Source organism: Oncorhynchus mykiss, chromosome 30 (genome assembly GCF_013265735.2).
Source record: "Oncorhynchus mykiss isolate Arlee chromosome 30, USDA_OmykA_1.1, whole genome shotgun sequence".
Taxonomy (NCBI): Eukaryota; Metazoa; Chordata; class Actinopteri; order Salmoniformes; family Salmonidae; genus Oncorhynchus; species Oncorhynchus mykiss.
Window position 1 is genome coordinate 26,252,654 of NC_050570.1, and position 112,334 is coordinate 26,364,987.

General features: G+C 43.8%; 3 protein-coding genes, 1 non-coding gene and 2 pseudogenes across 8 annotated transcripts; 5 read left to right on the top strand and 1 right to left on the bottom strand.

The window, feature by feature from the left end:
• The first annotated feature begins 5,283 nt into the window (after positions 1-5,283).
• Positions 5,284-29,740, top strand: LOC110521623 (vesicle-associated membrane protein 4). 5 transcript variants are annotated; one of them, XM_021599305.2, is made up of 9 exons: positions 5,284-5,532; positions 6,845-7,087; positions 8,953-9,057; positions 9,763-9,809; positions 9,951-10,001; positions 17,263-17,363; positions 26,843-26,922; positions 27,024-27,075; positions 27,190-29,740. In XM_021599305.2, the coding sequence occupies exons 2-9, from the start codon at positions 7,001-7,003 to the stop codon at positions 27,213-27,215; spliced, it is 549 nt and encodes a 182-aa protein (XP_021454980.1). In that variant the 5' UTR covers positions 5,284-5,532; positions 6,845-7,000; the 3' UTR covers positions 27,216-29,740. The 5 variants fall into 5 exon arrangements, with proteins under 5 accessions (XP_021454980.1, XP_021454982.1, XP_021454981.1 ...); XM_021599307.2 differs by having other exon boundaries at positions 6,845-7,003; XM_021599306.2 differs by having other exon boundaries at positions 6,898-7,087.
• Positions 29,741-39,599: 9,859 nt separating this feature from the next.
• On the top strand, positions 39,600-52,067 carry LOC110521624 (myocilin). Its single transcript, XM_021599309.2, has 5 exons — positions 39,600-40,465; positions 47,216-47,281; positions 49,405-49,497; positions 50,602-50,813; positions 50,992-52,067. Exons 1-5 carry the CDS (start codon positions 39,979-39,981, stop codon positions 51,562-51,564), a joined length of 1,431 nt encoding a protein of 476 aa, XP_021454984.2. The 5' UTR covers positions 39,600-39,978; the 3' UTR covers positions 51,565-52,067.
• Positions 46,320-46,372, top strand: LOC118945901. The gene has a single exon (XR_005041056.1). It is a non-coding gene; the product is annotated as a U7 small nuclear RNA (small nuclear RNA).
• A 2,865-nt stretch (positions 52,068-54,932) lies between the features above and the next one.
• itpa (inosine triphosphatase (nucleoside triphosphate pyrophosphatase)) lies at positions 54,933-59,394 on the bottom strand. Its single transcript, NM_001160547.2, is given in 8 exon segments — positions 54,933-55,686; positions 55,893-55,969; positions 57,192-57,304; positions 57,549-57,580; positions 57,689-57,762; positions 57,873-57,937; positions 58,041-58,098; positions 59,312-59,394. Coding segments are annotated over 8 exon segments (621 nt in total). The 5' UTR covers positions 59,375-59,394; the 3' UTR covers positions 54,933-55,547.
• Positions 59,395-59,526: 132 nt separating this feature from the next.
• On the top strand, positions 59,527-62,064 carry LOC110521625 (annotated as a pseudogene).
• Positions 62,065-63,320: 1,256 nt separating this feature from the next.
• LOC110522769 lies at positions 63,321-105,838 on the top strand (annotated as a pseudogene).
• The last annotated feature ends 6,496 nt before the right edge of the window (positions 105,839-112,334 follow it).

Sequence of the window (112,334 nt, forward strand, 5' to 3'; positions counted from 1 at the left end):
ACAACACCAATGAGATATCTTGGGATAGTTACCAGTGTCTTTGATTTACCTAAGATCAATGTGGACTGTTGAGGCAGCCTTATCTCATAGTGGCAGGTAGCCTAGTGTTTAGAGTGAAAGGTTGCAAGATCAAATCCCCGAGCTGACAAGGTACAAATCTGTCATTCTGCCCCTGAACAAGGCAATTAATCCACTTTTCTCCGGTAGGCCGTTGTAAATAACAATTTGTTCTTAACCGACTTGCCTGGTTAAATAAAAAATAGCCTAGACGTAACATAGTAAATGTAAATCCGGGACACTCAAATTAGTATTTGTTACGTTTGGTATGGTTACTTAAGGCAAATACGAAAGGAGGGTGGTTGGTTGTATAACGTGAATGCCTAGCAACCCAAAGGTTGCGCGTTCGACCCTTATCATGGACAATTTTAGCTAATTAGCATGTTAGCTAACCCCTAGTCCAGTTAACATTAGCCACCTAGCCAACGTTAGCGACAACAAATTGGAAAAAGTAACGTAACACATACGTTTCGCAAATGTATAACATATTGTACGAATTGCGATTCGTAACGTCATATGAATTGTACATTTTGGTCATCCACAAATGAATGATATGTATTGTATGTTATATACAATAAATAACATGCGAAACATATACTGTGCATGAGGAGTGGATTTGGTTTTATGTACCGAATAATACGAAATGCTCTGAGACCAGGTTGGTTGGGGACTTCATCCTCTTTCTCGGGCAGAAACAACACTGCTCACATACACTTTGCATCCAGGGAGGGAGGAAAACCCAGAGGCCAGGATTTAGTAGGAATGTGGATGATCTCAACTGTTTTTCCCCATTTCAGTCCTAATATTGCCTCATGTTGAAGTGATTCTCCAACAGTCTGGACCCGCTTCATTCAGGAGTCCCTTTTACTAAAACATGAGGTTTATGAGACAATGTTGGGTTAAACCAAAGCTTTTATTCATCACAATATTTTTGAAGCTGTCAATTAAAACTATTGTACTCAAAGGGCTCTGGACATAAGTAGGGAATGGGTGTAATTTGAGAAAGCGCCATTGTAAGAGTCAGGTGTAAATTAGCAGCAGGCAGGGTGAGGTCTGGTATGTTAGGAAGCCAACCCCAGAAAGAGGGGAAGTATTCAGGAGGCTAGGACAGACTCACCTCTACACCACGTCAAACTCTCTCTGCACCCCCGGTGGCCTAACGATGAAGAGAACCCATGAAGACGGGTGGTATCGCTCTCATTCCTCTACCTCTCTCCTTACAATTAAACACAACAGCGTTCCTCATTTCCTGATTCAGTGGAAATACTTCTGTCTCCCGTCCACCCACGTGTATGTTTGGAGAGGTACCGGTAAACATGTTATTGATGATGTCTGCTTCTGAAGGCTGAGGCATGAGAAATCATGCCTCTCCTTCCTGATGAGGAACCAGCCATCAGACACACCAGTCTGGTCACTTACACATACCAGGAATGACTGACTGGAGGGACTTTCACACTGCATCCCATTCCCTGCTGTTTAACAGCTACGACAAAGATGAGTGATGATGATAACACTGTTATAACACCATGCATTGATTCAGCTGTCAGCCAACAATAATTGAGAAAATGCTCCAGTCAAGTTAGTTACACAACATCTATCCAGGTACTGCTATGTGGAGAGAGCATTCTAGGAATTGGGAGGGCAATGGCTTTCATGGAACTCTGTAAACATTATGAGCCTCAGTCCATAGAAATATTTCTGTGAGGAGGCTAGTAAAGGTAGAGAATCCTGTTAAACACAATGTAATCACTGGACTTACATTAGGCAAGCCACACAGACACATCCAGCCTATGTTAACATCTGTGTGTGTGTTTGTGCGCACGTGCATGCTTGAGTGAGTGTGTCACATCTGCCTGTCTACATAAATACCTGAAATTAAAGTAACTGTCCAGCGTTTCCAGATTTCTATGAAATATGACTTATAATTAATTACATTATGAGTGAAATGGTGTGGGCGTATCCAGTTCATTAAAAATATGAGTGCTAGTAGACCGCTGATTGGCCAGCTCATCCTCCTAAAGGAGTATGACATCATACTCTATAAGGAAATTAAGCATTTATGAACTTTTAAAAGTGAGATTTTCACTGGACAATTACTTTAAACGTTGTTTACTGTGTGTTTATCATAGACTGTAAAAAATATATACAGTACATTGTTTTGTTTGGTGTGTGTTTTGGCATAGAGTAGAATATATGACTACTTCTCCAATTGAAGAGACGATCTGTTTACAGCCATGTTGTGACTGAAAAAACACACCACCGGATAAATGAATTAACAGACATTAACCCATGATGAAAAAAGTCAAATGGAAAGTTTTATTTCCCTCAACACCTTCCATTTTACTGTTAGTGATTATCATTGACAGACTTTTTTCAGATTTAGAATGGGAATGTGTTTTGGTACATAGCAGTCTTAAGTAAGGACATAATTTCATATTGAGTATCCTACTCAGAGCCGCTAGGCTGTGAGAGGACCTGTGAGTGCTCATGCATCGGCCATAGCCTCACACACTGGGGCCATAACAGGGCTGGAGATAGGGGGGCTATCATGTTCCCATGCCAATAAATCCCCTTGAATTGATAGGGGGCTAGGGGTATAACACCACAGGGAGGGGGGCTAGGTTTATAACAGCGCTGAAGGAGAGATAGGAGGGCTAGTGATAAAGTGCGCTTCAGAGAGATATGGCTTTGACCTCTGCTGACCTCCAGGTCAGGAGGAAATGTCCCAGTTATCTTGTAAAGTGACCAGTGATTCCATGTCTATGTACAGTACATGGGGCAGCAGCCTCTAAGGTGCAGGGTTGAGTACCTGGGTGATAGATGGCTAGTGACAGTGGCTAAGTTCAGGGCAGGGTACTGGTTGGAGGCTGGCTAGTGACAGTGGCTAAGTTCAGGGCAGGGTACTGGGTGAAGGCTGGCTAGTGACAGTGGCTAAGTTCAGGGCAGGGTACTGGGTGGAGGCTGGCTAGTGACAGTGGCTAAGTTCAGGGCAGGGTACTGGGTGGAGGCTGGCTCTTGATGGCTATTTGACAGCCTGATGGCCTTGAGATAGAAGCTGTTTCTCTCTCGGTCCCAGCTTTGATGCACCTGTACTTTCCTCGCTTTCTGGATGATAGCGGGCTAAACAGGCCGTGGCTTGTCCTTGATTATCTTTTTGGCCTTCCTGTGACATTGCGTGCTGTAGGTGTCCTGGATGGCAGACAGTGTGCCCCCGGTGATGTGTTGGGCAGACCGCACCACCCTCTGGAGAGCCCTGCGGTTGCGGGCAGTGCAGTTGCCGTAACAGGCGGTGATACAGCCCAACAGGATGCTCTCAATGGAACATCTGTAAATGTTTGTGAGGGTCTTAGGGGCCAAGGTGAATTTCTTCAGCCTCCTGAGATTGAAGAGACGCTGTTGCACCTTCTTCACCACACTGTCTGCGTGGATGGACCATTTCAGATTGTCAGTGATGTGTATGTTGAGGAACTTGAAGCTTTACACCTTCTCCACTGCGGTCCCGTCTATGTGGATGAAGGTATGCTCCCTCTTCTGTCTCCTGAGTTTGACTCTGAATAGTTAAACCCTTAGCCTACAATTTCCGCACACCCGCAGAAATCGAATTAACATAATTGAAAAATCCCCATAAAATCCGCCTGTTTAGCCTCCTGAGTGGTACAGCAGTCTAAGGTACTGCATTGCAGTGCATGAGGCATCACTACAGACCCAGGTTCAATCTCAGGCTGGGTCACAGCCGGCCGTGACCGGGAGACCCATGAGGCGGCGCCCAATTGTCCGGGTTAGAGGAGGGTTTGGCCAGCCGGGATGACCTTGTCGCATCGCACTCTAGCAACTCCTTATGGCGGGATGGTTGCATGCTGACTTCGGGTTGCCAGCTGGACGGTGTTTCCGCCGACACATTGGTGCTGCTGGCTTCCGGGATAAGCAAGCAGTGTGTCAAGAAGCAGTGCGGCTCGGTAGGGTCGTGTTTCAGGGGAGGCATGGCCCTCGACCTTCGCCTCTCCCGAGTCCGTAGGGGAGTTGCAGTGATGGGGCAAGAATGTAACTACCAATGGGATATCATGAAATTGGGGAGAAAAGGGGGTAAAAGTACATCTATTTACCTATCTATATATATACACTACCGTTCAAAGGTTTGGGGTCACTTAGAAATGTCCTTATAAATAATCATATTAAATAGTTATAAATGTATCACTAGCCACTTTAAACAATGCCACTTTATATAATGTTTACATACCCTACATTACTCATCTCATATGTAAATAATGTACTCTATACCATCTACTGCATCTTGCCTGTGCCGTTTGGCCATTACTCATTCATATATTTTTATGTACATATTCTTATTCATTCCTTTACACTTGTGTGTATAAGGTAGTTGTTGTGAAATTGTTAGGTTAGATTACTTGTTAGATATAACTGCATGGTCAGAACTAGAAGCACAAGCATTTCGCTACACTCGCATTAACATCTGCTAACCATGTGTATGTGACAAATAAAATTGGATTTGATTTGATAAATACAATGTGATTCTATAAATTCATGGGCAGCCACATCTATATTGTACAAAAATAAACATTCATACTTCCATAGGTTTTCAACATTTGTACATCTCAAATTATAAACCTACAATAATCTACACCATCTCAATCTAATCTCAAAACAAGATGGCAAGTATCATCTATAGTAGATACAAGAAACAACAAAGTATATATATGGCCATATATTACTTTTACTCTTTAGGAATCTCTCACCATCTTCACCACACTCTCTACATCTTCCTCTCACCATCCAACCTCCTTCCTCCTCTCCTCATCCTCCTCTAGCATACCCATCTCCATTCCTTCATCCGCCTTGCTCCAGCTCTGGAGCCACTCTTGGGCGCGGGGTCATCTGTTGCTCTCATCAGGGCCTCTGGTGTGCCATTCTACAAATTCTCTTCATTCTTTCATTGATTATTTTCCATGTTTACAAACACCAGAACATACTATTTCAGGGCTGTTACAGTAGTGTAGTAGGTCTGGACTAGACAGATACCCTTGAAAATGCTGGTTGAACTGAAGAACTCATCTAATACATGGCATAAAAATGAAATACCAGTAGGCATGTCTGAGCCATGGTCACCCCCACAGCACTTACACCTATGAAGGTTCCCAATCATAGCCATTTCTCTCTATTTTCCTTTTCAGCATTTCAGTCTTCCACCAATTGAATTTACTTGATTGTGCCAATCTTCAGATTGACACTGCCACAAACCAGGGAGAGAGACTGGGCAGGCGCTAAGGGTCTTCTCCAGCTGATCAGAGAAAGCAGGAAGGATTGAGAGAGCATCTCTGTAGCGACCATCCTCAGCTGGAAGAAAATGCATTGATTTATTTTAGAAAGCTAAACAGAACGCTATGATCCTATATTTATAAACACAGCTTGTTTGGTCGTCTGTGTCAAGAGCGAGAGTGGATTCAACGAAAACAGCAGGTAACGTTAGCATTAGCTTGCTGGCTAGCTAACATTACAGCTGTGTGTTTTGTCTGTGGCTATGAAATGTACGTAGTGGCCAGCGGCCTGTCTGCATATTCATTTCAGCCTCAATCTAGACTATACTCAACTAAAATAATGACATTGTATTTGTTGAATTCAAATAGCTAGTCCTGATTGTGTTAGCTAGCCAATTATTAACCAACTGGCTAGCTAAACCGGCTCTGCTAGCTGACGTACATTTTCCATTCACAGAAGACAATGACTGTCTGGCTTTCTCGATATTTCAGATTTAGCTGGCTGTGTGGCGTGACTGCAAGATGATATAGCTCACTCTATTCTTGATGACGAATAGCTGAGGATAGCTACTGTAGCTAACGAACGTTAGCTGGCTATTGTTACACAATCAGTGTTGTTGATGTCAAAGGATTAATTGGTGTCAAATTATTATTGTTACTGGTTATGTCTTTAGATCAGAGGAGATGTATCTGTGTGTCAACTGGATTTTATGTAGAGTGCTAGCTAATCCATTGAATACTGTAATCATCCAATACCATGGTAAACTGCAGCTCAGCTATGCCCCGGGCAGGGCCTTGCATACCCTAATAAGTCGCTGTCATACCAGCTTTCTGGTATACAGACTGAACTAAAGCGCTTAAACGTGGAAAGTTTCCTTACAAGCCAAAATGTTGTAAGGATTTCGTCAATACAAATGTACGTGAGTTAGTTGTCCAAGGTACAGCTGATATAGGAACGTCGGCGAGGTCTTGCATATATTATTGCTAGTCTGTACCTGTTTTAACCAACTCCTGTATCATACACTAGGCTATGTGAAGTGTGAACTAAGCTCTCAGCCAAACAGAAATATCAGTTTTACTTTCTTCAGATAAACCTTTGATTATGGCTGCCTAAACTGGTTGTTTACTTTCTTACCAGAAATGAGGCTCTCTGTCATTTCATCATTCCCCTTATAGCTGATGACCTTCTGCCATTTAGATACTAGGAATAGGCTACACCTTCTCAGCTGATAACTGCTTTTTCCTCACTTGATTTTTAAATGCACAATCTGTAGTTTCACAGTCCCATGTGGCATTGGGACAAAGTCCCCTCTCCATATCTCTCTTCCCATCCATCCTTCTTTTCTTCATAGATTTTGGGATGAACAAAACTTCTTACCACAACTTGACGTTACAGATTGTGCCTTTAAAGTGCTTATTTCAAAGCTGCGTATGTACATATATGCAACTCAGCTCTGCTAGATTTGGCTTTTCTCTTCTTTCTGTGCATCTCTCTCTCTCTCTTTTCTCTGTAGTTGCGTGAGATAGAGCCCTGTCCCCTGCCACTATCTCCTTCTCTGTTTACCAGAAAGTTCCACTCCGCTCCTGGCCACGGAACGGCCCTTTTCCAACTGCACTGCCAGAAGGAGACGCTGAGAAAAGCAACAGTTTCAGAGTCTGAGCTGGATTCAATGGTACCAGAGGGACTGGAGGAACTTGGGTGGAGGGGCTGGGGCAGGAGAGAAGGGCTTGGGGTGGAAGCTGTGAAGACAGGAGAGGTGGGATGTGTTTAGACATAGTTCAATTCAACAAATCTTTGTCCCCAATTCATGTGCAGCATAAAAGTATGAAAAGGCGATGGGTTTGGAGTGGGTAAAGGAGGTATTTACTCTACCTTGCGCTGTCTCTCCTCGCCTAAATGCATTTGACTTCAGTTTCAGTGGAACAATTTGATGTTTGGTTGTACAACTCAGAGGCTACACAGGAGGCCTTTGTTCCACTGAGAAGCAGGGGTTGAGTTTTATGGACCTGGGGCTGGGTTTGATGCACACCCATGTATTCAACTGATCTGGGAACAGGAATGGTTGAGGCTAGCTGGAGGAACAGCATGTTTTCTACTCCAGGGTTCAGAGACAGGGCCTAGGGAGGAGAGCGGAGAGGAGGAACCAGGGAGGAGACGGAAGGAGGAGAGTCAGACACTCAATGAAGAGGTACAGGCAGCAGAGAACAGACACAGGAGCCCTCCCCTGAGTGAGCTTGGTTCCACAGCATAGCCAGCAAGAAGTTTTAAATCAAACCTTGCTCCCCAATAAAACTGCTCCCACGTACCATCCCTTAACAGGGAACAGGCAGGAGAGAGGAGCACCTCTGAAAAACAACTAAGGCCACTCTGCTGAAATGGAACATTTTAGTGTTTAAAAATCTGTCCAACAGCAACACCCACTCATAAGTAAGCCTAACTCTCCTACATCACATCCTGGCAAGCCTGAAATAATCCCTCTAGGCCTAGGGTTAGGGGAAATTGTTTTAAACCCGGAATGGTTCTGTTACTGAATATGCTTTTTTTAAAACTCTAAATGAGTTCTATATGTTTTGAAGATTTAGGTGAAGTGTTCTTCTCTGCTCTCACTTTACATGGTGAGGACTGCAGGCCTCACACACACAAACCCCACTCCTTTTTTGACTGCTCTGTCTGCTGTTAAACTTAAATATTTATTTGACGTAACATGACCAGTGTTTTCCAGAAACACTGTGTACAAAACATTAAGAGCAGCTGCTCTTTCCATGACAGACTGACCAGGTGAATCCAGGTGAAAGCTATAATCTTGATATTACTTGTTAAATCCACTTCAATCAGTGTCGGTGAAGGGGAGGAGACAGGTTAAAGAAGGATTTTTAAGCCTTGGGACAATTGCGATGGATTGTCTGTGAGTGCCGTTCAGAGGGTGAATGGGCAAGACAAAACACGTAAGTGCCTTTGAACTGGGTATGGTAGTAGGTGCCAGGCGCACCGGTTTGTGTCGAGAACATTCACGATCAACAGTTGTGTGTGTGTGTATAAAGTATGGTCCACCACCCAAAGGACATCCAGACAACTTGACACATCTGTGGGAAGCATTGGAGTCAACAGCATTCCTAATGTTTGGCATACTCCGTTTATAGATTTAGCAGTGGCGTAAAGACTCAGGGAACATTGAGAGGAACCAGACTCGATCATTATTCTGAACATTAGAGGTTGTGTTGGACTCAGAAGTGTGTAAAGACTCAAGCAGGCAGGCCAGCTATGCCACACTATATCTGTGATGTGATAACCATCTGGACAGTAAGCTGGTGTTGAGTGAGTGCTGTGTATGTTTGGTATTTGTCTGGCGATGTATGATGACTGTAGTAGCAGTGGTCACCTGGAGGACTCGCTAACAGTTTGCAGGCTTTTGTTTCCAGCCCAGCACACCTGATTCTACTTATTATGGTTGATTATTGGATGTGTTATTGCTGGCTGGAGCTAAAGCCTGCACCCCCCCCCCCCCCCAGTAGGACCAGGGTTGCTGCTGTACTGTAGCAGACAGTATTGTGTGTGTGTGTGTGTGTGTGTGTGTGTGTGAGAGAGGTCTCTAACGGGTGTGTTGCTCCTCCTGTCCTACAGAGGGAACCAGAGCGGGAGGAGCAGCCTGACGACGCCAATATGCCTCCCAAGTTTAAACGACACCTCAACGATGAAGAGGTCACTGGATCCATACGCAGCGAGAGGGTGAGACACTGGTGGAGGGAGTCAGGTTCAATGGTTTCTATTCTATTTACAAACACATTTGTTTCCCCAGTGCAAACTCATTTAAGCTCGGAATTAAAAACAAGGGGAGAGAGATTTTGCAAGAGGGACATTGCAGGGAGACGGCAACCCTTCTCTGAGGTTCAGAGAGGACCCATTCCTACTCTGTCTCAGCATTGTTATTGTCTTCAGCTAAGATCAAAGAGAAACAGACACACACCCCCCTCGCCATACCCTCTTCTCTGATAATAGCTCCCAGTCCTCTCCTGGCTCCCGGGACCACATCCAGGAGTGGGCAGAGCAGAGCAGTGACACGCAGTCAGATGGCGAGGGTTGAACATGGGTAGTGGAGAGGCAGAAAGGGCTTTTGAACCACTCCTCAGATAAAAAGGATTGAAGCCTTTATCATATGGATTACATTCCCCCACTTATCTGGTGATCTCTTTATATGCAGCAAGAAATATATTTATATCATTAAAGGTCCATTGCAGCTGTTTTTTTTATCTCAGTATCAAATCATTTCTGGGTAACATTTTTCAATTAAATTGATAAAAAAGAAACCAAAATGGCTTCTTAGCGAAATGCAATTTCTCAAACAAGAATTTTGCTAGGACTGTTTGGGAGTGGTCTGGGAGAGGGGCCTAATGGGAGAGATGTGTCTGACCCTTGACCTCTGCCCCCTCACAGAGGAACCTGTTGGAGGAAGACTCTGATGAAGAGGAGGACTTCTTCCTGTGAGTAATAATCCCACATACATTGTTTGTGTCTGAAATTACTACTTATTTCTGCCTATTTCTGCTTTCGAATAGAGCCCATTTTGGGCTGTAAGGCTGTGTATCTGGAGCCAACAGATTTTCTGTATGCTTGTCTTTCAGGAGGGGACCAACTGGACCCAGATTTGGAGCCGGAAATGACAAAATCAGACAGTAAGTGTGTGTGTGTGTTTGCGTGTGTTTGTGTGTGTGTGCGTGTGTATCTTTGGGGAGGGGGGCTTGAGTCGTATTAGAAATTATGAATGAAAGACGTAATTCCCCTTTTTTTTATATTGAATTTCCTGCACCATTAACAAATCTGATTGAAAAGAACTACATGTGTTTCTGTGGAACTGCTGAACACAGTTGATTTTGATGGTTCTGGATACAATACCTCCTAGTAGTACTGCCTCTTACTGGACCCTCTCTGATTCCAAGGTGGACCTTGTCTTTTGGGCAGCAGGTGGTCTAGCGGTTGGTCTAGTAGTCACCACCGATGCCCACAGCACATCGATTGCATGTCTGTTCTCCAATCACAGCCCTTCCGCTGTCATGTCTATCTCTACCTGTCTGCCTGTCTGTTTGAGCGGTAATTTCCAGACAGACAGAGGTCCCTTGGTGTATCGCAGATTATTTGATGTATCCGGTCAGGTTGGTGCCCTTGCTTGGTATAGTCAAAGACCCTTCTTCTGGAGCTCTTGGAAGACGGCTTGGCACAGAACTCGTTATGTTTCTCCATGCGGCTGCGATCAATGCACCGGCTGCAGTGCTCACACGGCTTCAGCTTGAAGTTGGTAGCACTCATTCCAAATCAACGTTTCGTCTCCACCTGAATGAAGGAATTAGCCTAATTAGTTTGTTAGTTTGGCAAATTTAAAATACATTGAGTTTTCCTTATGAATAGAACACTACACAGATTAAAATGGTCAAGGATAAAAATCACAATCAACCAAATTATTTCCATTGTGGTCCTCCTCATTATTAGATGGGCAAAGGTACGCACAGCTCAGGCAAGACTGTGCAGTGAGCACTTTCCATTTTATTAAATTGAAGGAAAAAAAATACATAATACAAATAGGCCTACTTATGATCACAACAATGAATTATATCATCAATAGACTAATTCACCTCTCTGTTTTTCTTATTCTTTTCATTCACACTCTACTTGACTTGGACCCACTCCCTGTTCACCTATCTTTGCATTTCACAGTACCAGTCAAAAGTTTGGACACATCTACTCATTGAAGAATAATAGTGAAGACATCAAAACTATCAAATAACACATGGAATCATGTATTAACCAAAAAAGTGTTAAACAAATCTAAATATATTTTAGATTCTTCAAAGTAGCCACCCTTTGCTTTGATGACAGCTTAGCACACTCTTGGCATTCTCTCAACCATTTTCATGAGGAATGCTTTTCCAACCGTCTTGAAGGAGTTTCCACATATGCTGAGCACTTGTTGGCTGTTTTTCCTCTCTGCGGTCCAACTCATCCCAAACCATCTGTTTGGTTGAGATCGGGTGATTGTAGAGGCCAAGTCATCTGATGCAGCACCATCGCTCTCCTTCTTTGTCAAATAGCCCTTACACAGCCTGGAGGTGTGTTTTTTGAGTCTTGTCCTGTTGAAAAATAAATTATAGTCCCACTAAGCACAAACCAGATGGGATGGTGTGTCGCTGCAGAATGCTGTGGTAGCCATGCTGGTTAAGTATGCCTTGAATTCTAAATAAATTCCATATGTGTTATTTCATATTTTTGATGTCTTCACTATTAGTCTACAGTACATGTAGAAAATAGTAAAAATAAAAACCCTGGAATGAGTAGGTGTGTCAACGTTTGACTGGTACTGTATACAGTGGGGCAAAAAAAGTATTTAGTCAGCCACCAATTGTGCAAGTTCTCCCACTTAAAAAGATGAGAGAGGCCTGTAATTTTCATCATAGGTACACTTCAACTATGACAGACAAAATGAGAAAAAGAAATCCAGAAAATCACATTGTAGGATTTTTAATGAATTTATTTGCTAATTATGGTGGAAAATAAACTTTTGTTGTTGACCAAATACTTATCTCAATACTTTGTTATATACCCTTTGTTGGCAATGACAGAGGTCAAACGTTTTATGTAAGTCTTCACAAGGTTTTCACACACTGTTGCTGGTATTTTGGCCCATTCCTCCATGCAGATCTCCTTTAGAGCAGTGATGTTTTGGGGCTGTTGCTGGGCAACACGAACTTTCAACTCCCTCCAAAGATTTTCTATGGGGTTGAGACTGGCTAGGCCACTCCAGGACCTTGAAATGCTTCTTACGAAGCCACTCCTTTGTTGTCCGGGCGGTGTGTTTGGGATCATTGTCATGCTGAAAGACCCAGCTGCGTTTCATCTTCAATGCCCTTGCTGACTCAAAATCTCACGATACATGGCTCCATTCATTCTTTCCTTTACACGGATCAGTCGTCTTGGTCCCTTTGCAGAAAAACAGCCCCAAAGCATGATGTTTCCACCCCCATGCTTCACAGTAGGCATGGTGTTCTTTGGATGCAACTCAGTATTCTTTGTCCTCCAAACATGACGAGTTGAGTTTTTACCAAAAAGTTATATTTTGGTGTCAGATGAAATTCTCCCAATCTTCTTCTGGATCATCCAAATGCTCTCTAGCAAACTTCAGACGGGCCTGGACATGTACTGGCTTAAGCAGGGGGACACTGCAGGATTTGAGTCCCTGGCGGCGTAGTGTGTTACTGATGGTAGGCTTAGTTACTTTGGTCCCAGCTCTCTGCAGGTCATTCACTAGGTCCCCCCGTGTGGTTCTGGGATTTTTGCTCACCGTTCTTGTGATCATTTTGACCCCACGGGGTGAGATCTTGCGTGGAGCCCCAGATCGAGGGAGATTATCAGTGGTCTTGTATGTCTTCCATTTCCTAATAATTGCTCCCACAGTTGATTTCTTCAAACCAAGCTGCTTACCTATTGCAGATTCAGTCTTCCCAGCCTGGTGCAGGTCTACAATTTTGTTTCTGGTGTCCTTTGACAACTCTTTGGTCTTCGCCATAGTGGAGTTTGGAGTGTGACTGTTTGAGGTTGTGGACAGGTGTCTTTAATACTGATAACAAGTTCAAACAGGTGCCATTAATACAGGTAACGAGTGGAGGACAGAGGAGCCTCTTAATGAAAAAGTTACAGGTCTGTGAGAGCCAGAAATCTTGCTTGTTTGAAGGTGACCAAATACGTATTTTCCACCATAATTTGCAAATAAATTTATTAAAAATCCTACAATGTGATTTTCTGGATTTTTCTCCTCCTTTTGTCTGTCATAGTTGAAGTGTACCTATGATGAAAATGACAGGCCTCTCATCTTTTTAAGTGGGAGAACTTGCACAATTGGTGGCTTACTAAATATTTTTTTCCCAACTGTATATATATATTTTTTTATCTCACATCTGCTTTGGCTTACTCTCCATGCTGCCCTCTTCTTCGTTTTTCCTCGCCTCTTTCCTCTTCCTTATCTCTTATCTCCCATATGTCAGAATCTACCTTAATTTGGCAGATCTCCTGGATGTACTTCTTCATCTTGAACTGTTTACAGCCTCAATTCTTCTTGCTAGCTTGGCACACCTGTATTTTGGGATTTTCTCCCAATCTTCTCTGTAGATTGTCAGGATGTATGAGGAGTGTCGCTGCACAGCTATTTTCAGAGCTACCCAGAGATGTTTGATCGGGTTCAAGTCTGAGCTCTGGCTGGGCAACTCAAGGACATTCAGAAACTTGTCCCGAAGCCACTCCTGTGTTTTGGCTGTGTGCTTTGGGTCGTTGTCCTGTTGGAAGGTGAACCTTTGCCCCAGTCTGAGGTCCTGAGTGCTCTGGAGCAGCTTTTCATCAAAGATCTCTCGGTACTTTGCGCCGTTCATCTTTTCCTCGATCCTGACAAGTCTCTCAGTCCCTGCCGCTGAAAAACATCCCCACAGCATGATGCTGCCACCACCATTCTTCAGCGTAGGGATGGTGCCAGGTTTCCTCCAGACATGATTCTTGGCATTCAGGCCAAAGATTTCAATCTTGTTTTCATCAGACCAGATAATCTTGTTTCTCATGGTCTGAGAGTCCTTTAGGTGCCTATTGGCAAACTCCAAGTGGGCTGTCATATGTCTTTTTACTGAGGAGTGGCTTCCGTCTGGCCATTCTACCATAAAGGCCTGATTAGTGGAGTTACAGAGATGGTTGTCCTTCTAGTAGGTTCTCCCATCTCCACAGAGGAACTCTGAAGCTCTGTCAGAGTGACCATCAGGTTCTTGGTCAGCTCCCTGACCAAGGCCCTTCTTCCCCGATTGGATGGGCGGCCAGCTCTAGGAAGAGCCTTGGTGGTTCCAAACTCCTTCCATTTATGTTGTAGAAACATCTCAAGGATGATCAATGGAAACAGGATGCACCTGAGCTCAATTTCGAGTCTGATAGCAAAGGGTCTGAATACTTATGTAAATAACATATTTCTGTTTTTTTATTTTTAATACCTGGCTAACATCCAGTGAGATTGCAGAGCGCCAAATTCAAATGCAGAAATACTCATTATAATAATTTAGAAAAGATACAACTATTTTACATAGGTTTAAAAATTAACTTCTTGTGAATCCAACCACGGTGTCAGATTTAAAAAATGCTTTATGGCGACGCATACCTTACGATTATTTGAGAACGTAGCCCAGCAGACAAATCATTACAAACAGTAACCAGCCAAGTAGAAGAGTTACACAAGTCAGAAATAGAGATGGAATTAATCACTTACCTTTGATCTTCATATGGTTGCAATCAGACATTCATTTATTCAATAAATGTTCCTTTTGTTCAATAAAGTCTCTTTATATCCAAAAACCTCAGTTTTGTTCATGTTTTCTTCAGTAATCCACAGGCTCAAACACAGTCACAACAGGCAGACAAAAAATCCAAATAGTATCCATAAAGTTTGTAGAAACATTTCAAACGATGTTAATAATCAATCCTCAGGTTGTTTTTAGCCTAAATAATCAATAATATTTAAACCTGACAATAACGTCGTCAATATAAAAGGTAAACAAGAAAGGCACTCTCGCGCGCATGAAAAAGCTCTGTGACACGGCAGGGTCCACTCATTCCGACTGCTCTTACTCCCTCATTTTTCAGAATACAAGCCTGAAACTATTTCTAAAGACTGTTTAACATCTAGTGGAAGGCATAGGAACTGAAATTTGAGTCCTAAGTCAATGGATACTGTAATGGCATTGAATAGAAAACCTAAAAAATAAAACAATCCTACTTCCTGAATGGATTTTTCTCAGGTTTTCGCCAAATCAGTTCTGTTATACTCACAGACACTATTTTAACAGTTTTGGAAACTTTGGAGTGTTTTTGGTCATTAAGACACTAACAGCTTACAGACGGTAGGCAATTAAGGTGACAGTTATGAAAACGTAGGACACTAAAGAGGCCTTTCTACTGATTCTGAAAAACACCAAAAGAAAGATGCCCAGGGTCCCTGCTCATCTGTGTGAATGTGCCTTAGGCATGCTGCAAGGAGGCATGATGACTGCAGATGTGGCCAGGGCAATAAATTGCAATGTCTGTACTGTGAGACACTTAAGACAGGGAGACAGGACGGACAGCTGATCGTCTTTGCAGTGACAGACCATGTGTAACAACACAGGATCGGTACATCCGAATATCACACCTGCGGGACAGGTACATGATGGCAACAACATCTGCTCGCGTTACACCAGGAATGCACAATCCCTCCATCAGTGCTCAGATTGTCTGCAATAGGCTGAGAGAGGCTGGACTGAGGGCTTGTAGGCCAACAATGTCGCCTATGGGCACAAACCCACCGTCGCTGGACCAGACAGGACTGGCAAAAAGTGCTCTTCGCTGACGAGTCGCGGTTTTGTCTCACCAGGGGTGATGGTCGGATTCTGGTTTATCAAATCCCACAGGCGTTACACCGAGGCCTGTACTCTGAAGCGGGGTCAATTTGGAGGTGGAGGGTCCATCATGGTCTGGGGCGGTGTGTCACAACATCATCGTACTGAGCTTGTTGTTATTGCAGGCAATCTCAACGCTGTGCATTACAGGGAAGACATCCTCCTCCCTCATGTGGTACCCTTCCTGTAGGCTCATCCTGACATGACCCTCCAGCATAACAATGCCACCTGCTCACTCTGTGTGATTTCTTGCAAGACAGGAATGTCAGTGTTCTGCCATGGCCAGCGAAGAACCCGGATCTCAATCCCATTGAGCACGTCTGGGACCTGTTGGACCGGAGGGCTAGGGCCATCCTCCCCAGAAATGTCTGGGAACTTGCAGGTGCCTTGGTGGAAGAGTGGGGAAACATCTCACAGCAAGAACTGGCAAATCTGGTGCAGTCCATGAGGAAGAGATGCACTGCCGTACTTAATGCAGCTGGTGGCCACAACAGACATTTACTTTTGACCCCCCCCTTTGTTCAGGGACACATTATTCCATTTCTGTTAGTCACATGTCTGTGGAACTTGTTCAGTTTATGTCTCAGTTGTTGAATCTTATGTTCATACAAATATTTACAGATGTTAAGTTAGCTGAAAATAAACGCAGTTGACCGTGAGACGACATAGCAAAAAAATGAGTTTATTTAAACACAGTACATTTCCTCGAGAGGAAAAGTGTTACTCTACCCAATGATATCATATAACACATTGTACATCAAATTATCTTGTGATATGGAGTGTGTGTGTGTGCGTGCGTGCTCCCCATACACCCCAGCAGAGTTCAGAAAAAGAGCCCAGCCCACAGACTGTCTTAGTATTATGTAACATAGTCTAATATGTGATGTAAGGATCATGAATAATTGTCCACCTGGTTTTTGATTTTCACTTTTTTCCAAAAGAGAGCAAAAGTTTTTATTAGAGCAGACAAGTTTTCAGAGCCACTTGGTTCCAATCGCTGGCAGAGAAGAATACGTGACTGCATACGTGACTGCAGAAGAATACTTGACTCTCTCCCCCACTCCCTTTCTCCTCCTGTCTGTGCCAGTTGTCTGTGTGAGGTTTGTGTCAGGACATGCCATGCTCAGTTGGGCCCAGGTGAGGGGTGTGGTCCAGGTGTGTGTGTGTGGGAGAAAGTCAGGTGTTGGCAGCCAGGTGAGGACGCTAGGACTACAGCCAGGTGTGATGGAGAGATTACCTGGGCAGGACACTCAGGACAAACAAAAAATCAGACTAGTCCTTGCCTGCTCTGCTGGATACCATGTATCAGTCCAGAGAATAGGGTGTGTGTGTGTGCACTAAGTTGAAATAGCTCTGTGTGTGGGCTTGTGAATGTATCAATAAGAACAGCAGTACCAGCCAAAGAACTGCCCCACCTTCAACAGAGTTCACATTCTGTTTGTGTGTTGACATTCACTTGTTTTTTTTCTTCTCTCCACTCCCTCAGAGTTCAGTCGCAGGTTGATGAGGTCATCGATGTGATGCAGGAGAACATCTCCAAGGTGATCGACAGGGGAGAGCGACTGGAGGACCTGCAGGACAAGTCAGGTGAGACTCAAGTCATTTTCAGATCTATATATTAATATCTGCAGAACTAAGCGGCCTGGTGGTTAGTGTCCGACCCTGAGATTGGAAGGTTGGGCTGTTCCTAGGACGTCATTGTAAATAAGAATTTGTTCTTAACTGACTTGCCTAGTTAAATAAAGGTTAAATAAAATAAAAAAATGGGAGTAGAAATGGGACCCAATGCATCTCTGCTTGGCATTCAGCATTAGAAGATAGATTGGTGTTAAAGCCCTGTGATAGACTTGCGTCCTGTCCTGGCGGTGTACTTGTACATCAAATATCCTCACGCTACAGAAACAGGACATAGGCTACTTACTTACTCTGACACACCGCCATCTCTAGAGACTATTATAAAAACACTCTAGACTCCTGTCTTACATAAACCGATAGGAAAGGAAATTCCTCAGTGTGCCCAGCCGGAAGTTTGTACAAGGAAGAAACCATTCCTGAAATTCCATGACCTGGAATTCTGACTGGTCCATTAGTCACCCTCTACAGGCGCTCATATCCCGCTGGGAATTCTACTCAGTCACTCTGGAATGGGAATAAGATGAGGCTAACTCTCACTCCTGACTGCTCTTCTCTGGTTATCATGGATCGGAGCCAAATGTGGCGATGGCATGCAGAACACACACCAGATGCAGGGTTTAGATGGGCAGGTGTGGCAACTATAAAGGAAGTAAATGGAGTCTAGTCTGTACTGTAGTAATAGCGATTATTATTAGAGCTGTTTTTCAGCTGGATCATTAAGGAGGCAGATCGCTAATTTCCAGGACGTTGGGAAATGCCTTCAAAACCGGCCAATAGGAGCAACAGTGAGCGCTATTAGCGTCAAGTAGGCTTGGGTTTTGTTAGTGTTAAAGACTCTGGATTAGAAGGTTGTGCGTTCGATCCCAGTGATGGACGCTAGTCTTTTTGGGGGGGGTTTAATCCTATCCCAAACCTTAATCCTTAACCTTCTAAATTTGACGTTTGGAGAACTGAGCAGGAGGAGTCAACCTGGGGTGTCAAAAATACAACAACAAAAATTGACATTTTGAGCAACTTTGAAATTTTTACGTTTGGAGGAACGGAACAATACTGAGCAGGAAAACTTCAATCTGTTTTACCTCATTTCTACCGGCATGTCACATGCAACAAGAGGAGAAAAAAAACTCTAGACCACCTCTACTCCAAACGCAGAGATGCGTACAAAGCTCTCCCTCGCCCTCCATTTGGCAAATCTGACCATAATTCTATCCTTCTGATTCCGGCGTACAAGCAAAAACTAAAGTGGTAGTGGTCAGATGACACAGATGCTAAACTACAGGATTGTTTTGCTAGCACAGACTGGAATATGTTCCGGGTTCATCCGATGGCATTGAGGAATACACCACATCATTCACCAGCTTCATCAATAAGTGCACTGATGATGCGTCCCCACAGTGACCGTGCGTACATACCCCAACCAGAAGCCATGGATTACAGGCAACAATCCACACTGATCTAAACGGTAGAGCTGACCATTTCAAGGGGCGGGACACTAACCCGGACGCTTATAAGAAATCGTGCTATGCCCTTCGACGAACCATCAAACAGGCAAAGCTTCAATACAGGACTAAGATTGAATCCTACTACACCGCTTCTGACGCTCATCGGATGTGGCAGGGCTTGCAAACTATCACGGACTACAAAGGTAAGCCCAGCCGTGAGCTGCCCAGTGACAGGAGCCTCCCAGACAATCAAAATTACTTCTATGCGCACTTCGAGGCAAGCAACATTTAAGCATACATGAGAGTACCAGTTGTTTCCGGACAACTGTGTGATCCAGCTCTCCGTAAGACCTTAACCCTTGTGTAGTCTTAGCACAAGGGGAATATACAGAATGTTAAGGGTAAAAAAATGACCCACCTTCACCAAACCCCTAAAATAAAGCTGCTTAATTGAATTTTAAACCCCAAAACTATTTTACATGAAGAAACAACCTGTCATTCATCACGAACTTTGAATATCTGGGTTTTCCCTCTTCACAATGCAGAAAGACTGCATTTAATCAGTGGACACCAATCGTTTTTATTACAACACACCTGTCATAAATATTTAATTTACTAAAGTAGAGGTTTATTGTTATTATTGCTAAAGGCACTGCATTGGTGTAAAAAAAAAATAGCAAGAGATAGCACTTGTATAGCCTAAAAGTAGCAGAAATGTGCAGAACGTGGTTTAGAATGCATTTTATTAAAAGGAAACAATAAGTCTTGTACTTTTTTGGCAACATAGTGATATATTCTTATATACTGTACAATGAGGAATTCAACTACAAAATACTAGTCTTCTCCCATTTTCTTTGAACCATTTCCCCCACCCACAACTTGTATAAACAACAACAATAAATAAGAATAAAATAAAATAATAGATACAAAACAAAAACGTGAAGAACATAAATCAATCAACTCTAATTAGCACATGTAGGACAGTATGCAAGTGTGTGTGCATGGACTTTGCAGATGTATTTCTCACATGTGCAGCACATAGTATTTGTTTACGGTCCTTCTTTGGGGGGGGGGGGTGCAGAATTGGCATCTCCTCCTCTTGCCTGCCCCAGCTGCAGCCTCAGGTGGATTAAGACAAGATTCAGCCCCTTGAACAGCTTTCACAAGCGCTGCAGAGGCTGCTTTGCTGGGGAGGCGCTTTCTTCTTCGAATGTGTGGGGTTACAAGTGCCTTTCCCAGCTGCTCTAGGAACACCCTCCTCTTGTTCTGCTTATCAGGCATCCAGGTAGGGTTGATCTTGTTCCATGTCACGAAGGCATTGTTTGAGGACACATCAATGACATTATGGAAGATGACCAGGGCCAGCGGGCTTTCATCCTCCTGCAGCTGTAAGTTCCAATCACCTTGTCCAGGTTGTCTTGTTAACCATGGTGATCTTCCTCTTCAGGAGCTGCTGGCTGAGTTCATAAGAGGTAAAGAAATTGTCACATGTGACATTGTGACCCCCCAGTCCATCTGTCACATCAAGCACAACCCGCATCCCCTGGTTCTTCTCTGGGCCTCCACTGGTCGGTTTCCCGGTGTAGACTTGCATCTTCCAAGCGTAGCTGGATTGTGCATCACAGGCCACCCATATCTTGATGCCATACTTTGCTGGCTTGCTGGGCATATACTTCTGGAAAGGACAGCGACCTTTTGACAAAAGAGATTACTATCAGTAATTAGGATCAGTGTCACAGAAAACAGTCCCATAAATCAATGATCTTACAGCAATACATAATAAAATGAACTGTGAAAATCACTTACATTACAGATATGAAAATAAAAATGTACCCCTGAATGTACCCCTGAATGGAGCCAGTTGCTCATCTACTGTTACTTCAGGCCCAGGGTTGTAGAGTTACGGCAGACGTCTCCCAGACCTCTCTTATGGCCGCCAGTTTGTCTCACACGTCTTGCAGGTCTTGACTCAAGGCTATCAAATCGTAGCATTCTTGAGAAAGTGTGACATCTGTGGCATGGAAAATCACCCTTCCCCTCTCTGCATCTGAGACTACATGTACCCTCGTCTCGGGACCTATATACACCCGCTAAGATTAGCAGTCCTATGTAGGCACGCAGGTCAATCTCATCCATCCTTTTCCAGTTGTTTCCAAATTTACGGAAACCCTCCAAATCTGTCATCTCCAGAATTATTTTTTTGATGGCTGGTTGATGAACATGTAGAATGTTGAGGCGATGTCCTGGGCATGGGCAACTGCATGTCTTGTGGGCCTTGGGGTCATCCTTATAACATGTTGTGCTGCTATCCTGGCCTGGTTGTTATATGGTGACAAGGACCATGTTATTTGCTGTTCTTTGACAAAAATGTCTCTCTTTCAGCTTGGGGGGATTTCTTCATCTGAAGACGATGCATCCCGCCTCCCGGGTGGCGCAGTGATTAAGGGCGCTGTACTGCAGCTCCAGCTGTGCCATCAGAGACTCTGGGTTCGTGCCCAGGCTCTGTCGTAACCGGCCGCGACCGGGAGGTCCATGGGGCGAGGCACAATTGGCCTAGCGTCGTCCGGGTTAGGGAGGGCTTGGTCGGTAGGGATGTCCTTGTCTCATCGCGCACCAGCGACTCCTGTGGCGGGCCGGGCGCAGTACACGCTAACCAAGGTTGCCTAGGTGCACGGTGTTTCCTCTGACACATTGGTGCGGCTGGCCTCCGGGTTGGATGCGCGCTGTGTTAAGAAGCAGTGCGGCTAGGTTGGGTTGTGTATCGGAGGACGCATGACTTTCAACCTTCGTCTCTCCCGAGCCCTTACGGGAGTTGTAGCGATGAGACAAGAAAGTAGCTACTACAACAATTGGATACCATGAAGTTGGGGAAAAAAAGGGGGAAAAAAAAAAGAGGGAAAAAAAAGATGATGCATCCTGCTCTGAGTTGTATTCTTCCCCGTCTTCTTCTTCAGATACCTCCTCCTCTTCTAAATCATTGTGCTCTTGTTCCTCCTGGACATCTGAAAAAGTCAGACCTATTGGGCACTGAAACATGCACTCATGGCTTCAGCAAAGAGAGAACTATCGTGCAGCACCTTTATAGCCTCTGACCGCATTGTCCATTAGTAAACAATGCTTTCAAGAAATGTTTATTTTGTCTGAAATGTTGTTTATTTTGTCTGTTCAATCAGTAGTACATATAATCTGTGTGTGTGTGTGTGTGTGTGTGTGTGTGTGTGTGTTTGTTTGTGTGGTTTGTTTGTTTGAATGATTTTATAACTGCCGAGTCAAAAATGACTCTTAAGACAATCTTTGTACCCTGGTGGTGAACAGCTTTCATGGATGTTTCACTTTTTCTCACGGTGGAGTCACTAGGTAAAGTCATAACATTTCAAGTTGAAAAAATATAATTTAGGAGGTTTTCCGCTGTTAACCATATCATTTTTGACCTTTTAAGACAGCACAAGGGTTAAACAGGTCACAAGGCCGCAGGGCCAGACAGATTACCAGGAAGTGTACTCAGAGCATGCGTTGACAAACTGGCAAGTGTCTTCACTGACATTTTCAACCTCTCCATCAGTCTGTAATGCCTACATGTTTCAAGCAGAGAAACTTGTGCCCAAGAATGCCAAGGTAACCTGCCTAAATGACTACCCGTAGAACTCACGTCTGTAGCCATGATGCTTTGAAAGGCTGGTCATGGCTCACATCAACACCATCATCCCAGAAACCCTATACCCACTCCATTTCAACAGATCTACCCATACCATCCCAACAGATCCACAGATGATGCAATCTCTATTGCACTCCACACTGCCCTTCCCCACCTGGACAAAAGGAACACCTATGTGAGAATGCTGTTCATTGACTACAGCTCAGCGTTCAACCCCATAGTGCCCTCAAAGCTTGTCACTAAGCTAAGGATCCTGGGACTAAACACCTCCCTCTGCAACTGGATGCTGGAATTCCTGACCCCAGGTGGTAAGGGTAGGCAACAACACATCTGCCACGCTGATCCTCAACACGGGGGCCCCTCAAGGGTGCGTGCTTTGTCCCCTCCTGTACTCCCTGTTCACCTACAACTGTGTGGCCAAGCACGACTCAAACACAATCATTAAGTTTGCCGACGGCACAACAGTGATCACTGACAACAATGAGATGGCCTATAGGGAGGAGGTCCAAGACCTAACCTGTACCCCCCGCACATTGACTCGGAACTGGTACCCCCTGTATATAGCCACATTATTGTTCATTTTTCTTACTTTAGTTTATTTACTAAATATTTTCTTAACTCTTATTTTTCTTAAAACTGCATTGTTGGTTAAGGGCTTGTAAGTAAGCTTTTCATGGTTGTATTCGGCGCATGTGACATACAATTTCATTTGATTATTATAACAGTCTTTCTACTAGATGTTGGAACATTGCTCCAGGGACTTTCTTCCATTCAGCCACGAGCATTACTGAGTTCGGGCATTAATGTTGGGTGATTAGGCTTGACTCGCAGTCGGCTTTCAAATTCATCCCAAAGGTGTTTGTTGGGGTTGAGGTCAGGGCTCTGTGCAGGCCAGTCAGGTTCATCCACACCGATCTCGAAAAAAAACATTTCTGTATGGACCTTGCTTTGTGCATGGGGGAGTTGTCATGCTGAAATAGGAAAGGGCCTTCCCCAAACTGTTGCCACCAAGTTGGAAGCACAGAATTGTCTAGAATTTCACTGTTTGCTGCATTAAGATTTCCCTTCACTTTAACTAAGGGGCCTAACCAAACCATGAAAAACAGCACCAGACCATTATTCCTCCTCCACCAAACTTTACAGTTTGCACTATTGGGGCTGGTAGGTTGCTCCTGGCATTCGTCAAACCCAGATTTGTCCGTCACATGACATCAAGTTTTTATTGTCACGTGCACAAGTACAGTGAAATGCCTTTCTTGCATTAGAGGAGAGTGGTTCGCCACGAGAACAGGAGATCTCTGCACGCTCAGCTTAGCAGCTTTCATGTCCCTGCCAACACACATAATGTCAAACAACTGTCTGACTCCAAATAGAAAGAGAGATATTAAATAAAACTTATATATAAGGACATGGAGAGGCAGAAGGAACGAGTTTGTGTTTAGGGTTTTGCTTTGGCAACATTAGGTTGCCCCTGTCATACCAAAGTTTGTTTTGAATCTGAGTGAGTGAGGTTTGAGTTTATTTGATTTATTTGTCCATTTTAAAACAATACAACCACACGTGGATACAGTACAATGCCATTAAATCTTTGAGGATGACACACAAAAGTTTAAAAACATATTTCCATTGTGGTGTTCCAGAAAATCCATGAAAACAAAATATACTGCAGATTATAAAATGAAAAAAAATCTCAAATACATCTCATCAGTAGGGAAAAATCTCAAATACATCTCATCAGTAGGGAAAAATCTCAAATACATCTCATCAGTAGGGAAAAATCTCAAATACATCTCATCAGTAGGGAAACATCTCAAATACATCTCATCAGTAGGGAAACATCTCAAATACATCTCATCAGTAGGGAAACATCTCAAATACATCTCATCAGTAGGGAAACATCTCAAATACATCTCATCAGTAGGGAAAAATCTCAAATACATCTCATCAGTAGGGAAAAATCTCAAATACATCTCATCAGTAGGGAAAAATCTCAAATACATCTCATCAGTAGGGAAAAATCTCAAATACATCTCATCAGTAGGGAAAAATCTCAAATACATCTCATCAGTAGGGAAAAATCTCAAATACATCTCATCAGTAGGGAAAAATCTCAAATACATCTCATCAGTAGGGAAAAATCCGTAAAAGGAATACAATATTTTAGCATGTAACATTCATTGAAATGAAAACAGTTCTTTAAGCCTGTGCAGTGTTAAAGCATTTAGCCCATAAACCATTTCTTAAGGTTTATCTTAATTTTTTTTAGTGTAGGGATGAATTTTTTATGGTTTGGTACACCATTCCATTCCTCAGCACCAATGTTAAGGAAATAACTTTTTCCAGCTATGCTCCTATAGCACAGCGGTCTGATATTGGCAACACTGGCTCCTGAGTTTATCTGTCATGTGTTGGTCTAGTTCACATAACAAGTATGTAACAGAGCATTTTTTTCCTTCACCACTACACTATTACACTTGACAGAGAAGTTGGAAGAGTTTCTCACTTTGTGTTTGGAACCAAACAGGATAAATTATGTCTTGCCTAAATGCAGAGTGTTTGTTTTCAGATAACCACTTACTGACTTTAGTCAGTTCGCTGCTTAAAGTCTTTTCAATGGTCTTCTTATTCTTATGTGAAACCAGGAGGGCAGAATCATGCACATACAGGAACAGAGAGCATGAACAGGCAGAATCCAGGTCTTTGATGTAGAGCAAAAAAACGAACAAAATACTCCCCTGGGGGACACCGTATTTTATCTCTTTAGCATCAGACCGTGTCCCGCCCATATCTACCCTTTGGACCCTATCTGTTAGGTATGACTTTACCCATAATAAGGAGATGGTGCAAAAACCAATTGCTTTCAGTTTGTACAACAAAATACCATGCTTCACAGTACCAAATGCTTTTTGTAGTTCAAGCATGACCATACCACAGAAGTTGCCCGTGTCACTTTATCAAGCAAGAAATTATCGTAAACAAGTGTCGGTAGAATAGGATTGTCTTCAACCGGACTGAAGGTCATTATGAAATGTCTTGGTCATCCATGTACTTTATGATCTGTTCATGGAGCGCTTTTTCTAAAACCTTTGACAACACAGTCAGGGTTGACACTGGTTGGTAGTTCCCTTGTTCAACTTCGCTTCCTTTTTTGTACAAAGGAACAACTTTTGCATGTTTCAACTTTCGTGGTACCTTTCCATGTTGAATGGAAACGTTGATGTTTTTTACGTAAGGTCTGATACGATCAGCGGCATCGCTCAGGAATCTAGCTGGGATGTTATCCAGTCCTGTGGATTTCTGTTTGTTTGTCTAGCTCTTTAAGCATCTTTGATACATCTGAAGTTGAAACCTGGGAAAATGCAAACTGTCCTTCGGAGATGCCCTTGGCTGAATAATAGATTTCAATATGATGGTTTCCAAAGTTGCCAGAGCATTCTGAGAGTTGGTCAACAAGGTTGAAATGATCAGCCACTTGTGCTCTGTCAAAGGTTACAGTAACATTGATGTTTAGTCCAATGCTGTTTGACTTTGTTTTTCACTTGTTGTCAAAATGTCTGTATACAGTTGTCGCAGTGACCTCATGAACATTCTATTGTCATCTGACATCAAACTGTGTTCCAAATAGCATCATTTCTCTATCTGATTACCAATAAAACCATCTGTTTAAAAATGCATTTAGTAAATGTCAACCTTGCGAGTCAGGCAACTGAAAGCAACTTTCTAAACAATGTTTTGGTTAGTTGCTAGCTTGTTCAAATAATGACCAGAGTATAGCTGACCACGTTTAAACCTTAGCTACTTTTTATTCATTGTTACAGGAAAATAAACCCACCACAACAACATTATTTACAAGGTAATGATGGCGAGCTTACTGAAAATAGCTTACGACTGTTAGTGTGACGATATAAAAGTAGGTCATTCTGAGAACTCCTGCACCTTCTTGTCACAGATGGATTTGGTCTTGTTGCTGTAGCAGCCCAGTAACCACGACAATGGATATTACGACAGTTGCAGAGACATTTACTTGTTTGTCTGTGCAACAAAGAAACCAACAGTCTAGACTTTCCACCGGAATATAAATTAAATGTCCTTTTTGACCAGCAACACTTGTCGCATTCTATTTGTCTACAGACAAGTCGTTAGACCAAGTATAAACCGCCGTTAAGTCATAGAAAAGGAGAATACAACACACAGACAGCTCCTATCACATGTTGTTTACACGTAACCTTCTGTGTCTCCCTGTCCCCCTCTTCCCTGTCTGTCCCCCACATCCCCTCTCTCTTCTCATCTTATCTCCCTTCATCTGTGTGTCCTGTGGTCACATGACCTTCCAGAGAGCCTATCAGACAACGCGTCAGCCTTCAGCAGCCGAGCCAAACAGCTGCACAGGAGGATGTGGTGGAGAGACATGAAGGTGAGTCAACGTGTGTGTGTGTGTGTGTGTGTGTGTGTGTGTGTGCATCAGTGTCTGTATCCTTGTATTGCTTGTGTAATGCTTGTATCTGTCTTCTTCAGATGAAGGCCATCATAGCTCTGGTGGTGGTCGTTCTGCTACTTATCATCATCAGTGAGTATCAGCCTGAACAACACGTTATTGTATTGGTCAAGAATATAACCACACGGATTCAACTCGTAGCACTAAACACACATCTTTCTCTCTCTCTCTCTCTCTCTCTCTCAGTTCCGGTGATCTTGCGGTATCGCTAGTGTTTCACCAGGATGAGGAAGAATCTCTCTCAATCCTCCTCCTCTTCCTCCCATTCTCCTGCACAAAGTCCTCCACACCAGCTAGGGGGCACCATCTGCCCATAACCACAGATCTAGGATCAGCTCACCCTCTCCCAATGCTAACCTTTACCGTTCGGATGGAAAACACAAAACTGACCTAAGATCAGTGTCTACTAGGGACCACTTCATCCTACTCTGTGAGCCAGGGCCAAGGGTGACACAGGAAGCATTAAGTTGGTGTTACGTAAGGGTTGGGTTTGCGTCCCAAATTATATCTTATTTAGGGAATAGGGTGTAATTTGAGCTGCTGCCTGTGTCTCAGACACCTAATCAAACTTAAGGAGAACTCCATTCAGTACATAATACATATCATCTAGTCATTAAGGTTAAGTTTCATATCATGTAGTCAGACTGACTGAAAGTCTCACTATCATTAGAATCAATCTGTCTGCTCCAGTCAGTCCATCAGCAGCAACCGGTTATACAGGACTTGTAGCACACCAAAATATTTGGAGATTAAGAGTGGAACCCCTACCACCTCCCATCTCACATGTTTAGAATGCTTTCAAGCCAAAACTGAAAATGAGGCAATGGCTAAATCTTAATACACTACAGTGGCCTCCTCTACTTGTCTCCTTTCCTTCTTTCCTTTTCTTCACCCAGTTTGATCTGACACTAGCGGGACTGGTTCAAGCCAGTGAGAGGAAGCCACTGTGTAGTATTGGGACAACGTGTGTCCTACTGACATGTGTTACTGCTTGGCCACTGCTGATCTCATTTCCTGTTAGTAACACTATGCTAGCTGTCTCTCTCCAGATGGTTGAATTTTACAGTTTCTGTGATATTGAGTTCTGTTGGAAGGTTAACGTGAAGCTTATGAATGTCTGCTGCTATTCCCATTACCCCTGAGGAGCTAAGGGACAGACACTGTCATTCCACTGCAAATGCTGGAGGCGTCTGGTACCACTTGTTTATTCTGTGTGCGCGTGTGTGATTTTCCTAGTCTGCCCTGTATTGAGATTGCGTGCCCTCGGTATCCAAACATGCACGGCTTGTGATGCGGGTCACCAGTACTGCCACACCACAGCAGCATAACATTTGATTAACACTTGATTTAAATCAGACATGTTCAGTCTGGTTGGCTGATTGTTCGCTCTGGTTTGCTTATTTCCTTATAAAATCATCGACTTCGGAAGGTGCTGCAGCAGCATCCCATATAAATTGAAATGAATGTGCCAGAGTTATAGAATTCCAGCCGTCTGTTCAGAAAGAAATGAAATAATTCCGAATAGTCTACTACACCAGGAGTAGGCCTATAATATAGCCACAGAGGATCAATAAATAAAACATGTAATGGCCTAGCTGTAATAACAAGGTATAGGCTACAGCCAGGAATGTGCTGCAAATCTGCCAGTAAATAGCATGCAGACAAAACAGGCCTTTCGCAATATTTAAAATACAGTCGCAGGAAAACACAGGTTGGATAGCAAATGGCTCCTGCTGAAAAGAGAAGATGAATCTGTCTGCTGTAGGATACCAAAATATTTGAGCAACTTCCAAAAAGGCGATCAAGTGACCATTGTTTACAGGTTAGAGATAGGCTTTTGGCATGAGCGCATCAGCCATTGGACTAGTGAGCTGTGCATTATTTCTCATTGGGTAAGTCAGTGAAACTGGAAAGCTTTTTTAAGACTCATTTCCTCATTGTACAATATGTGTCTCTCCACACACCTAGGCCTAGGCTATTAATGGATTCAATACGTTTTTAATGATTTCAGTGTCAAAGTAGACTGTCATTTCGATCATTTTTGCGGTACTTAAAAAGATTCTGCCAAAGTCTGCAGTCATGTAAAATGACGTAGAATTGCATGAAATGCGTTTACACAAGGCGCAATTTCTCCCGCCTTTACTGCTCTATTCCACTACGCAAATGCGATGATATGCATGCAATGCTTTATTACACTGAACAAAAATATAAATTCAACGTGCAGAAATTTAAGTTCATTGTTCACGTAAGGAAATCAGTCAATTGAAATAAATTAATTAGGCCCTAATCTATGGATTTCACATGACCGGGAATATAGATATGCATCTGTTGGTCACAGATACCTTTTTAAATGTTTGTATCCATTTTGTTTTATTCCCCCCTTTTTCTCCCCAATTGTCATGATTACAAACGTATCTCATTGCTGCAACTCCCCAAAGGGTTCGGGAGAGGCAAAGGTCGAGTCATGCATCCCCTGAAACATGACCCGCCAAACCGCGCGTCTTAACACCTGCCCGCTTAGCCCGGTAGCCAGCTGCACTAATGTGTCGGAGGAAACACCGTTCAACTGACGACCGAGTCAGCCTACAGGCGTCCGGCCCACCACAAGGAATCGCTACAGCACGACGAGCCAAGTAATGGGGCACTCTGTTCACAACGTTGACATCCACAAACCGCTCGCCCATACGACGCCATACACGCTGTTTGCCATCTGCCCGGTACAGATGAAAACTGTATTAATCTGTGAAGAGCACATTTCTCCAGCATGCCAGCGGCCATCGAAGGTGAGCATTTACCCGCTGAAGTCAGTTACGACGCTTAACTGCAGGTGAAGAAGCCGCATGTGGAGGTTCTGGGCTGGCATGGTTACATGTGGTTTGCGGTTGTGAGGCCGGTTGGACATACTACTAAATTCTCTAAAATGACTTTGGATGCTGCTTATGGTAGAGAAATGAACATTCAATTCTCTGGCAACATCTCTGCAAGCCAATTGTACTCTCTCTCTCAAAACTTGAGACTGGTATTGTGTTGTGTGACAAAACTGGCCTTTTATTGTCCCCAGCACAAGGTGTACCTGTGTAATGATCATGCTGTTTAATCAGCTTCTTGATATGCCACACCTGTCACATAGATTGATTATCTTGGCAAAGGAGAAATACTCATTAACAGGGATGTGAACACATTTGTGCACAATTTAGTAAATTAACTATTTCTTGAACTTTATTGTTGGTTAAGGGCTTGTAAGTAAGCATTTCACGGTAATACAATACCTGTTGTATTCGGCACATGTGACAAATAACATTTGATTTGAATTTGAGAGAAATAAGCTTTTTGTGCATATGGAACTTTTACACGTTACGTTTTATATTTTTATTCAGCATTAAAATATTTTTTTGCAATGCGTTCTGGTACCTCAGAGCTCCCCAGGCCACTCCCCTTTCGCGCTCACTTTTTGTTCCTGCACCTCCTGATTTACAAATTAAGCACGGAACATAGTCTGGACTCCAGCTGAACACCATATAGGCCTACTAAAAATGCTCACACAAGCCACTAGCCAGTCAGCCATGCAGTATAACACGAGTTAGAAGATTATGAATATAGGCTGTATTGTGAATTTATTATTTATTAACATTGAAGATAATTTTTGTACCGATTTGTGATTTAGCTAGCTAGCTAACTAGTATATTTACATCAATTATCAGCTGATAGCCTACCTTATTTTCCCAATTCGAGGCACTGTAACTTACATGCTTGCTTATAATTTGTGATGAGTGAGTTGTTGCAGAAATAAATAGGCCTATGCTAAAAAATTGCTACAGAGGCAGATAGTATGTTTGTTTTTTCATTTTGAGTACCTGCCCCCTGAAAGGTCTATGCAAGACCCTGGGTGTAACACTGCCTAATGTGATGACAGCAGTGTCCAGCATATCTGTATACAATAACCCCTACATCATCATTTCTTTTTTTTTAATGTAATTTATTTGAGGTGTAAATATTGATCTGTAATGATGTACTATACTCTGTCATTACAATGAAAAACTGTGAAATACTGTAATGTTAATCTGACGTAATAAAATTATTTGAAAGAGTATCTGCATTGATCTGGATTTGACTGTAAGGGACTAGTTTGGTCTTGTTGATGTGACTCGTTTTAGTGGGGATGGGGAGAGAGAAGGATGGATAAAGTGATGGGTGGATAGAGGGGGGGGGGGGGGGTGATCGTTGGGGCCTAAGAGTGGTTTGTGTGTGCCATCTTGCCCCTCTGGGCTGGCATGTCAGAGACTGTGTGTGTGTATATATATAGACGGTACGTGCCACCATATGGGTGCCTGGTTTCCCGTTCAGCGAGCCAATAAGGCCTGCTGGTATTCCTCTCACATCTCATTATCTGCCCTTTTTATTGGTGGCGTTCAAAGCCCTTTGATTTAATGGGCAGAACTAAGTCCCTGGGGTTAGAACCCAGACTGAGTTATAATACTGTCCCTGCTGCTCCTCTCATTTCACTGCTACTATTACTATTTACTACAGTACCTGGCACACACTTATAAAGGTAGAGACAATGACAGAGTGGAAAGTTGTACAGTCATTGTATAGTTCAGGGGTTTTCAAACCTTTCATGCCCAGGGACATCCGCCCAGGCATACCGGCGACCCAGGGACCCCCATATTATTTTAGCCCAAAACAAAATTCAAACACGGCTCGTCTTATCGGATGAATGGTAATGGCAAGTAGAAGTAATCAACATTTTAAAATGACTACATTTGGTAGACAGTTTCATAATTTTTTTTACATCCCCACACATTTCATTGGAAGAGGAAGTGTAAAGTCTAACAGTCTACAATGTATTAGCTGGAAATGTGAAGGTGTTGTATCTTGGCGTCATAGAGAAAATGTTGCTGCTGTTTAAGCTAATTTGCTGCAATTCTACACATTTTGCCATGGCTAATGTGGTGTTCCTCTGCTTAAACAGTGTAATAAAATCAAATGGCATGTGGCCCTGAATGAATTTTTTTTAAACATTTTTGATTCTCCCTGACTGTCTGGCTTTTATTTGATTATTAGTTCTCAAAGATGTTATTACTTAAAAAATATATCTAGTTCAATATCTTTTCTGCATGTTTTCTTTTCTCTACAAACACAATTTCAAACTAAACGCCTATCAAATATGTCTGGCTTTTGTTTCACTTTTCTAGTATACCAAATCTTAATGGATGTAAGTAGATGGTTCAGTCCTCCAGTTTGTTATTGTCAGCATTTCTATTTAAACTGTGTTTTCTTGCTAAGTCGTTGATTTTCTGTTGGGGTATTTCTAATTCTTTATGGGTTTCTTTTCCTTATGTGAAGAGTGAGCCATGATACAACCTCTCATACAGGGCATTCGGAAAGAATTCAGACCACTTGACTTTTTCCACATTTGGTTACGTTACAGCCTTATTCTAAAATGGATGAAATAAAAAATGTTCCTCAATCTACACACAATACCCCATAATAACAAAGCGAAAACAGGTTTTTATTATTAAAATAAAAAAACAGAAATAGCTTTATGTACATAAATATTCAGACCCTTTGCTATCAGTCTCGAAATTGAGCTCCGGTGCATCCTGTTTCCATTGATTATCCTTGACATGTTTCTCCAACTTGGAGTCCACCTTTGGTAAATTCAATTGATTGGACATGATTCGGAAAGGCACACACCTATCTATATTAGGTCCCACAGTTGACCGAGCATGTCAGAGCAAAAACCAAGCCATGAGGTCGAAGGAATTGTCCTTAGAGCTCCAAGACAGGATTGTGTCGAGGCACAGATCTGGGGATGGATAACAAAAAATGGCTGCAGCCTTTTATCTCAAATAAACAGCAAACTTGGTTTCAAAAAGGGTCCCCAAGGCAGCATTGAAGGTCCCCAAGAACACAGTGGCTTCCATCATTCTTAAATGGAAGAAGTTTGGAACCACCAGACTCTACCTAGAGCTGGCCACCTCGGCCAAACTGAGCAATCAGGGGAAAAAACTGAGCAATCGGGGCTAATAGTGCTGATCAATCCACAAGCTTCGTAGTAGGCATATATTCACAAGAAAATATAAAAAAACAAATCCCTCATGTTCCTCTTTACACTCCTACCCTTTCCCCTTTGATGCTGCCCGCATGAATCTGTCCTGAATTGTTGCAAAGGTGAGAGACTGACCTTATTGGTGCTTCCATAGTGACTAAAATGTAGTGGCCATTCCCTTTATAATGCAGGTTATTGGTCCGTGACAGTCTCTATCCAATACAAATACATATACAGTACCAGTCAAAAGTTTGGACTTTATTTTTACTGTTTTCTACATTGTAGAATAATAGTGAAGACATCGAAACTATGAAATAACATGTAGTAACTAAAGTGTTAAACAAATCAATCTATTTTATATTTGAGATTCTTAAAAGTAGCTACCCTTTGACTTGATGACAGCTTAGCACACTCTTGGCATTCTCTCAACTAGATTCACCTGGAATGCTTTTCCAACAGCCTTGAATGGGTTACCACATAATGTATGTGAGCACTTGTTGGCTGCTTTTCCTTCACTCTACGGTCCAACTCATCCCAAACCATCTCAATTGGGTTGAGATCGGGTGATTGTGGAGGCCAGGTTATCTGATGCATCTACATCACTCTCCTTCTTGGTCAAATAGCCCTTACACAGCCTGGAGGTGTGTTTTAAGTCACTGTCCTGTTGAAAAACAAATGATAGTCCCACTAAGTCCCAGGATTCTTAGCTTATTGATGAGCTTTGAGGGCACTATGGTGTTGAACGCTGAGCTCTAGTCAATGAATAGTATTCTCATATAGGTGTTCCTTTTGTCCAGGTGGGAAAGGGCAGTGTGGAGTGCATTAGAGATTGCATCATCTGTGGATCTGTTGGGGCGGTATGCCAATTGGAGTGGTCTAGGGTTTCTGGGATAATGGTGTTGATGTGAGCCATGATCAGCATTTCAGATTACTTCATGGCTACAGATGTGAGTACTATAGGTCAGTAGTCATTTAGGCAGATTACCTTAGTGTTCTTGGGCACAGGCACTATGGTGGTCTGCTTAAAACATGTTGGTATTACAGACTCGGACAGTTTAAAAATGTCAGTGAAGAAATTTGCCAGTTGGTCAGCGCATACTTGCAGTACACGTCCTGGTAATCTGCGGCCTTGTGAATGTTGACTTGTTTAAAGGTCTTACTCACATTGGCTGCGGAGAGCGCGATCACAAAGTCTTCTGGAACAGCTGGTGCTCCCATGCATGTTTCAGTGTTATTTGCCTCAAAGTGAGCATAGAAGTAGTTTAGCTCGTCTGGTAGGCTCGTGTCACTGGGCAGCTCTCGGCTGTTTTTCCCTTTGTAGTCTAATGTTTGCAAGCCCTGCCACATCTGATGAGCGTCAGAGCCGATGTAGTACGATTTGATCTTAGTCCTGTATTGATGCTTTGCCTGTTGGATGGTTCGTCGGAGGGCATAGCGGGATTTCTTATAAGCTTCCGGATTAGAGTCCTGCTCCTTGAAAGCGGCAGCTCTAGCCTTTAGCTCAGTGCAGACGTTTCCTGTAATCCATGGCTTCTAGTTGGGGTATGTACGTATGGTCACTGTGGGGACGACGTCATCGATGCACTTATTGATGAAGCCAAAGACTGATGTGGTGTACTCCTCATGCCATCGGAGGAATCCCGGAACATATTCCAGTCTGTGCTAGTAAAACAGTCCTGTAGCTTAGCATCTGCTTCATCTGACCACTTTTTTATTGATCTAGACCCTGGTGCTTCCTGCTTTCATTTTTGCTTGTAAGCAGGAATCAGGAGGATAGAATTATGGTCAGATTTGCCAAATGGAGGGTGAGGGAGAGCTTTGTATGCAGCTCTGTGTGTGGAGTAAAGGTGGTCCAGAGCTTTTTTCTCTCTGGTTGCACATTTAACATGCTGATTAGAAATTTGGTTAAATGGATTTAAGTTTCCCTGCACTAAAGTCCCCGGCTACTAGGAGCGCCGCCTCAGAGTGAGCGTTTTCTTGTTTGCTTATGACGGAATACAGCTCATTTAATGCGGTCTTTGTGCCAGCATCCGACTGTGATGGTATGTAAACAGCTAGGAAAAATACAGCTGAAAACTCTCTAGGTAGATAGTGTGGTCTACAGCTTATCGTGAGATACTCTACTTCAGGCGAGCAATTGCTCGAGACATCCTTAGATATTGTGCACCAGCAGTTTATTTACAAAAAAACATAGTCCGCCACCCCTTGTCTTACCAGATGTCGCTGTTCTATCCTGCCGGTACAGCGTATAACCAGCCAGCTGTATGTTGATAGTGTCATCGTTCAGTCACGACTCCATGAAGCATAAGATATTGCAGTTTTGAATGTCCCGTTGGTAGTTTAATCTTGTTCGTAGGTCATCGATTTTATTCTCCAAAGATTGAATGTTTGCTAGCAGAATGGAAGAAAGTGGGGGTTTCTTCGATCGCCTTCAAATTCTCAGAAGGCAGCCTGCCCTTTTTGATACTAGGTTTGCTGTTTATTTGAGCTACAAGGCTGCAGACATTTTTTTGTTACCCTTCCCCAGATCTGTGCCTCGACACAATCCGGTCTCGGAGCTCTAAGGACAATTCCTTCAACCTTATGGCTTGGTTTTTGCTCTGACATGCACTGTCAACTGTGGAACCTTATATCGAGAGGTGTGTGCCTTTCCAAATCATATCCAATTAATTGAATTTACCAATTTACCAAATGACTCCAATCAAGTTGTAGAAACATCTCAAGGATGATCAATGGAAACAGGATGTACTTGAGCTCAATTTTGAGTATTATAGCAAAGGGTCTGGAAACATATGTAAATTAAGGCATTTCTGTTTCTAAAAACCTGTTTTCGCTTCGTCTTTATGGAGTATTGTGTGTAGATTGCTGAGGAACATTTTTTATTTATTCCATTTTAGAATAAGGCTTTAACGTAACAAAATGTGGAAAAAGTGAAAGTGACTGAATACACTGAGTGTACAAAACAAACTAGACACTAATGTACTTGTCCTCTTGCTCAGTTGTACACCGGGGCCTCCCACTCCTTTTTCTATTCTGGTTAGAGCCAGTTTGCGCTGTTCTGTGAAGGGAGTAGTACACAGTGTTGTACGAGATCTTCAGTTGCTTGGCAATTTCTTGCATGGAATAGCCTTAATTTTTCAGAACAAGAATAGACTGCCGAATTTCAGAAAGCGTCTTTGTTTCTGGCCATTTTGAGCCTGTAATCGAACCCACAAATGCTGATGCTCCAGATTCTCAACTAGTCTAAAGAAGGCCAGTTTTCTTGCTTCTTTAATCAGCACAACAGTTTTCAGCTGTGCTAACATAATTGCAAAAGGGTTTTCTAATGATCAATTAGCCTTTTAAAATAATAAACTTGGATTAGCTAACACAACGTGCCATTGGAACACAGGAGTGATGGTTGCTCATAATGGACCTCTGTATGTCTATGTAGATATTCCATTCAAAATCAGCTGTTTCCAGCTACAATAGTCATTTACAACATTTAACTATGTCTACACTGTATTTCTGATCCATTTGATTTATTTTAATGGGCAAAAAATGTACATTTCTAAGTGACCCCAAACTTTGAAAACCTGCTGGTTATAAAGGTTACAGTTCTGTGAGACACTCGCAGGCTCTTCTTCATCCTTAATCTTCATCACTCCGGGAGAGAGAGATGTATGTGCTTTATTGGGCTACTATCACACACGCCTTGGCAGGACAGTGTGTGTTGGTCCAATTGCGGATGGGTGATGTCAGATTCCAGACATAGGAGCAGTCATACCGGTTAAGAGAGGAACATAGCGATGCATGGTAGCTGGGAGAACTCTCTGCTCTGCCAACCTCCTGTTTTTCACTACAGGACACATGAGCCCATTGAGGGACCAGGGAATCAGACACACACACTACCAGTCACAGAAGGGGTCAGACAGTTGGGGGAGGTGGATGTGGCTACCTGGAGGAAGTAGTAGAGAATAAATAAGAATCACAACAACCCAGTCTACTCTGTACTCGATATTCACCACTCATACTGTTGGCTAAAGCAGTAGCACGACGTACATATTCAGCAGGTGACAACATGGAGGAAACACCAGCCAGGATTTACAGACAAACAAAGTACCTGTTTGTGGTTTAACTACTGTACTCCCTCCATTCCTTCTCCTCTCTCCCTCATCTCTCTCCTCCCCTTATTCCCTTGCCCATTTGTAATGGGTTCTGTAAAGACGTGCCCAGGCTATTAATACTGATCCAAAATCTATGGTTTCCTTAATCAGACACATACGCCACCAATCTTCCGACCAATCAGGGGTTGTTTTACTGCCAAGTTCCTCTGTCATCCAATCAGAGGTGTTGTTGAAGCTGTGCCAGCTAACAAAAATCCTGCCGTTGGTACAGGCCAGCTCTGTTTCCAATCTCCTCGGCCCTCCATTTGTGTATTCATGCGCACCTCTGCCATTTGCACAAGTGTCCCAAAGCTGAGGGAGTGAAGATGATCGAGGGTGTAGAGGCAAATTAGACCCTCAGAAAGCCACTTCATCTGAGCTAGCCAGGCTAAGGGCTATCCCGACATACACTGCGATATGTTTGGAGTTTGCTCAATTTCTTACAAAAGAATGGAGAGGCGAGCCTAACTATATGTCACCTGCATTTGTTTATGTCTGATTTCGAGACTTGACACATGTAACAGATGAAATACCTCCCAAATGAAATGTTGTTACTGAGGTTTATGGATTGCAGAACAATAGGGGAGATTTGTTCATTTAAATTTCATGCTCGTTTCATTATTTAAAAGTGGAACATGAATTGGATCATTCAAGTCAAGAGTGTGTGCCACAGCTGATGGGTTTATTGATCCCATCGCCACTCTCTGGAAGTCACTCTTGGAGTTTCGTCATCAACTTGGAGGGCCCTCCGAGCCAGTTGGTGAGCTAGCTCAATGTTTTGACCTCCCACCCTTTGCCATTCTTAACTTCTCTCACCATTCTAACCTTTGACCTCACCTCTCCCCCACTCCCTCCCACTTCCTCTCTCCCCTTTGACTCCCTGGGCTCGGAGTGAACATGCTTCCCTTTCATCCCTCTCTGGAAATAAACAAGGGATCATAAAACTATGCAACGCGTGAGAGTTAGGAGGGAGAGAGAGTTCTGTCTGGTGGGCAGTGGCTGTGCCTGTTGAATGAATACCCCACCAATTAATTTATTTTTGTGTCAAATCGCCAATTGGCAATCCATCCCTTATGGGAAAAATGTATACATAAACAAACATTACAATAATTCACTATGGTAATTCAATTATCATTCTTCTTCCAGTGTTCTCTGCATTGCGCATCGAGTGAAAAAAAACTATGATAGTAAATAAGTTTATCCAAACAATAATTACATCCCTAGAGCAGTAAAATAATATACATAGATACATATACAGACAACAACAAAAAATAGTTGTTGTGTGAAAGACAGAGGGATTGACAGAGAGAGGGAGAGAGTATATGAGTGAGAGAGTATATGAGTGAGAGAGGGAGAGAGTATATGAGTGAGAGAGGGAGAGAGTATATGAGTGAGAGAGTATATGAGTGAGAGAGGGAGATAGTATATGAGTGAGAGAGGGAGAGAGTATATGAGTGAGAGAGGGAGAGAGTATATGAGTGAGAGAGTATATGAGGGAGAGAGGGAGAGAGTATATGAGTGAGAGAGGGAGAGAGTATATGAGTGAGAGAGGCAGAGAGTATATGAGTGAGAGAGTATATGAGTGAGAGAGGGAGAGAGTATATGAGTGAGAGAGGGAGAGAGTATATGAGTGAGAGAGGGATAAAAGCAGGTGTGGTTTTATGGCGTGTGACTCATGTTATCTTAAACTAGAGATTTAAACCCCAGTGGCTGAGTGGAAAATCAGCTGGTGAACACACACATACACTCATGCACATGCACATACATGCACACACACAATTAATCCAGCTATTGATTGACTCATACTTCCAGCCCTTCCCAATGGTGGTTGGAATCTGGACAGCATAGGTCAGGGGTCCTGTAAGCGATCAGTATTTCTCATTACGAACCAATCGTCTTCTTGCGCCATAAGGGAACACCCTGCCACCCATGGAGCTCTCCGTCTCTGGGGTGAGGTAACTCAATCCCCCAAGGCCCACCTACCCCTCGTTTCCCTGGGGAGACTCCCCTGCCAAGCCCCCCTACCCCCCTGAATCAAACACCACATATAGCTACAGATAACCTAGCCCTGTGGTTGCTGGCAGAGAGGGCTACTGGATATAGAAACATCAACAGATTTCAAAAGGATGAGGGCAAAGGAAACTGAGAGCCACCCTCTCCTTGCACATGCACACACACATACACACGCATACATGCACACATCAGCAAGCACGTGTAAACACAAATACATACAAACACTCCTAGGGCTCTGGAATGTATTTGTTGTTGAGACAATCCCAGAAAAACACACTCTCCTGCCTTTTCTTCCTCCCCCTCTTTCTCTTTCCTCTCCTCCCTCCCTGCCCCCCTCTCACCTCTCCTCACTTTCCTCTCTCTCTTTCCTCCCAGATTGTATAAATATCCCTGAGCTGTTGAGAGGGACTCAGAGACCTGAGGACCCTGACCTGTGAAACAAACAGACCAGAAGAGAGAGAGAGAGAGAGAGGCAGACAGCAAGACAACAGACAGAATAATCAGAGAATAAGAACAAGAATCAGCAGTAACACATTAGGGAAATAAAGTAAGATAAATAACAATAAGAAATAAGGAGATGGAGAACATTTGGGCCAGAACCAAGTGAAGTGATAAAGGGGCAATCACCACGACAGAGAAAGAAGAGCTGAAACACAGAGTGAAATAGGAGACACATTGATGAGACAAAGAGAGTGAGAGAGACCAGAAGAACCGTGTCTAGTCTACATCTGTGTGTAGCCCACTTGTGTGGTTGTGTTTGTATCCACCATGTGGCTGCTGCTTAATGTTTGTGTGTTCTGTCTGCTGCAATATGGTGAGGGGCAGGACCGTGCCACTCTCTGGAGAGGGAACGACCGTAGCGGGCACTGTCAGTACACCTTCACCGTGCCCAGCCCCAGCGAGACCAGCTGCCCCCCTACAGCCTCCGGAGGACCAGAGATGGAGGGGCTCAAGACTAGACTCAGCCTGCTGGAGGTATTGGTGGCCAGGCTGACTGGAGGGGAGACAAGGGATCCTGGGCTTGGGGCTGGGTCCCAGGCTGGTCTGCAGGAGGCTCTGACGCAGGCCATGGGAGACAGGAGCCTATTGCAGGGAGAGAAGGAGCATCTGGAGAGAGATGTGGAGGGGCTGCAGAGGAGGGTGGAGGAGATGAGGAGAGAGACGGAGAGACTGAAGAGCAGACCCTGCTACCCGCAATCCCCTCTGGTGCCTCCCAGCGTCCCACTACAAGACAGTGGTCTGCGACTTGCCGGAGGTAAGTAACAACATCTGTCTCTCTCCTCCTTCTTCTCTCCTAATGGGGAGAGAAAGCTCATATGATTCCTGATTGAGACCTACACCACTTATGGACAGACTGTGGCATGTGGAGGTGTTCTCCAGTCTGGCTCGGAGACATACAGTTGAAGTCGGAAGTTTAAATACACTTAGGTTGGAGTCATTAAAACTCATTTTTCAACTACTCCACAAATTTCTTGTTAACAAACTATAGTTTTGGCAAGTCGGTTAGGACATCCAGTTTGTGTAAGACACAAGTAACTTTTCTAACAATTGTTTACAGACAGATTATTTCACTTACAACTCACTGTATAACAATTCCAGTGGGTCAGAAGTTTAGATACACTAAGTTGAAAATTCCAGAAAATTATGTCATGGCTTTAGAAGCTTCTGATAGGCTAATTGACTTCATTTGAGTCAATTGGAGGTGTACCTGTGGATGTATTTCAAGGCCTACCTTCAAACTCAGTGCCTCTTTGCTGGACATCATAGGAAAATCAAAAGAAATCAGCAAAGACCTCAGAAAATTAATTGTAGACCTCCACACGTCTGGTTCATCCTTGGGAGCAATTTCCAAACGCCTGAAGGTACCACTTTCATCTGTACATACAATAGTACGCAAGTATAAACACCATGGGACCATGCAGCTGTCATACTGCTGAGGAAGGAGACGCGTTCTGTCTCCTAGAGATGAAAGTACTTGCGAAAAGTGCAAATCAATCCTAGAACAACAGCAAAGAACCTTGTGAAGTTGCTGGAGGAAACAGGTACAAAAGTATCTATATCCACAGTAAAACCTTTTGGAGAAATGTCCTCTGGTCTGATGAAACAAAATAGAACTGTTTGGCCATAATGATCATTGTTATGTTTGGAGGAAAAGGCTTGCAAGCCGAAGAACACCATCCCAACCTTGAAGCATGGGGTGGCTGCATCATGTTGTGGGGGTGCTTAGCTGTAGGAGGGACTGGTGCACTTCACAAAATAGATGGCATCATGAGGATGGAAATTTATGTGGATATATTGAAGCAACATCTCAAATTAAAGCTTGGTCATAAATGGGTCTTCCAAATGGACAATTACCCCAAGCATACTTCCAAAGTTGTGGCAAAATGGCAACAAAGTCAAGGTATTGGAGTGGCTATCACAAAGCCCTGGCCTCAATCCTATAGAAAATTTGTGGTCAGAACTGAAAAAGCGTGTGTGAGCAAGGAGGCCGACAAACCTGACTCAGTTACACCAGCTCTGTCAGGAGGAATGGGCCAAAAGTCACCCAACTTATTGTGGGAAGCTTGTGGAAGGCTATCTGAAATGTTTGACCCAAGTTAAACAATTTAAAAGCAATGCTACCAAATACTAATTGAGTGTATGTAAACTTCTGACTCACTGGGAATGTGATGAAAGAAATAAAAGCTGTAATAAATCATTCTCTCTAATATTATTCTGACATTTCACATTCTTAAAATAAAGTGGTGATCCTCACCTAAGACATGGAATTTTTACTAGGATTAAATGTCAGGAATTGTGAAAAACTGAGTTTAAATGTATTTGGCTGTATCTAAACTTCCGACTTCAACTGTGTGTTTGCTGTACATCAAGTGTCTTTTGGTTTTGTAGGAGAGTCAGGAGATTCTGAGTTAACTGGAAGAGCTGAGTAAAAATGTGATGCACACACTCAATGATGAGGCGCTTTCCTGTAACATAGAGGATTCCACAGAACTGTTTGTGTGGATATGGGTGGGTGTGTTCTTGTGCATGTCTGTGTTTGGGCAACACAAGGAGGTCGAAGTAGTATCAGGTTTCTCAGCTATCTGTTTAAAGAGTGGAGGGAGGGAGGAGGTTCTAGGGGACAGTCTTTTATTTACAACCAGAGCCTTCTTTATGGGGACGTGATGCCGGTGTGAGAAAAGACAAGCAAGACATGTTAGAGTCCCATTTCCATCTTACCTTAGGGCTTTGATGATGTTTTACTTTTTCCTATAAATAAGTAAGACATGAGGAATCCCAACAAAATGGTAAAAACACACCCCATGCCAATCCCACCCCAACAACCAGTATCCAGTATCAGTTCTCTTTTTCTCTATGTTTCACAAGTAGTATGGGGCTGTGGTTGGGGGTATTGCTTTTCCATACTATGTCATGTATTCCCTTTGAATCTGGTGATTCAGCTAAATTAGAAGTCGCTAGCATTATTTACCAATTATTTATAAATTAATGTGAAAGTACCCAGTTTTGAACACTAGATGCCACTGTGCTTGTTACTGTATACCGCCACACTTTTATCAAATTTGCTGGTCTCTTTAAATAAATCACATTCCGAGAGAAGGAAACGCATGAAAAAGGGAAGAGAGGAGTAAAACGTTAAACCATATGTTTGTGTGCGTGCGTGTGTATGTGTGTGTGCACATTGGCTCGTGTGTTTGTGCTCACACGAGTGTGGTGAGGCTTGGTAAAGGGGTCCTTTGCGGGTGGGTTCCTGGCTTTAACAGCCAACCACTTAACAAACACACCATAAATCCCCTCCTGACTTCAGCTGATGGAGCTCAGTTTTACTAGACTAGTTCAAATACGGTTGGCTCTTCACTGGGTAACATCAAAACAGGCCGTGCTTTAATGTCTCTCTTTATTGTTTAACTCAATGGGATTTCCTGGTTAAACAGTGGTTAGAAAGGGCTGGTCAGTCAGAATCAGGCATCTACAAGATGAGGTTGTTTCTGATGGTCAACCATGTGAACATTGTGCCTCCACAATGACATTGGTTTGATGCCACTCATATTGTTTCTGGAAACCTCTGTCCCTGTTGTGCCATAAGGTGTTATTTTATCTGTTTTTTTATCTGGTTTTATTGCTAGTTTGAGTTACCTGGGGTGGCAGAGAATTCCATGTAGTCATGGCTCTATTTAATACAGTGCGTTTCTTTACCTCTGTTCTGGACCTGGGGACTGTGAAGAGACCTCTGGTTGCATGTCTTGTGTGATATCGATGAGTGTCTGGAATGAGTGCCAACTGCTTGAACAGACAGTTCGGTACCTTCATAACATCAACACCTTGCGCAAAGACATATAGTGATGCAGTCAATCTCTCCCCAACTTTGAGCCTGGAGAGATTGACATGCATGTCATTGACATTCGCCTAAGTGCAATACGTGCTGCTCTGTTTTTGACCAACTGCAATTTGCCAATGTCCTTCTTTGCCGCACCTGAACACACAACTGGACAGTAGACCAGGTGCGACAAAACTAGGGCCTGTAAGACCTGTCTGGTTCACTGGGATATCAAGAAAGCACAGCAAAGCCTTATCATGTACAGACCTCTTCCCATTTTAGTAACACATTGAGTCTATATGTTTTGACCATGACAGCATGCTATCTAGCATGACACCCAGCAGTTTAATCTCTTCAACTTGCTCAATAGCCACATTATTCAATAATAGATCCATATGAGATTTAGGGTTGAGGGTTGAGTGAGTGATTAGTCTGAAAAATGATACTTTTTTTTACTAGTTTTGTTTTATATTTAGCACCAGCCTATTGCTAGTTACCCATTCTAAAACTGATTGGAGATCTATGTTAAGGATGTCCGTTATTTATTTTACTGTTGTAGCTGATGTGTACTGTATACTGTTGAGTCGTCAGCGTACATGGACACACAGGTCAGTGGAAGGTCATTAGTAAACACAGAAAACATTAATGGTCCAAGTCGCCTGCCCTGCGGTACACCACACTCAACATTCAACTTCCATTAAAGAAAACCCTCTGTGTTCTATTGGATAGGGAATTGTCCATCCATGATAAGGCAGAGGATGTTAATCCATAACACCTATGTTTTTCAGTAATATGTTATGATCAATGATGTCAAAGGCTGCACTGAGGTCTGACAATCTTATTATCAATTTCTTTCAACCAATCATCAGTCATTTGTGTCAGTGCCGAGCATGTTGAGTGCCCTTCCCTATAAGCATGCTGAAAGTCTGATCCTAATTTGTTTTCTGTAAAATAACATTGTATTTGGTCGAACAATTTTTTTCCTCAAAGGTTTGCTAAGCACCAGTAACAGGCTGATTGGTCTGCTGAACTATTAAAGGCTGCTTTGCTATTTTCGGTCAGCTGAATGCCACTTGCCTCCCTTCAAGCCTGAGGGCACACTCCGTCTTCTAGGCTTAGATTGAAGATGTGGCAAATAGGAGTTGCAATGTATTCCGCTACCAACCTCAATAATTTACCATCCATGTTGTCAGTTACAGGTGGTTTTTAATAGATAGTAGTAATTTTTTCACCTCTTCCACACTAACTTTGCAGAATTCAAAGCTACAGCGCTTGTCTTTCATGATTTGGTCCGTTATACATGAATATGAAGGCTCAGCATTTGTTGTTTGCATGTCATGCCTAAGTTGTCTAATCTTGTCAACAAAAAAAGTTATTGAAGAGGTTGGCAATATCAAAGGGTTTTGTTATGAATGAGCCATCACCCTCAATGAAGGATGGAGCTGAGTTAGCTTTTCTGCCTCGAATTTCATTTAAGGTACTCCAGAGATTTTTACTATCATTCTTTGTATAATTTATCTTTGGTCCATAGTATAGTTTCTTCTTCTTTTTGTTTAGTTACTGACTCACCTCCCCCTAAATAGATTCTGTTACGCAAGTTTTCTAATGGTTTATGAAAAGGCACTGTTGTTGTAGAATAAATGCTATCAACAACAGCCAAGCCAAGAGGCCCATGGTGAGTATGGCTGCATCCAAGAACAACAGCTCTGCTACACAGCAACATGAAGGTGTACTGTGCCGAGAGATTGAGACTGAGGGAGACATTCAGCCAAACATGAGCCTTTTATCTCCTCTCAGCTCTAATAACTCTAATAGCACAGGGTTAGAAGGCTTGATTGGGCCATCCTCAGGGAGCATGGGTAGGAGTGTTTTGGTGTTTCAGTCTGTGAGGACTTGCTGTGGTCATGATGTTCTGCCAGATTTGCCCTTATATCCATCAAACACACACGCAGACACTCACACAAACAGTGTGCACTTGTTTACCTGAGATGATGAATAACCTTGCCCCCTGGGAACTGTTTTGTAGTTCAGGGAAGCGAGACGCTTTCCCCTCACCTCCCTCCCTCACCCCTCCTCACCACACTCCTCTTCCCATACCATTTGGCCTAGAAAGCATCCGTTGACCCAGGTCATACAAGACATGAACAGAAGCAAATATAAATGACCATTCTTATTGGGCAAGTTCAGGCAGTACAACTCTTTTCTTCCGTTTATGCCTGTTGAACGTGACTCTGGTCTCCCACCCTTCACTCCTCACACTTCTCCTCCGCCTTCTCCCCCAACTTTACCCCAAACTCACCCCTTCTCCCCACATGTGTAGTACTTACTATAGAATGTTGTAGTATACTGTAGAACAGGGTTTCCCAAACTCGGTCCTGGGACCCCCCTAGGTGCATGTTTATTTATTTTGTCCTAGCACTACAAAGCTGATTCAAATAATCAAAGCTTGATGATAAGTTGGTTATTTGAATCAGCTGTGTAGTGCTAGGACAAAACCCAAATGGGAAACCCTGCTATAGAATACTATAGTAAATACTAAAGTATTATCCACAACAAAAACACCATACAGTAATGTCCGCAAAAATGTCCGCTTTTTTAACTATAGTAAATACTACTTTATTCAATTTGCATTGTACTCTATCCTTTCCCCTCCCCAATATCGCAATTTGTGCCACCCATAAGTGAAAAACCTACATGCCAAGTATAGACCATATATTGTGTTCCCTACAGTTTTAGAAAATATTTGTTCAGACCCCAGTCTTATCTACTTACCTACCTACTTACAGGTTTTGTCAAATGTGCTCTTTTAGTATTTCTCCAGTAGGTTTCCTGAAGGAGAAAACCTCCACTTCTATGTCAAAGATAATAAAAACAGAAACACTATAGTAAATACGACAGTGATGTCTGCAAAGACACTACAGTAAATATTACAGTATACTACAGTCTGCAAAAACACTGCAGTAAATACTTCAGTGTACTACAATCCACAAAACCACTACATTCATTATTACAGTATAATCTACAGTTTTCCTTTAATATGGTATTTATACTATAGTTAACACACACACACACACACACACACATACACACACACACACACACACACACACACACACACACTGCATAATTATGAGGCTGTTAACACGTTAACATGTTAGCATCCATCACTGTTATAGACCCAGTCACTGCTGCTGTTTATCAACACGGGTGAAGTGTTTAGTTTAGAAACTCTCAACTGTAATGGTTCTCTGAGGGGCTGAAGGGAAGGGGGGGGGCAGAGGAGAAGGGGAGTGATGGGTGAGCCTTGGGGGAATGTTTGGCCTTGTTCCAGTTGAACTAAACTGGTATGAGGAATGGCTAACTGTGGTAGCAAGGCAGGTCGGGGGCTTCAAGACTAAAGGTTGTGTGTGTGTGTGTGTGTGTGTGTGTGTGCGTGTTCAACAGTCCGGCAGACTCCACAGCAGCTGGGAATCCACTCAGGAGTGTTTGTTTTCTCCTCTTACATTCCCTGCTGTCAGTAGTGCTGCCAGAGACCCCCCTCACCGCTCCCAACACACACACAGGGACCCCATGGCTGGCTGATGTAGGCCGCTCTGGGCTTGATGGCCACTGCATGGTCAGGGTTGATGCTGTCATTGTACTGTGATGTTAAAAAGTGTGTGTGATTCTACATCCATGATGTGTTTGCAGATGCTGGTGTTCTCTCTCACCTGGTATCCAATGCTGGAAGACAAGGGGACACTGGCAGTTTGAGAGGTAAGCTTCTGTGGTGTCACTGATTATGTGTTTGCATGTGTGTGTACAAATGCTACCGTTCAAGTTCAGTCAGAGCATGTCTTTGTCGCAGGGCATCGATTAACTACAAAACCGTTGGGTTTGTGGGACCAGCAAGTGTCCTGAAGGCCCGATGCCAATCCTTCATCTCCACAAAATCTTGCTGCTTGACAGCATCGTAGTAGTTCAACATTTCGGAAATAAACATACCTATGGCAAATGACGGTGATATTTTGGTGAAGACTCCTCGAAGTGATCTCCAGTGCCCAATGTATGTCCCTCAAAGTGGCTCACAACTTTGCGCAGCTCGTGTTCCTCAGAGGATATGGGGAATATCAGCTTCTCCAGATCTCCATAGCGTCTCTCTATATCAGCGGGTGGGATGAACAAGAGCGCAGGGAGCATTTTGAGGTGGAGGGTGAAATTGGGGTTGCTGCAGTACATTGATGCCAGCTGTCTTGGGGCAAATTCCTAATTTCCTCCAACCTGTGGCTTAGTGGTAGTTGAACTAAATTCAAATCTTGGTGGTAGTAGTTAATTGATTTTATTTGCCATGTGGCGTTATAGCTAACTACTAGAACTACACACATATTATTTTGCTAAAATAAAATATGGTTGAAGTAAGCAAGAATTTTCTTTATTTTTCGGCATCAGACCTGCCTAATTCTCACTTGAAACATAGTTTTTGTGTTTTAATAGGCTGACTCGAGAGTGATCTGTTCCTACAATTTGTATATGAAATTTCAGATTTAGATATAGTTTAGATGTAGTGAACTACTTTTTCAAAGTAACTTTAGCTAAGTAAACTATGTTTTTCTTAAGGGTAGCCTCACTTCTTCCAGTGTGAAGTAATTGGTAAAGTATATTTTTTTCAGAGTAGCTTCCCCAACACTGTCTCCAAAGCATGATTGTACTGTATATACTGTATCTCCTAAAAAATATTTAATATATAGACATCAGATGAATTGCATGTTCAACTCGACATTGCTGTCATTTTGAAAATGAACTCTTAATACAACATCAGTAGTATGCTCATTGTTTATGCTTGCCTCGTACTTATAGGGCAGTAAAATATAGGCTGCTGGAATCACGGTCGACTGTCGCAGTCCCAAAATGGTGTACGACTGCTGTAACAAGGGTGGAGCCACTTTGAATGGTCCATCAACACTGCCCTACGTAGGCAAAGTGCAGTAACTACGAATTTGGTTTAAAAAAAATGTTATATTATAATGTGGTATTTCTTTTTCTGACATAAGAACAAGCCAGTCGATTAGGATATATCATGAAGTACCAGAAATTGATGTCTGTCTAGATATTTTGCAGTACATTTTTTTCAACGTACGGTAGTTACTGCACTTTGCCTTTGTAGGGCAGTACACACCAGGACACGGACTGGCACAGGACATCTAAGTTACGTGTCGTTGTAAAGATGAGACCCCTGTCTTTTCCTGTCATGCTGGAAGAATAGCTCTTCCCTCGCTGTGCCATGGTAGCTCTCAGGGATGAGCAGGTTGTAGAGGGTCGGTACAGGGGCACCTGGATGTTCAGTAGGTCCTCTTTTTCTAAAGGGCTTACTCAAGCAACAACAAAAAAAACATGATTTTTTATTGGAGAATCGTTTAGCAGCAGATATTTGCATTCAACTGTTTAGTACGCAATCAGATGCGCCCGAGCCCATTCAGTTGGCATTATGTGCCCATTCCGGTGGATATATAGCTTGATCACATAATCAAAACAGAATTAGCATGTGCAAACTATTAGGTGCAGCTCATTTGCACACCCATAGTTACAGTTGCACAGTTCCTTTAATCGTGACTTTATTGATTTGCTACATTCACTTGCAATGAGTATATTTTTTTCACTTGCAATGACCAAACTAGGCTGGTTGTTTGAGATGTAATGATGAAAAACATCTCTCTCTCTGTCTCTCCCTCTCTCTCTCTCTCTCTCTCTCTCTCTCTCTCTCTCTCTCTCTCTCTCTCTCTGTCTCTCTGTCTCTCTGTCTCTCTCTCTCTCTCTCTCTCTCTGTCTCTCTCTCTCTCTCTCTCTCTCTCTCTGTCTCTCTGTCTCTCTGTCTCTCTCTCTCTGTCTCCTCCCTCCTCCAGACCCAGCATGGCGGTATGGTGGCAATGCAGGGTTCCAGGAGTTGAAGGCTGAGGTGACTGAGATTCCTGCTCCTAGTACTGAGGACAGCACAGGTGAGACACACCTGGATATATCAAATTGGTCATTAACCTAATGCGGTCCCAACAGTCCGAATACTATTACACAGTTACCCCCTCTCCACCCCTGCACAGCTGACCCTGCAAACACGACACTTCCCCCCCTGCTGCCCCAAAACAAATATTGCTATTAATACACAGGCAATAATAACACTAAATGCCAGAGCAATAGCCCGGTAAATACCAACACCAGAACACGAGGGACTGCATGTGTTTTATATGTTAAGATCCTGACAGGGAGAGATAAGTATGTTCAGTAGAGCTTCAGTGGATCTCTCTCTGTCAGGATCTTAACATATAAAACACATGCAGTCCCTCGTGTTCTGGTGTTGGTATTTACCGGGCTATTGCTCTGGCATTTAGAGGAATGTGTAGAGGGAAACGTGTATGGTGATAAGATGATCTCCACCATACATACACGTTTCCCTCTACACATTTCCGGTGCAGTTTCTGTCACATCTAGAAAAAGACTGAAACGTCAACAAAATAAACATGTTGAGATTCATGTTTGTGCTGGAGTTATTCATATCATTGATGACTGTGCCTGTATATAATTACATAATCCCCCGCCCTTACACACACCACCACTCTGTCGTGAATATCCTAAAGGTATTTTAGGAAGAGGTAAATATACAGCAGCCTGATCATTTTCTCAGTGAGAGGCTTGAAGTGGTGGAGGATTCCTTCCTGTATCTGATGACTCTCAGCTCAGCTGCTCTTCTACTAGCTCGGTACCACACACACACTCATAGGGCCTGTTAATTAGCAGAGATGCCAAATCGTTGTAGACCTGCTATCTGTCTCCATTATGAGAAATGATCATCTCTCAGATCTTTCAGCAGGCGTTACCTCTTCCCTCCATACCCCTATCCAAAAACAGGATTTACCACATATTATCTCTACACACACCTCTCTCCTCTGTCTCTCTCTCTTCCAGGGTGCATCTCAATAGTAAAAATAGCATCGTCACCCCTGACATCTAATGACCTGTCCCTATAACTGCCCACCCCCCCATCTACCCATCTCTCTTTTCATCTCTCTAACTGCTCTCTCTCTCCCTTCCCCCCTCCTCTCTCCCAGGCTGTGGGGAGTTGATATCAATAGGAGAGCCAGTGTCCCATCGTAAGGCTGATAGTATAGCTGGTAAATATGGGGTCTGGATGCAGGATCCGGAGGCTGTGGCGCCCTACGGAGGGAAGATGGTGTGGCGCATCGATACTGTGGGGTCAGAGGTCAGACAGCTGTTTGGTTACGAGGACATGGACCAGCTCTCTAAAGGCTACCCCTCAAAGGTGGGTGACTGGACTGACTGGCATGGGATAGACCTAGAGGCCAACCTTAACCATAGATCTAAGATCTAATGACCTTACCCCTAACCAACCCCACCTTAACCATTAAGGGATGATCATATTGATGTATAATGTAAAGTCTGACCATTGACCAGACTGTATTATCATTATTTATTACAAGGTGTTGCTGTTGCCGGAGCCAGTGGAGAGTACAGGAGCGACTCTGTACCGCGGCTCTCTGTACTACCAGCGCCGCCGCAGCCGCACCCTGCTGAGGTACGACCTGGCGTCTGAGAGCATCGCCGCCCGCCGAGACCTGCCCCACGCCGGCTTCCACGGTCAGTTCCCCTACTCCTGGGGCGGCTACACCGATGTGGACCTGGGGGTGGACGAGCAGGGCCTGTGGGCCGTCTACAGCACCAACAAGGCTAAAGGAGCCATAGTGGTGTCCCAGCTGGACCCACACAGCCTGGCGGTGAAGAGGAGCTGGGAGACCAGCATCAGGAAGAACAGCGTGGCTAACGCTTTCGTCATCTGTGGCCGTCTCTACACGGTTGCCAGCTACACTGCTCCTAACACCACCATCAACTTTATGTTCGACACAGCTACAGGCCAGGGGAAGCAGGTGGCGCTACCCTTCAGGAATAAGTACCGCTATAACAGCATGGTGGATTATAACCCTGCCCAAAGGAAGCTGCACGCCTGGGACAACTTCCACATTGTCTCCTACGACGTCAGGCTGGGTCACCAGTAGAGGAACTCACAACAAAAACCTTTCAAAAAGACTTTCTCTTGTCTTTAGAGCAGTTAGTGTGGTAGTCAGTGGTTAGAATGCTATTTTTTACCACCTTCATCGATGCGAAGGTTTAGTAGTTACCAAAACTGGCCACAGCAGTGATTGAGATGAAGCTTTTTCAAGCAAATTGTGTTATGAATAAAAACCCCTGCAGGTATCTTGTTTCAGTGGGAAGGCTTTTGCTGTGGCACAGTCCACAAACATGTTTATAGAGGAATTATTTTTCTACTGTTTAGTTGTAAGAGATCGGCTTTTATTGTGTTTTGATGTATAGTGTTGAAAGGGAGGTGAGGGGGCAAAGAATAAATAGTAAAGTTTACTTCTTGCATACTGTACCATTGGTCATCATACAAACTGTATTGTGTATAAAACTCCTTCTGACCTGTGCATTGTACACCACTATTACATTATGTACAAATTCATACAAAGGTCAAATAAAAGGTATCCATTCTAAATAACAATAACTTGTTTATTTTTGTGTAAAAATCAATGACTTCTAGTAGGCACACATGACTGATAAAAGTGTCTGCTAAATGGCATGTATATATATATACAGTACCAGTCAAAAGTTTGGACACCTACTCATTCAAGGGTTTATACATTGTAGAATAATAGTGAAGACATCAAAACTATGAAACAACACATGAAAACTTTGAAATAACACATGGAATCATATAGTAACCAAAAACGTCTTAAACAAATGAAATGTATTTACATTTGAGATTCTTCAAAGTAGCCACCCTTTGCCTTGATGACAGCTTTGCACACGTTTGGCATTCTCTCAACCAGCTTCATGAGGTAGTCACCTGGAATGCATTTCAATTAACAGGTGTGCATTGCTAAAAGTTAATTTGTGGAATGTCTTTCCTTCTTAATGCTCTGGAGCCAATCAGTTGTGTTGTGACAAGGTAGGGGTGGTATACAGAAGATAGCTCTATTTGGTAAGAGACCAAGTCCATATTATGGCAAGAACAGCTCATATAAGCAAAGAGAAAAGACAGTTCATCATTACTTTAAGACATGGGTCAGTCAAGATCAGTCAATCTGGAAAATTTCAATCTGAAAGTTTCTTTAAGTGCAGTCGCAAAAAACATAAAGCGCTATAATGAAACTGGCTCTCATAAGGACCGCCACAGGAAAGGAAGACCCAGAGTTACCTCTGCTGCAGAGGAGAAGTTAGAGGTTAGAGTTAATTGCACCTCAGATTGCAGCCCAAATAAATGCTTCACAGAGTTCATGTAACAAACATATCTCAACATCTGCGTGAATCAGGCCTTCATGGTCGAATTGCTGCAAAGAAACCAATACTGAAGGACACCAATAAGAAGAAGAGACCTGCTTGGGCCAAGAAACACGAGCAATGGACATTAGACCGGTGGAAATCAGTTCTTTGGTCTATCATTTGTTTTTCAACAGGATAATGACCCAAAACACACCTCCATGCTGTGTAAGGGCTATTTGACCAAGAAGGAGAGTGATGGAGGGCTGCATCAGATGACCTGGCCTCCACAATCACCCGTCCTCAACCCAATTGAGATGGTTTGGGATGAGTTAGACTGCAGAATGAAGTAAAAGCAGCCAACAAGTGCTCAGCATATGTGGAAACTCCTTCAAGACTGTTGGAAAATAATTCCTCATGAAGCTGGTTGAGAATGCCAAGAGTGTGCAAAGCTGTCATCAAGGCAAAGGGTGGCAACTTTGAAGAATCTAAAATATATTTTGATTTGTTTAATACTTTGTTACTACATGTTTCCATGTGTTATTTAATAGTTTTGATGTCTTCATTATTATTCTGCCGTGTAGAAAATAGTAAAAATAAAGAAAAACCCTTGAATGAGTAAGTGTGTCCAAACTTTTACTGTATATATATATATATATATATATATATATATATATACAGTGAGGGGGAAAAAGTGTTTGATCCCCTGCTGATTTTGTACGTTTACCCACTGACAAAGAAATGATCAGTCTATAATGTTAATGGTAGGTTTATTTGAACAGTGAGAGACAGAATAACAACAACAAAATCCAGAAAAACGCATGTCAAAAACGTTATAAATTGATTTGCATTTTAATGAGGGAAATAGGTATTTGACCCCTTTGCAAAACATGACTTAGTACTTGGTGGCAAAACCCTTGTTGGCAATCACAGAGGTCAGACGTTTCTTGAAGTTGGCCACCAGGTTTGCACACATCTCAGGAGGGATTTTGTCCCACTCCTCTTTGCAGATCTTCTCCAAGTCATTAAGGTTTCGAGGCTGACATTTGGCAACTTGAACCTTCAGCTCCCTCCACAGATTTTCTATGGGATTAAGGTCTGTAGACTGGCTATGCCACTCCAGGACCTTAATGTGCTTCTTCTTGAGCCACTCATTTGTTGCCTTGGCCGTGTGTTTTGGGTCATTGTCATGCTGGAATACACATCCACGACCCATTTTCAATGCCCTGGCAGAGGGAAGGAGGTTCTCACCCAAGATTTGACGGTACATGGTCCAGTCCATCGTCCATTTGATGCAGTGAAGTTGTCCTGTCCCCTTAGCAGAAAAACACCCTCAAAGCATATTGTTTCCACCTCCATGTTTGACGGTGGGGATGGTGTTCTTGGGGTCATAGGCAGCATTCCTCCTCCTCCAAACACGGCGAGTTGAGTTGATGCCAAAGAACTCCATTTTGGTCTCATCTGACCACAACACTTTCACCCAGTTGTCCTCTGAATCATTCAGATGTTCATTGGCAAACTTCAGACGGGCATGTATATGTGCTTTCTTGAGCAGGGGGACCTTGCGGGCGCTGCAGGATGTCAGTCCTTCACGGCATAGTGTGTTACCAATTGTTTTCTTGGTAACTATGGTCCCAGCTGCCTTGAGATCATTGACAAGATCCTCCAGTGTAGTTCTGAACTGATTCCTCACCGTTCTCATGATCCTCGCAACTCCACGAGGTGAGATCTTGCATGGAGCCCCAGGCCGAGGGAGATTGACAGTTATTTTGTGTTTCTTCCATTTGCGAATAACCGCACCAACTGTTGTCACCTTCTCACCAAGCTGCTTGGCGATGGTCTTGTAGCCCATTCCAGCCTTGTGTAGGTCTACAATCTTGTCCCTGACATCCTTGGAGAGCTCTTTGGTCTTGGCCATGGTGGAGAGTTTGGAATCTGATTGATTGATTCCGTGGACAGGTGTCTTTTATACAGGTAACAAGCTGAGATTAGGAGCACTCCCTTTAAGAGTGACTAAGAGCAAAAGACTAAGAAAAGGGAAGTGGAAATGTGACAAACAGGAGAGAAAACATTGAGTTACTACATTAAAGGAGATCAAATTCAGAAAGACAGAATATTTGTGGTTTATTATACACTCCTCTTGGGGACTCCACACACTCACAGAGTCTGCCTCTCACAAATCACAAATACTGTAGTCTTGGTTTGGGGACTCCACACACTCACAGAGTCTGCCTCTCACAAATCACAAATACTGTAGTCTTGGCTTGGGGACTGCACTTTAGAAAGCAGAAAGTCTTGAACTAGAACCACATTTTGGTTCATAAAACCCACATAATCCAGATTTGATGAGCTCTATCAGTTTGAGAAAAGCAGATTCAGTGTTCAATACAAGCGACTTGACTCTGAACAGAGAATAAACCAAATCCTTATTTTTTGACAAGGTACAGAAACGACTTATTTAAGACAAATGATGGAGGATGGAGTGTGGTCTAAACCTTTGGCAGATGAGATTAGAACTTGCTGACCAGTGTGGAACTGTCTAATCTGCACAAGTTTGTCCCTGTCTGATTGGTTAGCTGAGTCCTGACTGTTTGTTGAGCGATTGGTCAGAGTAGGTAGAAGTTGCCCCTAACCACGGATACAGAGAGTCAGAAAGGTTTTGTATCCCCCTGATGGTAAAGGTTAGGAATGGGGGTAGGGTTGTCTGACCCTAGATCAGTGGTTAGTCGTTCTGTTTCTTCTTCTTGGTGTCTGGCATGCCATTATCGTTGGCCTGAGAGGAGAAGTGTTCGGACATGGCTGCCAGGGCTCGGTACCGATGGGATATTGTGTTCTTCACCTCCTTAGGTAGCTCAGCATAACTACAGGGACCAGAAAGAGAATGAGAGACACAACAATAAATCAGCTGGTAATAATCACTTTCATTCATTTTCTTTTTACTGATGTTGTTAATACATAAAATAGACATCTACTGCCCCCCAGTGGTAGAGTAGGAGAGTAATAAAGGAGTAATAAAGTGTGATACGTAAACACAGACTCCTGCGAGTAAAATAAAAGTCCTGCTTACGTTTTGTCAAATCCGTCTGGTTGGAAACAGGGGTCCCATCCAAAGTCTCTGGGGCCTCTAGGCTCTACAATGTGCCCCTAAACAGTTAGGGGAAAAATACATGTTTATCAAAGCAAGCATGCAGAGTTAGTGTGGCTCAGTTGTAGAGCATGGTGCTTGCAATGCCAGGGTTGTGGGTTCGATTCCCACGGGGACCTGTACGAAGAATTACAAAAAACTATGCAGTCGCTCTGGGTAACGTCAGTAAGACCAAGGAGCTGATCGTGGACTACAGGAAATGGGGGGGGTGAGCACGCTGCACCATAGAGAGCATCACTGCTTGGTATGGCAACAGCACCACCCTCGATTGCTTGGTGTTGCGGTACATCACTGGGGCAGAGTTCCCAGCCATCCAGGACCTGCCATCAGGCAGTGAGAAAGGAAGACCTGGGAAATTGTTAAAGACTCCAGCCATCCAAGCCATAGAGTGTTCTCTTTGCTTCCGCATGGTAAGCGGTACCGGAGCATAAAAGTCTGACACCAACAGGCTCCATCGCCCATCCAACTACCTCATCCCCATACTGTATTTATTTATTTATCTTGCTCCTGTGCACCCCAGTATCTCTACTTGCACATTCATCTTCTGCACATCTATCACTCCAGTGTTTAATTGCTATATTGTAATTACTTTGCCACCATGGCCTATTTATTGCCTTAACTCCCACATCTTACCTCATTTGCACACAATGTATATAGACTTTTTCTATTGTATTATTGACTGTATGTTTGTTTATTCCATGTGTAACTGTGTTGTTGTATGTGTCGAACAGCTTTGCTTTATCTTGGCCAGGTCGCAATTGTAAATGAGAACTTGTTCTCAACTAGCCTACCTGGTTAAATAAAGGTGTTCTCAACTAGCCTACCTGGTTAAATAAAGGTGAAATAAAATAAAAATAAGACTGCTGAAATTTTGTCAAAAATCTTTCATCTGTTGTAATGGCAAGGTATATTATTGGATTAATGTGGTATTTAGTTTTCCTGACACAAGAACAAGCCAGTTGATCAGAATATATCATGGAGTATCAGAAATGGCTGTCTGTCTAGACAGAAAAATACTTTGAAGTCAGATTTTGCAGTAAAATAAATGACGTAGTTACTGCGTTTTGACTTTGTAGGGCAGTGTACATATTTTTGTATGTTATTTTTTGTGCTACATTGATATTGATTACTGCATTGTTGGGTTTGGAGCTTGTAAGAAAGGCATTTTACTGTACCTGTGCACGTTACATAAAAACTTTACATTTGAAACTATATTCTGACCTCAGTTATCCCTCTGAAGAGTTGTACTGGCTCCTCTTTCCCTGGACAGAAGGCAAAGGTACACAGAGCCCAGGCTGACTTATCTTCAAACCCAGCCAACATCTTATACAGACCTGGATAGAAGGAGGAACGGTGACACAAACTCAGGAGGTTGGTGGCACCTTAATTGGGGAGGACTGGCACGTGGTAATAGCTGGAATGGTATCAAATACATCAAACACATGGTTTGATGCCATTCCATTTGCTCCGTTCCAGCCATTATTATGAGCCGTCCTCCCCTCAGAAGCCTCCACTGCACACTCAAACATTACATTTAAGTAACTGTACTCATTCATTCACAGATGAATCATGATTTACCTTCAGGCCTAAGTTTATCCAGGAACCATTTTCTACACACACACAACAAAAAAAAAAAACGATAAATTGTCAATAAATGTATTGTCATATTAGAGAATCCGACCACAGGCTCCACAGAGAGGTTATAGAGGCCTACTCACATGTAGGGTCCTGGTAGACCTCCCAATGCTCTGAAACAGAGACAGGTGTCCTCCACGATGACTGGTCCATCAACCTGAGAGAATTGACACAGACAAACCAGGTCAGATGAGCATTTATACACGTATCTCTAATCCAGACCTCATTACAACAGCACACGGAAAAGAACAGTCCACAATGACACACCTGTTTTACTGCTTCCATACACTTCTGTATAGAGATCTCGTCTGGTTCCCCCTGGTATTCAGGCACTGAGAAAGATGGACAGTAATTTAGTCCCACATGAAGACTTAACAGAGATGTATTGATTAGGTATACATCTATCTCGTCATTCCATTGAGAAAGTTAACTCACAGTCAATCTTCTTGGACACTAGTTTGTAGGGAAACTTGTCCCCCAAGATCTGAATCACCTGGTTAGACAAATAACAGCAGTCTTTTATGATGGCATGAACTTGTGAGTTGGTCTACAGTGTTATGTGTAAGGCAGGGACGGGCAACTGCCCCCCCCCAGCAGATCAATTCCACCCCACCCCCTCAAAATGAGGATGATGATTTTTTATTAACCCAGCTGGGGTCCCAACTTACTGTTTAGAGTTAGCATAGTAGAAGAGTTAGCATAGTAGAAGAGTTAGCATAGTAGAAGAGTTAGCATAGTAGAATACACAAGGTGCAATAAAAAACAATGTGATTGTGCATCAGCAGTTTCTCTCTTATGTCAGTCACTCAATTAGCCCATGTCAGTGAATTTTTGTTAGATTGGTAAGTTAGTCTAGCGTCCAGCTATTTATACTTGAAGTAATCATGGTCGAATTACAGACTCATTGATTTTGTTAGTCACTTTCACTCAGATATCACATTAAAAACTGCAAACATTTATATCCACCCTATAGCAGGAAATTAGCTGTAAAACTGCACATTTTTCTCTTCGCCCAATGACGAAATGAGTACAATTGCAGGAAATGTAAATGTTTGGCTCGCAGGTTGGGGATGTGTCCCCCCCAACAACATTTTGCGTAGGGCCCATATAAGGCTAGGGCATGGATGTGGGTAGGCAGACCCGCAATCCACTGTAGCCCCTACTGGTTCGACCCTGCTGTATCACAACCGGCCGTGATCGGGCGTAGCATAGGGCGGCGCACAATTTACCCAGCGCCGTCCGGGTTAGCCGAGGTTTTGGCCGAGGTAGGCCGTCATTGTAAAATAAGAATATGTTCTTAACTGACTTTCCTAGTTAAATAAAATAAATAAAATGAGAAGTTCAGATTTTTTGTGCCACCCACCCCCATCAAAGTTGCCCATCCCTGGTGTAAGGCTTGGATGACACCTGCTGGTATGGTGCTATACTGTTAAACATGCAGGACTCCAATAACCCAGTTCATGTTATACAGTTAATGTGTACAAGCTATTGACGTAGCCTCTAAAATTAGATGAATTATTTATCAAAACATTTGATCTCAGCAGGTGTAATCTAAAACGTGGCCACCACCACATTTACCCCTGTCAGACTTCCATTCTGTCAGGAGTCGGCTGGAACCTCTAATAAACAGCTCACTTTGGAACGTTTCAATGTTCATTCCGGGCCATTTCTACTGGGAATAATAATTGATCTGAAGCATTCCCCACCTCTTCCAGTTTCTTTGCGTTTCCAGTCACGAAGACAACGGATCTCCCCACTGGAATAGCCATGCTGAGGCCTCTTGATGTCTGGAAGATAATCACGAACGGACCAGAACACGCCGCACCGCAAAGACATCCTGTACTGCATCAGCCAATGACAGGCCACTGCCAAGAATCCTAGCAAATCAGGGTAAGGCTAGGAACTCCGCCTATTCAACGCTATCCAATCGGAATGTTGTTGTGTACAGCTGGAAATAATGTCCGGGTGAACATACCATCTCGGGAAGACAGCAAACTAGAATGCAACCATTTATATTTAGAGAACGGCATATTTTGGACAAAATGACGATACAACAGTTGCTATCCGTAACTTAGTTAGTTAACAGTTATCCTACAAGTGACTGAATCTTAGCTAGCTTGTTTAAAGCTATTTGAAAGTTGTCTTACATGTTAGTTTGTTGAAGTAGCCTACAGAGATACACCAGGATACACCTTGCTACCTAGTGAAGATGAGTCTTCTAACTCGCACTACCGAGGGGTTCAGCTCCACTGAGTACTGGGAAGCTTCTTCAAGAAGAGAGGAGGTATGGAGACAACAACAAACTCTGTGGCATGCTGCTCAAATACATCAAACCTCGGGATAAGGTGACAACTTAGGCTTACACCAAAGGCACCCTACCCATCTGTGGCACCACTTTTACGTCCTGAACCTGAAATCCATGTACAAGACATTACTTCTATTTGTCTCATCTCCCAGATCTTGGTGGTGGGCTGTGGTAACTCTGAGCTGAGTGAGCATCTGTATGATGTCGGCTACAGACATCTGACCAACATTGACATCAGTGAGACGGTGGTGAATCACCTGACCTTCCAGAAGGTGGATGCCACACAGACGCCCAATGAGGATGAAAGCTACCAAGCTACACTGGACAAGGGGACACTGGACACCATGGCCTCCCAGGAGGAGGGGGTTCTAGCTGGGAGGATACTGGCTGAGGTGGGCTGGGGGTGTGAGGATGTTGAGTTGTTAGACAGGGATTATAACATCAAATCAAATGTATTTATATAGCTCTTCTTACATAAGCTGATATCTCAAAGTGCTGTACAGAAACCCAGCCTAAAACCCCAAAAAGCAAGCAATGCAGGTGTAGAAGCACGGCTTTAACAGGGCTTTAACCAAAGCCAGCAGCCCTGCACATAGAGTTGCACTCCAGGAGTGTTGTCTGTTAGTAATATGTGTCTGCCATGTACGTGTCCCAAAGCTGAGGGAGTGAAAAGGATCAATGGTGTAGGGGCTAATTTGACCCTCTATAGCTACTTCCATTGAACCAGCACGCATGCAGACTAGAGCGAAGTGCGATCCCGACATGTACCACGATATGTTTGGAGTTTGTGCAATTTAATAGAAAAGAATAGACGCGTGCCTAACTACATAAAAAGTGCATTTGTTTGTTTGATTCCGAGGTGTGACACGTAACAAGTGCAATCCCTCCCAAATTAAATGTTTAACGGCTACTGAGGTTTATCTTATTAAACAACATGGGGAATGTGTTAATATGAATTTAATGCTTTTTTATTATTTCAATGTGGAACATAATTGCCTCATTCATGGCTCAGCTGAGGGTCGTGGACAACTAGCAGCTAGCGCTAACTAAAGGTGACTGGTTGTATAGGGACCAGGAGTATACGGACATGCAGTCTGTCCAAACAGAGCTCTCTCCCATGGGGATGGAACTCGCCCCCCCCGGGATGCCAGCCAATCAGCAGGTAGGGAATTTGTGATTATTCCATATTTTATCTTTATTTATTTCTCCATTGTCTCCCCCTTATTCCTTCAACCGTTTTCCCCCTTTCTCCATGCCTGGCCCCGTCCCTCTCCCTGTATGTGTTCCGTTCCTGTCGGTGGGAAGTGAGCTAGGTTGGAGGGAGGTAGTGAGTCGTGGTAACAGTGTTCTGAGTGGTCAGTGCTCTGTAGAGGACGTGAGAGGAGAGGTTGGTCATCTCAACTGCAGACTAGTGTTCCTGTTTAATGAAGGACTGGTCCAGTCAGAGAGCTGCCTCACTGACCCAATAACCACAGGTTCACTCATTCACTCACTCACTCACTCACTCACTCACTCACTCACTCACTCACTCACTCACTCACTCACTCACTCACTCACTCACACACACACACACACACACTCTCTCTCTCATGCACACAGTATTTTGATTACTCAATGCCTGAGTTCAGTGGCTAATAGTCTTTTTACATTGACCAGCAGCCTCCACTCAGAAAAGAGCAGAAGGAAAGCCCTCTGCCCCTCCCCCTGTGCCCTCACAGACACCAGGTGGCACCCTGGCGGTGGATAAGGGCTTGGTCTGTTGTGCCCACCACAGGGTCATGGTGGCTGGCCTTGCCATACTAGGAGTGGGCTCCAACCACAACACCGGTCTGTGTTTGACACTTTTTCTCAAATGTACTTTTATTTTCCTGCAGGAATTTGTCACCTGACACTTCAGGTCTGATGAATCAGCTAAATGTATTCTGTCTGTCATGTCTCCTCGAACCTCTGTCTGTCCCACCTTCCCTCTCTAGACGTCCTAGTGTCAGTGCTCCTGGTGGGGCTGGGTGGAGGAGGGCTGGAGCTGTACCCTGCAGTGCTGAACCTGAAGGTTTCATGAGGAGAGGAGGATGAGAAGGAGGAGAAGAGGGGAAGACCTTGTGAACAAGTATCATGATCTCATACTTTACTGTATACAAAATAAAAACATGTACAGATGTAGTTTATGCTAACACTATCAATCAAGTAAAGAATGTTTTATTCTCAAACTTCTCTCTGGTGTTTATTGATAATGAACCCTGCAGTGATTTTCTCAGGATTACAGTTGCTTTTGATACTATTTCATTTTCTATCAGACTTTAACTATCTCAAATATGTTACACAGATGGTGGCCCCTTCTGATTTTAGACTGCAGTCCCTCACACACTCTCTCTCACTGCTGAAGAGTGCAGCAGTGTTATTTACAGTAGATTCATCTTGCAGCATGTTCACAGTATCTCTGCGAGTTGGGTGCATTGAAAGGTGGGATTTATAACCCTGGACTTGAGGCGGGAATATTTTCTGTCTGTCAAGCCAAACTAATATTATAATTTGCTATCTGTTTCTTTGGAGTGAATGGACGTGCAAACTGCTTTTGGGAACTCAGTCGCAGATTTTTGCGTATTTACAGAGAGAGAAGCCCTTTAGCTGGGTTTCAACTAGATAGCACAGTCAAAATAGCTGTATCGTACAAATGTATGGAAAACATTTAACCTTCATTTAGGGTTAGGCATACGGTTAGTAGTGTGGTTAACGTTAGGTTTAAAATCAGATTTTACGAAGATAAATTGTAGAAATGGGCAGGGTTTATGACTGTAACGACCCGTTAACGTTAGCTGCCTGTCAGATGAATCAAACTGTTATCGAATTGTTTCTTAGAACTGAACCGAACCAGAACTAAAGTCCACCGGAGGAAATGTTATCTTCACGATTATCTCTTTGACTTTTAGGGACGGACTTTTTGAACAATAGGCTATATATAAACACGGTGTAACTTGCTGGACGGACGTTTGGGTCCGGCTTGGGCGCGCGGTGACTGGACCAGTGTTAGTTGCCAACTAATTGGACTGGAGTCACTACTTGACAGTTGGTTAAGTAATCAGCAAGACAAGGCAAAAATGACAACTTGCAAAACAAATGAAAATATCAATAATTGCTAGGTATACAAACGTTATATTTGTGTTTTAGTGGCATGCGGACCGGGCAGTTGGCTAACATTAATAAACATCACTCAGCACTTGAAGTAGCTTTTAAATTGAGCTAAATTCCTTGCACTTTTTGTTGTCAGCTAACGTTAGCTATCAATCCTGAAACTATCCCAATAACATTCAAATGTTTCTCTTTGACTGTCTTCAGTCAGCTTTACCGAACATAGTGTTTGGATGGTGTTGTGTGTGCAGGTGGTTGAAAGTTGGATGGACAGCTCCGTCACGATGGGCAACCAGGTGATGGAAGAGCTCATCCCCTTGGTCAACAGGTTGCAGGACGCCTTCAGCACCATGGACCAGAGCTGCAACCTGGACCTGCCACATATAGCAGTAGTTGGCGGCCAGAGCGCAGGCAAGAGCTCATTCTTGGATAACTTTGTTGGCAGGTATAGTAGTCTGATATAGTGATCAACAACACATCAGATAAACCATCCATAATGTTCCATCAGTGAGCATAGCCTTGCTATTGAGAAAGGCCGCCGTAGGCAGACCTGGCTCTCAAGAGAAGACAGGCTATGTGCACACTGACAACAAAATTAGGTGGAAACTTAGCTGCACTTCCTAACCTCCTGCCAAATGTATGACCATATTAGAGACACATATTTCCCTCAGATTACACAAATCCACAAAGAATTCAAAAACAAACATGATTTTGATAAACTCCCATACCTACTGGGTGAAATACCACAGTGTGCCATCACAGCAGCAAGAGTTGTGACCTGTTGCCACAAGAAAAGGGCAACCGGTGAAGAACAAACAATTGTAAATACAACCCATATTTATGTTTATTTATTTCCCCTTTTGTACTCTAACCATTTGCACATAGTTACAACACTGTATATATACATAATACGACATTTGTAATGTCTTTATTTTAATGTTTAGTGTTCATTTTTAATGTTTATTTCACATTTGTATATTATCTACTTCACTTGTTTTGGAAATGTTAACATATGTTTCCCTTCCCAATGAAGCCCCTTGAATTGAATGGAATTGAATGATTCATGGCTCCCAACAGTTGAGCTCTCCAAATGAATGCACATGGCAGACAGACAGCCTCTCCTATTCAGTGAGGGCTGGCATGGATTGTTTACTAAACCCTATGCCAATGTAGCTGTGTTTGTGAATCAGAGCTTTCTCGGTAGTAGTCAGTCACCCACCAACAATGAGTTCAGTTATGCGACAATAGGCATGATGCTTAACAAGTGTTTTCAGAGCAAATGTGCAGATATGAGAGAGGAGACTATGACACACTTTCTCGCTCTCTCTTTCTCTCGCTCTCTTAGTATGGTTGGTATGGAATACTGAAGTATGGATACCTGAAATGGCTTTATGACAGTAGTGATGATGTCTGTGTGACAGTGACCAGCACTTGGTTACTTATTAACCAGGAGCCCTGGTCAAAAGTATTGTACTAAATAGGGAATAGGGTGCCGTTTGGGATGCAATCACTGACTTAATGTCTGATGCCTGAATCCAGCTGTTTCTCCAGCCCTGAGTGTCAGTCCTTGCTTCCTGCAGGCATGTTGTCACAGCTGGATTATAAATGGTAGGATACTATAAAATAAACTCTGAAGCAAGACAACAGGAAAATGGTGGCACCCTGAATTTGGAATAAAAGACTAGAAATAAGTGATTTCACTCATTATTTCTTTGTAGAGTTTATACGGTAGCCTGAGTGGGGGAGAAAGGAAAACTAGCGGTTAAGAGCGTTGGGCCAGTAACCGAAAGGTCGAAGGGCCTCTGCTAAATGACTCAAATGTAAATGTAATGTCAAATGAGTGTGGGGTCATTTTGACATTGAGATTTAGATGTATTTTATAGTTGCCTCAGCAGGACTATTAGACATGTTTCAGCTTCCACTGTTGTGTTTATACCCGCTCTTGTCTTTTAACACCAAGCCCCACAAACAAATCGATTGCACCACACACAGTTTATGGGCCTTGTTTTGTGTACACCTGCCGACTTGACATTGTGTCTTGTTTTTCCCAGAGTGGGAGCTGTGGTGCTTGGGGCACACACACACACGCGCGCACACACACACACACACACAAAAAAAAAGCAACACATTGCAGGGTCCAACAATAACAATGGCCCACTTGCCTGGGGCCAGTAAAAACATGTCGGGCCAGTGGATCTCGTCAGGCACTGGCCCGACCTGGCCAGTAACTTCTCAGCGCATTTGGCATTCCAGTTCGACATTAACATCCTCTGACGCAGTCTGCCAGAGAAAACTGCGGGTGCCGCGTCGCGGTCAGCACCGCATTGTTCACAGCATTGCATTGTTTGATTTGAATGAGGATTTCTACTTCAATGAGCTTTCTTCTTAAATTTACATACTTCTCATCCCGGAACCGGCCCAAACCCCAACACTCGAAGATGGAAGAGGCGACATTATAGAGGCTGACGTTTGGGATACCTGACAAGACTACATCGGCGAGTGTATTAACCACCTCTACCCTTCGTTCTATTGGTGAACGTGCAATCACTGGAGAATAAACTGGACGAGCTCCGTTCGAGACTTTCCTATTCACGTGATCTGAAGAACTGTAATATCCTATATTTCTTTGTTAACAACAGCTGGTGTGCAACCTCTAATTAAGGAAGTCTCGAGGGTCTGCTCACCTCATGATAAGGTGTAGACCATGCTATTTACCAAGAGAGTTTTCATCTATATTTTTCGTAGCTGTCTACTTACCACCACAAACCGATCCTGGCACTAAGAGCGCACTCAACAAGCTGTATAGGGCCGTAAGCAAAGTAGGAAATGCTCACCCAGAGGCGACGCTCCTAGTGACTGTTATTTTTAATGCAGGAAAACTGAAATCCGACCTAATTTCTACCAGCATGTCACCTGTGCAAATAGAGGTGAAGAAACTCTAAATCAACTTTACTCCACACACAGAGACATATCAAAGCTCTCGCTCGCCCTCCATTTGGAAACATCTGACCATAACTCTATCCTGATTCCTACTTATAAGCAAAAACAGGAAGTACCAGTGATGCGCTCAATACAGAAGTGGTCCGATGAAGGGGATGCTGCGCTACAGGACTTTTTTGCTATCAGTGACTGGAATGTGTTCCGGGAATTATCTGATGGCATTGAGGAGTTTACCGGCTTCATTAATAAGTGCATTGATGATATCGTCCCCACAGTGACCGTACGTACATATCCCAACCAGAAGCCAGGGATTACAAGCAACATCTGCACTGAGCTAAGGGTAGAGCTGCCGCTTTCAAGTAGCGGGACACATTATAATAAATCCCTCTACACCCTTCGACGGACTATCAAACAGGCAATTACAGGACTAAGATCAAATCTTATTACACAGGCTCTGACGCTTGTCAGATGTGGCAGGGCTTGCAAACTATCATGGATTACAAAGGGAAACCCAGCAATGAGCTGCCTAGTGACACAAGGTTACTAGAGGAACAGATCCACAGATAACGCAATCTTTATTGCACGCAACATTAACCATTGCCACCTGCACAAAAGGAACACCTATGTGAGAATACTGTTCATCGACTCAACGTTCAACACCACAGTGCCCTCCAAGACCCTGGGACTGAACACCTCCATTTGCATTGGATCCTGGACGTCCTGACGGGACACCCCCAGGTGGTGAGGGTAGGGAACAACACATCCGCCACGCTGACCCTCAACACGGGGGTGCCTCAGGGGTGCGTGCTTAGCCCCCTCCTTTACTCCCTGTTCACCCACGATTACATGGCCGCTCACGACCCCAACACCATCATTAAGTTTACCGACAACACAACGGTGGTAGGCCTGATCACGACAACGATGAGACAGTCTATAGGCAGGAGGTCACACTGCCAGGACACTCCCTCAACGTCAGCAAGACAAAGAAGCTGATCGTGGACTACAGGAAACAGAGGACCGAGCATGCCTCCATTCACATCGACAGGGATGTAGTGGAGCGAGTCGAGAGTTCCTGTGTCCACATCACTAAGGACCTACAGTATCATTGTCCAAATACACCAACACAGCCGTGAAGCAGGCACGACAACACCTCTTCCCCCTGAGGAGGCTGAAAAAATGTGGCGTGGGCCCACAGATCCTCAAAAAGTTCTACAGCTGAACCACTGAGAGCATTTTGACTGGGTGTACCACCGCTTGGTATGGCAACTGCTTGGCATTGGACCGCAAGGAGATACAGAGGGTAGTGCATATGACACAGTACATCACTGGGGCGGGGCTCCCTGCCACCCAGGACCTCTATACGAGCTGGTGTCAGAGGAAGGCCCTAAATATTGTCAAAGACTCCAGCCACCCAAGTCTCTGCTACCGCACGGCAAGCTGTACCGGAGTGCCAAATCTGGGACCAAAAGACTCCTGAACAGCTTCTACACCAAAGCCATAAGACTGCTGAATATTAATTAAATGGATACCCTGACTATTTGCACTGACCATCTTTTTATTTGCACTGACTCTATGCACATTCACTGGACTCTAACCGTACACTCACACATACTACACTGACACTCCAACACACATATACTGTACCAATACTACATACGCTGACACACACAGAGAAAACACACACACATGCATATTGACGCCACACACCCACACACTTTTACACTATTTCACACTCTTCACATAAGCTGTTATTACCTATCCTGATTCCCTAGTCACTTTCACTTTTTTTACAATATCAGCATTAAAACCAACCACTTTTTCACTTTCATGACATACAGCACAGACAATTGTTTGCATCTCTTGTTTTGTTACTTCTCTTTAAAAATACTCTCTTTATTCTTACTTCATGATATATATATATATATATATATAATATATATATATATATATTCTAAAAGTTATGAAATCGTTTCCCCCCCCCTCATCAATCTACATACAATAGCCCATAATGATGAAGCAAAACAGGTTTTTAGAAATATAAGCATATTTATTAAAAATATAAAACTGATATCACATTCACGTAAGTATTCAGACCCTGTCCGGGCTCTAGCTGGGCCACACAAGGACATTCAGAGACTTGTCCTGAAGTCACTCCTGCTTTGTCTTGGTTGTGGGCTTAGGGTCGTTGTCCTCTTGGAAGGTCAACCTTCAGCCCAGTCTGAGGTCCTGAACGCTCTGGAGCAGGTTTTCATCAAGGACCTCTCTGTACTTTGCTCCGTTCATTTTTGCCTCAATCCTGACTAGTCTCCCAGTCGCTGCTGCTGAAAAACATCCCCATGCTGCCACCACCATGCTTCAACGTAGGGATGGTGCCAGGTTTCCTCCAGATGAGATACTTGGCATTCAGGCTAAAGAGTTCTGTCTTCCGGGAAACTTCTTTCTCATGGTCTGAGAGTACTTTAGGTGCCTTTTGGCAAAACTCCAGGCAGGCTGTCATGTGCCTTTTACTGAAGAGTGGCTTCCATCTGACCACTCTACCATAAAGGAAAGTTCCATCTGGAATGTTCTCCCATCGCCACAGAGGAACTCTGGAGCTCTTTCAGATTGAATGTCGGGTTCTTGGTCACCTCGCTGACCAAGGTCAATGCTTCAGAAATGTTTTGGTACCTTTCCCTAGATCGGTGCCTCGACACAATCCTGTCTCGGAGCTCTAAGGACAACTCTTTCAACCTATTGGCTTGGTTTTTGCTCTGACATTCACTGTCAACAGTGGGACCTTATATCGACAGGTGTGTGCCTTTCCAAATCATGTCCAATCAATTGAATTTACCACAGGTGGACTTCAATCAAGTTGTAGAAACATCTCAAGGATGATAAATGGAAACAGGATGCACCTGACCTCAATTTCGAGTCTCATAGCAAAGGGTCTGAATACTTATGTAAATAAGGTATTTCTGTTTTTTGTTTTTTATAAGTTTGAAAACATTTAAAAAAATTGTTTTCAATTTGTCATTATAGGGTATTGTGTAAAAATGATGTAATACATTCAAGAATAATGCTGTAACGTAACAAAATGTGGAAAAGGGGAAAGGGTCTGCATACTTTCCGAATGCACTGTGTATACAGTACCAGTCAAAAGTTTGGACACACCTACTCATTCAAGGGTTTTTCTTTATTTTTACTATTGTCTAATTTGTAGAATAATAGTGAAAGATGTCAAAAATATGAAATAACACATATGGAATCACGTAGTAACCAAAAAAGGGTTAAACAAATCAAAATATATTTTAGATTTTAGATTCTTCAAAGTAGCCACCCTTTGCCTTGACAGCTTTTCACACTATTGGCATGCTCTCAACCAGCTTCATGGGGTAGTCACCTGGAATGCATTTCAATTAACAGGTGTGCCTTGTTAAAAGTTCATTTGTGGAATTCCTTTCCTCCTTAATGCATTTCAGCCAATCAGTTGTGTTGTGACAGTAGGGGTGGTATACAGGTACAGTAGGGGTGGTAAAATACCAAGTCCATATTAAGGCAAGAACAGCTCAAATAAACAAAGAGAAATGACAGTCCATCATTACTTTAAGACATGAAGATCAGTTAATCTGGAAAATTTCAAGAACCTTTAACGTTTCTTCAAATGCAGTCGCAAAAACCATCAAGCGCTATGATGAAACTGGCTCTCATGAGGACCCAGAGTTACCTCTGCTGCAGAGGATAAGTTCATTAGAGTTAACTGCACCTCAGATTACAGTCCAAATAAATGCTTCACAGAGTTCAAGTAACAGACACATCTCAACATCAACTGTTCAGAGACAGCCTTCATGGTCGAATTGCTGCAAAGAGACCACTACTAAAGGACACCAATAACAAGAAGGACTTGCTTGGGTCAAGAAACACATTAGACCGGTGGAAATCTGTCCTTTGGTCTGATGAATCCAAATTTGAGATTTTTGGTTCCATCTGCCGTGCCTCTGTGAGACGCAGAGTAGGTGAACAGATGATCTCTGCATGTGTGGTTCCCACCGTGAAGCATGGAGGAGGAGGTGTGATGGTGTGGGGGTGTTTTGTTTGGTGACACTGTTGGTAATTCATTTAGAATTCAAGGCACACTTAACCAGCATGGCTTCCACAGCATTCTTCAGCGATACGCCATCCCATCTGGTTTGCGCTTAGTGGGACTATCATTTGTTTTTCAGCAGGACAATGACCCAACACACCTCCATGCTGTGTAAGGGCTATTTGAGCAAGAAGGAGAGCGATGGAGGGCTGCATCAGATGACCTGGCCGCCACAATCACCCAACCTCAACCCAATTGAGATGGTTTGGGATCAGTGAGACCGTATGTGGAAACTCCTTCAAGACTGTTGGAAAATAATTCCTCATGAAGCTTGTTGAGAATGCCAAGAGTGTGCAAAGCTGTCATTAAGGCAAAGGGTGACGACTTTGAAGATTCTAAAATCTATTTTGATTTGTTTAACACTTTTTTGGTTACTATGTGTTTCCATGTGCTAGTTTTTATGTCTTCACTATTATTCTGCAATGTAGTAAAAATAAAGAAAAACCCTTGAATGAGTAAGTGTGTCCGAACTTTTGACTATATATATATATATATATATATATATATATATATATATATATATATATACAGTGCCTTGCGAAAGTATTCGGCCCCCTTGAACTTTGCGACCTTTTGCCACATTTCAGGCTTCAAACATAAAGATATAAAACTGTATTTTTTTGTGAAGAATCAACAACAAGTGGGACACAATCATGAAGTGGAACGACATTTATTGGATATTTCAAACTTTTTTAACAAATCAAAAACTGAAAAATTGGGCGTGCAAAATTATTCAGCCCCCTTAAATTAATACTTTGTAGCGCCACCTTTTGCTGCGATTACAGCTGTAAGTCGCTTGGGGTATGTCTCTATCAGTTTTGCACATCGAGAGACTGACAGTTTTTCCCATTCCTCCTTGCAAAACAGCTCGAGCTCAGTGAGGTTGGATGGAGAGCATTTGTGAACAGCAGTTTTCAGTTCTTTCCACAGATTCTCGATTGGATTCAGGTCTGGACTTTGACTTGGCCATTCTAACACCTGGATATGTTTATTTTTGAACCATTCCATTGTAGATTTTGCTTTATGTTTTGGATCATTGTCTTGTTGGAAGACAAATCTCCGTCCCAGTCTCAGGTCTTTTGCAGACTCCATCAGGTTTTCTTCCAGAATGGTCCTGTATTTGGTTCCATTCATCTTCCCATCAATTTTAACCATCTTCCCTGTCCCTGCTGAAGAAAAGCAGGCCCAAACCATGATGCTGCCACCACCATGTTTGACAGTGGGGATGGTGTGTTCAGTGTGATGAGCTGTGTTGCTTTTACGCCAAACATAACGTTTTGCATTGTTGCCAAAAAGTTCAATTTTGGTTTCATCTGACCAGAGCACCTTCTTCCACATGTTTGGTGTCTCTCCCAGGTGGCTTTAAACAACAACTTTAAACAACACTTTTTATGGATATCTTTAAGAAATGGCTTTCTTCTTGCCACTCTTCCATAAAGGCCAGATTTGTGCAATATACGACTGATTGTTGTCCTATGGACAGAGTCTCCCACCTCAGCTGTAGATCTCTGCAGTTCATCCAGAGTGATCATGGGCCTCTTGGCTGCATCTCTGATCAGTCTTCTCCTTGTATGAGCTGAAAGTTTAGAGGGACGGCCAGGTCTTGGTAGATTTGCAGTGGTCTGATACTCCTTCCATTTCAATATTATCGCTTGCACAGTGCTCCTTGGGATGTTTAAAGCTTGGGAAATCTTTTTGTATCCAAATCCGGCTTTAAACTTCTTCACAACAGTATCTCGGACCTGCCTGGTGTGTTCCTTATTCTTCATGATGCTCTCTGCGCTTTTAACGGACCTCTGAGACTACCACAGTGCAGGTGCATTTATACGGAGACTTGATTACACACAGGTGGATTGTATTTATCATCATTAGTCATTTAGGTCAACATTGGATCATTCAGAGATCCTCACTGAACTTCTGGAGAGAGTTTGCTGCACTGAAAGTAAAGGGGCTGAATAATTTTGCACGCCCAATTTTTCAGTTTTTGATTTGTTAAAAAAGTTTGAAATATCCAATAAATGTTGTTCCACTTCATGATTGTGTCTCACTTGTTGTTGATTCTTCACAAAAAAATACAGTTTTATATGTTTATGTTTGAAGCCTGAAATGTGGCAAAAGGTCGCAAAGTTCAAGGGGGCCGAATACTTTCGCAAGGCACTGTATATGCTAGGAGGATGATGATCACCCAGTCTCATAACCTCTTACTCTCATAAGGGGAAGAAATGGAATTCCTTCCATATCAGTCACCAACTAGCAACTATGAGTTGGATCTCAGAGTGAAGGAAAAGCAGCCAACAGAGAATGCCAACACAACGCTCAGCATATGTGGGAACTCCTTCAAGACTTTTGGAAAGCACTCTAGGTGAAGCTGGTTGAGAGAATGCCAACACTTTTTTGGTTACTACATGATTCAATATGTGCTATTCCATGGTTTTGATGTCTTCACTACTATTCTACAATGTAGAAAAGAGCAAAAATTAAGAAAATTCCATGCATGAGCAAGTGTGTCCAAACTTTTGACCGGTACTGTGTGTGCGTGCGTGTATATATATATATATATATATATATACACGCACGCACACACAGCACACACAGTACCGGTCAAAATATACATACAAACATACAGTTGAAGTCAGTAGTTTACATACACTTAGATCGGAGTCATTAAAACTCATTTTTCAACCACTCCACAAATTTCTTGTTAACAAACTATAGTTTTAGCAAGTCGGTTAAGACATCTACTTTGTGCATGACAAAATTAATTTTTCCAAAAAATGTTTACAGACTCATTATTTCACTTATAATTCACTGTATCACAATTCCAGTGGGTCAGAAGTTTGCGTACACTAAGTTGACTGTGACTTTAAGCAGCTTGGTAAATTCCAGAAAATTATGTCATGGCTTTAGAAGCTTCTGATAGGCTAATTGACATAATTTCTGTCAATTGGAGGTGTACCTGTGTATGTATTTCAAGGCCCACCTTCAAACTCAGTGCCTCTTTGCTTGACATCATGGGAAAATCAAAATAAATCAGCCAAGACCTCAGAAAAAAATTGTAGACCTCCACAAGTCTGGTTCATCCTTGGGAGCAATTTCCAAATGCCTTAAGGTACCACGTTCATCTGTACAAACAATAGTACGCAAGTATAAACACCATGGGACCAGGCAGCCCTCATACTGCTCAGGAAGGAGACGCGTTCTGTCTCCTAGAGATGAACGTACTTTGGTGAGGAAAGTGCATCAATCCCAGAACAACAGCAAAGGACCTTGTGAAGATGCTGGAGGAAACAGGTACAAACATATCTATATCCACAGTAAAACGAGTCCTATATCGACATAACCTGAAAGGTCATTCAGCAAGGAAGAAGCCACTGCTCCAAAACTGCCATAAAAAAGCCAGACAGTTTGCAACTAAGATTGTACTTTTTTGAGAAATGTCCTCTGGTCTGATGAAACAAAAATAGAACTGTTTTGGCCATAATGACCATCATTATGTTTGGAGGTAAAAGGTGGAGGCTTGCAAGCCGAAGAACACCATCCCAACCGTGAAGCATGGGATTCATGTTGTGGGGGTGCTTTGCTGCAAGAGGGACTGGTGCACTTCACAACATAGATGGCATCATGAGATGAAAAATGATGTGGATATATTGAAGCAACATCTAAAGACATCAGTCAGGAAGTTAAATCTTGGTTGCAAATGGATCTTCCAAATGGACAATGACCCCAAGCATACTTCCAAAGTTGTGGCAAAATGGCTTAAGGACAACAAAGTCAAGGTATTGGAGTGGCCATCACATAGCCCTGACCTCAATCCTATAGAAAATCTGTGGGCAGAACTGGAAAAGCGTCTGCGAGCAAGGAGGCCTACAAACCTGACTCAGATACACCAGCTCTGTCAGGAGGAATGGGCCAAAATTCACCCAACTTATTGTGGGAAGCTTGTGGAAGGCTACCCGAAACGTTTGACCCAAGTTAAACCATTTAAAGGCAATGCTACCAAATACTAATTGAGTGTATGTAAACTTTTGACCCACTCGGAATGTGATGAAGAAATAAAAGCTGAAATAAATAATTCTCTCTACTATTATTCTGACATTTCACATTCTTAAAATTAAGTGGTGATCCTAACTGACCTAAGACAGGGAATTTTTACTTGGATTAATTGTCAGGAATTGTGAAAAACTGAGTTTAAATGTATTTGGCTAAGGTGTATGTAAACTTCCCACTTCAACTGTATATATGTCTATGTCTTTCTTTTTTTAATTTGAGGAAGGAAACAAACCAGTTTAAAAGAGACCCCTAGACATAATAAGTGCAGCAAAATCCCCATAACTGCCCCATAATCTTCTCACAATGTTTCTTCTTTCAGTTCATTACAAAGTTCATTGCTTTCCAGACAATGATTCTTCAATTTCCAGTAGGTTTTTAGTTTTTCACCCAGTAATTCTATTTATTTTTTGTCCCCAAAATGATCTGTTTTTAGTGCTTTGGTCAGGCCACATGGTTTGGTAAGAGTTCTCTGAAGGAATCTTTCAATTGGAAATCTTCTTTAACTTTTTGCTAGGTTTTCCCTTCGGCAGTTCATTTAAAACCTGTCCTTGCCTCCCTAACCTTTGCTTCTGTTATAGTATTAAAATCACCACCAATGATAACTGCATAGTCACTTTTACCCCTACCTGCATGTACATATTACCTCAATTAACTCAACTGCCTTGTACCCCTCCATGTATATTGTCTTGTTATTGTTATTTTATTGTGTTACTATTTTCGTATTTATTTTTTGCAAATTGTTGGGAAAGAGCTCGTAGGTAAAGTGTACACCTGTTGTATTTGGCGCATGTGACAAATAAAATGTTAAACATGATTTTATTTGTTTTTATTGTTGAGTTACAAGTGGAAAACTCCATATTTGAGTAATATGATTGGCCGTTCATTCACCACCACGCTTCCCACGAGTCACAATTTACAATTTACTGAGCAGTATATGAGTGATCTACTCTCAGAGCTAATTTATTATAGGAAAAATGATTTACAAAACTAAACTTTCAATAGTGAACAAAGTAGCAAATGTGCAATAGGCTACTGTTGATAGTCTACAAAACGACACCTAACATTCATCTTGGCTACTGTTGATAGTCTACAAAAAGACACCTAACATTCATCTTGGCTACTGTTGAGAAGTTGTCTTAAAGAGGCAACGCCCTATTTTGGGACGTAAAATGCAATTCCAAAGAATATGGTAATGACTTACATTCTAAAAGATATTACACAGCTTTTTTAGGCACTAAATAACAAATGTGGCCTATTAATTGATGAATATAGAGAGACAGCATGCTAACCTATGGGCCCTGCATGATTCTAATGCACGTATAAACTACACCAGTAGAAATCCTGTTTGGGACAGTAGATTTCTGGCCAAGCGGGTCAGTGAAAGGAAAAAGTTCACATTGGACCCTGCATTGTATTTGAACCTGAACATCCCAATATACTGCTGTATGTAGGTGTGACTCTCCCCACCAGGGGGCAGAGTCTGTCTGTAAGCAGGTACAACGTTGGAATGCTGTTAAATATACACAACTATGGGAGACACACAGTACCAGTCTGTTCCCATCAGCTCCAGGTTTTGTTATCTGTGAAGAAAGCAGTGATATGGGTAACATAAATCATATCATATATACAAACAAGACTAGATATCTGACTGATGTATGTTACCGAAGACGATGGGGATACTGTATTTGAGGTCTGTGGGAAATGGGCATTGACCCATGGCGTCTTCTCTGCGTCTTCTCTCTCTCTATCTCTTTCTCTTTCTCTCTTTTCTCTTTCTATCACTGTAAGGGAAAGATTTTCAGGAGGTTTGTCAGGAGATCGAAGCAGAGACCGTGAGACTGACTGGAACCAATAAGGGTTCTCTCCTGTCCCCATCAACCTACGAGTCTATTCCCCTCACGGTACACAACACACACACCACAGTGTACTACTCTTACACGATCCTCAGAAGGGGACACACCCTATAGCTCAACCCAAACCAGATGCTTAAATGCATGAAAAACAGCAAGTGAAAACTTTGTAAATATGTCTGTCTATCCTTTGATAGTGTTGAACCTGACCCTGGTAGATCTACCTGGCATGACCAAGGTACCTGTAGGAGATCAGCCTACTGATATAGAGTACCAGGTCAGACACATCAAACATTTATTATAATATTACAATCCTTCCTTCATAAATAAAGTTGTATTGTATTTGTTCCTGCAGGAGAGGGACATGATCATGCAGTTTATCTGTAGAGACAACTGCCTGGTCCTGGCTGTTACTCCAGCTAACATGGGCCTGGCCAACTCTGAGGCGCTCAAACTGGCCAAGGACGTCGACCCTCAAGGTGAGACAAAACAGGGACATAACGTCTCTCCAGAACATTGCCAAATGGTCCAAATAATCACTACATTGGAGTATCAGTTGACTACATGATGAGAGGTACTATCTTCCTTTCTTTGTCATAGTTTTCCACCAGGCCAGCGGACCACAGGGGGATCACTAAATTAGATCTGATGGACGAGGGAACAGATGCCCGGCACATACTCGAGAACAGGCTACTGCCACTACGTGCGTGTGTGCGTGTGTGCGTGTGTGCGTGTGTGTGTGTGTGCGTGCATGCATGCATGCGCGTGCGTGCGCGCGCGCGCGCGCGTGTGTGTGTGTGTAGAGATAATGTTCCCATAACGTTCTCATAATGTCCCCATAATGTTCCCATAAAATCCCTGTTATGGAATAAGTCAGGTCAGAGCCAGCTATTAAGAGAGTTGGGACAGGTTTTAGAACGGCCGCCATGTTAGCACGTTTATTCTCAAAATGTTGGTGATGTAACAATACGAGAGCCCCTCCAACAACTCCCTATGAAATGACCTGCTGTAAACAAGCCGAACAGAGCAGCGAATTTAACAGACTATTTATTCATTAGCATTCGGGATAACATGTATCCAATTCTGTGCTGTGTTGTGGTGTCAACAAATTGCATCTATGTTTTCACTGGACACTTTCATAGGTTTTAAAAACTAGCAGAAATCAACAGCACAACACAGAAGCACCAATTATCACTTAGCAACGGCTATGGAGGAGAAAGTGGCACTAGGAGTGTTCAGACATAAACCGCATTGGCCCAACTCTCTGGGTTAGGTAGGTTAGTGTAAGAAGCATACGCGCTACAATACACTACACTTCCACACTCCATCCCCAGGTGGCAGCACCAACCAGGTCAGGTGATTGTGCTCTGCCAGGAAGCCTTGATAATTCCTCAGGCGCAAGCGATGTAGAGGATTGTGACTCAGTGTGAGAGGAGGGCAGAAGCATCTCAGCCAGCTTTTGTTTCTTTCTTTGTGTTCGTTAACCTCTTTAGTTGGGCGTGTCTTTCTGTCGTTTGTTTTTTGGAAATATTTATTTTGTCTTCATGAATGTATGAATACTAATCTACTTGGACTGTCTGATTATGGGAATCATGACTGAGCGGGCCCTGGACCTAAAGTCTCCTGGGTACATGTACATTCAACACCTGGTCGCATATGCTTATTTCTCACATTTATGCACACATCAAATCAGCTGACAGAGCATGTAGCTCGGCATAAGACCCCTAGACATAACAAGTGCATCAAAATCAGTAGGCTAGTTATTGGTTTCGTAACAATCCCCACAACGTCCCCATGATGGTTCCATAACATCACTGTAACATTCCCATAACATCTCCATTATGTTGTCATAACGTCCCCATACTGTTCCCATAACATCCCCTTAATGTTCCCATAACATCCCCTTAATGTTCCCATACTGTTCCCATAACATCCCCTTAATGTTCCCATACTGTTCCCATAACATCCCCTTAATGTTCCCATACTGTTCCCATAACATCCCCTTAATGTTCCCGTACTGTTCCCATAACAACCCCTTAATGTCCCCATACTGTCCCCATAACAACCCCTTAATGTTCCCATACTGTTCCCATAACATCCCCTTAATGTCCCCATAATGTTCCCATAACATCCCCTTAATGTTTCCATACTGTTCCCATAGCAACCCCTTAATGTCCCCATACTGTCCCCATAACAACCCCTTAATGTTCCCATACTGTTCCCATAACATCCCCTTAATGTTCCCATACTGTTCCCATAACAACCCCTTAATGTTCCCATACTGTTCCCATAACATCCCCTTAATGTTCCCATAACATCCCCTTAATGTTCCCATACTGTTTCCATAACATCCCCTTAATGTTCCCATACTGTTCCCATAACATCCCCTTAATGTTCCCATACTGTTCCCATAACATCCCCTTAATGTTCCCATACTGTTCCCATAGCAACCCCTTAATGTTCCCATACTGTTCCCATAACATCCCCTTAATGTTCCCATAACATCCCCTTAATGTTCCCATACTGTTCCCATAACATCCCCTTAATGTTCCCATACTGTTCCCATGACATCCCCTTAATGTTCTCATACTGTTCCCATAACATCCCCTTAATGTTCCCATACTGTTCCCATAACAGCCCCTTAATGTTTCCATACTGTTCCCATAACATCACCAGTGACCAGGCTGTGCTGAGGTAAGTGTTGAAATGAAGGCTTGATATCCTACTGCCATGCTGAGCTCATGGGGTTGTGTTACAGTATTACAATCAGTGCCAGCCTGCCCTGGGATAGTGTGTGTATGTGTGCTCGGGTCTGGGTCTAGGCTGGGTAAAGCTGTGCCAGGTCCGTCATGCTTGCTCCTTCAGAGGTAATGCATTAGACATGGAGCCTACTGTTAGTGCTGCTGTGACAGTAGAGAGATTAGATTTGAGATGCCTGAATGAAACATCTGCTGGCCTGCTGAAATCAGAGGACCTTCTGAATCTGAATGCTGCCCTCCAGAGATTGTATTGGATTGTAACTCATGGAGACACAGCTTACACACCTTTTTACTCATCCACTCTGCTCCTCTGCTCTTCTCTCCTCTCCAGGTTACATTGGGGTGGTGAATCGTAGTCAGAAGGACATTGATGAGAGGAAGGACATTAAGGCAGCTCTGGCTGGAGAGAGGAAGTTTTTCCTGTCTCACCCTGCATACAGACACATGGTTGACAGCATGGGTACCGCGCCTCTGAAGAGTTCTTCCTGTCTCACCCTGCATACAGACACATGGTTGACAGCATGGGTACCGCGCCTCTGAAGTGTTCTTCCTGTCTCACCCTGCACACAGACACATGGTTGACAGCATGGGTACCGCGCCTCTGAAGTGTTCTTCCTGTCTCACCCTGCATACAGACACATGGTTGACAGCATGGGTACCACGCCTCTGAAGAGTTCTTCCTGTCTCACACTGCATACAGACACATGGTTGACAGCATGGGTACCACGCCTCTGAAGAGTTCTTCCTGTCTCACCCTGCATACAGACACATGGTTGACAGCATGGGTACCGCGCCTCTGAAGAGTTCTTCCTGTCTCACCCTGCATACAGACACATGGTTGACAGCATGGGTACCGCGCCTCTGAAGAGAGTCCTCAACCAGGTACACAAACACACACCCACACACACCATGTGGATATCTTTTGAAACTAGCCAGAGATCAAATTAGATGTTTCTTTCTGGGTGTGTGTGCAGCAACTGACCAACCACATCCGAGACAGTCTAAAAGCATTCTGCAGTCGTCTCCAGAGCCAGCTCCTACCGCTGGATAAAGAGGCTAAGGAGTTCAAACACTACAGAGCTGATGACCCCGCACGCAAGACCAAGTCCCTGCTACTGTCAGTTCACACACACGCACACGCACGCACGCACGCACACACGCACACGCACACACACACACACACACACACACACACACACACACACACACACACACACACACACACACACACACACACACACACACACACACACACTAGAAAACAAAGTTAGCAGTGTGTATTAAGCGTGTGTACAGTCTGGTGCAGCAGTTTGCAGCAGACTTTGAGAAGCGTTTTGAGGGTTTAGGAGACCAGGTGGACACCTATAGAACTGTCTGGAGGAGCCAAGTTCAATCGCATCTTCCACGAACGCTTCCACTTCGAACTGGTCACGGTCAGGCTTGGAGTCTCTGTGTGAGTCTCCACTCTTTTCCTCAGACTTATTTTAACCTAAGTACTTTACACCATTGCTCATTATCATATGTTCCTTTCCCAGACTAGGAGAGGAGACGGAGAGAATTGTGACCACACACATCCGGTACAGAGAGAGTTGAGCTAAAGACCAGGTCACACACACCCACACCTATAGATAGGTAGAATATTGTGACTGTGTGTATTCACTGTACAGGTCCTGCTGCTAATCAATGTACAGTCGGCCTACATCAACACTAACCATGAGGACCTCATTGGCTTCGTTCTCCCTGGTTAGTTCTCACTGTCTATGTCTTCTGGTCATCATATGTGTGTTGAGATCAGGGCCTTGTGATGGCCACTCCAATACCTTGACAAATGATGTCAATTAGCCTATCAGAAGCTTCTGTGTGTTTGTCCCAGTATTCAGACAAATAAGAAGAGCGCTGCAGGAAACCAGGTGAGTTTCACACAGCTCAGTGACCTTATCTTAGGTGATGAATGGCTTCGGTTTTACTCTCTAATTCTAAAATGTGAGTTATGAGAACTTAACAAATGTTTACAACTGGACTGGAATGGCAGCTGACGTGGATGTTTACTGTATGTAGAAGGAGCAGGTGAAACTGATGAGGATGTTTACTGTATGTAGAAGGAGCAGGTGAAACTGACGAGGACGTTTACTGTATGTAGAAGGAGCAGGTGAAACTGACGAGGACGTTTACTGTATGTAGAAGGAGTAGGTGAAACTGACGAGGACGTTTACTGTATGTAGAAGGAGCAGGTGAAACTGACGAGGACGTTTACTGTATGTAGAAGGAGCAGGTGAAACTGATGAGGATGTTTACTGTATGTAGAAGGAGCAGGTGAAACTGACGAGAACGTTTACTGTATGTAGAAGGAGCATGTGAAACTGACGAGGACGTTTACTGTATGTAGAAGGAGCAGGTGAAAATGACGAGGACGTTTACTGTATGTAGAAGGAGCAGGTGAAACTGACGAGGACGTTTACTGTATGTAGAAGGAGCAGGTGAAAATGACGAGGACGTTTACTGTATGTAGAAGGAGCAGGTGAAACTGATGAGGACGTTTACTGTATGTAGAAGGAGCATGTGAAACTGACGAGGACGTTTACTGTATGTAGAAGGAGCAGGTGAAAATGACGAGGACGTTTACTGTATGTAGAAGGAGCAGGTGAAACTGACGAGGACGTTTACTGTATGTAGAAGGAGCAGGTGAAAATGACGAGGACGTTTACTGTATGTAGAAGGAGCAGGTGAAACTTACGAGGACGTTTACTGTATGTAGAAGGAGCAGGTGAAACTGACGAGGACGTTTACTGTATGTAGAAGGAGCAGGTGAAACTGACGAGAACGTTTACTGTATGTAGAAGGATCAGGTGAAACTGACGAGGATGTTTACTGTATGTAGAAGGAGCAGGTGAAACTGACGAGGACGTTTACTGTATGTAGAAGGAGCAGGTGAAACTGACGAGGACGTTTACTGTATGTAGAAGGAGCAGGTGAAACTGACGAGGACGTTTACTGTATGTAGAAGGAGTAGGTGAAACTGACGAGGACGTTTACTGTATGTAGAAGGAGCAGGTGAAACTGACGAGGACGTTTACTGTATGTAGAAGGAGCAGGTGAAACTGACGAGGACGTTTACTGTATGTAGAAGGAGCAGGTGAAACTGACGAGGACGTTTACTGTATGTAGAAGGAGCAGGTGAAACTGACGAGGACGTTTACTGTATGTAGAAGGAGCAGGTGAAAATGACGAGGACGTTTACTGTATGTAGAAGGAGCAGGTGAAAATGACGAGGACGTTTACTGTATGTAGAAGGAGCAGGTGAAAATGACGAGGACGTTTACTGTATGTAGAAGGAGCAGGTGAAACTGACGAGGACGTTTACTGTATGTAGAAGGAGCAGGTGAAAATGACGAGGACGTTTACTGTATGTAGAAGGAGCAGGTGAAACTGACGAGAACGTTTACTGTATGTAGAAGGAGCAGGTGAAACTGACGAGGATGTTTAATGTATGTAGAAGGAGCAGGTGAAACTGCCTGGAAACAGTGACGATGTGTCAGCTCCATCCTAACCTGCCTGTTCTTTCTTCTGTCTCCTGTTCCAGGGTGTGTAACCTCCTCCCTCCAGTCTAATAGTATGAGTAGTCCAGTCTCTGTAAGGCTAAGCCCTCACTACTCCTACTGGGACACTGTACCTCTCCCTGGTCGTGTCCTGTTCACCATCCTCTTTAAACCCACAGCCCCATGGCTCTCTTTTCTACCGCCTTTCCATAGGCTGCACTCTTTGCCTCTACTCCCTTTGCGTGTGTGTGTGTGTACGTGTGTGTGTGTGTAAGTAGCACAAAATGACGCTGAGTTGTAAACTTGGCTCAGATCCAAGCCCAGCTGTCTGGTCACTCACTAAACAAAAGCGCAGACCCTGGTCTGCTACACAAGGGAGAAATTAAGGTGTGTGTGTGTGCGCGCATGTGTCACCGCCCTGGTGTGTCTCCAGTGTGTGAAACAGGATGTGGGTCATCTCTCCTCTCTCTGCCATCTCATCCTTCCATATCTCCTCCCTTTCTCTCCCTCCACCTCTCCATAACCCATCTTCAGCCACCCCATCCCCCCCTTCTCTCACTTCCTCCTCAATCTTTCATCCTCTGTCCAAATCTCTCTTTTTAGCTGTCAGTCTTTTCTTTCCTCTTGTCTTCCTGTCCTCCTCATTTCTCCCTCACCCAGTCTTATCACTGAGTTCATAGTTTCTCCCTCACCCAGTCTAATCACTGAGCTCACAGTTTCTCCCTCACCCAGTCTTATCACTGAGCTCACAGTTTTTTCCTCACCCAGTCTTATCACTGAGCTCACAGTTTCTCCCTCACCCAGTCTTATCACTGAGCTCACAGTTTCTCCCTCACCCAGTCTTATCACTGAGCTCACAGTTTCTCCCTCACCCAGTCTTATCACTGAGCTCACAGTTTCTCCCTCACCCAGTCTTATCACTGAGCTCACAGTTTCTCCCTCACCCAGTCTTATCACTGAGCTCACAGTTTCTCCCTCACCCAGTCTTATCACTGAGCTCACAGTTTCTCCCTCACCCAGTCTTATCACTGAGCTCACAGTTTCTCCCTCACCCAGTCTTATCACTGAGCTCACAGTTTCTCCCTCACCCAGTCTTATCACTGAGCTCACAGTTTCTCTCTCCCACAGTTCTTCAACAGCTGTGTTTTTCTGTATTTATTGGTAGTATTTTACCATACCGTATCTTCCATGTCTTCTTTATCATTTCTAGTGTTTTTTCCCATCATGCTCTTTGTGTGTCGTTTTGTGTTGGTCATTGAAATGTGTTAAAGGCATTGTCAGAAAATCCCACTAGTGATGTAATGACTGGCAAGGTGAGAGGACATTTCACTTTTCTAACTGATCCTTGTTGTCTCAACAACTTATGTCTCTGTGCATGCGTTACGGTATCTCACTCAATCCCTATGCATGCAGTATCTCTCCTCTCTCCCACACTGTGACCCATATGTAAGATACATCACACCATCTCTCTCTTTCTCCAGCTCCACAGAACTTGCACCTGCCTCTCTCGATCTCTAAACCCCCCGGCTTAGAGCCAGCCTGCCGAGCAGAGCATTACAGGGAGAGTCCACCCAGACCACATGTTTGCTTCTCTATTTACAGCACGCTAACATGACTCTACCCACTCCCATTGTTTTAGCTTTAACGATGCTAATGCTAGGCTATAGCTAAGTAGACATACAAACTCAGATTGTAGCTAGCTGACATTAGGGGTTCAAATCCTACTGTTTTTGTATCCATGAGATGATGTAATTTAGTCATCTGAGTGAACTATCCCTTCAACCCCTCCCACCTTAACCTCCCTCGGTCCCTCTCCATGCCCCTGACCGCTGACCCCTCTCTACAGGTCATCCGTAAGGGCTGGCTTACCATCAATCAGTATCATCAAGGGTGGGACCAAGGAGTACTGGTTTGTCCTGACCGCTGAGAGCCTGTCCTGGTTCAAGGATGATAAGGTGAGCACAGTGTCACTGATCCGGCCTGATGATGAGACTAGTGGAGCTGCTAAAGCTTTACTACTGAGGCCTACTAGTAGAGGCTGGACAAAATACACACCTGAGTACCGCAGAACAACACACACTCCTTTATTACAATCACATTTCTGTTTGGTGCAAAAGACCTTCAAATACTACTGTCTTATGCAGTATGGGAAGGTAGAGTGGGATACAGGTAAAGTAGAAAAGACATGGGCAGCTAGGGTTACATTCATCATAATCGTCAAGCAGGAAGTCTGGGGTGTACTGGCTGGGATTGGCTGTGGGAGCTGTCCGTCAGGCTGTAGGTACGATGTGGTTGGTCGGGGCGGCTGCCATCTGTCTGCCTGTCTGTGCCTGCTGTACAGGATAGGAAGGTCTGCACAGCAAGTGTAGACAGGCAGACACAACACAACTCTCTCTCAGCCTAGCACAGCACTGCTTGCTCGTGATGTCCACGGACTGTGTGTGTGTGTGTGTGTGTGTCAGTGTGTCTTGGGATGGGCTGGGCTGTAACTTGTGTCAAATGCACACATGTAAGTACAGAGCTGGCCCAATACTACTTAAACTAAGCCCCCCTTTTCCCTACCATACCTCCCTCCCTCTCTCCATCCACTGTTCCCCCTGTTCCCCCCCCCCCCCCCCCCCCTCCTCCTCCTCCTCTGGGAGTTGAGGCATTTGGAGCAGTTCACTCTGACACAGCTGGAGCCAAACCAACACACACACACATACACACACCCCTCCTTAATAATTCACTTATCTCCAATCCCAGTCCACTGACATGGGTATGAAACCAACTATTATCTCAGTAACATAGTCTCTTCTAGCAGCAGTGTCTCTGACAGCACTACTGAAAGGAGAGCTACTAGTATCCTAGCTGGTACAGGAGGTTCTAGTGCCAGGTTAACACAACCCCTCTGCTCTGCTCTGCCTTCTCTTTGACAATATTACCCACTACAATATTTGACTTTACTACACAGATTATACCTCGGTGTAGTTACAGGTAGGCTGGGAAAAGTGTGATAATATCTGGTGAAATAATCATCAGAACTCTTTCTTTTCCAAAATGGAAACGGGGTAGACTGACAAAAGATGTCAACCTTTTTTCTAGACTAGGGGAGAGTGGGGTTAGTTGAGCCAAAGAGATACATTGAGCGACCCTTGTTTCTAGGAAAACATACACAACTTGAATAATTTGACCAAATATTTAGGAAGAGGTCGTCATTTCATGGAGGCTGTGAAGGAAGAAACCACATGGAAAAAGTGTTGGGTTGGGCTATCACAGCAAGTTAGGTCCACAAAAAAATGGATTTTCACCAAGTCAAATGAATTTATTGTGTTAGAGGGTTCATGATGCTTGTATCTAAACCAAATGCTATCAAGATTTTTCTATACACCAGTTGTGGTCTCTATAAACTTCAATATGAGGTCTTAAACCTAGCATAACAGTGCATCTTGTCACTGTGTGGGCTAATATAGTCAATGTTTGACTTGAGGTAAGTTGAGCAAATGGAAGAGTTTTCTTCCCAGGTGTTATGCAAGGCATTACCACTGGGACATGAGGTAACAACAGGGCCTACATTAAAAATGTTTCAAAAAAGTACAAAGTGTTTGTTAGGTGTTAAGCCTATCTTAAAATATGCTTCAAATGATTCAAATACAAAAAAAGTGATTGTGTTGATTTGTGTTTGGGAAATAAAGATAAACATGGTTTTAAAAAGGTAATATTTCATTCGGTACCCCAAACCCCGGGGTAAGTTGTGCCAAGAGACCACTTTTTTTGACAAGCTATTTTTTCAAAACTGTAATGTTCACATGAATTCTGATTCTCCAGGGATACAAAACATCCTGAAATATATAGTTTGTAGATATCTTTGTTAGAAAGAATACTACATTTCCCTTGGCCGAGTGATGCTGAATGCAAAAAAGCCACTCAACTTACCCCACCCTCCCCTACTGTTAGTTCTGTAGGAAGCCTGTGCTCTCTCCTTGCCCCTGTGTGTGTGTTTGTCTCAGTGGGGGGGGGGGGGGGGGGGTCTACTGTAGTAAATAATCCTTACTATCACAGCTATGTCACCATGCTGCCCCAACAACACTGTAGGCCACAAACACACTCCTCTCAGAGTTAGACCCAGGCCAAGCCTCTCTCTCGCAAAGCCTACTCTGTTTCTATCCACTTTCTCCACAAAGTTTTCTAGTTCTCTTTCCTCATTCCCCTCCCACCCTTTTCCCTCTCTTCCTCCTCTAATTCCCTCCCTCTGTCGTTCTCTTTCCCTACCTTTTCCTGCTTTATCCCTCCTATTCCCCCCCCTTTTCCCTTTCCTTCTCTCACTCTTTCCCTCCCTCTCTCTCTCTCTCTGGTTGGCAGTCTCTCTGGGCCTGTACACATTCCTGGCTGGAGAACTCAAGGTTTAGTCCAAACACCCGCTTAGCTTCCAACATCTATCCAGAGAAATCCCACATGGCCGCTTCTACACCTCCCCCTCCTCCCTGTTCTCCCCCCTTCCATATCCCCCTTCTCCCCGCCAGACTCCCACTCACAACTCAATCTCCTCCCTCATCTCCCCCTTCCACAAATACTGATCACCTAGCCAAACCACCAGACTTTAGACTCTTTCTTTCTCTCTCTCTCACGCTCTCTCTTGTGATCTCTTACTTTTTCTCCATCTCATTCAATCATGTCTCCCCACAGTATGGTCACACTTAGTTATTTTCCTCACATAAACACACAAATACACAAACCATACCCACTCACACAAACTCCCTCCCATATTTGCTGCTCACGCTCTCTAAATCTACACAATGGTTACTAATCTACACACCAAGACAATAAGTATAGACTCTACTCTCCGTACATTTCATCTAGACATAATGGATACACACTCATCTCCACACACTAAACAGTGTGTAATCTTTATATAAAACACTAACCAGACGTACATTCCTCCCTCCCACTCTCCCTGCCTGAGGCCCGATGTGCAGCCTGAGGAAAAACAGATGACCTACGCCCATACACTCACCCTATACACTAGAGCTGGGAATTGCAAGGGACCTCACCATTCAATATTAGCACGATACTTAGGTGCCGATAGGATATGAATTGCCACGATTCTCTATTTTATTGCAATCTGATGTTCCAAACATATTGCTCACCATGTCTGCTGCAGAGAGACAAGAGAGAGCATGAGAAAATAAAGTTTTGCTCTCACGGAAATAAAAGAGCTGAACAATTATAAAGTATCAGTATTTATAAAGAAGATGGAGAACAAGCTATAGGATAAAATATACCAGAGTTTTGGCTCAAGTACAGCCGAATAGCGTTAGCTAACGCTACCTAGTAAAAGCATTGATATTTGGAGTCAAAATATCAATATAATATTGTAAAAAAATACATTGCGATATGTAACTATGGATTTGTCCCCCATCACTACTATACACACACTCCCATACAACACACACACACACACACTCCCCCTAGACACTATATATACACACTCTCCCTAGACACTATATACACACACACACACACACACACACACACACACACACACACACACACACACACACACACACTATTAACTATACACACACATGCTCCCATACGACACCCATACACTCACCCTACACTATCCACACACATTCCCATACAGCAATACACACATTCCTATCCACACACATTCCCATACAGCAACCATACAGGTGTCTGTGTTGGGCCTGCTTGCAATATCACACAATGAGTCTGCAGAGGCTGTTTCAGATAGAGCAGCTCTGATGTGTGATCCACCATGAGCAGCCTGACACACACACACACACACACACACACACACACACACACACACACACAAATGAACTATCGTACCACTGACAAATATAGCAGGCTTCTAGGCTTTCAAAACACACAAAGAACAACGTAGTAGCAGACAGCGAAAGACAAACCAGCAAAGACAAACTCATACATCTCGTCCCCAGTGTGAATGTGCTCATGCGTGTGTGTATATGCTTGTGTGTGTGTTTGAGAGAGAGTGATGGAAGCAATTCCTTGCCCAGTCTAACCAATGTGCAGACTACTGTACACCAGTAAGACCCTGAACAGGTAGTCTGAACACTGGGATGACGGAACAGGACTCTCGCTCTCTTCTTTATTTCTCTCTCTCCCTTCCTTTCTCTTTCCTTTTTCATCTGTGCAAAGTTTTGAAGGAGGTGGAGGAGTAGAAAGATGTCTCCTCTGCTCTCTACGTTTTATCTTCCTTCTTCTCTCATTCCTTTCTTTTATCTCGTTTTTCACCCGTCCAAAATGTGGTTGACAAACTAGGTAAAAGATTCTCATTGTCTCCTCTCCTTTCTCGTCCTGAGTGACGGGTGAGGGGTCACACTCACACATGTGCACACACACTGGCTGTCCTCTTCTATGGGTCTGGGTCTTGTTCTGGTCGCGTCTCGGCCCAGTGTGTGTCAGGTCCTTGTGTGTGTGTGTCGGGGTTCCGAGGGGCTGCGTCCGAGCGAGCAGAGTATCCAGCCTCGACGTGGCACATTCACTTTCAGCACTGGGGATCTGCCAGTGCACTTAGGGAAGGCATAACGAAAAAAGGGAGAGAGGGAGGGACTGAGGCGCCATATATGGGTTGATGGGACCCTTGGGAATCAACTTTGGAGTGGTCTGCAGTTTCTCTCCCCTTCTCTCTCTCTCTCTCGCCCTCTTTCTCTAGATACCTCTCTCCCACTCATCTCTGTCAAAACTCACCTCCACTCCTCCGTCTGTCCTCCCTCTCTTCAATCTCTCCTCTATTTCTTTTCTCCATTGGAATCCTCTCTCTCTCTCTCAGATATCTCTCTCTCTCAGATCTCCTCTCTCTCTCTCTCTCTCTCTCTCTCTCTCAAGCAGTACCAGATGTTGTCGTCTGTCGACGTGCCAGCTTCGTTCTATAGTTTTGTTTCTGCCTCTCTAACAGGAAGTGGGCCCCTCTGGAAAAAAGAAAAAGAGGAATGAAGGAAGAAAGTTTTGGGGTTCAGGAGAGACCAACACACACACGCACACACACCCACTCAGACACACACACCTAAGTGTTTGTGAGACAGACTTGCACCTTTCCGTCCTTTCTTTTTCTGGGTAGGCTATACCCATCCCTCCTCCATATCCCCCTTCTCTCCATCTCACCTTCTGTCCTCTCCTCCCTCTCTCCACTCCATACTGTAACTATAGCTGTTTCCTGAGGCAGGTAGCCTAGCGCTTAAGAGCGTTGGCTCAGTAACCGAAAGGTCGCTGGTTTGAATCCCAGAGATGACTAGGTGGAAAATCTGTCGATGTGCCCTTGAGCAGGGCACTTAGCCTTAATTGCTCCAGGGTCGACCATCAATGATGGCTGATCCCTGGCTGTGGCCCCACTCCCCGAGGGTGTCAGGGGGAAGGGGATATGCAACACCAAAAAATAGGACAAATGTTAGCACCCTCCTAATTATTATTATTAAAAGTGAGAGCAAGGTGGAGGAGGGAAAAGGGGGAGAAGGGTGGAGGTGAGAAAAGGGGGAGAAGGGTGGAGGAGAGAAAAGGGGGAGAAGGGTGGAGGAGAGAAAAGGGGGAGAAGGGTGGAGGAGAGAAAAGGGGGAGAAGGGTGGAGGAGAGAAAAGGGGGAGAAGGGTGGAGGAGAGAAAAGGGGGTGGAGGTGAGAAAAGGGGGAGAAGGGTGGAGGTGAGGAGAGGGGGAGAAGGGTGGAGGAGAGAAAAGGGGGAGAAGGGTGGAGGTGAGAAAAGGGGGAGAAGGGTGGAGGTGAGAAAAGGGGGAGAAGGGTGGAGGAGAGAAAAGGGGGAGAAGGGTGGAGGAGAGAAAAGGGGGAGAAGGGTGGAGGAGAGAAAAGGGGGTGGAGGTGAGAAAAGGGGGAGAAGGGTGGAGGTGAGGAGAGGGGGAGAAGGGTGGAGGAGAGAAAAGGGGGAGAAGGGTGGAGGAGCGAAAAGGGGGAGAAGGGTGGAGGAGAGAAAGGGTGGAGGAGAGAAAAGGGGGAGAAGGGTGGAGGAGAGAAAAGGGGGAGAAGGGTGGAGGAGAGAAAAGGGGGTGGAGGTGAGAAAAGGGGGAGAAGGGTGGAGGTGAGAAAAGGGGGAGAAGGGTGGAGGTGAGAAAAGGAGGAGAAGGGTGGAGGTGAGAAAAGGGGGAGAAGGGTGGAGGAGAGAAAAGGGGAAGAAGGGTGGAGGTGAGGAGAGGGGGAGAAGGGTGGAGGAGAGAAAAGGGGGAGAAGGGTGGAGGAGAGAAAAGGGGAAGAAGGGTGGAGGTGAGGAGAGGAATGTTTTGTTTTAGAGCTTCACTTTTGAGTAATAACTTTCACATGTGGGCTGGCTTCTTCCCTCCCTCTCTCCCCTTCTCTCTCTTTCTCTTTCCTCTCCTCAACCACTATTTCTTTCCCTGTTTTTTACTATTTTTCTCTCATTCTTTCACTCCCTCCATTCTTGTCCCCATATTTTCTCTCCGCTTTGCTTCCTTTCTCTAACTGTTTTCTTTCGATCATAATTTGTAATGGTGGTGACAGTGCAAACTCATGCCCCCCCACCCCCACCCCCACACACACATATCTCTGTAGTGTAGAATAGTCTAATACATGTATTTATCCTAGCTAGCTCTGTTTCTGTTTCTCTGCGCTTTCCGTCATAGAGGGGAATGTTAACAAATCAATGAGACTCCATGCATGTTATATTAGAGCAGGCCTATTCAGTTACTGCTTTTCTTCCTTTTTTTATTGTCTCTACATGCTGTTTGTGTATTCACCAGATCAGTAGACCCATCAATGAATGATCCTTTCTTACATCTCCTTACATTTCTTCATCCTTCCCCCTCTCCCTCCATCATCCCTCTATCCCTCCTCAGGAGAAAGAGAATAAGTACATGTTACCATTGGATAACCTGAAGCTGAGAGGTGTGAAGAGCAGCTTCATGTCCAGTAACATGCCTACTCCATCTTCAGCACCGAACAGAGATGTGTGAAGAGCAGCTTCATGTCCAGTAACATGCCTACTCCATCTTCAGCACCGAACAGAGATGTGTGAAGAGCAGCTTCATGTCCAGTAACATGCCTACTCCATCTTCAGCACCGAACAGAGGTGTGAAGTGCAGCTTCATGTCCAGTAACATGCCTACTCCATCTTCAGCATCGAACAGAGGTGTGAAGAGCAGCTTCATGTCCAGTAACATGCCTACTCCATCTTCAGCACCGAACAGAGATGTGTGAAGAGCAGCTTCATGTCCAGTAACATGCCTACTCCATCTTCAGCACCGAACAGAGGTGTGAAGTGCAGCTTCATGTCCAGTAACATGCCTACTCCATCTTCAGCACCGAACAGAGATGTGAAGAGCAGCTTCATGTCCAGTAACATGCCTACTCCATCTTCAGCACCGAACAGAGATGTGAAGAGCAGCTTCATGTCCAGTAACATGCCTACTCCATCTTCAGCATCGAACAGAGATGTGAAGAGCAGCTTCATGTCCAGTAACATGCCTACTCCATCTTCAGCACCGAACAGAGATGTGTGTGTTGAAGTGGTTTTATGTGAGATTAGTGGTTTTATGTGAGATTAGTGTATGACAGGGGGGGGGGGCACACACCTGGTCTCTGACCTCCTCACTGACTGACTGACAGAGAGATGGAGTGGGTTAGGATGGGGTGGGCTGGGCATGCTATGGCTGAGCTGGGTGGGACCTGGTTCGTGAGTGTGTGTGTGGACCGCAGCATACCGAGGGCAGGCTCATTAAGCAGCTAATCAAAGCCAGAGTTCTGGACCAGAGATGAGGCAGCTCTTGTTAGGAAACTATTTAACCACTCGCCACAAGAAGGAGGGAAAGAAAGAAGGCTGGATGGGGTGAGAGTGGGGAGAGAGGGAGAGCGATCAGTCAGGAATGTGTCAAAAGCGTGTCCTACTGCGCCCCTTGTCCCCCCTTCTCTCTGTGCGTGTTTGTGTGTGCATGATTTGTGTCCACAGTCCTGATTCCAATGCTCTGGTTGTCCCTGTCTGACAGTAATCAGAACCTTTAGGAAAGTCCCTGATCTAAAAGCAGGGAAAGAGGGAGGGAGAAAGGAAAAAGGGAGAAACGGATCCTTGCTAAAATTCCTCAAGAGGAGAGAAAAGCTCACTACCCCTGGCCACAGCGGAACAGAGCGAGGAAAAGGGGGATGTGAGTGACTGGTTACAATCCAGCCATTGTAAAGCATTAAGAGAGAGAGGGGGAGCCTCCTACTGGCCCTCCTAACTAATACTAACCCTTCTGGCCGTCCGTCCAACACCATCTCCAGCAGCATCTGGTCTCCCATCCAGGGATCAACCAGACCCAGCCCTACTTAGCCTACAGACAGAGGAGATCTCATGAGATATGTGGTCAGGCTGCTATCCAGAACACTCAAGACAGCTTGAGATTGGAGACAGACAGACAGACAGACAGACAAATATACTGCGCGCACACACACACACACACACACACACACACACACACCACCAACAATACCAGTTTAGAAAACATGAGAGAGGGAGAAACAAAAGGACAGGAACACAGAGTGATTAAAGAGAATGTTTAACAGATGTGTGTGCCTGTGTGTGGTGTGTGTGTGTGTGTTTAACAGATGGGTTTTAGACCGCTCCAGATTCCTGCCTCTGTCAGACGCAGCGGCGTCTCCCTGAGAGAGAGAAAGAGAGAGAGAGGGGAGAGAGAGAGAGAAGAGAGACAGAGAGAGAAGAGAGAGAGAGAGAGAGAGAGAGAGAGAGAGAGGCTCTGTGGGTATGGATGTGTGAGTTTAGTTATTCATTGTGTGTGAAGGTGTGTGTTCCAGCTCTGATAACATGTGTGAGACCTATGGTGTAGTCGTGTGTATGCATATGGCATGCAACCTCAAACCTGGAGAGGAAGATGACTGTTTGATTGTATCTGTTATAATTGTTAGAAGGTATATAAGGACTAGAGGTTCTTGGATGTGGGTATAGTTGTTTTCTGAAGCTGCTGGCTGGGTGATGTAGTTTGAGGTAGCTGACAGTATGCAATGTAATTGTAGGAACGTGTATAAGGACTACGGGTTCTTGGAGCTGGCGTTTGGCTCTCAGGAGGAGGTAGACAGCTGGAAAGCTTCTCTGCTGAGATCCGGAGTCTATCCTGAGAAAGTCACTGTGAGTATCTTAGTCAAAACTCCTGACCCGTAACTCTAAACCTGATTCTAACCTCTAACCCTAAAACCATGACCAATAAAGTAACTGTGAATAGCCTAACCCTGACCCCTTACCTCCTAACCCTAACTATAACCGACACCTGCCCTTATTCTCTGCCTGGCTACCCTTCACCTCTCTCCTTCCTCGTCCCCCCCTACTACCCCCCCCCCCCCCCTTGCCTTCAGTCATTGGCTGCTCATAGCTTCCCTGTCGAAACAGTTCGGAACAGTTTGTGCATGTACACAAAACATTAGGAACATTATTGGTTGGTGAGCGGACCCCAGACCTCACAACCACAAAGGGCAATGGGTTTTATCACTGATTCAAGTATTTTTAGCCAGATCCTAATTGGTATGTTGAATTTTATGTTCCTTTTCATGGCGTAGAAGGCACTTCTTCCCTTCTCTCAGATCGTTCACAGCTTTGTTGAAGTTACCTGTGGTCCTAATGTTTAGGTACGTATAGTTTTTGTGTGCTCAGGAATTGTATTTGTGGTCCTGGCAACCAGACTTTTTTTGGAACACCATTATTTTTGTCTTACTGAGATGTACTGTCATGGTCCACGTCTGACAGAATCTGTGCAGAAGATCTAGGTGTTGCTGTAGGCCCTCCTTGGTTGGGAACAGGAGCACCAACAAACCCGTAGACATTTGACTTCAGATTCTAGTAGAGTGAGGCCGGGTGCTGCAGACTGTTCTAGTGCCCTCGCCAATTCTGTGATATATATATTGAGGAGGGGGGGGCACAAGCTACATCCATGTCTCACCCCATGGCCCTGTGGAAAGTTGCTTGTGTACATGGATTTTATATTGTCATATGTTTTCCCGCAACACTGCTTTCCATCAATTTGTATAGCAGACCCTCATGCCAAATTGAGTAAAAAACTTTTTCAAATCAACAAAGCATGAGAAGACTTTGCCTTTGTTTTGGTTTGTTTGTCAATTAGGGTTTGCAGGTTGAATACGTGGTCTGCATACGGTAGTTTGGTAAAAATACTATTTACATTTGCTCAGTACATTGTTTTCACTGAGGAAATATACAAGTCTGCTGTTAATGATACCAACAACGACGAGACGGCCTACAGGGAGGAGGTGAGGGCCCTCGGAGTGTGGTGTCAGGAAAATAACCTCACACTCAACGTCAACAAAACTAAGGAGATGATTGTGGACTTCAGGAAACAGCAGAGGGAACACCCCCCTATCCACATCGATGGAACAGTAGTGGAGAGGGTAGCAAGTTTTAAGTTCCTCAGCATACACATCACAGACAAACTGAATTGGTCCACTCACACAGACAGCATCGTGAAGAAGGTGCAGCAGCGCCTCTTCAACCTCAGGAGGCTGAAGAAATTTGGTTTGTCACCAAAAGCACTCACAAACTTCTACAGATGCACAATCGAGAGCATCCTGGCGGGCTGTATCACCGCCTGGTACGGCAACTGCTCCGCCCACAATCGTAAGGCTCTCCAGAGGGTAGTGAGGTCTGCACAACGCATCACCGGGGGCAAACTACCTGCCCTCCAGGACACCTACACCACCCGATGTCACAGGAAGGCCATAAAGATCATCAAGGACATCAACCACCCGAGCCACTGCCTGTTCACCCCGCTATCATCCAGAAGGCGAGGTCAGTACAGGTGCATCAAAAATGGGACCGAGAGACTGAAAAACAGCTTCTATCTCAAGGCCATCAGACTGTTAAACAGCCACCACTAACATTGAGTGGCTGCTGCCAACACACTGACACTGACACTGACTCAACTCCAGCCACTTTAATAATGGGAATTGATGGGAAATGATGTAAATGTATCACTAGCCACTTTAAACAATGCTACCTTATATAATGTTACTTACCCTACATTATTCATCTCATATGCATACGTATATACTGTACTCTATATCATCGACTGCATCCTTATGTAATACATGTATCACTAGCCACTTTAACTATGCCACTTTGTTTACATACTCACCTCATGTATATACTGTACTCGATACCATCTACTGTATCTTGCCTATGCTGCTCTGTACCATCACTCATTCATATATCATTATGTACATATTATTTATCCCCTTACACTGTGTATAAGACAGTAGTTTTGGAATTGTTAGTTAGATTACTTGTTGGTCATTACTGCATTGTCGGAACTAGAAGCACAATCATTTCGCTACACTCGCATTAACATCTGCTAACCATGTGTATGTGACAAATAAAATTTGATTTGATTTGATAATGCAGAGGATTTTCCAAAGGTTGCCATTGACGCATATCCCACAGTAGTTATTGGGGTCAAATTTGTCTCCACTTTTGTGGATTGCGGTAATCATCTTCAACTCTGGCATCTTCCCCAAAATGTGGAACCAAGGAGTGATCAATCCAATAAAGTGGAGACGAGAATGATGTTAAATTTAAGTATAGGCAATTGGAATGTGTGGTTTGTATATTTATAATTTAATTTAGGATACATCAACACCACAGGCTTTTTTTGGGTTGGAGGATTTGTATTTTGTCCTGTAGTTCATTCAATGTAATTGGAGAATCCAATGGGTTCTGGTAATCTTTAATAGTTGATTCTAAGATTTGTATTTGATATGTTCAGTTGAAGTCGGAAGTTTACATACACCTTAGCCAAATACATTTAAACTCAGTTTTTCACAAGTCCTTTAATCCTAGTAAAAATTCCCAGTCTTAGGTATGTTAGGATCACCACTTTATTTTTGAAGAATGTGAAATGTCAGAATAATAGCAGAGAGAACGATTCATTTCAGCTTTTATTTCTTTCATCACATTCCCAGTGGGTCAGACGTTTACATACACTAATTTAGTATTTGGTAATATTGCCTTTAAATTGATTAAAACTTGGGTCAAACATTTCAGGTAGCCTCCCACAAGCTTTCCACAATAAGTTGGGTACATTTTGGCCCATTCCTCCTGACAGAGCTGGTGTAAATGAGTCAGGCTTGTAGGCCTCCATGCTCGCACACACTTTTTCAGTTCGGCCCAAATGTTTCTATAGGATTGAGGTCAGGGCTTTGTGATGGCCACTCCAATACCTTAACTTTGTTGTCCTTAAGCCATTTTGCCACAACTTTGGAAGTATGCTTGGGGTCACTGTCCATTTGGAAGACCCATTTGCAACCAAGCTTTAACTTCCTGACTGATGTCTTGAGATGTTGCTTCAATATAGCCACATATTTTCCATCCTCATGATGCCATCTATTTTGTGAAGTGCACCAGTCCCTCCTGCAGCAAAGCACCCCAACAACATGATGCTGCCACCCGTGTGCTTCACGGTTGGGATGGTGTTCTTCGGCTTGCAAGCCTCCACCCTTTTTCCTCCAAACATAACGATGGTCATTATGGCCAAACAGTTCTATTTTTGTTTCATCAGACCAGAGGACATGTCTCCATGTGCAGTTGCAAACCATAGTCTGTTTTTTTATGGCTGTTTTGGAGCAGTGGCTTCTTCCTTGCTGAGAGGCCTTTCAGGTTTTGTCAATATAGGACTCGTTTTACTGTGGATATAGATACTTTTGTACCTGTTTCCTCCAGCATCTTTACAAGGTCCTTTGCTGTTGTTCTGGGATTGATTTGCACTTTTTTTTTTTTGCACCACACGGTTGTGTGCCATGGTGTTTATACTATTGTTTGTACAGATGAACGTGGTACCTTCAGGTGTTTGGAAATTGCTCCCAATGATAAACCAGACTTGTGGAGGTCTACAATTTTTTTCTGAGGTCTTGGCTGATTTCTTTTGATTTTCCCATGATGTCAAGCAAAGAGGCACTGAGTTTGAAGGTAGGCCTTGAAATACATACACAGGTACACCTCCAATTGACTCAAATTTTCTAAGCTGTTTAAAGGCACAGTCAACTTAGTGTATGTAAACTTCTGACCCACTGGAATTGTGATACAGTGAATTATAAGTGAAATAATCTGTCTGTAAACAATTGTCAGGCACAAAGTAGATGTCCTAACCGACTTGCCAAAAGTATAGTTTGTTAAAAATACATTTGGGGAGTGGTTGAAAAATGTGTTTTAATGACTCCAACCTAAGTGTATGTAATCTTACGACTTCCACTGTATACTGGTAAGATAGTCTAGCTAAGATATTACACGTTTCTAATTTTGTTTGAAAGTCATTTTTATTTCAAGTTAGTGTACTGTTAGCTAGCGAGCTGGGTGACACGCTAGCTAACCTTTACGTGTGTCATCTGTGTAATTATATTATTTGTATCTCAGAGCCATTTGCATTGCTAGTTATAGCTTGATGTTAGCTAGCTAACATTGAACCTGGTTGGTTAGCTGGGATTATGGTTCATGTTGTAGAAATATTGGCCCAATAATATTTCTCAGATACCAGAACTTGAGAATTCAAATATACTTTATTACAAAGTAACAAGCCAAGCTGGCCCATGGACTAACTGATCTTTCCAGTCTCAGCATTCTCCTTTTATACAATTTTACCCTTACATAACATACGTAGTCACTCCTCTTTATGTAAATTATTAATACCATTTAGCCTTTCGCCAGCATTATCTTCCAGTCTCTCTTCTGACTTGTTTACGCCCACTTCTGACTTATTTATGCTCATTTTAGATGATATTGGTGGTGTCACCATAGTACCAGTGCAAACAATAATACATACATATGTTCCTAATACAGGTGCATGTCTAATAGTACTTAATTAATACTAACATACCTTCCTAATACAGGTGCATGTCTAATGGTCCCTATAACGGATTAACCAATGTGCCTGTCCAATGGCCTTCACAAGACCAGGCATGACCCAGAATGGCTAGGACTGTGTTTATTCTGCTTACATTCTGCTCACACGTTTCATGGTTAACCATATATTGATTCTGCTTACTATTCTGAGATGCATAACACGTGTACTGGAAAATATATTGTTTAGCTAGCTAGCTAGCTACATGTCTAAACAAAATACTCCACTACTATTCAATTAACCATTTCAATAGAATGTTCACAACTGTCGATAGACGTAGCCGGTAAATTTGCTCTGGCTATCTGCTGTGATTTCAGAGCACTCTCGTCTGAGTGTGCCAGAACGCCGAATAACTGATGAATATACGTAAGCTCAACGCCCGTTGAATATGTTCGGTGTCAGTAAACGTTGGCAAAGAAGCGTAATTAAAATGTTGCCAGCAACACAGTTGCAGTCAGCAATGCTCTGGATAACATCAAAACAGCCTAACCAGCTCTACTAGGGCGGGTAAAATCGTCAGAGTGAGCTGTTCTCTCATTTGTGTCTGGAAGAAGCTAGCAAGCTAGCCAATTAGCTTGGGTGCTGTCGTTAGGTCTGAACGCTTGAATCAACTCTACTGCTCGACCAGAGCGTCCAGTGTGCACTCTGAGCGCTCAGAGAGCGAAACACAGAATTTACGTACGGACAATCTGACAATGCTCTGAGTTTATGAACGGGCACACTCTGGCTCTCCAGATTAAATTTACGAACCCACCCGTAGTATAAACCAGCCTTTTGAAAGCTTTGGTTGTTTTGTACATGGCCTCACATGTGAATCCTTAACGCCACCCATCTCTTTAAGGATTTAGAGGGTCTGAACGATGCTGAATGGGTGTAGACAAAGAAGAGCTCTCCGTTAGGTGTCCGAAAACATTCAAGGGACATTTTCAAGTTCATCATCTTTCAAAGCATAACTACTTTCCCAATGTTCCTCAACTATAGTGTATGGTATACCATTTTCTAATTATGTAAATGTAAAAAACACAATTTCAAATTTTGCCACATAAGACCGAATCGAGCCAGTCGGTCACGTGTGAAATTTGTTTTGAGGTAGGCTATACTCGTGTTGTAAAGAAAAGCAATGTGCTTAATATTAGGAAAGTTGAGAAATACATATAGTAGGCCTAGCCTATAGAAAGCTGATGGGATCCCCCTCTTTTTATTATAGGCCATCACTCTGTTTTCTCACATAATTGCATAGACTATAGAAATGTTGCGCTCATGGGCTCTCATTAAGTGTATCGGCACCATTAAACAGCAAGCAGTTTAAAGGTGCGATAGATATGGCAGCCGTGCTTCTCGCCCCTAGGCAACTTTGCAGTATTTTGTTTTTTTCCGTGTCATTTCTTATATTATCAGAATTTGTTTTGTGTTATTACATACAGCCGGGAAGAACTTTTGGATATCAGAGTGGCGGTAACTCACCAGCATTAATACCAGGAATACGACTTTCCCGAATCGGATCCTTTGTTCGTACCCCCTAGGGCAATTGAACTAATTCCAGAGGCTGATCCAAAATACTGCCGGCGGAGAAGAGTTACTCAGAGTGGACTTCTAGTCCGACTCAGAAGGTGCGTACACCACCCACCGCTTCCGAGTATATTACTCGCTAATGTTCAGTCTCTGGACAATAAAATTGATGAGCTCATGGTGAGGATTTCCTTCCAGAGAGACATCAGGGATTGTAACATACTATATTTCACAGAATAAATATCTCTCCGGGAAGAAGAAGGGGGGGGGGTGTATGGTTCATGATTAACTACCCATGGTGTGATTGTGATAACACTCAAGTCCTTTTGTTCACCCAACCTAGAATACCTCACAATCAAATGCCGACCGTATTACCTCCAAAGATAATTATCTTTGGTTATAGTCACGGCCATGTATATTCCCCCTCAAGCCGATACCACAATGGTCCTCAAAGAACTTCACTGGACCCTATGAAAACTGGAAACCACATATCCTGAGACCGCATTTATTGTAGCTGGGGATTTTAACAAAGCAAATTTGAGGAAAACACTACCGAAGTTCTATCAACACATTGACTGGTACTTGCGCTGCTAAAACACTCGATCACTGCTGCTCCAACTTCTGGGATGCCTTTAAGGCCCTCCTTTTGGCAAATCTGATCACGACTCCATTTTGCTCCTCCCTTCACATAGGCAGAAACTTAAATAGGAAGTACCCGTGCTAAGGACTATTCACCGCTGGTCTGACCAATCAGAATCTACCCTTGTTTTGATCACTCGGACTGGGATATTTTCCGGGTAGCCTCCGAGAATAACATTGACGAATACACTGATACGGTGACTGAGTTTATCAGGAAGTGAATAGGAGATGTTGTGCCCACTGTGACTATTATCACCTACCCTAACCAGAAATCGAGGATAGATGGCAGCATTCGTGCAAAACTGAAAGCTCGAACCACTGCATTTAATGATGGCAAGGTGACTGGGAATTTGGCCGAATACAAACAGTGTAGTTTTTCCCTCCGTAAGGCAATCAAACAGGCAAAACGTCAGTATAGAGACAAAGTGAAGTCACAATGGCTCAGATATGAGACGAATGTGGCAGGGTCTACAGACAATCACAGACTACAAAAGGAAAACCAGCCACATCGTGGACACCGACATCTTGTTTCCACCCTTTTTGAAGATAACCCAGTGCCACCGACGCGGCCCGCTACCAAGGACTGTGGGCTCTCGTTCTCCATGGCCGACGTGAGTAAGACATTTAAGCGTGTTAACCCTCGCAAGGCTGCCAGCCCAGACGGCATGCCTAGCCGTGTCCTCAGAGCATGCGCAGACCAGCTGGCTAGAGTGTTTATGGACATATTCAATCTCTCAGTATCCCAGTATGCTGTCCCCACATGCTTCAAGATGGCCACCATTGTTCCTGTACCCAGAAAGCAAAGATAACTGAACTAAATGACTAACTCACTTCATGAAGTGCTTTGAGAGACTAGTCAAGGATCATATCACCACAATAGATCCACAGACGATGCAATCGCCATTACACTGCCATATCCCATCTGGACAAGAGGAATACCTTCATAAGAATGCTGTTCATTGACTATAGCTCAGCATTCAACACCATAGTACCCACCAAGCTCATCATTAAGCTCAAGGCCCTGGGTCTGAACCCCACCCTGTGCAACTGGGTCCTTTTCTTCCTGACAGGCCACCCCCAGGTGGTGAAGGTAGGAAACAACACCTCCACTTTGATGATCCTCAACACTGGGGCCCCACAAGGGTGCATGCTCAGCCCCCTCCTGCACTCCCTGTTCATCCATGACTGTATGGCCACACACGCCTCCAACTCAATCATCAAGTTTGCAGACGACACAACAGTAGTAGGCCGGATTACCAACAATGACGAGACAACCTACAGGGATGAGGTGAGGGCTCTGGGAGTGTGGTGCCAGAAATAACCTCTCATCAACGTCAACAAAACAAAGGAGCTGATCGTGGACTTCAGGAAACAGCAGAGGAAGCACCCCCCTATCCATATTGATGGGACTGCAGTGGAGAAGGTGGAAAGTTCCTCGGAGTACAGATCACTGACAAACTGAAATGGTCCACCCACACAAACAGTGTGGTGAAGAAGGTGCAACAGCACCTCTTCAACCCCAGAAGGTGAGGTCAGTACAGGTGCATCAAAGCTGGGACCGAGATACTGAAAAACAGCTTCTATCTCAAGGCCGTCAGACTGTTAAATAGTCATCACTAGCACATTAGATGCTGCTGCAATTTTGCATTGCTCATCTCATATGTACACTGCTCAAAAAAATAAAGGAAACACTAAAATAACACATCCTAGATCTGAATGAATGAAATATTCTTATTAAATACTTTTTTATTTACATAGTTGAATGTGCTGACAACAAAATCACACAAAAATGATCAATGGAAATCAAATTTGTCAACCCATGGAGGTCTGGATTTGGGGTCACACTCAAAATTAAAGTGGAAAACCACACTACAGGTTGATCAAAATGAGGCTCAGTAGTGTGTGTGGCCTCCACGTGCCTGTATGACCTCCCTACAACGCCTGGGCATGCTCCTGATGAGGTGGCGGATGGTCTCCTGAGGGATCTCCTCCCAGACCTGGACTAAAGCATCCGCCAACCCCTGGACAGTCTGTGGTGCAACGTGGTGTTGGTGGATGGAGCGAGACATGATGTCCCAGATGTGCTCAATTGGATTCAGGTCTGGGGAACGGGCTGGCCAGTCCATAGCATTAATGCCTTCCTCTTGCAGGAACTGCTGACACACTCCAGCCACATGAGGTCTAGCTTTGTCTTGCATTAGGAGGAACCCAGGGCCAACCGCACCAGCATATGGTCTCACAAGGGGTCTGAGGATCTCATCTCGGTACCTAATGGCAGTCAGGCTACCTCTGGCGAGCACATGGAGGGCTGTGCGGCCCCCCAAAGAAATGCCACCCCACACCATGACTGACCCACCGCCAAATGCTGGAGGATGTTGCAGGCAGCAGAACGTTCTCCACGGCGTCTCCAGACTGTCACGTCTGTCACGTGCTCAGTGTGAACCTGCTTTCATCTGTGAAGAGCACAGGGCACCAGTGGTGAATTTGCCAATCTTGGTGTTCTCTGGCAAATGCCAAACGTCCTGCACGGTGTTGGGCTGTAAGCACAACCCCCACCTGTGGACGTCGGGCCCTCATACCACCCTCATGGAGTCTGTTTCTGACCGTTTGAGCAGACACATGCACATTTGTGGCCTGCTGGAGGTCATTTTGCAGGGCTCTGGCAGTGCTCCTCCTTGCACAAAGGCGGAGGTAGCGGTCCTGCTGCTGGGTTGTTGCCCTCCTACGGCCTCCTCCACGTCTCCTGATGTACTGGCCTGTCTCCTGGTAGCGCCTCCATGCTCTGGACACTACACTGACAGACACAGCAAACCTTCTTGCCACAGCACACATTGATGTGCCATCCTGGATGAGCTGCACTACCTGAGCCACTTGTGTGGGTTGTAGACTCCGTCTCATGCTACCACTAGAGTGAAAGCACCGCCAGCATTCAAAAGTGACCAAAACATCAGCCAGGAAGCATAGCAACTGAGAAGTGGTCTGTGGTCTCCACCTGCAGAACCACTCCTTTATTGGGGGTGTCTTGCTAATTGCCTATAATTTCCACCTGTTGTCTATTCCATTTGCACAACAGCATGTGAAATTTGTCAATCAGTGTTGCTTCCTAAGTGGACAGTTTGATTTCACAGAAGTGTGATCGACTTGGAGTTACATTGTGTTGTTTAAGTGTTCCCTTTATTTTTTTGAGCAGTATATATATATGTATTCCATTCTACTGTATCTTAGTCTATGCCACTCTGACATTGCTCATCCAAATATTTATATATTCTCAATTCCATTCCTTAGATGTGTGTGCATTGTTGTGAAATTGTTAGATATTACTGCACTGTTGTACCTAGAAACACAAGCATTTCACTGCACCTGCAATAACATCTGCTAAACATGTGTACGTGACCAATAAAATTGGATTCGATTTTCGATCACATTTGCATTGATGTCAGAGTGATTAGCGGGACAATAGAGTGCTGAGTACCAGGCAGTTAGCAAGTTTGGTAGGCTACTAATGACCATCAGCAGCATCAGAGCTGGTGGAATTTGACTGCCTTCATGACTTGTGACTGTCGATTTGGCGGTAATACGGTCACCGTAACAGCCCTAGATCAGACTCGCTTGGGGTGGGGGATTCGTCACCAAGAGAAAGCTTCTCCTGCCGTGCTCTTGCTTTGATTTTGTGGAAGTCCTTTCTGGAAATGTATGAAGTTGCCCTGCACCACCACTGTTCCATTCTTGTACAGGTTGACAGAGGGGGTCTTTCTCAGGGTCCGCCAATACCTTCTCTCTTAAGAGGGATAGTGTGCTCTCATAGCTCTGTGCCATGCCCAGGGATGGTCTGTGTTGAAGATTAAGTTGCTTACATTCCCGATTTTTGTAGCAGTCAACAAAAATTGTGTCTGGATTGTCCATGAGGAGCTTCTCTTTGTACTCTTTCTGTGGCTTGTCATTTTTTTTTATGTCCAAGGGGTACTGTACTGTGGTGACCTCTGCACAGAGAGAAGCCATGGAGCAAGGGGTCAAAGATGCTTCTGCATTTGGGTGGGGGAGGAACTCTGCTGCCATTGTTTGGCTCAGGGGCTTCACACCTCTTACTTCACACTTCAGTGGTTATTAATGTTGCAGCCGGGTCTGTTCTTCAAGATTGGTAGCCTTTTAACTTAGCATTCAGTCTTTATAAAGTGAAACATCTAGAGATTATTGTAATGTTCTTTTCATTCTAAGATTTCGAAGTAGCTTCCGACTGAACATTACATACTCAGTTCCAGGTTGGAATATATTTTCGGGTTTCTTTTGTGCTTCTTTTGCTGGTTGCTGGTTTGTCAGAAAGTTTGCTGGATAGTCCTTGGCAGTAAGAATCCTTAGTGATATAAATCCTTCCAGGTAATTTGTCCAAGATAAGGTTGTAGGTTTGGAGTTTTGATTTGGAGTGAAGGTTATGTAGTGGGGGGTAGTATCCAATTTTATACAACCCTAAATCTATCTTTTTGTAAAAATGCAGCTCATCTGCTCATGACCTCTCTATAACTCTGCCTCTCCCTCTTTCCCTCCCTCCCCCATTCTCTCTCCTGTGCCAGGTTGATAAGGAGAGTAATGGTTCTAGTGATAGTTTCTCTATGGACCCTCAGTTGGAGCGTCAAGGAGAGACCATCCGGGAACCTGGTGGACTCCTACATGAACATAATTTACAAAGCCATTAGAGACCTCGTGCCCAAGACCGCCATGCACCTCATGGTCTGTGTCTGTCCGGCAGTCTCCCCTCATAACTCTCTGTTGGTGAAGGAATATATCATCTCTCTCTCCTCTCTCCATAGGTAAAGGAGTGCATCCGTAATGACCTCCTGGTGCAGCTCTACTCTCTAACAGAGAAGTGTGTGTTGATGGATGAGTATCCAGGGGAGAGAGGAGGCACTGAGGACTCACGCTGCCTTGGAGGCGCTGGCCATCATCGGAGACATCTCTACCTCCACCTGCTCCACTCCTCTACCTCCTCCTGTTGACTCCTTCTGGCTGCATGGAGCCACTTCGACCAGCCGCAGGTAACACACAAACACACACGAGTGCACACATATCAATAACGCTAACCACCTTCCCTCAGGTCTCACAGTTCTACAGCTCTAGCTCCTAAGCATATAGCCTCTGCTCCCAGAGCCCCCACCATCCACCAGAGGCCCCACCTCCATGACGTTACTAGTCTCCTCCGTGCTGCACCTCATCCTCATGGACCAACCAGCAACAACGCTGATACCAACCAGTCTCCACCAGGCAGACTTATCAGATTGCCCCCCCAATGTACCCAGGTAACCATGACGCCGATGTTCGGGGAAGCAGGTAGCCTAGAGGTTAGAGTGTTGGGCCAGTAACCTAAAGGTCACTAGTTCTAATCCCCGAACTGACAAGGTGAAAAATCGTTCCCTTGAGAAGAGCACTTAACCCTAATTGCTCCAGGGATGCTGTTGACAATGGCAGACTGTGACCCCACTCTCTGAGGTTGTCTCGGGGAGTTGGGATATGAAAAAAACATTTCCAATTCCCACATGCGTATTAATACACACTTACAGTACATACAGTTGAAGTCAGGAGTTTACATACACTTAGGTTGGAGTCATTAAATCTCATTTTTCAACCACTCCACAAATTTCTTGTTAACAAACTGTAGTTTTGGCAAGTCGGTTAGGACATCTACTTTGTGTATGACACAAGTAATTTTTCCAACAATTGTTTACAGACAGATTATTTCACATATAATTCACTCTATCACAATTCCAGTGGGTCAGAAGTTTACATACACTAAGTTGACTGTGCCTTTAAACAGCTTGGAAATTCCAGAAAATGATGTCATGGCTTTACAAGTTTCTGATAGGCTAATTGACATAATTTGAGTCAATTGGAGGTGTACCTGCGTATGTATTTCAAGGCCTACTTTCAAGCTCAGTGCCTTTTTGCTTGACATGGGGGGTGGAGGGACTGGTGCCCCTCACAAAATAGATGGCGTCATGAGGAAGGGAAATTATGTGGATATATTGAAGCAACATCTCAAGACATCAGTCAGGAAGTTAAAGCTTGGTTGCAAATGCGTCTTCCAAATGGACAATGACCCCAAGCATACTTCCAAAGTTGTGGCAAAACGGCTTAAGGACACCAGAGACTCTGGGTTCGCGTCCAGGCTCTGACGTAACCGGCCGCGACCGGGAGGTCCGTGGGGCAACGCACAATTGGCTTAGCGTCATCCGGGTTAGGGAGGGGTTGGCCGGTAGGGATGTCCTTGTCTCATCGCGCACCAGCGACTCCTGTGGCGGGCCGGGCGCAGTGCGTGCTAACCAGGGTTGCCAGGTGCACGGTGTTTCCTCCGACACATTGGTGCGGCTGGCTTCTGGGTTGGATGCGCGCTGTGTTAAGAAGCAGTGCGTCTTGGTTGGGTTGTGTATCGGAGGACGCATGACTTTCAACCTTCGTCTCTCCCGAGCCCGTACGGGAGTTGTAGCGATGAGACAAGATAGTAGCTACTAACAATTGGATACCACGAAAATTGGGGAGAAAAAGGGGTAAAAAATGGCTCAAGGACAACAAAGTCAAGGTATTGGAGTGGCAATCACAAAGCCCTGACCTCAATCCTATAGAAAATCTGTGGGCAGAACTGAAAAAGCGTGTGCGAGCAAGGAGGCCTATAAACCTGACTCAGTTACACCAGCTCTGTCAGGAGGAATGGGCCAAAATTCACCCAATTTATTGTGGGAAGCTTGTGGAAGGCTACCTGAAACATTTGACCCAAGTTAAACAATTTAAAGGCAATGCTACCAAATACTAATTGAGTGTATGTAAACTTCTGACCCACTGTGAATGTGATAAAATAAATAAAAGCTGAAATGAATCATTCTCTCTACTATTATTCTGACATTTCACATTCTCAAAGTGGGGATCCTAACTAACCTAAGACAGGGAATTCTTACTAGGATTAAATGTCAGGAATTGTGAAAAACTGAGTTTAAATGTATTTGGCTAAGGTGTATGTGAACTTCTGACTTCAACTTGTATGTGAAATAGGACAAATATAAGCACCCACCTTATTATTATTGAAGTTCAACTTGATTTATTTGCTATTTGTTGAAATTCTGTAATGCTGTGGTACTTCAAGCATGCACACAGGCACGCACACACACACAGCTAAACATTGGGCTGCAGAGAGAGAGAGGTTATTTGAGCTGGGGTGGGGGTCTGTTGGAAAATGTGTTTTTCATTTATTTCCTATCAACCCCAGTATACAGACCCTTTCTATTTCTCACCTCTCTCTCTCTCTCTCTCCATCTCAACCTCCCTTTCTCCTGGCATGGATTTGTTTGACTGCTTTCCATTTTTCCTAATGTAATATCTTTCTCCCCGCTCTTCCACTTCTCTTCCTCCACTCATTCCTCCCCTGCTTTTGGGCTGTACATTTTTTTTCTCCCCCCTAATTTCCTCTCCAACCATTATTTTGGGCCTCACCCATCATCCCTCTTTCCTTTTCAAGCCCCTACCTAACTCTCCCTCCATAACTCACCCTCTCTTTTTCTCTATCTCTATCCCAGGAAAAGCATAAGCCCCTTTCTCTTATTTCACATCACAGGAACACTCTGCCAGCACACACACACCACAAGATTCCTTTGTCTCTACAGGGATCTTTCCTGGTCAGTATTAGCAGGAATGCTCACTATTTCTCAACTGGATTTTCCTCCAGAGTGCACACTGTGCTTTAGGAGATCTACGGTGTATTGTTTTTTGTAAATCATTTATAGTACTGTAATACTTTAAAATACATCATTGTGTGTGTGTCCTGTATTAATGGTTTCTCCTCTCTGTCCTCCTCCAGGAGGCAACCCCCGGCTGTCCCCATGAAACCATCGCAATGACCCCATCCCCTCAACACAACCCTGCCTCTTATAGGCTGTGCGATGGAGTTGAAATAATCCACCTGATTGATAGGGCAACTCATTTCCTAATTCGTAGACCTATCCAAAGCACTCTCATTCCCAACATTCCAGACACTTTCATATATCTGAAATGATTGGGTAGGTGTAATCAATGTGGTGATAATTCCTTTTAGTCTATCAGAGGGAAATGTGGAGCAATCACCATTTTTGTATATCTGTTATTTCACCAGGTAAGTTGACTGAGAACACATTCTCATTTGCAGCACCGACCTGGGGAATAGTTACAGGGGAGAGGAGGGGGATGAATGAGCCAAAACTGGGGATTATTAGGTGACCGTGATGGTTTGAGGGCCAGATTGGGAATTTAGCCAGGACACCGGGGTTAACACCCCTACTCTTACAATAAGTGCCATGGGATCTTTAATGACCTCAGAGAGTCAGGACACCCGTTTAACGTCCCTTCCGAAAGACAGCAACCTACACAGGGCAGTGTCCCCAATCACTGCCCTAAGGCATTAGGATATTTTCAGACCAGAGGAAAGAGTGCCTCCTGGTCTCCCATCCAGGGACTGACCAGGACCAACCCTGCTTAGCTTCAGAAGCAAGCCAGCAGTGGTATGCAGGGTGGTATGCTGCTGGCAATATTGATAATTTCAACCCAATCCATTCAGGTGAAGGGCCATTCCAAAATCAAATATCCAGCTACCATTTTGCCTGAGACTTTTACACAGAGCTTGTCAATGTGCTGTCTAATCTGTATTTAACACGGTGTGGTTCGAGCCCTAAATGCTGATTGGCTGATAGCCGTGGTATATCAGACCGTACACCATGGGTATGACAAAACATTTATTTTTACCGCTCTAACTACGTTGGTAACCAGCTTATAATAGCAGTAAGACACTTTGGGGGTTTGTGGTATATGGCCAATATGCCTGTATCCAGGCACTCCGCAATGCGTTGTGCATAAGAATAGCCCTTAGTCATGGTATACTGGCCATATACCACAACCCTACGTGTCTTATTGCGTATACAGAGCCCTCTCCTTACCTTCTCTCCATCTGTCTCCTTCCCTCTCAACTCCCCTAACCCACCAAAAATTCTGAAATGTCCATCCCCAAATTACAACATTTGCCATCAAGATAGAACTGCTAGATGGAATTGCAATCTACTGTAAAGTTCTGTCATACTATCCAGGTCTATGCCCAAACAGTTTGAGCTTCTACTTTTAAATATCCATCTCTCAAGAAATACAGTGGGGCAAAAAAGTATTTAGTCAGCCACCAATTGTGCAAGTTCTCCCACTTAAAAAGATGAGACCTGTAATTTTCATCATAGGTACACTTCAACTATGACAGACAAAATGAGAAAAAAAATCCAGAAAATCACATTGTAGGATTTTTTATGAATTTATTTGCAAATTATGGTGGAAAATAAGTATTTGGTCAATAACAAAAGTTTATCTCAATACTTTGTTATATACCCTTTGTTGGCAATGACAGAGGTCAAACATTTTCTGTAAGTCTTCACAAGATTTTCACACACTGTTGCTGGTATTTTGGCCCATTCCTCCATGCAAATCTCCTCTAGAGCAGTGATGTTTTGGGGCTGTTGCTGGGCAACACGGACTTTCAACTCCCCCCAAAGATTTTCTATGGGGTTGAGACCTGGAGACTGGCTAGGCCACTCCACGACCTTGAAATGCTTCTTACTAAGCCACTTGCCCGGGTGATGGAAGGAGGTTTTCACTCAAAATCTCACGATACATGGCCCCATTCATTCTTTCCTTTACACGGATCAGTCATCCTGGTCCCTTTGCAGAAAAACAGCCCCAAAGCATGATGTTTCCACCCCAAAGCTTCACAGGAGGTATGGTGTTCTTTGGATGCAACTCAGCATTCTTTGTCCTCCAAACACGACGAGTTGAGTTTTTACCAAAAAGTTATATTTTGGTTTCATCTGACTATATGACATTCTCCCAATCTTCTTCTGGATCATCCAAATGCTCTCTAGCAAACTTCAGACGGGCCTGGACATGTACTGGCTTAAGCAGGGGGACACGTCTGGCACTGCAGGATTTGAGTCCCTGGCGGTGTAGTGTGTTACTGATGGTAGGCTTTGTTACTTTGGTCACAGCTCTCTGCAGGTCATTCACTAGGTCCCCCCGTGTGGTTCTGGGATTTTTGCTCACCGTTCTTGTGATCATTCTGACCCCACGGGGTGAGATCTTGCGTGGAGCCCCAGATCGAGGGAGATTATCAGTGGTCTTGTATGTCTTCCATTTCCTAATAATTGCTCCCACAGTTGATTTCTTCAAACCAAGCTGCTTACCTATTGCAGATTCAGTCTTCCCAGCCTGGTGCAGGTCTACAATTTTGTTTCTGGTGTCCTTTGACAGCTCTTTGGTCTTGGCCATAGTGGAGTTTAGAGTGTGACTGTTTGAGGTTGTGGACAGGTGTCTTTTATACTGATAACAAGTTCAAACAGGTGCCATTAATACAGTTAACAAGTGGAGGACAGAGGAGCCTCTTAAAGAAGAAGTTACAGGTCTGTGAGAGCCAGAAATCTTGCTTGTTTGTAGGTGACCAAATACTTATTTTCCACCATAATTTGCAAATAAATTCATTAAAAATCCTACAATGTGATTTTCTGGATTTTTTCCCCCCCTGGACACCATACGTGAATGGATTGCCCCCCATCTATCGCCAGAGTTTGTACTGCTAGGTGACCTAAATTGGGATATGCTTAACACCCCGGCCGTCCTACAATCTAAGCTAGATGCCCTCAATCTCACACAAATTATCAAGGAACCTACCAGGTACAACAACAAATCCGTAAACATGGGTACCCTCATTAGATATCATCCTGACCAACTTAAATTCACCTCTGTTGTTTTTAACCAGGATCTCATTTCCTGCGTCCGTTATGGGTCCGCGGTCAAATGACCACCCCTCATCACTGTAAAAACGCTCTCTAAAACACTTCTGCGAGCAGGCCTTTCTAATCGACCGAGCCCGGGTATCCTGGAAGGATTCTGACCTCATTCCGTCATTAGAGGATGCCTGGTTGTTCTTTGAAAGTGCTTTCCTCACCATCTTAAATAAGCATGCCCCTTTCAAAAAATGTAGAACTAAGAACAGATATAGTCCTTGGTTCACTCCAGACGTGACTGTCCTTGACAAGCACAAAAACATCCTGTGGCGTACTGCACTAGCATCGAATAGTCCCCACGATATGCAACTTTTCATGGAACTCAGGAACCAACATACACAGTCAGTTAGGAAAGCAAAGGCTAGCTTTTTCAAACAGACATTTGCATCCTGCAGCACTAATTCCAAAAAGTTTTGGGACACTGTAAAGAGAATAAGAGCACCTCCTCCCAGCTGCCCACTGCACTTAGACTAGGAAACACTGTCACCACCGATAAATCCACAATAATTGATCATTTCAATAAGCATTTCTCTACAGCTGGCCATGCTTTCCACCTGGCTACCCCAAACCCGGCCAACAGCTCTTCACCCCCCGCAGCAACTGACCCAAGCCGCCCCGCTTCTCCTTCACCCAAATCCAGACAGCTGAAGGGAAATTATGTGGATATATTGATGCAATATCTCAAGACATCAGTCAGGAAGTTAAAGCTTGGTCGTAAATGGGTCTTCCCATTTGACCCCAAGCCTACTTCCAAAGTTGTGGCAAAATGGCTTAAGGACAACAAAGTCAAGGTATTGGAGTGGCCATCACAAAGCCCTGACGCAAGACTATCGAAAATTTGTGGGCAGAACTGAAAAAGCGTGTGCGAGCAAGGAGGCCTACAAACCTGACTCATTTACACCAGCTCGTCAGGAGGAATGGGCCAAAATTCACCCAATTTATTGTGGGAAGCTTGTGGAAGGCTACCTGAAACATTTGACCCAAGTTAAACAATTTAAAGGCAATGCTACCAAATACTAATTGAGCTGAAAATAAATTATTATCTCTACTATTATTCTGACATTTCACATTCATTCTTAAAATAAAGTGGTGATCCTAACTGACCTAAGACAGGGAATTTGTACTCTGATTAAATGCCAGGAGTTGTGAAAAACTAAGTTTAAATGTATTTGACTAAGGTGTATGTAAACTTCCGACTT

Bases quoted from the DNA above. Each gene is read 5' to 3' on its own strand.
- LOC110521623 (XM_021599305.2), top strand. From the start codon at position 7,001: ATGGTACCAGAGGGACTGGAGGAACTTGGGTGGAGGGGCTGGGGCAGG. The intron at 9,810-9,950 runs GTGAGTAATAAT...CTTGTCTTTCAG, and splicing joins GAAGAGGAGGACTTCTTCCT to GAGGGGACCAACTGGACCCA. The intron at 17,364-26,842 runs GTGAGACTCAAG...ATGACCTTCCAG, and splicing joins GGACCTGCAGGACAAGTCAG to AGAGCCTATCAGACAACGCG.
- LOC110521624 (XM_021599309.2), top strand. From the start codon at position 39,979: ATGTGGCTGCTGCTTAATGTTTGTGTGTTCTGTCTGCTGCAATATGGT. The intron at 47,282-49,404 runs GTAAGCTTCTGT...TCCCTCCTCCAG, and splicing joins GGACACTGGCAGTTTGAGAG to ACCCAGCATGGCGGTATGGT. The intron at 49,498-50,601 runs GTGAGACACACC...CCTCTCTCCCAG, and splicing joins TAGTACTGAGGACAGCACAG to GCTGTGGGGAGTTGATATCA.